Source organism: Leptosomus discolor, chromosome 6 (genome assembly GCF_034619465.1).
Source record: "Leptosomus discolor isolate bLepDis1 chromosome 6, bLepDis1.hap2, whole genome shotgun sequence".
Classification (NCBI taxonomy): domain Eukaryota; kingdom Metazoa; phylum Chordata; class Aves; order Leptosomiformes; family Leptosomidae; genus Leptosomus; species Leptosomus discolor.
In genome coordinates, this window is record NC_141396.1 from 21,071,679 (window position 1) to 21,215,857 (window position 144,179).

The 144,179-nt window shown below is 39.3% G+C and overlaps 1 protein-coding gene across 1 annotated transcript; it reads left to right on the top strand.

The window, feature by feature from the left end:
- Positions 1-22,479: 22,479 nt before the first annotated feature.
- Positions 22,480-83,890, top strand: FRMPD2 (FERM and PDZ domain containing 2). The gene is made up of 44 exons (XM_086466660.1): positions 22,480-22,617; positions 23,578-23,643; positions 24,935-25,120; positions 25,997-26,123; positions 27,909-28,040; positions 31,585-31,669; positions 34,864-35,014; positions 36,575-36,646; positions 37,324-37,498; positions 38,245-38,395; positions 38,491-38,629; positions 39,469-39,621; positions 41,843-42,028; positions 42,943-43,099; positions 45,445-45,655; positions 46,562-46,665; positions 47,327-47,425; positions 48,539-48,646; positions 48,770-48,886; positions 49,358-49,593; positions 50,170-50,274; positions 51,627-51,720; positions 52,657-52,742; positions 52,930-53,077; positions 54,151-54,365; positions 55,617-55,715; positions 56,923-57,287; positions 60,527-60,821; positions 61,707-61,865; positions 62,516-62,690; positions 63,791-63,829; positions 67,120-67,206; positions 67,639-67,703; positions 69,199-69,360; positions 70,247-70,418; positions 72,312-72,391; positions 74,532-74,617; positions 76,301-76,416; positions 77,926-78,074; positions 79,761-79,851; positions 80,963-81,297; positions 82,457-82,672; positions 82,940-83,002; positions 83,819-83,890. The coding sequence occupies exons 2-44, from the start codon at positions 23,578-23,580 to the stop codon at positions 83,888-83,890; spliced, it is 6,129 nt and encodes a 2,042-aa protein (XP_086322786.1). The 5' UTR covers positions 22,480-22,617.
- The last annotated feature ends 60,289 nt before the right edge of the window (positions 83,891-144,179 follow it).

Consider the following 144,179-nt stretch of genomic DNA (forward strand, 5'->3'; position numbering starts at 1 on the left):
TATTTCAATAGGGGCTTCAAAATACATAAAGATTCTATGAAGGAAAACTGTGAAAGGAAGATGAGAATTTCACAGAATCACAGAATGTTAGTGGTTGGAAGGGACCTCAAAAGATCATCTGGTCCAACCCCCCTGCCAAAGCAGGACCACCCAGAGCAGATCACACAGGAACATGTCCAGGCAGGTTTTGAATGTCTTCAGAGAAGGAGGCTCCACAACCTCTCTGGGCAGCCTGTTCCAGTGCTCTGTCACCCAATTCAATTCACCCAATTCACAATTTCATACCATAAGTTTGCAACTTACCACTATAAAGGTTTAAAAAATAAAGATAGTAAGACAAATCAGTGGTAAAGTTCCTGTACACTACACAAAATTTACAAGACATTGAAATAATACCTGTAAGTAAGGAAAAAGGTGTCTTTGTACATATAACCAGCTTTTCAAAACCAAGTCTGTATATAAGAAAATAAAACTTTTGAGAACGTCATTGAGCATCACTATAGCACTGTGTTCAAAACAGCTTTGCAGAAGTATTTTCTTAGAAACATGATGACTACACTCATATATTGCTTATGTCTGAGTGGAACCTGCTTTCTGGATTGATGCCTTATGCAAGAAAAGAGAAAACTAAAACCCTAATATCCATGAAAGTAAATGGGTATGTTTCAACAGACTTCAACAACACCAGCATTTTTCTCTGGACCTCTTAACAGATTAGAAGGACACAGTAGAAACCAAGAGCATGGATGAGTTACAACAGAACATATAGGCAAATATAGAGGAGATTCATATCTGTTCATAGAGGATCAGTAGCAGAAGGGGGAAAAAAAGTTTTGCAGAACAATACAAAGAGAAGACTACACAAGGGAGCTGTCTACATTTAGCCTATACCCAGGGCTAAACTGTAACAGTCACTCTATCACCTAGGTGACAACCCCTCACCACCCAGGAAGGAGAATTGGGAAAAAGGAGAGCAGTCCCATGGGTGGAAGCAAAAACAGATTTAATGAAACAATACCAATACCAACAGAGATATACAGAGTTATACTCAGCCAAGCAAATACCCAGTCATCACAACTGACCAGAGAGCAGTCATCAGGAGCAGGGAAAAGCCAGAGGAGGAGCAGGAAGAACCCCAGCAGGAACCCCATGGCAGCTCCCCTTCCTCAGCAAACCTTCCCTCTTTACAATGACCATGACATTATGGGATGGGCTACCCCTGTAGCTAACTGAGATCAGCTGCCCTGGCTGACTCGAAACTGCTAACAGCCTGCTCGGCATGGCTGGGCTGTGACTCTGTACCAGCCAAAACAGGACAGGAGCCCAGCTACCTGGCAGGAGTGAAGGTCTTTACTGCAAGGGCTCTCAGACTGCGATCCTGCTGAGGCCACAGAATAGCATAACAACAGGATTTTCGGTGACAGGTTTGACAATAAAGGTCCATGGTGGCCCGTGAGAAAGTCTGAAAGCTGATAGGGGTCTGTTTGGCAAAATAGTAGGAATCACCATCCTCAGAATGTGAATTTTCCTTTCCAAAATAAACATGAAATTTTATATATATGGAGAATCTGATGAGTAGTTTTATTTAACAATAGAACTCCACAATTAAATTAGTCAAGAATCTGGATCATGAAAATCATCCTCTGCTTACATGTAATTGTTAATCATTCTCTTACCTCCTCAGTTTTGGTGTCCGTGTAGCATTAGTCTTTGATTTGGACTGCTGCTTTAAAATAAGCATTTGTTGAGTGTTTAATAAATATTTTGATTTTAAAAGTGCCAGTAGACTTATGTCAAAATACTGCAAGATTTCTTACTCCTATACATTGGTACACAAGTATGTTTATGAACATCATATTAAAATGTCTGAATTCAGCAGTCATAAAATTATATTAAAAATGTAGTTTTGTCATCTTTTAGTATTTTCATTCAGTTCTTATCAATTACCACACTCTTGGTAGTAAACATGGTTTTAACATATTGATGATAATAAACTGCAAAGCAAACAATTCAGACTGAAATCTCTGGAGTCAAAGCAAGGGTTCTGAGTATCTGACCCAAATTCTGACGTACAAAAATCAAAATATCAAAAATTAGAAACTATAACATAAAATAACAGGCCCAAAAATATATGGAGTAGTCATTTTTGCCTACAAAACGTCTGTACTAAAGAGTAATGGTTTATTTTTGCACCAAAGCGGGTTAGCATAATACACACAGTAACTAAATACACTTCATCTGAGTGCAGTGAACAGATACAAGGTGGTAACTGCTTAGACCACAACAGCTGTTTTTCAAATAAATATCTGATTATGTCTAAAGTCATTTTCAGGCAGGCTGAAAATAGAAACGAGATATTCTAGGCATCTTTTTAGTTGTTTATTTAAAATCTTTCTTTGAAAGAATAGACTATCTAACCTTTCTTTTCTTAAGCAATCTTCAATAGATTGCATTGCCAAGAATTGAATTTCATAGGACTTCTTAGGCTGAGCCACCTGTACAAACATGCAGCCACTGTAATTATATTCACTTGTTTATTTTAGATGTTTATATATCATCATCACATAGGCACCTAGGTACCTTGCAGCAGCGAAAGCCACCTTCTGGAAATTAACCAAATTAACAAACCCTCTCCTCACCTCACTAATTATTTCATCAAGAAGAGATCAACAGGAATTGTGGGTACTCAGGAGGCCCAGTTTTTCCATGCTATGGCTTGATTAAGTCACAGCCAGGATCAACATCCATTTCCTCTTATGAAAACAAGTTGATAAATATTGTTTGCTAAGGAAGATATATGTGGAAAGAAAACCCAGACTTTGAAACATTTCAGAAAATTCCAGAAGTAATACAAATATGTGAAATAAACAAAGGAGCTTGGTAACAATCTCTTTTCTTAAACTTTTTTTTACCATTGGTTGTGGCACAGGAGCTTCATTTCAAATAAGAAAGTGAAATGGAAATTTTTTAGAAACTAGTTACAACCCAAACCCAAGTTAATTGACGTATTACAGACTAAAACAGTGTATGAAGAAAAATGAACGAAGAATCACATATTCTAATTGTTGATAAATACAGCTGAGGTTAAAATGTTTCATTTCAATAATGAAACAGATAAAAAAGAACCTAATAAAAGAAACATTGTAACAGCTAGATTTTTTATTTAATTGTGTCTTGAAAAGCGATGTGAAATCAACTTCAGGTAACCAGCTGGAGGGACCTGTATGGAACAAGCAACAGTCGTGGTTGCTAAATGTTGTTTTACACTTGAATTCTGATTATTAGCAAATAATCATGAACTGGGGTAAATTTTTTTTTGGTAGTAACCAAATTAATTGAGCACTTACCGGCTTGAGCAATGGAACAGAATGCAAGCAGCCACCGTGGGGCACCATGTGACAGGTTATAAACGTGAACATGAAGGTGGAGACCCATGCTAAGGGATACTGAAGCTCAGTAAGAATGACATCTCTGTATGTCTAGGCAAGAAACTGTGTTCTCTGAAATGTCTCTAATACTATTAACCCCTTCTTTGCTGATCCTGCAATGTTCTTTCTGAACTGCTATATTTCCATGTACAGACAATTTATATTAATAAATATACCAAGTAAATAGGCAGCAAAGTATGTACAATCATTAGACATACTCAGCCAACTGGAAATTGCTTGTGAAGTGTAGTCTAACTATTAGGAAATCGTGTTTATGGTCCTACCTGCATCATATTTCTATACACAGATATTAACACAGCAAAGGATGTTCTTTATTTATACTGCTACTCAATTAAAATTTTACATGGGCAAATTTAGGAAAAGTTCTTGTGGTTTGGCGTTATCTGAGGACAACGTTAGACAGTGGGTTTACTGGGCTGGATTGTGGCAGTATATTCTACCTAAGTCACAACCAAGTTTTGGCTTCTTTATTGGGCAAAGATTGATTGTAAAAGTGTGCAGATTTTCAGCTGTGGAGTTCAGTTCAGTCATCTGTCAAACATACTTCTGATTTATATCTTACCCCACTCCTATCATTCTAAACTACATACTAACATGCCTGATCTCCCTTCCTGCATCGTTATCAATTAAGACTTTGTGTTTGGCTTTCTAAGAGTAATTCCAGAGCAAAGGCATTTCCAGGATTCAGAACAATGCCACAGGGACTTTTATATCAGCTGTTTCTCCCTTGTCATTCTAAGGTGATCAGAGTTTGAAAAGCTCCTGTACCATCCTCTCTATTCATGGTTTCTGCTACATGGGACTGTTCAAAGCTGACCAAAATTCAGTGACCTTACACTGAACACCACCACTGACAACTGGTGCTGAACTCAGGGGATATTGGAGGCAAACTTTCAGTTACATTCTCTCCAACCATTCAATGTTCTTCAGCCCTGAACTTGCTCAATGCATCTTTCTGGTTAAAAAAAACAACTTACCAGGAGTGCACCAATTCTTGTCAGAGGTTTTTAATTTCAACTTCTAAACACTAACACCTCTCCCATGTTAGATAATGTGTCATAAATTATCTCTGAAAAGAGCTAGAAAATGAGTGCATTTCAAATTAAATTGGTCAACACCAATTATCTACATCCTGTCTAAATTCTGGTGGAATCTTAGCATTCCATATAATGATCCCAATACAAAATACAGTAACTTCTGAATGTAGTTTTGAAGAATGACTAAATGTGGGGACTGTGAGCTAAATGGCAGGTAGAGGAGTATAGACAACTTAGCTTTATCTCTGTTGACTTTGTATTTTGTTATGAACTGACAAAAGCGTTTTGAATTTAATTAATGTATGTGTGTGTTATGCCTCTACTGCACAATACCATGACTTAACACTAAGCAAACAACACTAGGCAAATTAAGAAGGATAACTGCAATAGCACATTATTCCCCTTGGGTGAAACTGTACCTCTCTGTGCTAGTTTGGTGCCTGCACACATATCTGCATTGTGGAATACTACCTTGTGACCACTTATATACACTCATTTTAGGATTCTGAAATGAAGATACATTCCGATCACTTCAGCTATTGTAGGAGAAAATTACTTTCACTCTGTAAGTGTTAATCTGATACACATGAGTATATCTGAATGTACACAGGTTTCATTGTGGTGGTCAAGAGCAAGCCAAATATAAAATCTCTTTTCCAAGAGAGAAAAGCGATTTTTTTTTTTCCCTTATAACCGACATCCATGTCATTGCTGGGGAAAATGGCTATTTTTAATGAAACTATACATGCAGCGTACACATGAATTCCATCACCATATTCCAGAAACATTTACAGAAGTTTCACTATTTCTTTCCTCAGATTAATGGCCTGAGCTTACAGTTCTTATTTGAGAGTAACTCCTTTAGAGTCTGAGAGCATTTGGCATTAAACAATGCCATTTTGTACTTTGTATCATGAATTACTTGCTTTACACCCTCTCTTTCTATATTTATATCCTAGAAAGATTCATTAGAGACTGTATCATAGGAATACTGCCTTGCATTGAACTACTTATGGGATCAGCAGAGCTGCAGTAAGGTATCACAAACATGAGCTACTTTTCCAGTCACTTATTCCCTCACATCTGTCCTGGTTTGGCTGGGACAGAATCCCAGTTTTAAGTCTGCCGGGGCAGCTGACCTGAGTCAGCTACAGGTGTAGCCCATTCCATGTTGCCATGGTCATTGTAAAGGGGGAAGGTTTGCTACAGAAGGGGAGTTCATGGTGGGTTACTCCTGCTCCTCCTTTGGCTTCTCCCTGCTCCTGAGGACTGCTCTCCTGTTGATTGTAAGCACTGAATCTTTATTTGGCTGAGTATAACTTTGTATACCTTTGTTGGTAGTAGTGCTGCTTCATCAAGTCTGTTTTTACTTTAATTCATGGGCCTTCTCTCCTTTTCCCAGTTCCCCTCCCTGGCTAGTGAGTGATTGTCAGGTAATAGAGAAATTGTTATAGTTTAGCCCTGGATATGGGCTAAATGTAGGCAACAAAATATTGCAAAAGCCAATTAAGTAGATTATATTAAAAGTGGTATTTCAATGGGGTCTCATCTATTTATAGAACTCTCTAAAGGTTTAGAAACTCCCAGAGGTTTGATCCAGCCTTTTCCTTTGATCTAGATCCTTCATTTTCTTAAGGAAAACTGATCACTGTCACCAGTAGCAGGTAAGAGTTATGCTGCCTTCCTGCCCCCCTTCAAACACAAACTTTAAAAACAAACACCAAAACACCTTCACTTTAAGAAATAATTCCTAAGTTAATTAAAAAAACCACAACAAAACACTGAATTATTTTTTAAAGGGAAACAGACTATTCAGGTATATTTGTTCAGCTATTAATTAAAAACTAATTTCCTTACATAGATCCTTGCTTTGCATCTTGCTTACATATTGGCCTCTTCTCTTTTTCTTCAAATCTGAGATCAGGGCTACACAAATCAAACCCGATTCCCATGAAGATGTTGCTCTGAAATACCGCTGACAGCAAAGACCAGAACAAGAGCATAGAATCATATGCCTATAGTATTTTGCTAAGCTAAATATAGATAACTGGACCAATTCCAATCTGCTTAGAAACCATTATGGAAATAAACCTTTGATTTGTATATATACGTGGCACAGGGATGATGCATGCGAGTTCAGTATCAGAAGTGCTTAGGTCCTGTTACATTACTTGAGCAGACTTAAAACAAAAAGGGAGATTCCCTGATTTTTTTTTTGAAAGCTCAAGTGATCTCCATTTAGCTCTGATAGCTCAAGCAGTTTATGATCCAATCCATTAGACTCCAAACTAGAAAACTTACCAGAAGCACTGTGAGTCCTCTCTAACAGAAACCCCACACCTGACCTGTGGCTGCAGTTTTGACAGCCTGCTTGTACCACCATCAGCTAAGAAGTAAATAATAATCCTCACCTTTATGTAAACTTTAAGAGCTTCCCACACTTCAGCTTCTGTAGGATGAAAAGGCATTAATGTCAGAGAATAATTGGATTCTAACCCTTGGCAGTTCTCAGAAAGCTGGACAGAACATAAGGGAGATCCTAAGCCTCCATCCAGCAGTTCCTTCACCAGGATAAACAGCCTTTCATCTTGTTAACCTTCTTTCATAGTGATCTAGTTACATAAACTTTACCACAATTACATACGTGTCATCTGTAAGCAGTAAGGATTCAACAGATGAATGGAATGAATGCAACTGAAGGTTTCATACTGTCTTTTTTGAGTTTGAGTCTGAAATAGTACTTTGGTTCAGACCAGTATGATGTGAATAATTTTCTAAAATGGCTGTTTTCAATGACTATTTAGAATAGAGAAGGAGTCAGGGGTGAGAATTTGATTTCACAAATCTGGAACTGCTGCTTACACCAACAGAACTACCACAGGTTTGCACTGGGCCCGTGTTTTCATGAGAAGAATGATTGAGTCTTTTCTTAAAGCAATGGAGTATAAAGTATCTAGAACTTTGATTAGTTAATCAAATCAACATTTCTACTCGATTTTAAGGGGAGCATATTCACACAACACATTATTTCTACCAAAATTATTCAACAAGCCACATACCCTATTAACACCACAAACAGCATTATACACACACACACATGTCTACTTAAATCAAATCTGATAGCTACAAATGAGCCAATATGAAAAATTTCCTATTTCCTCCCCACTCATTACCTGGGGAAGGAACTGCCACAAACTTCTGTGTTGCTTTTTTCCTGCTAGTATGACTGTATTGGACAATCAGGCTGAATACATCCTGAGGTGCATCAATGCTCAGTTTCTTTTTATCATCAACAGCCTTTTGCTGATCTGTTGGTATTTGGAGCTGTGAATCTCCAAAATTAAGAGCATTATCATTCCCAGTGATCATCGGAAAAGGGTCAACAAATAGTCTTTATTGAACAGTTGGTAAGATCTATCAGTAAATGTTGGGTTGCTGATTCAAAAATGTTCTGTTTGAGATATCTCAGATGTGAGACTTTTCTACCTAGTTTTATTTCTGCCTGTATTCCTGGCAGACCGCCCTTCAGATCAGATTTATGACTTCTGGACCAAGACCAAATTTAGAAAAAAATAGATTTAATTTGCTGCTATAAAGAAAATGGACGACAGAAGGGATACAAAAAGATGGGTGATGTGCTTAGTGTAACAGTTTAGCAAAATAGATGGTTTTGGTGACATTTTGGATAAGGCAATATTGCATTTGTCAGAAGAGAGGGATTTGCAGCAATTGAGATGATGAAAGCCTGAATAAATTTTGTTTAAAGATAGATAAAGACCACAATTTGTAATTTTTATTCAAAAGCACGTGTCAAGAGCCAGATACAGTGGAAGGGTTGACCTAGGAAAAAGAACAAACTGAATGTGAAACCCAGAATATGGGCTAGGGATAACAGTGATGTCATTCACAGTGACTAAGAAAGGAAAAAAAAGTGAGAAATACGGAAATAAGAGGGGTTTTTTGGCCATGTTGAACTTAAACGACTAGTTGCATGAAGTTAGTCAGAGAGAGATAAGCCAAGGTTTTCATTTAGACATGCAGATCTGTCCGCTGTATATTTCTGTCTTCAAGGCATTGGCATAAAAGTTATAGCAGAAATTGCATTGCAAATCCCATCGTCCAGGGACAAATTATAGGGAGAAACAGTAAACAAATGCAGGTTTGTGGAGTGCTTATACAAAGGTCGACAAAGTGAAGGATCCTCCAACTACTCCCCAGAAGAGCACTTACGGAGGACAAGAATCAGGAGTGGAGGCAGTCTTAACATCTGAAGAAGGACAAGACATAAAGAACATGGCTGAGTGTCAGCTGATAAATCAAACAGTACAAGGATCTGATGGTAAAATCTTGACTTGTGTCTACCGCAGACATGGACAGTAAAAGAGATTGCTGACTGATATGAATATTTTCTTGTGGTAGCTTTTGGCCTTGATGCTTTTATTTTAAAAATAAAAAAAAAATATTAAAAATAAAATGCAGTCTGCTCTATCTGCATACTAACCAGAATTTTTCAGATTGAGCAACATTTAAAAAAAAATGGATCAAATTCCCTTCTTCCAGGTTTTTTTTTTCTGCCAGACAGACCCATCAAAACCTTATCCGCATTGTTTGTTGAGTCTGAAGGATTTTGCTGCTCATAAGACGGGCTCACCCCCTTAGACCATCAGTCTCTGCTTTGGTGTACTGCTCCTCTCTGGATTGGCAGGGGCCTGAAAGTGACATCAGTCTACAGGGCTTTAGATCTAATGCTCCCGTGTGCGTCAGGTAATCCAATTGAGTTCTTATATGTCGACGGACCCAGAGATTTATATTGAGCCACTTCCTAAAAGCTGACTCTTATTACCTGGCAGGTGAACTACCAAAAAAAAAAAAAAAAAAAAAAGGAAGGAGTGTAAACAGCCTCAGCAGACATGATGTTGCCTTCAGCTTCAAACCAGGAGCTGCTAGTCTTGGCTTGCAAGCAAGAGAAGGAACCTTACTGTTTACTTGCTTAGCCACTTGCCAGACCACACAGTGCTTAGTTACGAGATATAAACAAAGCAGCAGAGAGAGAGAGGGAGAGAGAAAGAAAGGGAGAAGACAAAGGGGAAGAAAGAGAAAAACCAAGAAAGAGAAGTCCAAGCAAGTCCTGAATATGTTTAATGTGACATTTACAACTATGATTATCTAAACAACCTGCATTGGGCAAAAACATAGAAGATTTCAGACTATTCTGGATGCAGCATCTGTCCAACTTGTACAGGTAGTTTTTTACGTATTTCTCTTAATCTCATTATCAATTAAATAAGTATTAAAGCATTCATCTTCTTAGCTTCGTACAGCAGTATCTAATATTTACGCTATTGTTTAGGGTTTTTTTTATGTTAAAGCTCATTTCATTTGTCTCAAGTCATTGGCTAATTCTGATTAGAAGGCTGCTTGCTTGTATGAAACATGATAATATAGAGTTGGTCAGATAGTGCTTCAGGTTGTTAGTGCCCAGTCCCTCCTGCTTTCTTCTGGAGTTAGAAACATTTACCTATGACAGAATTTCACTGATAAAAATTCAGATTACCTCAGCCTATTTTTATTTTCTATTGAAGGCAAAGGAATAGAAGGCACTAAATTGTTACTGTTCTTATAGCAAGGATAAGTCTTCATTTTTGTAACACAGTTCGTGTGATTCTGTTTAAGTATGCTATTTATTCAGGGATTTATACTGAGTACTATTATTTAGGAAACAGCACTGATCTCCAAATACCAGGAAGATATGTCTCTAATGATTACAACCTGGGAATAAAGACTCACAGTTAAGAAACTGGTTTCCTAATTTCTTTTCTACTGCTCTCTGATGTGTTTTTAGGCAAGTCCCTGCATTACAGTTTGCAGTTTCTAAAATTAAAGCAGCCTTATTTTATGGAAGTTTTGGCATATGCTTCATAAACATTACTGATTTAGAAATTTTTAGGCGGAAATTCCAGAGCAATACAAAGAACGGTAATTTACTATTTACATCTAAAGTGGATCACTAAGGATAGCAAACCGCATCATCCTCCACAGCAATGTGGTGAAAGAAGGCACTGAGACTTTCTCAGGTGATAGAGAGAGTCAGAATCAAGATCAGAAGCTTTGGGTATCTCTCTACTGCAAACAAATGTATAACTGTGACAGTTTTAGAACTCAAAAATTAGCTTTAGAGTACTTGTTTAACATACTGACAATGGGCAAACCACAGTAGACTACAATAGGATTAGCTGCTTGACAAGCTATGGAGAGATTTTGGGAAGCCTGGGCAGTACAGGCTAAAATATTAGCTCTTAATCTTTAATTTGGGAATTCATTTTATTTTGGCACCTGAAGAAGCTAGAGTAAAGCCTGCTCAGGTTTTTACATGTGTTGTGGTGACACCTTTTAACCTCAGCATCAGCACATTGTTTGACTCACCATTCCCAGTTCCCATGCCTGGAATGAGGCTGCCTCACTGCAGAGAATTGCATTATGACTAAAAAAAGAAATAAACTAATAAACATAAAAGAGAAATACTACTATGGTGCTTGAGTTCTACTGTCCTATTATTTCTAGCACTGCAGTAGCAGACAGCATGTCTTTGAAGCTTTAATCTTTGAAGCACTAAAATGTAGATTATGTATTAGATGTATTAGATTCAGTTCTAGGCCACCAGTCTGTTACGCTCTCCTGTAGAATGAGCTTTTACTGAAAAGGGCGTGAAAAAAAAATAAAAGAATGGCAGTAGCTCTCTCTCATAGATATTCTATGAGTTCCTTGGGTTTTGATGTCAGCCAGGGTGAAGGTGACAGGCCATGTAAGTTTAGCAAGAACAAACATAGCACCAGTTTCTTTTGAATGCAGTTATCCAGTGAGATGTTTTTATACGTTTCTACTGAAAGAACATCTATTTGCAGACTGACTGCAGACAGTGTAATATTCTTCTCTGAAATTCATAGGTACGTTCCTTCTGAGGTAGAGAGGAAATCAGAATTTGGCCCTGTAAGCCTGATTCTGTAGCATTCAGAGTTCTGTTTTCTTTTGGCATCAATAACGTTTTGTGTCTTTGAGGAACAATGTCCATAGATCTCGTAATAAAGCCACATTTTTTAACAGCCTTACTACTCAGCTCGTGAAATTCGCTACAGAGAGGCACATAACCACACTGTTCAGGAATCAGATTTCAACTCTCTCCTTCAAAGATTAGACTTTTTAAAGACTGGCCCAACCCGTGAGAAGTTTATGATTTCCTAGCAATGAAATTTGACTCTCTTCAGCAATGAAATTTTATCACCCTTGAGTGCTGAATACTTTGCAATAGTCTGGTTAATTCTCCTATTGATTAAAGTGCATTTTTCTAGAAAGGAAATAGAATAAAGGCATTTTCATTAGAGGGTTAAAAAATATCGTTTAATGAAGGCAGTATCGTTACAGTTGTAATTACTGTGGCATAATCTTTCTAAGGAAAAGTCATGCTTCAAGCAACAAGGCAACTCCCTTATTGACTTGCAGTGTTTACAGATTTGGCTCCACCTGTCTACTTTATTTGAACAGATTTTTTAAACATCATTTTAAGTGTTTGTTCAAATTATAAACCCATAAATTTCCATTCCATATTTCAGAGAAGTTGAATTTCATACTTAATGAGATTCATCTCTCTGGTATGAGGAACACACTATATTCTCTCCAAATTTATAACAAATGTACAATGAGTCAGAGTATAAAATTTGTATATGGAATATATATGAATAAATCAGGTTATGATTTAAAGTAACTTTAAAGTAGATATTTCAAAAAATGTGCTCTTTTCTGTCTCTTCAACTTCTCATGTAGCTAAAATTTATTGGTATTTTATGGACAAGCAGCATTGAAATATAGTAGGTTGTGCTTAAGCAATGTCAATAGTAATTATTCAGCTTTTTATCCCATTACTATGCTTATATTTCTAGGTAAAAAACTTGTTGTCATAAGTGATAGCACGTATCAAGAACTGACTTTAAATATATTAAAGGGTTACTGTATTTGCCCTAAGTTGCATTATATACACAAGACCCTCAGAGTTTAATTTGGACATTTAAAAAAGTTTAAAGTGTACAGTAAGGGTGTCTAATCTCCCCAGATTTTTTCCTTTTTTTTGTTTCTCTAAAATATTCATACTGTTATGAATAAGATATTGTATTACATTTACTTTCAATACAGCTTTTTCTGTATTTTCCCTAAGATTATCAGTAATAGCCATTAGTTTGGTGATATCCACACTTCCTTCATTCAATTTTAACTACATTTTAATATATTTTGAGAATTTATTGTTTGAGAACTTGGGGTTTCAATTTTAAATGTTATAAATGAATAGTGCCTATAAAAACAATATCTTTAGTTCTCGTTTCTTAGTAAATAATTTCTGTACTACATTTGTGATAAGCTTAATATGTTTTATGGAAGAGTACTGTTCTTCAGAAACAAACTATAACCTGAAGTATTAAACCAGAACTGTCATCAACATAATAGATGCAGTCAGACCCTATCCGAAGTTCACAATTACAGACTGAAGTTAAATTCTGTAAATTTACTATGGAATCATCACTGATGATTTCAAAACTATAGCTCAATCTAAATGTTATTATTGGCCCCATTTTTAATCCCCCTAATTTTGTATTTGATTAATTGTGCTGCATGTCCTGAGATAGGCTGCAAGAACTCTTCTTAAGGTATTCGGAATACTTGGTATTACAAAAGCATTTGTCTTGCCTTTAGTCAGATATTATGTGTTTTAATTCACTTCTAGTCTTCAATGACTTTTCAGTTCCTTTTGATGAAGTTTCTGAGCTCTTGTGTCATAAGGATGTAAAGATACAAATTCATCACTGGGCTGCTCTTAAACAGAAGGCACTTCAAAGCCACATGTTACTGTAAGTTATCAATCTTTAAGGGGTGGAACCACAGAGGAAAAACAAGAGTCAGGATAGATAGACTGATTTTATCTAGGTCAAAGTCCTCACCTGGATGTGTTCAGAAATTACATTACTTGATATGTTTATCAACCCATTGTCAAGTAAATTAATTATGATTAATTTAATAATATTAATCAAAATAATAAATTAATCAAGTAATTAACTCATGTCAAGTAAAAGGATGTGACTAAAATGCATTTTTCTAGCTGCTTTTCATTCTAAAATATCTTTAAGAATTAGCAAGTCTGTCTTGCTAATCTATCTGTAATGGACCTCTCTTCAGCCTTTAAAATCAGTCTGTTAGCCCTCTAACGCCCTAGGAAAATGTCACTTCATGTTCCCATCTTTCCTGACATTTGATCAGCTTAGATTTGAAAACATTTTTCTTGCTATCTTGCAGAATAGCACCTGAGGTCCTCTGGCTCAGTCCCTTCTTCCAAGAAGTGTTGTTTTTTCCCCACTTCATCTTGCTGCCACTGATACAAGATGTTTCGCCTTCAGCTATGCTGAAGCAGGGTTGGGTCTCCTTGGTTTTGGTCGTTTATTTACAGGAGGTGCTTTTAGACTATCAGGCAGCACCTGAGGCCTAAAGGGAACTGCTAGACATAGCTACAAAATTGAAGTAGCTATGAAAGGGATAGAAGGCTAAGAAAAATACTACATCTAGAGAAAGTTGGCTAAAGACCATCTTTTTATAGACTTGTGTGTAGTTTTATTGGTGTGTCCTTCAATGCAGCACTAGAAGAAACAATTGTCTCTAAAGTTGCCCTTGAAAGTGACTGATGGAGATTCAGAAACTTCCACACAGTGTAGTTAATTTATGTAGTTAAATTAAGCAAAAGCAGTATTAATCAACTTCATGTGTCTTCATGTGCATTGGATTTACACCAGCTTACATGTAGTATAATGAGTAGACAACTTTTTCTGGATATAGTGGTGCAAATGGAAGAGGTTGCACTCCAAGTCCCCTCTCACCTCCCTGTCAGTACAAGCCTACACTCATATTCTTTTAGTGACATTAGTGGCTGCAGTTAGCAACCTCTCAGATCTGTCAGAGGACCTACTTATGTGGCCTCTTTCTGGGTCACTACAGTCAAAATCAATTAGTCACCTCTAGTAAGAGGGGCTGTGATGGGCATTTATGTCCAAATCATAAATAGGCAATACACCTTTCACAGACACAACTGTTTAGAAAGTTTATGACTGCTTACACCCATCAGCAATTTAAAAGCTGGTTAAATTTCGAGATAGGTATTCTGTAATATACAGATAGAGTAATGAAGCAGAACTGGATGTTCAGTCAGAAGACAGACAAGACCTCTGTAAGAACAGCTTCCAGACAGTAAAATCTGAAAGGCATTTCTCGTTTGACAGAAGGCTTTCCAGTTCACAGAATGCTTGGTTCCCACCCAAGGTCAATACTTTGTTGTTGTTGTTGTGTTTATACATAAACTTTTAGCCAAAGTTCTCATTTCTAATTGTTCTTCAGGATGTCCAAATGGTGCAAATCTGTTCTTGCTTCATGCCTTTAAAAGTAGACCAGAAAAATACTTGACCCCATATTTTCAAAACCTAAACATGATTTCTCCTTCCTCACCATCTTATTCACCGCTGTGTCCTATGATATCCCTTTTTTATCTGTTTTTTCACCATCATCCAGGTAATGGATTAAGTGTTTCATGCTATAGAAACTGATTCTACAGCTGAAGCAACTCCTCAGTAAACTCCCTCTGATAAACTTGCATGAAAAGGGCTGTCATTTAGTTAGGAATCCACTTGCTCTGTTCCTCTTGAGGATGTTTAATTCACGTGACTGTGTTTGATAAGGGAAGATCAGTTTCCCTACAAAAGTAATCGTTTTTAGCTCTCTTGTTTTCTTTATGCAGTCAACAAAGCAGCAAAAGTAAAGATGAAGGTTGACAAAAGCCAAGTTTCTCCCTTGCATTTTACTGAATAAGATTGCTAAACCTAATAAAGCCAAATTGCATGTAAAGTGACCCTGGCATATGAAATTACTAACGCGTGATTGTTGTGCAAAGCTGTAGTTCATTATCTTTTATAATCTATTCAATTTCTTTCATTGACCCTAAACTTCAATGACTATTTGGACAAAAGCTTGCATGTATGACAAAACAAAGTGTATGAAAATAGAATAAAATAATTTTAAAAGAAATGTGATAAATAGGTGGATGTTTGCAGCAAAACGATGGGTTAGCCTCACCTTGGTGTACCTTTCATATCTATGCAAGAAGAGTGGATTAAATTCTTACAGGGGAAAATTTGTTGTTTTGAGACTGTCCACACAATGAATGTGTTGCAAAGGGTGGAATGGGGAGGATATTTTAGGCTAATTTGCCTATTTGGATGGCACTACCTTTTTCCACAGAAGTGAGTAGAAGATTTGTCTTTGACCTCAGAGCACGAATTGGCACTGAAAGCCCTTTCTACTTTTTCCAGGCACAAAAAGTTAACCTCTGTATCCTGGCCAAACTCCAAAGTGGGTGATTACATTCTGCTGCTCTAATTTTTCCCTGCAGGCTCAACTAGATCTAGCATCATCTCCTGATGTGTAGTGTTACTGCAAAAAATCAAGTCCCTTTTTGCAAGGTTACTGTTAACTTTTTCCTTCCTCCTAGTTTGTCTGCTTTGCCTTATCAGTTGTAGCTTGTTTGAAGGTCAGAATTGTTTGGTTCTGTATCACAGCTTTTATGAAATTGATGGACCGTAAATATGTTCAGTGCTACAGTATCTTTATATCACTTTTAATCTCATATCATATACATAGCACAGCCTGGCTATAAAAGAAAATTAACTGTATTTTTTTCCCCAAGCACTCATACAGTTATATTTTTGTCACGACCACATCATTCTGGTCTTGAAAACCAAAAGTCAAAAATACAGCCAAACTTACAGGGCATTCTGAATGTGTTTAAAAATCAATTTCCAATTTGATTGTAAAATAACACATAGCTTAACTTTACATTGCATTAAAACAATAATTTATTACACTTTAAAGAGATTATGATTTCTATGGCTATACAATCTGATAATTTTTGGAGGAAGTCTGCACATCTTTGCTAGCAGAATTAATTTGATTAATACTTGGTATGAATTGGTCTGAGATTGGTACTTTTACACTTAGCAAAAACATTCACTATAAAAGTTAAGCAGCTCTGGTGTAACTGCTAATTTCACTTTGGCTCTGTAAAGCTGTAACACCTGCGCTCTGTATAGTTGCTTATTGAGTAACTTAAGCTAGTTAGCAATATCAGCACTGAAATCTCTTGGTATAAGCGCTTCTATCTAAAATATAGGATGCAGTGCTTCTTCCAGCATAGTCTCAAATGAAACAGCTCTCAGTACAGTCTAGTGGGTTACCCATATGGAGAAACCACACAGATTCCAGCTCTGGGGACATGAATTGATTGCTTAGTTTCAGTACCACAGAGTTAAGTGAAATGCTATCACAGTAATTTATTGTTAAGAGAAACAGTGGTGGCTTAGATTAAGAAGATTTGTCTGTCTCTTCTAATTATGGTTAGGTTCTTAAGAAGCTTTACTGTCCTTTGAAGCTATAGAGACTAAAATTAGGACTCTGATTCTGTCTAAAATGTCACTAGGTTGGTCCATAATCCCATAGTGATTGCAGCAAAGGATCATTCTTCTAGTGTTGTGATTCCTTGTTTGGAAGCTAGTGAGCCAGAACAAGACCCCATGAATCAAAGTCTGAGTAGTCTATTAATCAGAAACAAGTTGGTCCTGCAGAACGTCATAATGCTCTTGCAGTGACCCCTTGACTGCATAATAAACAGGAAGCTGGCAAAGAAATCAGCTGTGAGACAGTAAATTGTATTGCAGGCAGAGAGCAAATGGTAGCAGTAAGTGGGCTGTGTACAGAGGGTGAAGACATGGAGGGGAGGGAAGATTGTTTTCAGGCTTTCAGGGAACTAATTTTATGGTGGCGTTTACAATCCTACACATGACAATAGCATCCTAGGCTCTAGTGTCATCACCTGGCAGTCTACAGACAATGTCAAAACATCAAAGCAATAGATGGATCACTTCCAACTGTTCTCATTATGCCCCTGTTTCCACAGCATACAATGAACCTATGGACTCATTGTTACAGACAGGATAGTAAGAGCAAAAGTATAAATTAAGTTCAAAAATTTTTAGCAAATTTTAAGCTTGGATTCAGTTTTCCTTACAGATGAGTAGACCTAGAGCAGCTCTGCTTAGATTAGTAAATTACAGAAATGTGAAAGTGGTGAAATGGGAAAATCAGACCCATTTATGAAGAACAAAAACTTCTTTGACAATATTTATTATGATAAACATTCAAAGAAAAAGAAGCCTTGATACTTCAAGTCACAAGTCATTTCTAGTTGGCTGGGATTAGGAAAATACTTTTCCAATAGGTAAAACATTAAATTATGATTCACTACAGGATGCCTTTCTCTAAATGATCTGATGCCGCATTGCAACAGAGACCAAACAGGGAGAGTGTGTGGACCAAAACTCCTCTGCAGTACACCAGGTCTTATGTACCTGTCAGATAGAACAGTGTGTTGGGAGCCACTAAATTGCTATTCAACACCTTACAGAGGAAATAATCTTTTAATTTGGTTTTGTGAAGCAAACCAAGTTTATATATATAGATAAACTGCAAGTTCTAAGTCTCAGGTATCTGACCAAGAAAAATCTCTCATCAATGAATTCAGTAAGAGTCCACAAGCTCTTACTGATCAATCTGCTGAGCAATGAATGAAACCGAATTGCTCCGTTGGACTGTTTATAAACCTTTCATGTTACAGTGCATTTCTTTTGCTTTGGCATTCCTTTTCTCTTAGATTAACTCTGTCATGTTTTTATAGGCAAGAGCATCCAGTTAAGCAGCACAATCAATGCACTACCACTCAAAGTCTGAACAGCACACATTCATGAAGGATCTCCTGAGTAAAAACTGTTTGCCACACAGAATCTTGTGATTGGTTTCAAATGATGAGTAAAGGGGTTTAAAAAGACTAAAAGTCACTTAGTTCGGTCCCCTTTATTTACTCTTATTCAGATCAAGATAGGGATGAACAATACCTACCCTTTGTGAACAAAGAAGCAGGGTCGTTCACAAAATATTTCTTACCATGAGAGAATGGTACAGTTGTAATCAGTATGGTTTGCTTTGAGCAACTCTGTCTACTTTAGTGTGTCCAAAATTCTGTTTCTATTGCAGCAGGCATGAGCAGTTCCTGTGTGACACTGGCCGAGGTCCTGTGGGCAAAAGGAAGCCCTTTGGAGGAAGAAGAAATATGGGCACTCTTGTACCTGGCCACAGTGCAGCTTCTGGAGGACCTTCACAAAGGTGAGTTGAAAAGTATCTTACTGTCGCTAATAAAAATGAAAAATGTTACAGTGCTGCTGGGACTACATGCAGACTGCTCTGCCTATGTAAGAGAACTTCATGCAGCTTGGGTTTTTTTTCCAAATTACACATCAGGTATTAATTCATCTAAGTACAACTATATGCAGTGGAACAGGGCAGAATTGTAGAATGGTTTGCATTGGAAGCCAAATGTCCTTCATGTATTGATAGAGGAGGACAGGCAAATCCATGTGGCTTCTCATTCAGCTAGTACCCTTGATGATAATTTTATCCTTTATGATAATAATGTAACTTATCATAATGGCTACGCAAGTCATCATGATGAACGCTTGTCAAGCAGGCCAGCTGTACAAGACAGCACAGCTGAGCAACTCGCCACATTTTCAGAACTGTTTATGACAATGGATATTACTTTTGAGGGAAGAATGGATGAGATGTGTTCTTACCTCATAAGCCCATAGAATCAGAATACAAAATGCTGAAAACAAGTGATGTGTAACTTCTGCTATATCTGGAGGGGTGAACTTTTATTACCAACTAGTTTTTAATAGACTGGAACACTATAACAGGTTGACCATAGCACCAGTTTGACCATACCATCAGTTCTCTATTTTCCAGTGTAACAAGATGATAGAACAGCCCAGATAAGACAGGCACCAGGAATGTGCAAAGGAGTGCAGCACAGAGATACCCACCTGGATAGATTCAGCTCGTGTCCTTCATAGCTGTTAACTCAGCACCAGACACTAAGCTGACACTATGCTCTCCTGATCTCTTGGCTTTGGTGTGGTTTTTTTTGTGTTTTTTTTTTTTTTTTTTAAAAAAAAAAGACTTGTTGGTGTTCATTGAATTGAGATAATCAGCCTATGTTCACTATGCTGCACCAGATAAATTTAAGTATTATGATCAGAAGATGAAGAGTAAAAGAAGAGGAAGTAGGGATGTAAAACCAAGCTGGTCTATAGGTCAAGTGCAAGGCTGCTCAAACTTATTTAGAGAGCACAAGTCCAGAAGCGATGCCAAGTTGGACTCATTCTGAAGCTGAATCCCCAGTGGTCCAGTTTCTTGGAGGGCAGCGAAGGTAAATTGCCTCTGCATAACATCATCCCAGTTGACTAAAGCATATCTCTTGCCCCACAAATCTTAGTTACAGCTGTATTGCTCCTGGAATCAGCTTCTTCTCAGGGATAGTACTGCTGCATTTGTGCAGCACCGTGCTTGATGTAATAAATCCTGCTAGACCTGGTGATGGTCAGCATCACTTGCTATAGCAGTATGTTTGGGCACTGACTGGTTAGGCAGGTATTCTCACTTGTTGGCTGGCCAACATTACAGAAGGCCAGGTAATCTTCATCAAGGCTAAAGTACAAGCTGGCTGTTTCTAAACCAGACAAATTTCCCAGCATGTGCTAGTTGTATTTGCATACAATACTACAGAAAATGGGGAAGAAGTGAAAGAGAAGGCTAGCTGTTGATTTTAAGATCTCTAATTTTCTAAAGTAGTAAATGCCGCAACTGTTGCAAATACCAGTAGTCCATAAGTCTTGAATCTCTGGGTCATCTGGCTATATAAACCTCTTAGGTGTATCTGAGTTCCTAGCTTAATGTTTTACCCATTTTTACCATCTGTTTTCTCCACCATGCATAATAACTAAGTAGCCATTTTTTAATGTATAATTTTAAAATACTAAAATACCAAAGCATTTAGGGCATGTTTCTGAGCTGTTCTCCTGTGGAGATCTGAATTATCTCTTTTCTCATGGTCTGGACTGAAGAGAGTGTTTCAACATCCAATCTTCTTTTTTTTTTTATTTTAATTATCTATATTTCCAGGAACCCTATATCTAAATACTGCCATAGTTAATGCAGCTTTTCCTTTTTCTGAAGTAAACAGATTGATCTTAGATGCTTTTTATGATGCTTTTTAAATGAATATTTTAATGAAATCACTTAGATGTCTTTGGTCAAATTAATTTAACGTACGTATGCAAGTGCAGAGTGTTTGCATGAGACTGCACATCCTCATGCTTCCACTCCTGGTTCAGACCACTGGGATGGACCTCTGCAGTGATATTTTTTAAGAGTACTCAGCCCTTTACAAGACGAATCCAGTCTTTGAGACACCTTCAAATAGATTTTTTTTTTTTTCAGGGAACAGCAAGGGCAAGCTGTTCCCTAAGGGTCAAGGAGCCCAGACCCAAGCACGGTTGCATAGGTGGCAGGGCAGGGGTTGTGCCAGCCAGGGTCCTATCCCACACTACAAAATAAGGCAAGCAGGGCAAGCCTTGGGTTGACAACTGAGAATCCAGACTACCACACAAGTTTGGTGACAAGGCAAATCTGAAGTCAAGCTGGGAAGCTGAATCAGGATCAGGTCTGGTGTGGGCAACCAGGGTCAGATAGCCCAGGAGTTATCAGGCAACTCCACAGTGGCAAGGCAAGTCTGAGGTCAGGCTGGGAAGTCAGTCTGTGGGTCAGGATCAATGAGGTCCACTGCCAGGCAAGGCATGGCTGTGGCTGAGCTGTAGACAGGCACTCCTACACCATACCTCGGGCTGGGACTATGAGCTTAACCAGAGCCTGGAACTACGGGCAGAGGATGGAGGTAGGTCCCAAGTGAGGCTGGTCAGGGCTGTTAAGGCCTATTAGTCTCCTCAGGACCTTGTCAGTTTTAGGAGTCTACATTTATAATTTGAAAACACTTTTATTTGAAATATCCTCTCTATTTTAACAGAAATGACATACAGACAGAAAGACTGAATGTGAATAATGCTAAAATATCATAGCTGTTCACAGTACTGGTAGAATCTAGTCTAAGTTTTAGTTTGGATAGTTTTCATATTGCATTCTGGTAAAAAAAAAAATCCAAAGTTCAGGTTAGCTGGAAATGATGTTTCCACTCAAAGCTTAGCAGATTATAGCACTGGCACTTGGGAAGTTTGTTTCTACTGCTACCTCAGCTTCTGTTGACTGACATGGTGTAGTCATCAGAGCCACACTCTGCATCAGTTTCTTCATCTGTACAATGGAAATAAAAAGATACTGACTCCTGACACTGACTTTCCAGCAAAGAAACTTGGCTTTGCTAGACACAATACACTGAAAGAGAGGTTACTAAAATGCAGAGCTGACTGATTAGAAGCAGCACACAGAACAAAAAAAAATCCCCATAGAGAAGAGATTTGTATCATGCCCATGCAACTTAATGGAAGCTAACTTAAGGTCTTTTGCAAATGCTAGCTTCAAAGTATCCATGCTTTATTGGAAGGAGTGTACTACTTTTCTGATATTCTGTTGTGCTTTGCATAAAAAGATCTACCCAAACTGTCAAGATCTCCAGAATCTGCACATGGGATGTGAATCTGCACATGGGATGTAATTCTGCCTTTCCTCAGGCTTCAGAAATCCATTGCAATCAATATATTGTTTATATGTGTGAAATGATGAGAAAGAGAAATCAAGTCTTTAACCATCACTAAATTCCAGCTGACAAAATCAGCCAGGCATAAATGATCATGATTCCACTGACTTCTGGGTACATCTCCAGGAAACTTCAGTGATGGGTTTGGCTATGCAGATGAGATGCCAGCAGTATGATTTTCTGAGTGCAGTGAATTCAACACTAAGAATTCCATTGTCGTCTTCAACATTTTTCAGACCCTGCCCTATGTGTGATTTGTCCATGGTCAGTACTACTGTCTGCTGATGGAAATTTGTCCTTCCAAAACAATGCATCTCAGATCGAAGCTGTCCCTTTCAGTGCACCAGAATTGCTCCACAGACAAAGTAAAAACCAGCACATCGGACTAACAAAGGTGAGGCATAGTACAAAATAAATCTTGACAGTACCTCATGAAGACAAGCTTGTGGGTTTTAATGCAGCATAACAAGTATCTACTGTCAAACTCCATTTCCAATAACACTAAACAAATTAGGATACAGTTGGAAAGATTTACATGTATCTTGCAGCTTGCCATCAGATTAGCACACATGTAAACATCAAAATCAATTTCAAACATCAGTCCTCAAGGTCTGCAGAAATAGATTATTTGTAAAAGAAGAATTCTATGAATGTGATGTTTGACCAGATATGGTAATTGTAATCCCAGAAGCAGCAAGACTGCAGTATCTATACAATTGCAGAGTGGAAGCACTCCCAGGAATTCAGAAGTGTGTTCACCTTTGTTAACAATTTACTTTTCTTCTCCCTGTCAAATGAGGCTCTCTGGCAAGACAGTAAGACACAACACTCAGGTACCTAAAAGTTTTAAATACTGCGATGTCACATCGGCGCATACTTGCCTCAGGCAGAACACAATAGTTTCAGACCTCCACAAAACTGATCACTTACACACTGTGCAGAAACATGAAGCTTTGGAATAGATGGCCCTTACTCCAATAATTCTCTTCCTGGACATGACTGCTAGTCAGTCCCACAGGTAGGGGAGAGCTTTAATCACCAACAGGAGAGCTTCAAAACTAAGAAAGGAGTTCAAATTTCTTTTCCTACTCATGGCATCATTGGATAGAGGGTAGCCTGGCTCAGCCCCAGCCCCTCAAGCTGAACAATAACTCATTGCATGCTATCTAGTCTATAAGCCAAGAGTCACTACTGTACTTTTATATATGTTTCCTCTAGTCTAGTTTTTCAAAAAATTATCTGTTTGTCTCTTGTCATTTTGTGACCAAAGACACAAAAGGATGGTCTCTGTGGTATGAGGTTTTTCTGTATTTAATGTTGACTTCATAAAGGGTTTCCTTTTCTGTTTTGACAGATGTTGGTGTATTCCTTAGGAATGACCCTCTATTGGTCAGCAGACTACCAGGTTCCTCCAAACCAGGCCAGTAACACAAACATTTTTGTTTTCTTTTATTCTGTTTTATATTGGTATGCTGAAAGATTAAGAGGTATAATCTGAAGTCTCAGCAAGAGAGGCTTTTGTTTTGGACCACTAGAAAGAATTGGAAAGTTTATGTCAAGGTCCAGACTTCACCAAAAATACTAGTTCATCCAAATCACAGAATCACAGAATGTGAGGGGTTGGAAGGGACCTCGAAAGATCATCTAGTCCAACCCCCCTGACAAAGCAGGACCACCTAGAGTAGGCCACACAGTTAGGCCTTATCTTTACTTTCCCTTTTTTTTTTTTTCTTCAAAAACAGAATTGATCCCATTAAGATGGAAACTCTTAAAAGAGTGAAGATTATTTACTCCAAGCCTGTAATCAGGAACAGACTGCCCAGGGAATTGCTTGAGTCACCATCCCTGGAGGTATTTAACAGATGCGTAGATGTGGCAGTTAGGGACATGGCTTAGTGGTGGACTTGGCAGTCTTAGGTTACTGGTTGAACTCAATGATCTTAAAGGTCTTTTCCAACCTAAATGATTCTATGATTGTAAGATAAGATAAGGGCTAAAAGAAAAACATCATGTTGGCACGATTATGGTGCTGTGCACATCTATGTGCTTTTTCAAAGAATGGGATGCTGGAATAAAATTAAATAATTATCCTTATTTCTGAGCAAATTCTACCAGCATCTCTGCTAGTTGAAATTTTGTATTTCTTGCTTACCTAAAATCCTTTCAAAGGTTTGTAGCACACATTTTGCTTCATTTCTATATTCATGCCTTTGATTGCATGATTTTGATTTGGAGACCACAACGTTTTAGTAGATGTAACTTCCCTTTCTTGGGTATACATGGTCTAAAAGAAAAGGCTCTATAAGCAAAATGACTCTTAAAAATTAGGTATCTGGTCTCTATGGCAACAGTTTTGGCTGGTGTAACTCCTCATTTTTTTGAAGCTAATGCTGCCACGTATCTTGCATGAACCTAAGATTCACAGTCTAATTAGCAAAGCTGTGGAGCAGACTGAGCTGTTATCTGACACCAAGAAGCCCCCGTACAGGCTGATGACCCTCCTTGTAGATGTCAGTTCCTTCCAAGGCTATCCTGGATCCCATTAGAGGCTCCATTTTGTGCTGTTACACTGTCTGTCTGGAATTTTCCCAAAGTCTAAAGGAATTCAGTGCCCATTTCTCACTCAGGGTGAAAGGCTTACAGAAATTCCTGGTCCCAGTTTACAGAGGATTTCAGAGATGTCATTTAACAATACCTCCATTTTGACTCAGTCCCTTCAGCTGAGTGACCAACTACACACGCTCTTGCTGACACTATGTGAAGATCTGCCGCATAGAAGACTTTCTCCTGAATCAATTCTGGAAGCATGTGAAGCACATCAGAAGGAATCTGCTTCCTTACCAGCAAATGTCTACATAAAGAAAATGATCCAGTTTGTTGTGGGAAATGTCAGTGAGGTAGGTACTACTGTCATCTGTCATACTCTAATAATCTTTTTGATTTTGGTGAGAGAGGTGAGCAGCAACATGGGATACAGGTAAGCAATTGCCTGAAATTAATGCTTTATGAATTAAAGAAGTGAGATTCAGTTCTAGACTTCTAAGCAGAAAATTGAATGAGCATGTGTACAAGCAAATGAGGCAATGAAGCCATCTCCCACACCACTCTTGCACTCCTTGGAAATGATACAAATCCAGGTATTACACTTCCAGTATCTTCATTTCTTTGGTTAACACAGAAGCAATCATAACCTTTACAGAGACTTCATATTGGCCGAAGGAATGGACTTTACACAGGAGAAAAGATTTCCCCATTCTGGTTTCAGACTTTCTTTGTGAAATTCAAGAAATCACATTTACATCATATGCAGAATTTCATTCATTGTCCTTGAGTGGAACTGAACATTTGCGGTGTGATCAAGCCTGACCACGTGAAGTCTTTAATAAGTAAGCACCCGAGTCTTTTTCAAGATACAAAATATCAACAAATATTTTTTTTTTGACAAGCTGAATGAAACTGGAAGAAAACACACTGCAAATGTTTTTTCTGTTTTCAATCAGTATTCATTAACATTCTGACATGACCTTTTCCCTTGCACTCTCTATTATTCTATTTCCCATTGTAACATTGCGTGTCCCCTCTTAAACTCAGCTAGCATGAGAGCAGGAAGCCATCAAAACTCAATCCTCCTTTGTGTTAATCTGAGAAGATGAAGTTGCTCTTACCGAGCAAACCAGCAGCCTCTGACAAGCAGAGGGCAAGGATTACTTCAGTACAAGAGTCTGAAGTCCACATGTAATACAACATTGACTTGCAGTACTACTGTCTTCTAGGTAGAGCGGGTAGTCACCGAAGACAGCACAGCCTCTCAGCTTAATAGAAGTCATGTGATAAGGAAAAGACTGCATGAGAAAATATTGGACACCTCACCATTGTCCTCCCAGATGAATTTTCACCAAGGTAAAGACAGACTTATAACCTGAACTATCTAATAAGGATACAGCTAGCCTTTTCTGAGTCTTTCCCAAGCTAGGTGAATTGTTTAATTTCATGCTATAGTGATTACATGTAGTCTTGGATAGGATATTTACTGCTTTACATATAAATGACTTCACAATGGAATGACTCTGAGGCAAGTCAGCAAGGTTTCTGCTTCTTATTTCCTCAAAGGACAGTAGTCTAGGGCTGTGAAGCAATGATAACGAATCAGCTTGTACAGATGTGACTCTTAAAGCACTTTGCATAAAACCTGTGCATATAAAAAAACCTACTTTCAAAACTGCTTTTGTACTTTGTATACTCCAGTGTATTTTTGAAGATAAAGAGTAGGATTCTGTGAAGTTACCCTGTTGCCATTTAGGAATACATATTCATCCTTCCTATTTGATTAATCAAGTAAAGATTTGTGGTTTCTTTTTTATTTTAGTTCCATTTTTCTATTTAAAAGATGTTTTATAAATTCACATCTGGACTGCCGAAGGGATTTCAAGACACAAGGCCAAATCCTGCTCACTATATAAATGAACCAGCATATACTATTTTCACATTTCATTTGACTGAGATGAAGATTTTATTATTCCTCAGAGTAATTCTCCAACTGTAACTGAATACAGACTTCAGGTTCAGAGAGTTCTTTTATCTAGTCTCTATATTGTACTGTTCACTTCAACAGAAATCTCCAGGTTTGGGGCAAGGGAAAGATTGGCCCAAGCTATGCAGGCTTCTTTTTAGATATGCTCAACATTAGGCATATGATCAATCCAATTCCTACTCAGCAAATCACATATACATTCTATTAACTTCAGCTAGAATTAAACATATGCTTAAATACCTGTGGAACATTTCTATTAGGTATTATTGGCCATAAAAAAAGATTCTTTTGAAAACATACAGACAAACCACTTCTCAACTCATATTGTCTGTCTCATTCAGAAACTGAGCTTATAGATTCACACTTGCATAAGCTGGTGAAAACTCTGCTGCTGCCAAAAGGGATGGTCCCATCTTCAACCCCCTATTAGCCACAAAGTCCTGCCATTTCCCTTCTACTTGTTCTAGTGATTTTGTAACTTGGGTGATCTCTGTGTTTTCTAGGGATTCAGGTCACGTGGTTTACACTTGCTGAAGTACTTTAATGAATCAGGATGTCAATTATGTTGAGAATGTGTAAGCCACACTTTTCAAGGCGCCACTCAATTTCTTTCTGTTTTTTAGTTAAAAATGATCACCTTCAGAGATTCTGGAAACGGACAACAACACAACCAAAAGTAAAGTTAGGGTGCAACAGAAATATGTATTTCCTAATGGCTTAGGAGGACCTATTAATGGAATTTCTACAACTGACTTTGGTAGTGGATTGTGTCTGGGAACTGTCCATCCTGCACACAGAAAGAATACTTTATAGATGAATGTTTTGGGCCTCAGAATATAAGGAGGGAAAACTTTGCAGGTTACCTGCACTTTGCGACCTTTCAGTTAAACATATAAAATAGAATTAATAGATTTGTTTTATATGGAATGGTTGAGGAGAACTATGAGGACTATTTTGGGTCAGAATAAGATTACAAAAGTAATAGAATGAAGTTACCAAACTTTCCTCAGTCCTTCAGGAATTGAAGTAACAGCAGACAGACAGACACAGACTATATAAAAATTAGTCAAGCCAAATGTTATTTACATGATCATGCAGATCAAATGATTTATAATTAAAGTATTTGGTGCACCGTATTTGCTTTCTGTTTCCAGACAAAGGGTCCAGATTAATGAATTATAGTCGGTCAACAGAAGATTACAGCCAACTCTCTGTGGACTACAGTGACTCAAATAGTATTTCTGAAAGTACGTCTTTGATACTGTCTAACCGAGGACACAGGAGAGGTAAGATTTTCCTGAAAGAATATGTTTATGAATTATGAGACGACCCATGTATGGTTAGGTGACAGGTACTCCCATGCATTTGTGGTTACTGACTAGGGAGATATATTTGCGTTAAGCTGCAGAGAAGAAAGGTCCTTTAATACTGGATTCCCTTTTACTTGTGTCCTACTGTAAAGCTATACGTTCCCTGATTACCATGCAGCACCACCAGCTCTTTCTTGCTTTATGCCCCCTTTGCCAGGTGAAGCTGTTCAGCAGATCACAGACCAACAGCATGTTTCTGGCACACGGGATCTTGAAACAGATGAGAAATGGTGAAGGAACCCCACAAATGCATATGATGGGGAATGTCAAGATGGCAGCACTGAAATCAGTTGAATCAATAATACCTAAGATTTGGATGGCTGAGATTAATGTTTCTTCAAGCCCATTCAAAAACAAAGGAATTAATTCTGAAATTGGGGGTGGGGGTGGGGGTGGGGATGGGAGTGGGGGGGGTGGGTGGGGAGGGTTGGGGCAGAAACAAACAACCCTTTGTTTTCTTTTTATACAACCCTTTGCTTTTTTTATTTTTTTCCTAAAGCTATTGTGTATTTCCTGCTCAGTGTGGTGTTTTATTGTGCAAAATGCCAGGTTGCAATGCTACTCTTACAATTTACTTTGCCCAGAGATACCAGAGTTTGAATTTTATCTCCATTTTCAATCCTTTTATGGCAGGAACAGCATGAAAGAAACTGTTTGGGAGAGGATCCATTCAGTGAAGACACTGTGGTAGCCATCAATCAGGGTCCTTCTCAAGCCACTTAAATCACAGCGTAGGGGGATACTATGAAGTAAAGAAGGGAATTCAGCAGGAAAGGGGGTACTGCTGTGCATGTGTATCCTCATATTTAAATTGGAATCTGAGCTTGGGACACCTAGACATTCACACTGACCAAGAGCAAAAAGTTCCTGTTGCCAAACATCATCAGTGTCTCCTAAAAAACCCAAGCTTACCATGCCAGCTCCCCATTCTCAGATTGCTGCACGTTTCCATTCTCCACTTCACAGTTACCCACCCTCCCATTTGCTTTCAACCTTTGTTCCCTCCTGCCTGGGGCACTTCTTAGCTTCCAGACACAGAAGTGGAAGTTTACTTCTGTGCTTCCGAGTTTACTTCCTCCCTCTATGACCCTCCATGAGGAAGGAAGTACTAGGTCCTCCTGTGGCATGGATTCAAACGTGCTCTGTAAGCATGTGTGGGTTTTTTTATCCCAGAAGTTTCTTCTCTAAAGCAATAACCCTAGCATCCACTACATCAGTTAGGATGCAACAAGGTATGCACATAGACTGGTTAGTTCATTGATGCCATAAATAACAGAAAACTGTTGAGTAGTCCTTGCTTTTTCTCACTGGGGAGCATTAATTTGGGTTTATTGATATCCAGCTGCTGATTGTCATGAAATTTGTAGGAATATATTACCCACACTCTTCCAAATTTGAAAAGTTTAAAATTTACTAGGCAAAAATAAAAGGCATACAGCATGACCTCAAGGGGCTAATTCCCTTAGGAAAGATGGCAAAAAAAAATGGGTGCCCACTGCATTATCACAAGTCTGCCAGGAGACAATTCACAAAAAGAAAGCAAATGCATACTGGGGGGGGGGGGGGGGGGGGGGGGAAGTAATAGCGTCTCAGCACCAGGCCCTTAGCTCCAAGGGTGAGGAATGTGAGGTTACTCATACAACTGCTGTTGATACTCTCCTCCTGAAAGGTACTTTTCTGAAGCTCCAGAATTGCAATCAATATCAGCAGCAATAAAAACCTGAGATTGCAGCTGCTCCCAATGTGACACATAAGTGTCAGTCATGTACCTAGTGGCACATAGCAAAGATAAACTCAGGGGCCTGTTTTGTAAGTCCTTTTAAAAAAAATCTTGGACATAAACTTCACAAAGGCTCATTCCACTGAATTTGTGTATGTCCCCACTGAAACATTGGTAGCTGTTCGTACTGAGGATTTTGTAAAACAAAACTCTAAAAATACAGGAGAAAACAGAATGTGAGAGCTTGTTTGCGGCAGATATTCTTTCATGAGGTAATGTATTAGAAAAATGCATTCTTCTCTGAAAAGAAGTATTACCACCTAATAGAGCACCATTACCGAGGGAGATCAGTGTCTCTATCCAGACTGTAGAAGCTCATTTAACATATAATAAATTAATCATCTACAGGATCAACTTCTTTGAGGGCCATATGTTACTTAACACCAGGAACATGTTGTATTTGTGGTCAAAACATGGCAGTCTGGCCACTGAAACTAGCCAACTTGTCCCACTGCCATAACAGCTGAGACAGAGTAACTAAGCGAAATTTTATGTGCTTGTCGAAGTATATTTATATAGTTATGTGAAACTTATAGTGTAAGGAGAGAATTTTGCAAGGCTTTCTTATTAAAAAGCATGTAGTTTCAGAACACGGGACTGAATCTTAACTTTGGTAACTAGCCCTGAGTATTTGCCTTATCTCAAATCTCACATTTTGTCACTACTGTCTGCAGCTTGAAAAAACATGTTTAGCGATGTGATTGTAGATTTTCTAGTTTTTAAAACTGTAGTTGGTGGCTGATATACTAGAATTCAATGACATGTTTTCATGTTGGAATTCAAAGTGAGGTCTCAGGGTGTAGTTCATGGATGTTTTATCCAGAGAAAAAGCTGACCTAAATGATTACTTCCACATAGCTTATCTTATCACCTCTATCATTCTGCCTATGTAATAGTTTGATATGCAAGTCTTCAAATAAGATTAATGAAAAGATCCAAGTGAAGAACAATTTAACCTTCCTACGCTTTCCTAAAATATTTAAAACATCTTTGCTGCTAGAAGAAATGTTCATGGAACTACAACTTGCATAACCCTTTCTGGTTCTGTCTCTAAATTTCAGCCTTCATATATTTGGACAAAGCAATGCCTATCCTTTCTGTAGCAGCAGAGATGACTGAAGGTGAAAAATGATACAAATTTCATTTGCTAATGACTCACAAACCGTCCTATATTCCCACAAGATTTTTATGATGTAAAAACATTAAATATATTTAACGTAGCAAATAACCAGTGGAATATTTACAAACAATTTTCATTTCAGTGATTTTATATTCTACTCTAATCAAGCCAGAGAAGTTTCATGGCTTCCCCCCACCCCGATTTTATGCCTGGAAATAGAAGAACAAAGAATACTAGGGGTAATTTCTGAAGAGCAAAAGCTGTTCCACAAATTACCGCCATACATATGGAAATAACAGCCATTGTACCTACGCAGCTATTTTCCCAATTACATTCATATGAAGGGTTATGAAGAGGAAGTAACAATAACTAGAGAACTGGGAATACTGCTGGTGTAGTTTTCACTTAGCCTTATCAAATAACAATTTATCATGCCTAAGCAAGGACACAAGAGAGGAAGCAGCCAGTCTAAATTTCCTCCTTGTTGTAATTGTCCCAAGATCTAATGCTAAGTGCTGCTACAGTTGCTTCAATTGTGACATTTCCTTTATTCATTTCAGGGAGAGTTCCACAGACACACAGGTCATGGGACCCCACCCTTAGTGGGTCAAGGACACAAAGTAGCTACAAGCTCTTCATAAACAGGTAACCTAGATTCATATTCCTAAAAGATGGAAGCTGTTTTATTACCAGGTGAAGCAGACAACTACTGTGGCAATGTCATTATCAGAAAATGCCTGGATCACCATCTGAACCTGTTTTGATAATAGATACTGTTTATATAAAATTAAAGTGCACCTAGGCTCAGTTTGGCTCCAACTGAAACAGTCCAAATGCTCTAGTGAAATGGAGCTTAGGCCCTGAACAATCCACACAAAACAAGCACATTGAAGTTTTCCACCTTCGCTCTTTACCACTGTGTTCTGCTGGGTGTCACTGACTTCCCAGAACATCTGCCCCTAGTGTGTCTCCCATCAGAATCGGACAGGTAAGTAGCAATAGCTTGCCGTGGCTGAAACAACTGGGAAGCATCTCCACAGAGTGTGGAAGGGAAAAACCTGTTGAGAAGGCATGAACAGTCATTGCTTTCACTGGCAAGGCATTCTGCAGAGTCCGTATTTGTCTACATTCAGATTTTGGATCTGGTCTTGCCTTGCTCTCACATTAGCAGAGGCCTGATGTGTTCTGGAGTTATGACAGACCATGTATATGATTCATCATTTTCAGTGGTTTGTTTGCATTTCCATCTCAATTCTTAGATTGATTTGTCTCACTTGTGTCAGCCATATGCAGCCCTGCACTGCTACTTTATTGAAGAGTTATAGGTAACCCAGGGATGCAAGCAGTAAAGACCTCTGGTCTGTCATGAGGATTAGCCTCATTTCAGCTATGGCATGTACAACAGCTAGGTAGACATAGACAAGGAAAGCTAAGAATTGTACAACTGATACTAACTCCTTTTCAAAAGCCAGAGAAACACCACTGCTGCCAAACAAGAGTTTTCTAGACTGGGCGTTAGCATAGTGCAGCTGTAATGATGGCTGTTTCCAAATGAAGAAGAGATGTAAGTACTGTTAGCCTCTGGGCACCACAAAGACCAGAATCCCGTAGTTAAGCACCATGTAATCCCTACTAACATCCCATTTAAATTGAGTTCTTGACCCAGTTAAACAGGAGTTTCTCCTTTTAACCATGACATGAATAATTCAGGCCTACAGGAAATGCTCCATTTAGATCAACTCCCAATTAAATGTATCCCAAGTAAACGGTTTGAACTTCCTGATAAATCAGCCACAATAATCCAAGCAATCTGAGCTACCCTAGTATACCTCTAAACCTGCAATAAGAACGAACTACTAGCAGGTTACAGGATAGTGGTGGCTTTTGAAGAAAGAACTCTCTATCTACCTGTCTGACTACATACACATACATATGTGTGTATACAAACATCTACATATGCATCACATACTTGGCAATTATAATGGTAACAGATTTATCTACTGAGTATTTTGGAGCAATTTCCATGTCTCTGACAACAAACCTGGGTATCATCTTGATATCCTTGATCTAAAATCATGCTGCCAAGAAAATGTTCCGTCCCCCACCCCACCCTCCGCTGAAAGATGAAATCTTTTCTCCAAACTTCCAGCAAGCTATTTCCCACAGAACTTCAGGGACTGTAAACCCCACTTTTTGATTGCAAGCATCTGCAACTCAGTTTCTACCAAGGTCACCATCCTATTGTAAGTACCACGACAACGGTGGAGCTGAAATACTTATTTTGGAAACCACCAGTTTCTCATATAGGAGGACAACCAACACAAAACTTAGTGACGGGTTTACTATCTATTTCTTACTAATATCATCATGCTCAACTCTGTAAGCAACCCAACTAATATAATTTACATCTTAAAGTTAAGCTTGTAAGTGTATGCAGGACTATGGCCTATATATAAAGAGGACACAGCTGTCAAGTCTGGATCACTCTCCTCACAGGACTAATAACAGGAAGTGTTTTCCACAGGAAAAGGAAGTCGTCTTAATACAGCATCTTGGGTTTTGAGCTAATAGTATTTTAATACCCACAAAAATCACTTCAGGTCATTTTTAGGCATATTTCTTAGTTAAATGTTGATCTTTATGAGGTTGTGTTGACAGAAACAAAAATATCTAGATATCATTATAGACAGAAGAGTGTAAACTAGGATAGAATAGAACAGAATGTAATAGTTCAGTTGGAAGGGACCTGCAACAGTCATCCAGTGCAACTGCCTGACCGCTTCAGGGCTGATGAAAAGCTAAAGCATATTATTAAGGACATTGTCCAAGTGCCTCTTAAACACTGATGGGCTTGGAGCATTGACCACCTCCCTAGGAAGCCTGTTGCAGTGTTTGGCCACCCTCTCAGTAAAGAAATCCTTCCTAATATCAAGTCTGAACCTCCCCTCCCATGCATCGTGGCACTGGATACCAGGGAGATCAGCAACTACTCCAGTAACTTTGTTAAAAACCTTTTGAAAATCCCTGAATAGTTCCCTGAAGCAACCCTGCAACATGCAAAAGAAAAGGATAAAACTTTGGGGTAACAAAAAACTTCTGCGTGACTTGGGCATTTGTTAAAAATGTTATTAACAGAAATCCACCTCAACAAAACCTTTCCTTCTATACCATATAATCATTGTTTCCTCACTGGTAAGAGTATATATTATAAGTTTGTTCTAAGTATACATGTGTCTGCTCATATGGAAAACACCATTACTTTATGGGTTATAAGTACAGACATAGATAAAAAGACAGCTTTTTGATCTGAGATTTCACGCATCTTTCAATTAAATTGAAAATTCCCTCAGTTCCCTAATACACTAATTTATTCTAATGAATTAGTATTCAAATAATTTAATTCCCATTTGTTAAAAATTCTGAAAAATGTAACAACAAATGTTATGATTTTCTGAAGATTTTTTTGCTTCAGAAAATAAGAAATGAGGAATTGACTTTATCCTGTAGAAATCCTAGAAAGGCATGCGGCTAAATTCTTTGCCTGTTGGCTTCACCAGAATTAAACCAGCTAGATCTGGCTCAGCAAATGCAAAAAAAACCCCCAACCTGTTATCGAATTAAAGCAGTGTTTAGATTTATTTATGAAGTACATCAGAAATATTATCCCTGTTAAATTATTTTTCTTCTTCTGTAAAGAAACATTTAACAACTTATAACTGATATTGCCCTAGATTCCACAGTGTTGTGCAAGTCAAAGTACCTTAAACTCTTTGTTCTCCAGCCTGTGTTGTTTTGATTGCATGCTATATATTTTGCTCACAATGACATTTCGTTTGAAGGTCAGTCAGTGCTGTAGAAGAAATCCCTGGTGGAACTCAGAAGAACAGCAGACAGAACCTGCTAAGTTTAGGTTCCACCTTCTCTGTGTCTACAAAGGATTACACAGCAACTGCTGCATCACAGAAATGTTTGTTCCACAGGAAGGAAAAGGTGACTAATGAAAAACGTATAAGCTGATTTCAAAATGTAAATATCACTAAAGAGAAACCTCTCATCCAGTTGTTGTTCACCAGTGATGTACATATTGGCTACTGAGTCATCTTATTAGATGAGTATTCTAAACTGACAGCCTTCAAATTAGGCATGATCCAGTTGTGATAACTCAGAACTGAAGGCAGTGAAAGCCCTTGTCCATAAAGCCTAAGCAAAAGCTTATAATTGAACCCTCTCTGACCTACATGTGTGATTTCTGCAAACAACAAACACCATATGGACTGTTTTCATCAACCACTTTGAAAGGAGCTTCAGAACAGCAAAAACATTTACAGAGACACTGAAACTACTTGCTGGTCAACAGTGCTCAGAGGACTGAAATTTTTTTACAGTGTATGTCTGGACAGAAAGCATAGGCTAGCAGTGAGTGTGGAAAACCAATAGTTAACCTAAGGGTCTATTTCTGGTTGCTGATTTGTTGTAGGACACTTTTAAATAATGTTTCTTTGGCAGTTGGATCACAAAAATCCAGAAATCTCTGAATCACAGAAAGCTCCACAATGCTGCTGCCCATGGAGCTTTCTGCTGTAGAAGTAGAAGGAACAGGTTTCAGGCTGGTGAGTTTTCACCTGTTCCCAGTTCACAGGCTCAACTTTGATCAAGAGTTTCAGTTATGATACTTTGGAAAATTATCTTTTTATATGTAAATTTATTCTTAATTTTTGTTAATATGATTTTTGCTGGAATAATAATTGAATTCCTCAGAAGGAGTTCAGCAACTGTTACAATAAAGTGCTAGTCTCTCTTTATATGTGATACAAAACTGCACTGTCTGTTGGCAGGAGGTTGCTAGTATCATGAAATAAACCATAAATTTTCTCAGAAAAAAGACCTAAATGGGTCAAGGTACTATGTCACAGAGAATGTTTGGAAGGATCCACATCTTGCCACTTTCTGTCTGCTTCAAGGATCTATCTAAAAGCATAGAGAAATGAAAAAAACCCCAAAAAACAATATGTAAAATTCCTTGAGGTGGATGCTCATCAAGAAAAAAAGCATCTTGTGCTGTTAAACTTTGTTGAAGATAAAACAAAAGAATACAGTGTCTACTAATAAGAAATATCAGTCAACCTTTCTTACAGGGAAGAAAGCAGCTCTGCATTTTTGTCTGGTTCCCTGTGAAAGCTAGGCTTATGAAATCAGTGGCTGTCCTCGTAGTAACTTGGGAATCAAATGGGTAAAGGTCTCAGAAGAAATTAAGATTCTATAAGGGTCATGAAAATAGATGCCTTGCAAAGGAAACGGGTCTTGGTTAAGTGCCTCTACAGAAGAAAAGGCTTCAGCATGAGCTTACCCCTAATTAGATCCCAGAGAGTCCACACAGGAGAGGCCACAAACAGAAAGAAGTCTTCAATAAGCATTTGCACCTTATTAGACACTGAAGTCAATTAGCTACAGCATACAGAGCGACAGAAATGTGTTTCATTGGTATTGGTGTTTGGGATCTTTGTTATGTTAAGGAGACATTTATTAAATTTCTAAATTGCGTCCTTACAGTTTTCAGGTCCAGAATTTATTATTTTGTCTAGTGAACCACCAGTGACCTTGCAGCTGCCTGGATCAATTGTGGTAAGTATGAGCATTAAGAATTTAGAACTAATCTAGTGAACTTTTAGTTCTGGCTCTTCGTAAGTTGCATCTGAGTCCCAACCCAGTATTCTTGCCATGTCCTCCTCCAAACCATGTTAGGGTTCCTACAGATGTATTGAGACTCAAAAGGAGGTAATTTAATTCTTAGTGCTATTTCTCTTATTATTTCTGTTGGCGTGAAAATAGCTTAATTTATCCTTCTCAGTTAAGAATGCTCACTCTAGCACAAGACTTTTGAGATGAAGATTACACAGCAAATATGCAATTTGACATCTAGTGCCAATGTACTGGACTCCTCCAGATTGCAGACACATCCCCCACCTTTCATTAAGAGAAGGTAAAAGGCTGACAGCATACAGCAGTAAAAATGAGGGGAAAGAAAATTTGGTAATACCCTTAAATCTAGAATAACCCTGGTGACGGTAGAGTCTGAGTATGGTCAACTGTTTTCTGGGGATTCCCTAGGTTTTTTAAAAATTAGAGATGTTTGGGATATTAATTTATGAGAAGGGAGGCAGGGAATAGCATAGCGTAGTGGCCAATTCCATCAGGTTACATAGAGACCGGAGACCAGGGAGCCTCAGTAATAAAATGCTGTGCAACTTGCATTGCTTGTACTTGGCACTCATTCTTCATTCTTTGTAATGTGTTCTTAGACTAAAAAAGGGAAATCCTACTTGTCCCAAAGGGATCTCAATGTGATTCTACTCAACGGGCAGTGCCTTGAGGTGCAATGTGACATCAAGTCCAAAGCAAGAGATGTTTTCAACACTGTGGTGGCATATGCAAACTTGGTAGAACATTTCTACTTTGGCTTGGCTTACCTGAAAGGTAATGAGACACAGCTAACTACAGTAACAGTTCTCTCCCTCGATGCATCTGTAGTCACTTTATTAATGAATCCCAGTAAGATCTTTTAAGATCCTCAGATGAAAGCAGATCCAAAGCTTAAGCAAAAGTAAGGTACGTTGGTTTAAACTGTACTAAGCATGTCTACTGTGCATCAGCATAGCCATACTGTTATGGGATGATATTCCCATGCAGAAAAGGCTGTGTCCCAGCCTTGCACTGGTATAATACTGAGCCATGTAGTTCCAGCAGAAATTCCAGGAAGCACTGTCCTGAGGAAGGCTGACTGTCTTTGTTCCTCCATATAAGTTGGAGTGCAGGCTCAGCTATTTCATCTACAAGACCCACGTCTCCCTAGCCCATTTCTGATGACAAGCATAGCTGAGGCACTAGGAAGAAGTATATCTTGTGTACAGGGCATGAGGATTACAATGGGGTGCAGAACCTGAATGGTGAGCAGAATGCAAGCACCATCAATTCTTGAGCGATTCCATAGATGCCACACCAATCCAGCATCTAAAAAAGGTAATCCTAAATTACACACTGTGTTATCCTAAATTTTCCACCAAAGAAGCAATGTTAAGCCATGACACAGAGAATAAATCTCAGCTGACGTCCATGATCCATTTTATTTTTTATTGCTAGTAACGCACTGAACAAAGACAGTAGAACTTTGAGCTATTGAAGTATCTTCAGACTTACCGCAGAATCCAAATTTCTCATTTCAGGTAAAGAATTCTTCTTTTTGGATGAGGAGACCAAACTCTACAAAGTGGCACCAGATGGCTGGAATGACCAACCCAAGAAGAAAACCTCCATTATTAATTTCACACTCTTTCTAAGGATAAAATTCTTTGTCAACCACTTTAATGTTATCCAGTAAGTGCATGTTCTACTGACTGCAGGAAAACCAGTAGCATTTAGGGTCACTGTTCAAGGCTCCTCCTGTGTTCCTAAACCCTTTTGTGTTCCAGGCACGGCTTGACAAGGCATCAGTTTTACCTGCAGCTTCGTAAAGATATTTTGGAGGAGCGATTATATTGCAATGATGAGACTGCCCTGAAACTTGGCGCTTTGGCTTTACAGGCAGAGCTTGGCAATTATGCTTCTGAGGTGTGGATAAATAATACAATATTTCTTGGAGGTCTCTCTCAACAGCTTTTGCAGCTTTTGTTTCTCACATAGAGTTTAAGGAAGAAATGTGAATAGCACATCATTTCAGCTAAGTCCTTCAGTAATCACATTTCAGATTTATTTTAAAAAATTACAAAATTTGCCTAATTAAGGAGCAGTAAAGAGCCAGACAAATCTAGCCAGAAACACAGCAGAATGATGAAAGACTCTTGGTCCTTCGTAATTGATAACACAGCCCAGAAACTTCAGAAAATCCATAGAAAATTTCAAACATAGGCACAGCTTGGATGTGTAGAGGGGCTTAAAGAGATTAGAAAACATGGTAGAGAAAAATAAATAAACACTCCAGAATGCACAGCTATTTTATGTGTAGGCTCAGATCCCCATTTATGTCCTCTGCCATATCTTCAGTTGTGTAAATCAGTGTAGCTCTATTAATTGAACTCTGAGTGGTGTGATCCATCTGGTTGGATCAATCCCAGCATTGGGTCCTCCATTGTGGGTTGTACTGATGCAGCTGTAGCTGTCAGCTCTAAGTGCAAGAGTTCAGGCATGCCTGTAAGCCCAGCTCTTTTCTCCCCTCTGCGCAGAGTAGTAGTGTGTGCTTTGAGCACCTGGCTGAGCATAGATGCAAAAGCCACATTTGTCTGTCAGGACACTATCTGTTTTTCCCCCTCTTCTTTTAGGAAACAGCAACAGGGTGACTTCAGCACATGGGTCACCCTGAAAATGGAAATGCACCAAATAAGAAAAGTCAAAAAAGAATAAAAGGCTTCTCTCTCTCTCTTTTTTTTTAATTTTTTTTTTTTCTCCCAAAGATGCATGGAAAGAGCTATTTTCGTGTTGAAGACTACATTCCAGCAAGCCGAATAGAGAAACTGACCCTAGCATATGTACAGCGAGAGCTTGCTAAATTACACCGTATGAATCGTTCCCTATTTGAGGATGAAGCTGAACTAGAATTTTTAAAGGTAATTTGCCATACCCCAAACATTATTTAGTTAGAGAAAGCCCCTCTCTATTTACCATTGTCTATTATTTCCTTCTTGCCTGATACAGTAGATTTTAGATATGGTGAACAAATTTGAATAGTCAAGAAAAAACTCAGAATTTCATTCTGCTATAGGTACTGTCACTGTCAATAACTTACATCACATTTACTGGTAGGGTTCCCCTCACTGATAGCTTATAAAGGGTTAATGCACATTTGAGGATATTTTCAAATCCTAAGGGTTGATGCAAGTTTTCAGCATGTTACCAACCAGTCTATGTTAGAGATTACTATAAATACACCTATTAGAGATTATTATGAAACATGGGAATAAGCACTTCCTTGACTTGTGAAACTATAGCAACTGTTCAGCCACTTTCTAAACATGTAGTGATTATTTCTTTTAAAATACCTGTGAACCCTGGAAGTGAGAAAAGAGTTATGTGAAGTATTTTCTCACATGACTATTTCCCTAGGGCTCTAGAGTGTCCAGGTGATGTGGGATTGAATTATTTTTCCCCTAACTTCTCCTTCTCCCCCAAACTTATCCGCTTTCCATCAAACGAAAAATATCAGGGATTAGATAACTGATAAATATTAGTAGCCATTTTGCTGCAGTGCTACATGCTTTTATTTATAGCATCATTTTAGTTCAGTTGCTGTTTAATTATGTTAGTTTCTCATCTAATACTGTCAGTGGAATTGAAGAAATAGACTGAAGTTTAGCCTTAATGACAGACCCATCATGCATGGCAAATCCAATGAAGAAAAGCAGCTTTGTTAGTATCTGTTCCAATGAGTAAGTCTGTAGAAGGAGCCAACACATCATACAAAGTGAGAAAGATAGCCCCCATGGCAAGAACATGCAAATTCCAAATATGAAAGGGATTAAAAATTAAAATCCAGATTCAGCTAGTGATTATAGATGCCCCAGTTTTCAGGACCTAAACATTTGTGCTCTGCATACTTTTTGAAAAACAGATCTTCTTAAAGTGTTTTATTTTGATCACTGAAAATCTCTATTCACGGTTGAAAAGTCATTCGGGGATTTGACCTTAGTTTACCAGAAAAAAAAAAGTTTTAGAATAAACTCATATTGATCTGCAGATAACAAAAGATGACAGAAAACCCTCCTGATATTCCATAGTTCTGTAAAGGGTCTGAGTCACATTTTGAAATTTTGTGGCCAAATGCAGGAGGTAGAAAGGCAAGCAGCAACACCCAGAACCTCTGTGTGAGTTCCTCAGGTTATCCTCTGCACAGTCAGATGTCAGTGGTAGAAGCTGGCTCCTTAGTCTCTTGAAGTATAATCCTACTTAACTTTTCACCCAGCAATGAGCACTGTGCAAGAAAGAAGTGACACTGAAGATCTGTTACTATAAAATCTGGCACCGAAGGGAATTTTGGGGCAGTGAGATTTCTTCAAAAGTCACCACCATGTTTAGGTGAGATACTTTGAGGTACAATTTAGCAAACCCTGTGACTTCAGATTCTTGGCAATGGAAATTTATAATGTCTGATTTTAATAGATGGTAGCCATGAAGCAATGGGAATATGTACCTGAGTGAATTCATTGCAGGCTGGGAGCTGTGGTGTCACTGCAGTTAAGATTTCCAGTTGGTCATCACTATCGTAGAAAGGAAACCACACAAGCCCATAAGAATGTCAGAGTAGCCCTGGCACCAAAGTATTAGCAGTTTTACTAAAACCATCATATTTGGTGTACTTGTATTTTCTGGGTTTGCTCAAGGAAACAAAGATACAGAAAGGAAAATGGAAAGAAATGAGGTTTAACACTAGTCAAGCAGTATTAATCCTGCATGGATTTCTATTCAGAAATGCATACAAGTGCCAAGTAGCAGTAATGCTGAGTATCTCAATGCCACTACAATGTTTAGATTATTGTGTAGGAAGCTACATAATCCTCCTACCTCTTCCAATGAGGTGTGTGGGAAAGCGTTATTTCAGTTTTACACATGGAAAATGAAAGCATGTAACGGCTCTATGGCATACCAAAGTAAGGTGGTGATTCTGTGAGGCAGTAGGTATGAAAATTTGGTAAGGATTTTCAAAGGTTTCCTCATAGAGTGAAAGAATATTCAGTAAGGACACTCAAAACCATTTCCTCTCCCATCTACCCACCTTTTCTCCCCATGCCTCTTTTTGAATAACCCATGGTAAATGCACTTTTTCTCTACAAGGTGATTCAGCAACTCCCTGAATATGGAGTGTTATTCTATCGTGTGTCCCAAGAGAAGAAAGGAGCAGGAGGGGACATCATCCTGGGAATCTGTGCCAAAGGCATCATTGTGTATGAAATCAAAAATCACACAAGAATTGCCAGTTTAAGATTCCAGTGGCGTGAAACAGAGAGAATTTCAGCTCATGTGAGTTGGAACCAAGTTAATCTCTTCTCCACTCTACTACTTTACTCCCCTTCTGCCTGTCACTTTGATAAATTTATTGCATTCAGAGCCCAGAATTAGACTCATTTTGTACAGGCAAGTCCTTTTTGAAAATAGTCTAAAATTAAGGCTGGATCTGGTTGTAGATACCAAGATATCCAGTTCTTAGTGAGGTTTAGTTCTGGAGTTTTTTTGTCAAGGCTGGAGTAAAATTACTGTAAAATTGAATAATCTGGTGTCGACTGTTACCAAGACTATGTCAAATCACTTTATGGCATATTCCATACTCATTCCTCTCTTGTCTTTACTTCTCTCTTTTCTTTTATTTTCCTACCATCAGGTCAAGGGATCATGTCTCCCTCTTTTCAGATCTCATTATTCCCATTCTCATCTCCTAGTATATTGATGTCTGTTAACAAACTGGTATTGGTGGCAAGATTGTGACCCCTTCTAAATGATATTCTGCCATCAGAGGTGTATCAGTCTACCATCATACAGTGTAGGTGTCAACCTGCATCACACATATCCCAGCCTGTTTGCTCCCCCCAAAACGTCCCTTCTGCCCCTTGAAGATATTTTCATTTTCACATTAAATGAGTTTAATCATTTTAACATCTGTAGGGCCAAATTTTGCCAGTTCTATCAACCTGCTCTCAATACAGTCAGTGTCCAAAGGCTCTTGATTTTCAACATAGGGCAGTTATGATCCCAACGACAGACACCCACTAACAACTGTTGAATTTACAATTATGACAGGCATTCACTGCACCCAAAAGGCATGCAGCCAGGCATAAATACAATCAGACAAACCAACAAGATTATATAAATGGACTTTCAGTGCTTCAGTGTAAAGACTGATACATGAAGCAAGCTGAGGGTTTTTTTTTTCCCTTTAGAGAAAAAAATTCATGATTGAAAGCAGCTTCAGTGGCAAGAAACACACCTTCATTACTGATACAGCAAAGACATGTAAATATCTACTGGACCTCTGCTCTGCCCAGCACAAATTCAATGCACAGATGAATTCTAGGCAACTTCGGCAAACTTCATCAGGTGAGGTATAAATGCACTTTCGTTATTCAGGCCATAGGACAAGGTTAGGTTTTAGGAAAGGTGCATTCAGTGAAGCTGAGAATCAGAACCTGCCACATTAGTTTTACTGCGCTTCAGTTTCTCATTTGCAGACTAGAGAATAACGTCTCCTACTTCACTGGAAGTTAGAGGTGTGCAAATCTAATCATCTAGTGTGTGCATGTGAGTGGACACGTGCAGGGGGTGGAGAGGGGTTCTCTGGTGATAATAACTATGTAGCTAAACTCAGATTTTTTTTTTTAAAAAAGCTTGGTTACACTTCCCTTCAGGGAACCTGCTGAGAATTCTGAAGAAACATATCAGACTGAATTTAGTTAACTAGTTATCTTTGCATAAGACAGGTTCAACCCTACAGTTCAGTCCCAGGGCAAAACCATCAGTCATGCCAACTCAACTGTGTGGCTGCTCTTATCTTAGATTTGGCCATGTCTCTGGAAGATACTACTAATACCTTCTTAGAGTTCAGATTTCCCATGGTTTCTAAGACAAGTTTCTGCTCAACCCAGGGCATAGCACTTCTCACCATGCTCTGTAAAGACGGAGGATCATTAAGGGGAAACCTAGGCACATAAGAAATAACAGCCTAAGCTGACAACTGTCATCACTCTTGACTTCGGGATCACAACATGAGTTTCCGCTAGTTCATCCATTGCCTTGAACATAATCATGATCATTTACAACCACTGAGTATCTGACCCAGTGAATCACAGCAGGAGAATCAAGTGTCATGCCTTATCTGCTGGGATACTCCTTTCTTTAGTAAAACTGTAAAAGTGTTGGCAACAATTTATATCACAGGATATAACAGGATGATTAATATATTGCTTCTTTCCCACTACAATTATTTAATGAAAAGGGAAATTTCATCTGCATGAATTTTATTACCATGGAAAAAGGCACTAGGACGACATTTAAATTCAAGGCACCTTTTGTTCCTTGGGCTTCTGTAGCTTCAAACATAACTTAGTGGGACTGTGATTTGTAGCATACAGTGAGTGCTAATAGTGAATTTTCAAGTTTCCTGTGTCACGTTTGCTTGTGGCAATATATCTTAAAAAAAATTACTACATTCCATATATAAGAGAGCAAAAAGATTGAGAGCTAAGAAAACTATAACCCAGGTCCTGATTAAAAGCACCCCAAATCACTGAAACAAGCCAGACTCACACAAGCCATGTGACTGCATGTTCTAAGGTTCAGTGTGTGCTTGCTGTCCCAGAAAAAAAAGCTTTGTGAAGGCAATGACAGACAGTAGTTCAAAATGCTGCCTTTGCCCCCACAGCGAGGCTGCAAAAGATTATAAGGCTCTTTCTGCACGAGGGATACTCTTGCTTCTGCTGCACTGTTCAGATGTTTAAATCCCCATCCCTTCAAAACTTGCTAGAAACCCCCTACTTTGAAATCACTATGACAACTCTCAGACTGCTGCACTAATACTGTGGACAGTTAAGCCTTCTGTTGCCTTAACAAATGCCCCTGATCAAAGTCACTGAGGAAAGAGGGAGCCTAGGTTTAATGCTGCAGAGTAGCATTATAGAAAGTTGCATTCAGACTAATATTTGTTAGGACATGGGAGGTCAGCTGTCATGTACAAGCAGAATTAAAGCCTGTATTTGTGCTAGCCTGTACCAAGCAGAGTTCTTGTTTTATTTTCTGACATATTCCCAATTGCCTGCTGTCCCTTTCTCCTTCATATCCCCTCTCCAGCCCACCAGGTGAGAACCTGAATTAACTATGTCTCCTCCTGCATAGCAAGCATTACCACCAAGATGGTCCCCTACTCAACTTCACTTGTGCAAATTACTTGGAGCAAACAGCCAGCTCCTTGGCCCCTCCCTGAACTTGAAAGAGCATGTGTTAGTAGAGCTACTGTCTTCTCAGATATATGAATATCGGAGTGGTGGGCCCGTGAAGAATGGGAAACTACCAACCTGGCTAATTCAGTCTCTGTCAAGAGATATTTCTCATACACCGAATGCTTACAAAACATACTTTACAGAGATATTCAGGTTTAAATTATACGGGGTTGTACATTTCAACTGTCTTTGTAGAAAGTGAATTTGCAGTATAATTCATAGAAAAGAAATCTAAATACAGTGTGTATTTTCCATGAAAGAAATGGATTGGAAACATTTTCCGCTCGCTCCGAGGCCTTGATATCCTCTAGAACAAATACATCTGTGATGTCAATCTCTTTTGCTGGCATGTTCAAAAGGTTAGACAGAAAGCACCTTTGAGCTTAAAAAGGTGGGATAATATCAGTGGATTTATCTTTTGTTCCTCCTCCTTTCTCCCTTCTTATTCAGAGGAAGGCAAATTTGTGGAAATAGACAAATCAAATTCTGCATATGCAGCTCAGCGTGAACACCTTGCCCTGATTCAGAGACTGTCTCGTTCAGAGAATGTGCTCTATGGAGCAAACCTGGAAAACCTTTCTGCTGGGATGATGAGCAAATCTTGTGACAACCTCAGTGTGGAAACCAACAGCAGGACTAGAGATAAAAGCAATCTGGGCAGGTAGGTTTGCTTTTCCCTTTAAACATGAGTCAGTCATAGACTGCATCATTGCAAACCTCTATAGTAAACTGTGAGGCAGACTATTTTTTTTACAGTATTTATTGCGGTCATACCACAAGGCCTGGGGCTCCATGGTACCAGCAGTAGTGCAAACACAGGCAGGAAGCTATCAGTCTAACAGATAAGACCTTGAAAAAGAGTGACATTTAAATTTGTACCAGACTCAGGAATGAATGACTTATTGGGTTATGGAGAGGGGTAAAAATAAGGGAGAATAAAAGTAAGATCCTTAATATCTGTGTATCTTCTCTGGAAATGGCAGTATGTGAATTGAATGCACAGTGGAAGCTGGTTTTGAGCAGGTCTTACGTAACTGATTCCTCCATGTCTAAAGGTGCAAATCATAGAGAACAGTGTAAAAACTTCTCCCTTTTCGTTTGCATTTGTACATTCACCAGCGTAGGCAGTTACTATAACTGCACACAGTCTCTTTGATGAATTCTAGTGCCTTTTAGAATACTAAGAGTTAGAATAGAGCCAAGAAGAACATGAACTGACAGGAAAACTTTTAGACGTAGTTTTATCTAAATGGATAGCAGGGCTAAATGAATCATCTGAGGCTACACTGTGTTTTCCTGAAGCTGCACTCAGCTCGGACAAAAACATGGGAGGAAATCAGTCATGATGTGAGTGGTCTAGTGGCAGCTGTTATTTGGAAGCAAAGGCTGGCAAGGATAAACTACCTCTCCCCTACGATGAAATGTTGCCCAGAAATCAGAATGTTCATTGAAAGGCTATAAACATGTGCGTTTTTAACTTGGCCCTGACAGACTAATGGCAATGAAGAGTGCTAAATACCATTACTGATTTGTTATTGTAACACAGTCTTCATTTCCTGACGTGCAGATCCACATCAGCGCTATCCCAGTCAGAAATGCACATCAATTTGAACGGAAAGCAAAGGAGTTACGACTACCTCTCTATCCATTCAACTCAGAACACAATCAGTGGTGAGTATAATAATCATAGACAGTACCCTTCCATATTTATTATTTCAATAGCAGGAAACCAAAATATATTCTACTTAAAGATTAAGGAATACCCTTTTTCACTTCTAGCCCTGGGAATTAATCCAGAGTTTAGCAAGACAAGTTGTTTTCATCCCTTTCACTCCTGTTTTCCATCAGGATCAGTGGTAAAGGACTTAACTATAAAATTATTCTAGCAACGGTGCCTAATGGTCTTCAGAGATGTAGTTGAATTGCACCTGCAGAGCCAAATGGGCCCACAGAGCCAAGACTAGAGCTTCCAAAGGAACCCATAGGAGATTTGTGTCCAAATCACCTTCATATTCAATGAGTGTTATATGCCTGACTCTTTAGATATCCTAATCTTATAAAAACATTGCAGATAAATGCATGGTCTCCCAGAAAGGAACATTGTAGGATGAGTTTACCCACCTACTGTATGTATACTTTTCTAAAGAATGCAAATTTCCACACACTTGTTTAAGCTTCCTTCCTGAATTATATTGATTCAGAATTAATAGTAATGTTGAAAACAAGGACAAAATATATTTTTTAATTTTTGAAGCCCCAGTTTTGCATACTATATAAATCTGCTGTCTCCCTGCATTAATCTGCATTTATTCTAGCTGTTTTGTTTCTGCAGCACCTGGATCCCCAGCCATCCAAAAGGAGGTTTTGCTAAGTGGTCTAGAACGAGAAATCATTTGTGTCAGCCTAAAACGTGACCCTAAGAACGGATTTGGTAAGTAGAACGTGAATGTTATGTTTGTTACTGGGACTATCAGATCCTGGTGCTAACTCTGATACTTGTGGACTCAAGCCGGGCAAGATCATAAGCTTGACCTCATTTATTCTTCTTGTGGAATAAGATACCAATCTTTGTGAGGGGCTTAGAATTTCCAAGACTGAAAAGGACTTAGCACATAAATTAAGACCACAATTTTTTAGAGGGTTAACTAAGGCCACAGAGGTCAAGGGGACCAAGTGCTAGAAGTAGAATGAAAGGAACAAGGGTCTAGTTTTGTATCTGAAATACATGTGCTGTGATTTTATTTATCTCAGACTTTACCCAGGGGGAGATGATGTTCTGTAAGCCTTTCAGGTATCGCCTGTGGGGGTGCAAAATGTGTACACAAGCTTAATGTGAATGTTTCCTGACTTTTGGATTCTTATTTGGATAATATTTTTGTTATATATTACACTGTCACACTGAATGCTGTGCTTGTGGATAAGTTCAGAAGACAAATCAGGTTTCACAGCTGACTTAATAAAATTAAACATCACATTTCTAAAGGTGCAAGTCTGGGTGGAATATTCTGATCCAAACCCTACTATTCTACCAGTAAGAATAATATATTCTGCAATAGGCAGAATATTCTGAGCTAGGATAGTGAAACTGAACTACTTGACAATAGATTTAATTTTCTTATGTATGTCTTACATATCTATTAGAAGTTTACATGGCCCACTTCAGGGGCCCCAGACTACATGATGCAGAATGATATTCAAATTTTTCTAATGAGCTTTCATACCATTTTCCTCCTGCAGGTGTTAAATACTAAGATCCACATAGTTTATGACTCTCCTAAGTAAAAAGTTGGAAACTTTAAAAATTCCAAGCCGGGAAATTATTCTTACTGAGAAATTATATTTAAATAGCAACCAAAGTCACTTTAATTATAATGTTTAAACATCTCCCAAATCAAGACCTTGATGACATGTAAATCAGAGCTCCCCATTCTCCAGACCATGTATAAAAATAATGCTATTGGAACGAGAGCCTTTTGTGCTCCTAAGGTTCACTTTTCTAGTACTGCCAGCGTCTCTGCATTCTCATGCTATCTCATTTTTGCAGGTTTTGTAATTATTGGAGGAGAAAATGTAGGAAAATTAGACCTCGGTATCTTTATCGCTTCAATTATACCTGGGGGACCTGCAGACAGAGCTGGAAATATCAAACCAGGTCATTGTCCTTAGTTTTTAATTAGAATTAAAATACTTTCATGGTTGAAAGTTAGCTACTCTGGATTTATTTCCTTATTTAGATGTGCTTTTCTTGTTTTTATCCTTTTTTTTTTTTTTTAAGGAGGACGACTCATCTCTGTGAATAATATTAGTCTTGAGGGAGTTTCATTTAACACTGCAGTTAAAATCATACAAAATTCTCCCGATGAAGTGGAGCTTATCATCTCTCAACCCAAAGGTATAAAGGCAAATGCCTCTGCTGTCTATAGAATGCTAGTAGTTAACTCAGGCCATGGGTATTTATTAGCTACTGTGAAGTAGTAGTACTTTCTTGCTACTCAGTGACAGTTATGATAACCTTAGGCTAGCGGTGAAAATAATCAACTTCTAGTATCTATCACATGGTCTCTGTTCTACAGTCAGTGTGGAAAAAAATCTATTATGGGTTGTATTGGTGAATTCCAAGGGAATTTTGTCATTTCCTTCTCTGAAAGAGAGTCACAGTCCTCTGCAGTGATGAAGCAAACACGATGCTTATAATAGCAGTGCTCCATATGACAATGACTGTCTCATTTTATAGATCTGATTTCACAACCAGTTGATGTAGGAAGTTACTTTGTCCTCCTGAGCTGAGGTATAATAATCTTTGCCTTCAAGTTTACTTACTGTTTTGCATTCAGCAATGTTTTATTTTGGTATGACTTTACAGACATGTACGAAGAAGGAGTAAATGAAGAAAAGAATCTATCAAGAGGAAACAGCACTAGTGGATCTGAGATCTCTTGTGTAGAGGGTGGGAGAAAAAAGATTCAAGATTGTCATACAGCTCTCCCCAAAGAACAGGACACAAATATAGGTGAACTTGAGAAGGCTCTTTCCTGGAGTTTAGCACCAAAATTGGGCTCTAGGATTCCAGTTCCTTCAGCTAATAGCCTGGATGTGGAGGTAACTGAGATTTTGATGCTGTTCAGTAACATTGTGCCCAGCATGTGTCTTAACAACATGCCAGCTATAATAAGAATGGAAAGTAACTGAGAAATTAAAAAAATGAGGAAAGGAGAAAGAAAACCTTGGAAGATGTTGCTTGTTAAATTACACTGGAAATGTCAAAATGATAGACATGTCTAGAATATGTGAAAAAAAGGGGAAACTGTTCCACAAAATGTTATCAAAAATTCTTCTTCCTTTTCCACTGGAGGTGTAAAGTTTTTATTATTTTCCTGCAATCTCCTAAGTTTTCAACCAGGCACAGAACAGAAACGTTTTGCATCTAATGTCCCACTATTAGACAGCCTCCCCATCTGTATCAGTTTATGCACATTTAGGCAGATTATATTCTGAGTAACATTAGGGTAAGTTTCAAATAATGTCAAGGATATAAATGGTATCACTCCAGGCTTACAGTGATAGCAGGATCAGACCCTTTATATCTTCTGGAAACTCTGTCTTTTTTTTCCTTCCTTTTCCCCTTTATTTTATTGAGATGCTGTAGTCTCATTAGTGTTTATATTTTTGAGACAGGAAGCTGATTCTTCGCAGTTATCATCTCCATCTGAAACCAACTCAAAGGAAGTCTATACTGTGGAGCTTGTTAAAGACGACGGGACTTTTGGAATCAGTGTGACTGCAAGTGTTACTGTTAATCTTTCAATGTGTCTGTCAAACTGTTATGTGACCAAGAAACACATAGGAAACTGTATTTATGTGGAAAAAAGATAGAAGATAGGCTGATAACAAAAACTGTTGACACGGCACGTTTCAAACCTGAGTGTTCGACTGATTGACACAGAAAGCATAAAGTACTGACTCTGCTCATTCCCCAGTTCGTGCCCACAGAATCTGTGACAGAAGCCTGCCGGCATAAAGCACGTGGCAGTACAAGCCCTTTTCATCCTTACTCAATTTCAGAACAAGACTTACCACTGAAAGCAGAGTTTGGTCAGGGAGGGATATAGCCAGAGCCTCTAGAAAATGAAGTGATGCAAAGAATTCTCCAATTCATGACTGGTTTTGCTGTTCCCCTGGAGCTCCTAGATCCCAAAGGCTGTGTTTGTACAAGCAGGCCCATGGCATGGGCTCAAGTAGTGGCCCACAAGCACTGTTTAATTGTTGACAGCCTCTGATACGGCTTTAGCCTGTGCCTCAACAAGCAGTATCACAGAAGCCACCCCATGTTGGGGGGCTGAAAGTTTAGCTGTGTGGACTCAAGATATACCATGCTGCTTACTCTGAAGGCCAGAGAAAGGGCCCTAGCCAATTTTATTTTCTAATATAAGGAAATACAGTTCTTTGCATATTTAGAGGACCAGAGAAGGCAGCAGTGAAAACTGTCTGCCACATTGAATAATAATTCCTTGTTCTGGCTATCAAAGTTTCATTCACCCCTCCAGGCTCAGATGTCATTACGGTCTGCTGAAAAGGAGTGGGAAGCAACAGCAATTCCATTGCCTGCAGAAGAAATTGAGAGCTGCTTTCTCGTCTGAATTTGGCCATGGGATGTAGATGGACAGAATATGATTCTTAGGTTAATCTGGAATTCCTCTGAGCTGTAGGTTCTCAAGTGGCTGCACAAATTCAAGTCCATGCTTTATATATTGTCTGAAAAGTTAACTATTGCTGAATGGATATTGCATAGTTTAGAAGCTGGGCTAGAGACTGACTGAAAGATGCAACCGCACTTTATGTTAGCATAGGGAAAACTTTATGAACATTTAGTATATGTTTTTATATAGGCATGTAGAAATCCATTGCATTTTCCTGGGAAAATAAAACAAGATTACTGCCTAGGGAAGTATATTACAACTAGACGGGGCTTTGGAGTAACGTCCACTTTCCCTTTTTCCCTATATTTAAAATTAAAAAAGAAAAAAGTAATTCCTGGAGCAGTTGCTTTGCAATGCACGTGTGAGATGCTTTGGTTTTTATCACACGAAGAACATGTGAAAACTCCACTCTAATCTGTGGCATATGTTTTGCAGGGTGGAATTAACACTAGTGTGCGTCACGGTGGGATATATGTGAAGTCAATTATTCCCATGGGACCAGCAGATAAGGACGGACAAATAAAGATAGGTAACATGTCTGGCAATAGAACTCTGAGCTGTAGAACTCAATGTTAGTGTGGAATACTTGTCACAGGGACAATGAAATGCATTTGGGATTAGAGGTCATACAACTGTGAAATGTAATACGCAGTCCATCATTCCTCAGCCTGATCCTGTACTACACAGAGATATTCTACTAAAAATACACAAGCCTCATACCAACATTGTACAGTCAGTCTCTGTAGATGCACATCAGGCTAGTGACTGACATCTACTTTCAATGTTGCTGTGATAACCAGATAGTGTCACTGCATTTATTTACAGAATACCCTGGATGTTTTAAGTGCTAGTTGTAGAATGCTGTACAACAAGCACTGTTGCTTTCATACAAAGTAACGTAACTTGACACATGTAAACATGAAGAGCTCTTGCAACATGGGTAGCCTCAAGGTTTCATAGAATCATAGAATAGTTTGGGTTGGAAGGGACCTCCAAAGGTCACCTAGTCCAACCCCTCTGCAGTGAGCAGGGACAACTTTAGCTAGATCAGGTTGCTCAGAGCCCTGTCCAGCCTGATCTGGAATGTCTCCAGGGATGGCGCTTCTACCACCTCTCTGGGCAACCCGTTCCAGTGTTTCTCCACCCTCATCATAAAAAATTTTTTCCTTGCCTCTAGTCTGAATCTACCCTCTTTTAATTTAAAACCATTACTCCTTGTGCTATCACAACAGGCCCTGCTAAAAGGATTGCCCCCATCTTTCTTATAAGCCCCCTTTAAATATTGAAAAGGTCACTATAAAGTCTCCCTAGATCCTTCTCTTCTCCAGGCTGAACAACCCCAACTCTCCCAGACTTTACTCATAGGAGAGATGCGGCAGCCCCCTGATCATTTCCATGTTTACACCCATTGAACTCGAACATCAGTGCAACTTGACCTTTTTTGTTTGTTTTTCTTTTGCCTCAGGTGATCGTCTGCTGGAAGTAGATGGCATCAGCCTCTGTGGCATCACCCATAAGCAGGCTGTGGAACACCTAAAGAAATCTGGACAGGTTTGCATAATAGCAGAGCTCAATAAGATGCCTAGTAGAATAAACTGCACTTAGAATGAAGCACAGTAGCAAAGCTAGGCCAAAAGAAACTTCCTCCCCTCCCATCTCATCCAACCCCATTCTCCTAAAAAGAAAAGTAAAAAGACTTAGGCGTCACTGTGTAACTGGAACCTGTTCGTTGTTTTAGATTGCCAAGCTGGTTCTAGAAAGGGGAAACTACCAATTGGCAGAGCCATGCTTGACTGCTAATGACAGAAAGGAGGACCAATGTGCAGTTGTTTCTGTGGCAACATCCTTCACAGATGGTACCAAGGACTACTGCTTTTTGACAGATGGTGAGTGATAAAAAAGGAACTCAGGGTGACTTATTACAATATGCAAGAAAAGAATGAATGAAAATAATTCTATGACATTTCTGTGGGTTGAAGGGAAAACTGCATACTGAATAAAAATATAATATGCGATATTAATGACATTATCAAAAATCAATTCTGAGCAAAATATTTCTGATGTACTTAAAGTTACAGTTGATAGATATAGCTGAATTTATTCTAGGCATAAATACTGTATCTCTCAGCCTTCATGAGATGGTGCTGGCAGTGGACGTCCCTGTCTGTACTCTGTAGCACTCTCAGGCAGGAAGCAGCTGTGTTGATGTCGTCAGCCTGCTACCCAAAAAGAGCACTGCCAGCACAAGTGCTGATACTGTGTCAATGGTGAAAGGTGAACTTTCCCCAGGGCCAGGACTGGAGACTGCCATCACTTCATTTCTTAAAAGCAGAAGATCAGAGATCACTTTCGCTGAATTTAGACAGCAAATAAATGCTATATCTTTTACTGGGAGGCTGTCTCGTAAACACCGAATCTGAACCATACTTTCTCATGGGTCAGTTACTCCTCTACGTTGTCTCTAGCAGAATGGAGTTTAACTCCAAGTATGGTATTAGGGAAAGGGCTGGTCTCTTGTCTTGTCTGGAAAGAGCAGTAGCTCTGATTCGACCTTATGCTGGCTAGTGCAGCATCCAAACTAATATCAGACAGCTACAGAATAGTAAGAGCTACCCAACAGTTACAGAAGAATGTCAGAAAATTATAGCATTTGAACCTTTTTATGTTGGTACAAAATGCTTCTTCCTTTATGTGCTTATATCAGATGGCATAAAGTCTGTGAACACATGGTGGAATAGAATCCAGTTCTCCCCATTCTGCCTGTGTGATTTCAAGGGCTCACATTAAGTCAAACAAACACCAAACCTTTTTTTTTTTTTTTTTTTTTTCCATTAGTATCAGTAGATCTACCTCTGCAGCACACAGAGAAAAGGTCTGCTGAGGGTATAATTTACATCAGCTCCTTAGGAGGTACATATGCCATGGCTCCCACTCTTTTTCCAATCCCTGCTTTGAACAGATAATACATTTGAAGTCCAATTGACAAAGAATTCTGGAGGCCTCGGCTTTAGTGTTCTGCAAATGGAAGGAGATGCTTGTGAACACCTTGGAGGAGCTATTGTCAGGATCAAAAGACTGTTTCCAGGACAGCCAGCTGAAGAGAATGGTGAAATTGAAGTTGGAGACATCATTTTAGCTGTGAATGGGAAACCTGTTCAAGGACTCTTGTATCAGGTACAAGGCAGTACTATCACTGAGACTCCAGATAGGTAATGTAATAAAGACAATGGGATGAAAACTAAATTTAAACTTAATTATCATCAGAGGGAGTCAGAATTTGCATTTAATGAATCTGGTTTCTATGTCGGATTCTTCTCTAGAATCCTTATGGAGAATTTCCTTCTTAACAGAATTCTTACAGAGAATTTCTTCCGCTATTTAATTTATAACTTTCTACTACTGATGCACAAAGTCTAGTGTTAGATGCACACCAGTTGTTAATTAGTTGGAATCTTTATTGCTGTTATGAATAATTGGAACATTTTTTTCCCCTTGTGGTCATTTGTGCTCTATAATATGCTAAATACCATGCCCCAGATTCAAATCTCTACCAGGTGAGGTAAATCCAGTGTAACTTTTTTACCTGGAATGAGAAATTCTATACCCACATGCAGAAATTAGATGGTAAAAAAGGACTACATGTAGATTAATTGTTTTCATCACAATCTTTTCACCTTGTGAAAAATCCCTGAGTTCTGTATTGAGCAGGTAAGATTGGCAACAGAAATGATGAAATCATGCAATTTTCCCCACTAACAGGTCATTTGCATCATTAAATAGCTAGGACAAAAGACAAGGTGCTGTAAGTCCTAGACATCTGGGGTGTGCGTGCTGTAATTGTACTCCTTTTTCTTTCTTATTTGGAGCCTGTCCGTTTCCAGCACTGTCTTGCTCTCTGACGTACAACCTCTTTACTCAGTTTGTGCAGAGGGGCAGACAGGATGTTTTGGCCTGCAGCATTTATTTTTCTCCCCTCTGGATTAAGTACTTCATCTCCCACTATAGCTGAAAGCTGAATGCCACTGAATAGATGTTACGTCAAGGAGGAGATTTGAGAAAGTCTCCTTTTGGTTATGTCAATATGGCAGTCTGTGGAGCTATGTTGATATAATTGACCACATAGAGTTTGAGTGAATTTGCCTGAAAATCCTGTTTTCTTCAAGAAAAGAAAAGAAAATTTAAACCTATGTGTCTGTTGGTGAAAGAAAAGTTTGTAAACAGAACTGACTTGACTTTAGATACACAGTCACATAAAAACATTTATATGGCAATCATACAGTAGTGAATTTTGGACTCCAGACACTGCTGAGAGGCACAAATACTAGGAATTTGGGATTCACAATATCTCCATCCCAGCCGGTAAAATGGCACGTACTATATAGACTGTGTTCCATAAGAAATCTAATATTCCGTCTTCCTGCTTAGGATGTCCTGCACTTGTTGAGAGGAGCTCCTCCAGAAGTCACACTACTACTTTGCAGACCACCAAAAGGTGTTCTTCCAGAAATAGAGCAGAGTGCCCTGGTAAGGCAAAGCTTCTGTTGGTAAACTTGCTTCTGTTGGTAAACTTGCTTCTGTAAACCTGGAAAAACACTGCTATGCTTTCTATTCAGTCTTGAACAAGACAACCTTCCCTTTTCTCCAAGGCCCTCTATTCCATTTCTTTTCCTTCCCAGCTTCAGCTCAACCTCCAGAATTCAACTGATTCTTCCTTAGCAACCAAAACAATAGACATCTGACAGACAAGAAAAATGTTTATCCCAGTCCAACCACCTCTGAATTGCGTTACTGCCGTTGGACTGAAACAGCACATACCCAAGCAGATCTTCTAGTGATGCTTCTAAAAATGCTCTACTAGATCCTCAGCCAGAAACTGCAGATATTCTCAACTGCGGCTATTATAACTCATGGGCTTGAGGTAGCTATATCACTCCCAAAAGCAAGAGGAAAATAAAGAACTTTTCCTATCCAGGCTATCTCTTAATAAACTTAAATAAATGAAATAATGGTTTCAACTGGTTATTCAGCTGCTTATTGATAGTTAGCAGAAGATGCATGGGCGGGAGGGGAGAAAAAGAAAAAACTGAACAGTAGAGATTAAAATAGTGCCATTAGGTGTGCTAGCATTATTATTGCTGCTTCTTGAACACAACTCATGGACACATACCCAAGTACTCTTATAATGAACATGCATTTGTATTACTCTTGCCCCATGCAGAAAGGTCCACCCATGGTTCCTGTCCCACCAAGATTTGTAAGAGCTGTCCGTGGGCACACAGAAATAACAGTCAGGACCATCTCCAGATAACAAACTGACTCCTGTTGTTCTCCTACAGTGTCTCCTTGGCTGATTCCTATGGTCAGCTGCACAGGAGGCAAAACTGGAAACCACTTCTACAAAACAAAGAGAATATAGACATAAAGTTGAGGCGTGATATGAAAAGAAATAAAAAGGGGCCACCTCTAGCAAAGAATTCATTGGGAAAAGTGAATTTGTGTAGTAGAATTTCCTGTCTGGAACTCCTGAATATGTGGAAGATAAGCATAAAGACAAAACGGTTATTTAGTGGACAGTACCTCATTCCATTTTTTTCCTTCCCTTCCAGCTACCACTTGATATTTTCACATTCAGATGTTTATTGATATTGCCTCTTCAAATTATTTTGTTCTTGAAGGAAAGAAGATGGGAGATAAAAAAGGAGTGACACTAACCTTTCTGTTATTTTGATAGACTCCAGCACCATCTCCAATTAAGGAGTTTGTGACAGAAATGCCAGGCAGTACAGTGGTAGGAAATAGTATGGATCAGTCTACCAGTGATGGTGATAGCACCTCTCCAGACCTTGAAGACTGCTTGGATTCTCCAGTGGCAGCAGATTTCAGTGAGCCTCCTGAAGATGACAGCTCAACCTACGAAGAGCAGGAAGCTGAGTTTCAAGAGGTGCCCATACAGAAACTTATGGCTCCCAGGGAAAGTTTCTATAAGCGTCTTTGGAAGTTTCATCAAGAATCTGCCAGTTCTGAAGTCTTCCACTCTCTAGAAGAAGAAATGAAGCAGAACTGCTACTCACCACGTGATTTTGGACAGGCCAAAAGGTAGGGAATACTGAAATCTGCTCTGCAGCTTTTTCTTTAGCTCTTAGAATTTTGAAAATGAATTGCTTAGGTTTAAGTACAGGGCTATCTGCTTCTAACGACTACTGATTACTGAAGAATTTGGTTTACCATCTTATTCTGACTATCCTAATCTGCTGTCCATATTTACTCTCATCTTATTAGAATTTTGCATAATTCTGCATTGCAAGACAGTTGTATGAGTGCTGCACTACTATAATAATTTATGCTGTTCAGTTGAAGCTGGCTGCAGTTTGAAATCAGTGGAAACACTCTTTTGACTTAAATAGGAACTAAAGACTTTCTTCTTTCTTATTTGATCTTTTAATTTCAATTTTCTCAGAGTTGACTTAAATAGGCACCAGAAATTTCTTTCTTATTGTATGACTTTTTAATTTCAAATTTTTTCAGAGAAAATTAAAAAAACTCAGAAGACAAACTGTGATCAAGGAGGAAAAAAAAAAAAAACAAACCACCAAAAAACTTATTTTTCAGTCTTCAGAAGCCAATAGAAGGCCTGAGCCAGAGGATTATACAATAAAATACAGTGCAAACGGACTCAGCCTCCTTTTACATTCTTTGGGATATACCAGACACTGGCACACAGAAGACTATCCATTCAATTTTAATCATCTTTCCCAGTGAAAAAGAATATGAATTATCAGAACAGAAAGGATTGGTGGAAAGATAAGTTAAAGGTCTCCTAGAGCCTTTAACTTTCAGCTTTAGTAATTTTATCTAGAAATGAATTTATATTTTTCCACACAGTCACTTGAAATCCTTTTGTCACTCTTGACGTTCATCAAGAACAGAATCAGACAGTCAGACATTTGGGTCTTCGGGGAGTCACAGCACTAGGTGATTGCAAGTCAAGTGGGGCCATAATGGCACTTTGTAACTTTTAGCTCCTCTCTCTTGAGAGGAGAAGCTTCACTCAGATTCATCAGCGAAGCTCCTGCTTACATATATGATTCTCTACTTCTGAGAATAAAATCAGCAGAAATATATCTGTAGCAAATATATTTGCTAAGAGATGCAGTTTCAACAAAACAAAGTTTATTGTGGAAAAATATCAGTTCCAAGAAGTTTTGGATTCTTTCCAAGAGCAAGTTCTGAATTAAGGGGGTTTTTGGTACATTCTCAGTATCATTAGCTTTTGCATTTTCAAAAGGCAGCCAGAGCAGTTTAAGACAGCATGCATTTTAAACAGTATTTTAAATGTAATCGCAGTTTAAGTGATCCTGACAGCTAAAAACACACAAAAAAATCCAGAATAAAACAGGCATTAATGAAGGAATTCATTTTGGTTAATGAAGAAATTGTTTTTCTTCAAATTGCTTAAAACGTTTCATGTAAATGTAGAAATCTTCTGATACAAATTTTAAAACTTCCCTGCTCAGGGTTTCACATGGAGAATTCCTTCTACTCTTCTTCTCATCACCACCAATAGAACCTTTGAAAAAGCTGCTTTGAAAAACTTTAACCCATAGTTTTTCCCCCACGAAGTCCAGGTGCAGGGGTCACGAGACTCCAAAAGAAAGTCGAACATGTCAGTGGAGCTCATATATGGGCCTGCAGGACCAAGACTGATGTTATTTCCCATGGTGATGTAGAGATGGGGTAGAATCTGTGCTATGATTAAGCCACTGCTGGCTCATTGCCTTGAGCTTGCGTAGCTCTGCCAAACACCTTTCATACACTTTGAAGGTCAGTCAGCACTCCACTAGCATGTGATAGCTTCTATGACACTCACATTGACCAACGTCCATTGAACTTACTTACTCTTTTATTTCCTGCCTCCAAAAGAAAGGAGTAGACTGCATTTGCTGTTATCCTTAAACATTTCGTTATCCCAGTGTTCCTCCATGGTACTATAAGTATCGGTTGTCCAGCTATTAAAGCACAAAGTATCAGCTTCAGTCTCAGCTTTGCTGTGCTACTGGAGATGGCCAGCTTCTCATTTCTTCTCTGCACAGATATAAGCTAACAGACTAGATGACTTCCCTCACCGAGGGCATACAGCATGAGCCTACAAGTTTTTCCTATTTTCATCAGTATTTCAAAGTACCATTGAAGGCTATTAGCTATAGTCAGCCAAAATGTCTGTTTTGCTACTGTGCTTTAAATTTTCCTTCTGACTATGGACAACTTTTGAAACAAGACCTTAATGCTGAGGATCATCTGTGATTTCATTCAAGACACGCAAATTGTGGCCTTTTAGTTGTGTGTTTGCCTGGGAGATGGTAGCCACTGTTCAGTTCTATCAGTGATCCTAGGTGACTGTTACATAGGAAATGGCATCTTTGCTGTATGAAGCATTAATAAAAGCTATGCCTTTTAAAGTATTTTTTAAAATGAATGAGGTTTAGCAATATTTCAATAAAGACTGATATGAAGAAAACATTTTTTAAAAAAATGTGTTTCAAGCATATACATTAGCTTTAATAGCAAATTTAATGGGAGACAATGCTATAGAAGTCTATTAGAGTTCATTAATGACAAAAGCCAAAACAATATTAATCACAACACTTACAATTACAGCCTGGGCTTGAACATCAAAAGTGCTGAATGCTGTGTCTCCAATATAGTGGAATAAAATCAATAATAATTTTAATTCAAGTAATTGAACAAATCCATTGATTTCTGTAGGACAACTCTTACGCTTCAAGGCAAGCATAAGACTAAAAGGAAGCTTACAAAGAGAAGTCAGGACTTGTATTTTTTATGGAGAGACAGGAAGCATGTTTCTGGTCTGTGCTATAGCTACCAAGGAAAGACCTGTAGAAGCCAGGGATGTGGCTGCCATTCCTTTTTTCAAGAAAAATGCAAATATGAAAATTGTAGTAGTACTGTAATGTGCATACCACTTACCAGATAAGTTTATGGCAGACAAAATAATTAATGGTCTAAGAATTGTCCGATTATTCTTTTCAAGAAGCAACCAAAGTACTATTTAATGCCTCAAAAAAAAAAAAAAAGTGCAAGATTTTGCAAAGGCTGTTCTCAAATTCTGAAAGATTTTTAATCTTTTAATTAGCTTTGCAAAATATTGATTACTTATTTTGATAGTAACATTGGAGGACCCAGATAGCAATTTAATACCATAACTAGTACTTAAGTTAAATTAAAATAAGGTCATGTATAAGCAGTAGACTTTTCAGTGGCCATCTAATAAGGCATATGGAGGAAACCACCAGCACCGCAATCTTTTTATTTTCCAGCCGCATATTTAATAAGAGTGATGATGACCTATCGAACACAAAATGTATGCCTGAAACTCTCTCTCTAACCCCTATTGATGAAGAGTATCTCACTATCAGCTCAACGTCTGTGACCTCACTTTCACGGGGAGGAAGCTCCGAGACACTCTCCACAACCACGGTGACCCCACAGCCACATGTTTGTGGTCCCTTTTCATCATCCCTGACTGCTAGAGAGACACATGACAGTGACAATGAATGGGAAGACTTGGAAGAACTAGAGGAAGAGAAGAAAGAAAAGGAAGATTGCACTAGGGTAAGTAATAGGCACCAGATTATTATCAGGTAGAATACAACAAGGGAAAAGAAACAACTTTAAGAATACAACATTTTTAACATTATCTATGTTATTTCTGCATGCCTTTTTTTTTTTCCTTTCCTGAATGTCCATAGTCTTCAAGTAAAGCAGACCACCTGATATGCCCAGCTCTCCAGAATTCTTTACCATTTGCCAAATCCTTGCTCCTGCCATCTTACTATTTCTTCAACTTTCCAGCATTCTGTAATATTATTCCCAGTGTACAAAGGCCTAAAAGCCCTCTAGTAGCCTCCAAAATTAATTAGAGTCAGCTACTTGGTTTTTTTCTGTCATGTTTTAAGCCTATGTGAAAAATCACTTTGTTACAGTGATATTGCCATAATGTCCTGATAAGAAAGTACGATCCTTGTGCTAATTTCTATTTGAAACATAAGGCTCAGCTCTGCCAAATGCTGAACATCTTGCATTCCTGCTGACACTAATGAGCTCTGAATTCCTACTAATTTGAGAGCACTGAGCACAAAATTTAGCTCCAGCCATTTCCTTTAGTGGGACAGCAATAGAAGTAACAACAATAATCTCTGCACCCCACTATTGTATTGCTTTGTCAGCTCAGAGGACTCTGAGCATTTCTTTATATGTTTCAATGGTGTATTGTGCTTTATTAGGCCCTATCAATCAATCACCATGAAGCTCCAGTAGGTAAAAAGAAGTAAAATTAATTCTGGAATAAGGCAGTGACAGATCAGAGAAACCCTTATGTACGTTCTTATTTGTGCCGTCTGAGGATCTCATTCTTATCTGCATATAAAACATAATGGAAGATGTTAATAAAGCAACAGAAAAGCCTACACCAAACATACTTTGTGCTTATTTTAATAGGAAATGGAGATCTTTGTGACTTTGACAAAGTCAGAGAACAACAGTTATGGATTCTCTGTAGTTTTTAACAAAGTGGACACCTGCCTGTATGTTGATGAAATCTTGAATGAGCCTGCCCTATCTGATGGAAGACTAAGAAGGGGAGACAGAATCATTATGGTACAGTAATTCTTTGAGTTTATACAGAGGAGAAAATATTTGCAGTTCAATGTCATTTAGCTTTGGCATTCTTCCTTTGTGAGGGTCCAGTTTATTACCTGGCATGCAAGTGCAAATGAATCGTATAATAAATGTAGCTCTGTTGACTTCAGTAGGACAAATTTCAGACTGAATAGATTGTATGACCAGGCAAATGACATGAATCATCTAGCATCAATGCAAGACAACTGAGACATTAAATGCCTTCCCAATTAAATGACATAAACTGAATTAATGTAGTAAGATAAGTGACATACAAAGAATTCAGGAGCTACCTCAGTTACAGTTTGTAATGTATGAATAAAGCCTATTTTCAGCCTGGTTCATCTTCAATTTGTTGCATGAGACTGTCTTGGTTTTTGATACAAGACCTTGAGTTTCAAGAAAAAAAAAAAAGAGCTCTTTTTCTGAATGCACAGCATTCAGAAATAAAGAAGTTCAAAAAAAAATCTTACTGTAATCTTAACTGTTGCATTCACTGACATTAAATACCACAGCAAAGCAGTAACATGAAAGTGAAAACTAATTTAACTTCAGACGCAAAATTCAGAGTGGAGGGAGAAGTATTGATGATGAGATCTATGACATCATTTTACTGGTTTGTCATTTAGGTGAATGGAATTGATGTCACATCTTTACCATGCAATGAAGTCCTGACTTTACTGCAAAGCTCTCCTCCTGATCTGCATCTTGTGGTTGGTCGTGCTGACAGTGATCCACGTCCCTGTATTAGGCCAGATGAGATTCCTGAAATTACTCTCACAAAAGGTGCCAATGGACAGCTAGGTGTGTAGTAAATACCACGCATGCTATTTTGGATAGAGATTACAGCATTCGTAAGGTAATCGTCAGCAACTGTGGTCTTGGATCAATATGATCCTGAGTTACCTTGACAGCTTTATGTTCTCCTCCATCACCCATGGACAAGGAATGGAGAGCTTTATTTTAGGCAAGGCCCTAAAGGGAAGTCTAATATCTCTTATTAGACCAATGAAGATAGTTGGAAAAATGATCTTTGTATTATCGCCCTATCAGCTGAAATTTCTGGGAGATATCCAGTCCCATATTTTCATGTTACTGATATACAGAAGTTAATAATGTCTCCTACCTGCTGAGATACACAAAGACCTATGTGGAGGGACAGAAAAAAAAAAAAAAAAAAGAAAAAGAAAAAAAAAAGGCAAAGTTTGAGAAGGCTGAGCCACTGGTTAGGGCAATAGTTTGCCATTCAAAAAATCTCCACTCAAATCCTTGATTCACCACTGACACAAGGCTTTCTCTACATTGAACAATAGAAGTGATAAAAGGAATCCCCACAGTGTATCTCAGTATTTCTGCAAAATGTGGCAAGTACTGCACACAGATAAAACTGTAAACTCAGGAAATAGTATAGCTGTATTTGCTTAGGTACAGCATCTTGTTTCTAGTTCAGAAACTAGCTTGTTCAGAGATTGCTTGAATATTATTGCCCAATTCCATTTTGCACTGTCTAGGTATCTACTTAGTTGTCATATGTCTCTGTTCCCTATGGCACTCTAAAGACTGCAAGGCACTTAAGCAATGAGAGAGTTACTGCTATGCAGCTAAGTGTCTTATTCAAATGACTATTCAACGTCAGGTGAAATAAAGCACTATGGAATAGCTGAAGCATAGAGATGGACAATACCATTTAAGTTTTTGCCATGTTTTTTTAACATCTAATTACATTTTACTCTCCCAGTCCAGCTCTTATACCCCACCTCACTGGGGCAAGACTTATTTATAAAGTCAGTGATTTCTTCAGACTACCTTTCTATGACCCACATCAATTCCATTAGGCTGTATGTCACTGACAGTGAAATTCAAAACACGCTGCCACAAAAGATGCTTTCTCTGCGTTATTCTAGGCTTGAAGCTGACAGGAGGAGCTGGAAGCAAGTTACAAGGTATTTATGTGCTAGAGATAGTGCCTGGCTCTCCTGCCAGTGTGGAAGGCAGTTTGCAGCCACGAGATCAGATTGTTTACATCTGTGGACTGTGGACTGAGGGCATTAGCCTGGATGATGCAGTGAGAGTGTGTGAAGCTGCCACCCAGAATGTCCAAATCAAAGCTACAAGGTAAATCTGAGCTGAGAAGGTAAATCTAGGCATAGTCAATCTCAATCCTAACGCTGAAGCAGGTTTCTCAATTTTACATCAAGAAGTTAAACAACAAAACCAACACGAACTACAAGAAAAGGTCTGAATGTCGTAACCTGATACACAACATCCATAAGATATCTTAATTCCTTGTAATTACAACTAACTCAGTGAGTACAAGTAGACTCATACAACTCAAATGAGAACTCTTCAAACTTCAACATCCAAACACAATTGTGAATCCTTTAACTGTGAGGCTGGCCATCATTTTCAGACACCGTGATCCCTAGGGAAAACCTTTATATTTCCAGCACAAGTGCCAGCTTTCTCCATACAATCCCAGATTCACAACTACAGACAAGAAACTACCTCTGATGGGAAACTCTGAATTCCTTCCAACAGCCAAATGTTCTAGAAAGGTATTAACAACGCAGAATCTATTGTGCAGCGTGTAACAAAAAGTCATCCCAGGCTTGATCAATAACCTGCAGTTAAGAATTTCCCTCATCAGTTCTTGGCTGCACTTTATATTTATTGCGTTCTACAGTCTGATATAGCATCAGCAGAGGTCCTGGACTGATACAGAAATAGCTTCCAAAGATCTTGGAGGAACGGTCAAACAGTAAGCCAAAAGTATATGAATAACTAAGTTGCATAACCCGAGCGAGCAATAATATGTCTGTCACAGCTGTCAATGTAGTTCAAACTTTTATCAATGTTTTATTAACTTGCACTGGTCTAGCAGATGAAGAAACTGCAGCCTGATTATACTTCTTGCTGTACAAGCAGTTAGTAAGCGACACACCCTGATCATAAGAATTTACAGTCTAAGGAGACAAACAGAAACAGGGTAAAGGAAATTACAAAAGAGCATTCCCACTTTACAGAGGGGGAACTGAAGCTGAATTCAAAATGTATCACGAAGCAGTTCTGTATAGGCACATATGGTTTAACATGTTCTTTCTTTTCCCAATCCATTTAAATAAAATGTTTCACTGTTGTTAAATACAGTCAAATATTTTATATACTGATATAAATGCTCTTTAGGAATGCACCATTAACAAAGTCATAGAGATACAACTACAATTTAGACAACTGACTTTCTAAAAATATTTCTTCATATGTGCTTTACAAAGCATGCAGCTCTCAATGGCTCACATATTTCACTTTTTCTGCCCCCAGAAATGGCAATCCAGTGGTTCCTATAGAGCAGGAAAATAGTAAGTAAGGCTAATATTTTTGGTTTTTAGTTCAAAACTTGCTTCCAATTTTGGAAATAAGCATAAGGTATTGATTCATTGCATTTAAAAAGTTATTAACAGATTGTAACTTGGCATTCAGTGTTTCTGTTATGACCATTCTAAGGGTCTGAAGAAAATTTGGTAACTCTTTAAAGACAGAAATAAAGTGTATAGTTCTCTGTAAAAAAAAAAAAAAAAAAATAAAAATACTGCATTTTGCATAGTTTCTTTTTTTTTTTTTTTTTTTTTTAATTTGTTGTTATTAAATGGCGATTTTACATGGTCATATTTCAACTTCTGTTTTGATTGAAACTGTTCTCCAAAAGATTTTCCAGCACTTTTTGAGCCACTATTTAATATGAGCCACTACTTCATCATCTAGACCAACTTTTTAAACTGTTATCAGTAAATCTATAAAAAAATCAGAAACAGGCAGCACCAATATCCCTTAGTTAATGTAAGAGCATTCCTATTAGGAGATTATATTTAATACTATAACTGACACAGAACTTCAGCAATCATCTGTACTACAAAGATGACCAGAATTCCTCTAGCAGTAGAAGAAGTCTCAGCAAGCAGAGGTTGCATCTGCACCATCAGGTGGAAGGATAGGTATCATGTCTATGCCCCTGCGTAGAAAGTGTGCTAGCTACACAAGTAATACTTTCCAGTGTACATTTGGCTGGAGTGTTAAGTCAAGCCTAACCCACAGTTTTATTTACCTGACTGGATATCTGAATGGTTTTTTACTTATGCAAAAATGACCTGAAAAAGTAACGCTGGACCAGGATTGCTCATATGCCTACACTCATCTGAATACCAGCATATGGCTACCAGAGGAAATTATTCCAAATTAAGCTCGTTGCAGGTTTCCTACTCTACAAGTAGCCATAAGCTTCTTTTTATAAACTGGAGCAGCTTATTTCACTTACTGAGGAACAAGCTTTTTTGAATTTACTATAAGACACAGATAGTGTACTCTCAGTTACTGTGGTATAACTAAAGCACAGCAAATGCATATCCTGGTAGGACCTTGCTTACATATCCTTACTCCATGAGCTTTGCAGATTCCAAGGTTTCTCAAGACACCTTCAAAATACATTACCAGATCTGATCCATCTCTGATACAGATTTATAAACTCTACAATGGTACAGTTACCTGCCTCTCTTAGAAGATTCTTCCCTTTTATAAGGCACTTAAAAAAATCTATTTGGTGTTCTGTTTGCAATCATCTCTGATAGATTTATAGATAAATTCATAATAATTTGCTACTAAGGAAGCAAGCCTTCATTTTATAGACTCTCTTAGCTACAAAAACGCACACTAAAACTGCAAATAAAACAGACAGCCCTTTTTTTTTTTTTTTTTTAAACAACAGAACACTCATCATTTTCTATAATTCATACATTAAGAGTATTTTGTGGAGGACACATAAGTTCACCAAGATATGATAAAGCAAGACCCCAAAACTGGGGGTGGGTGGGTAGAGATGAGAGTGTCAAGAAATCACATTGTCTTCCTACATATCCATCTCTGCAGATACTAACACATCCTGCTTCTTCCTCTGCCTGATCATTGCCACATGTCTAGAATGACTCAGTCTATTCTCTGATTGTTGTTACAATTTTAAAAACAGTAATGACTGAGATGCAATATCTCTGCAATTCATGACAGAATTGTTCATATCACTGTGCAAACTTAACCATGCAGTAGTAAGCACATCAACTGCCTCATATAGTATCAATATTGGATATTGATGCTTTGTTTAACAATCTAAGCACAGAGTTTGCATTCCCTTGTGCATATGAAGGTTAGCAGGAGGCCTATCAGAACAAACCTACATGTATACTTTTAGGGCCACCTGCTGAGACAGAGAGAGCGAGTATTTCTTTCTCAGACGAAAACCTGAATTCCCAAGAACAGCATCTGCTGCATCAACATGGTAAGGAACTTTGTATTTTTCAATTAGGATTTGTACAATTTTGTGCCCTCTGTCCAAAAGAAAATAAGTCTGTAGGTGATAATGGCAAGCACCTGGGAAAGATTAATTCTTCACTAACAAAACTGCCTCCCTCAGAATTTCAGAGAACATTTATACATTACCTGCTGTCCATCTGGTGTCTCTGACCCTGTAACATGCAGCTTTTAAAGCTTATTTTGGAACCTGCTCACTGGGAGGTAAAAAGTCTACATGGCTAATGCACAGAAGGTTCATTTCAGGAGTGTAAGTCCACATAAGTCCACAGGATTATTTTTGCATTTTACATGTCAAATACGAAATGTTTTATCACGTTTCTGAATATGATTTTGAGTGTTGCACTATAGAACATTTTACCAGTACAACTGTGCAAAAATTGTTGCTGCTTTTTCACAGAGAAACATTTGGAGGAAACAAACCATGGTGCTCAGCCAAACACTCCCGATTCTCCAGAATGTAAGGTAAGTGACAATTGTATCAAGTGTGAGATGGTCCATCAAGTGGAGTGAGCTATATGGAGTGAGATTTTTTCAATAGTGGTATTTAATGTATTTGCTTCCTCACCAGTTTCCTAAAACATGAATACAATGCATTTGGAGTGTGTCTTGTGAAATGTTGAAATGCTTCAGCATTCGTGGACTAGAATGTGTTGAGCACTTCCTGGGGTCAGACTCTTCTATTGCTGTTTTCCAACATACAATATCACTATGTTACCAGTTTGGTAACACAAGCTTGACTTGTATGATGCAGCCTCTCCATTAGGCCTTTATAGTACTCTTAAGAGCTTACAAGGTTAATCCTTAGTTTAGAAAGAAAGTAGCACTGCAAAATGATACAGAATGTCACAGCACAGAATTCTGGGGAAAATAAGAAGCATTTTCCACAACAATCTTTGAAATCTGAGATTAATATGTTTCTTTCTGAAATTCTCAAATGGGGCATTTGAAAAGATGGTAAAATTACTCCAAACCTTCGGAGTATGATGCATCATTGACATAAATCACAATGGTCTGAATTTGGCAAGAGTAATGCCATTTTTGAAAAGATGAATTCCTAAAATTCCTAAAATATACTTTTTTCTTTGAAAAAAAGAAGTAATTTCCATGCTTAACATACAATGCTTCAAATTTCTGCAAACATCACTTCTGTTTGTGCAAACGTGAAAAATAATATTACTTGGAATTGAAATTACCCACATTGGGACCGATATTTCATAGGAATAGATTTACTAGTTTTCTCTCGATTGTGGTTTGCAATAAAGGGCTATTTCTTGTTAAAATTATACCTCCGACCCAGGAGAAAAATGGGAACAATTTTCTCACTTTTGATTAAGTCATCACTATTACTGCTTCCTCCGCACTATTTAATCCATGATGGCTTATTTGTTCAACTTGCTAAAACAGTTTCTGAGGATGGTATTTGCAGTATTGGAACAAGCCATAAACATTTCTAGGTTTCTGCTATTTCTGAAATAATACTTGACCCTAGAAAAGCAGCTGTTTTTAAAACTGAATGAAGTGCTAAAGCCAAACAGATTGGTATGTTGGCGTTGCAAGGTTAATAATTTCTTTATAGAACAATAAAAGAATGGAGTATGTACTGTGTTACTGTCATGATGAAGAGTGACTTGTTTGTCAATGAAGGTGGTGTATTTGACATATTATTAAAGTATTACAAAAGTACATGTTTTGCTCTTAAGAGGTTATTTTGCCCTCCAGCAATTGTTAAAAAAGATTATGGAAATAAGTATGTACTATTTTCATTCTGATACTTACATGCAGCTGCTATGTTAATCACTGGAAGCTCTATACACCTATTCAAGAGAAGGATATATCCCATAATCTACATCAACCAATGAGGACTGTGAAGCACAATGGGATTCTTTGGTATTTAAAATGCAAACAAAACACAGCCCTGAATAAACTGCACTTTAGACTGCATCCTTGTTTATTGTAGGACTTCATTATTAAGATTGAACTGGAAAAAGCGGAAAATGGAAGCCTAGGATTTGCACTGGTAGGTGGAAGAAATGGCAGGGCTATCCTAATAAAAGCCATCAGCCCGGATAGCATTGCAGATCTAGATGGAAGGCTTCAAGTTGGTGACATCTTACTTAAGGTAATGCTTGTTCTTCATTGTTTTGGCCTACATTTTCTCTAGTTACTCTATCATGAGCATTCTCTCCAGTATAAAGGTTGTACAGATTGGAAATCTGAGGCTGCTTGTCACAACAACACATAGAAGATGGTGTCCCTCAGCTCCTGGGGGTCAGAGGGCTGTTCTGGGCCCCTCCCCCCCACCCCCTTGCCTAGAATTCAGCTTCCTGTGGGACCGGGCCTCTCTACACCTGGAGGTGACTGTTGAGCATTCCAGTAGAGAAGCAGACCCAGCATGGCAGGGCATGCAGCAACATGCAACTACTCCATAGTGTAACTGTGCCCAGAAAGGATTACACATCAAAAAATCAGGGACACAAGAGTTAACTGATCAAGCATGCGTATAACAGCTAACCAGGAGGATACTGGGAGGAACCTGTCATTGGTGCCAGCTAGATATTATCAAGTCAAGCAAAAAACACAGGAATTAGAGCTTTTGAATACTTACTTAAAATCTTACTATCTTAACCACCTTTTAATACAAATCATCTCTCTTTTTTTTTTTTTTACCTCAAAATATTTTTTCTCCCCCTCTAGGAGTTTCAATATTTTTGTTTGATTTTCTATTTTGCATTTACTTCCATCTCTACTCCATATTCCATCTGAAGAATGGGGAAAACAGTGCCCTCTTAGTATCTCAGAAGAGATGCAGACTATACTTCTATGGTGTACTGCTGGCAAGTGTGGTATAAAGAACAGAGGACGATCAAGCAAGTTACTAAAACGGGAGCAGAAAAGAACACACTAAGTGCAAAGAAGTTATATAAAGATTGCTCGGTGCTGGGATATGTGATTAAAAAAGCTTTCTGTTACAGGAATCTGGAAGTACCTATCATTGTATTTTTCAGGTGAATGAGACTTTTGTGTCTGGCCTGCCACGCCAGACAGTTATAGATTTGCTGCGGAAGGCTCGAGGCACTGTTCAACTCACTGTCTGCCGAAGCATGGCTTTGCATTTGGCTTATTCAGGCAATCAGAGCAACACTATGCCTTCCCCCCACAACACAAAAGCAGAACCTGGTAAGCAGCTACATAATCCCACCTTCATCATATACCGAGCATACGTGTTGCCTGAATTCAGCTTTCCTATTAGCAAAGCGATTCAATATTACTAACTTTACAGTTAGTCCTGGTTTATAGCTGTAGAAACAAACACATTCTTTACCCTGATCTGCAGCTCTGACTAAACTACTCAAAATATACAACCACAGGGAAGGAATGCCCAAGCATGATTTTGAAGTCTGGGAATAGTAGAAGCAAAGCTGCAAGAACCTCAAAGATGTTTTAACTCAGATTATGTTTTTAAGTCATGAGGTTTCTGGTCTGATTTTACCCAAGTTTATACAACTCATTAATGGAATCACAGCCAATTATTGAACCAGATGCTAAAATAAATTTCTGACAAATTTCACATCCCAGCACTTCTACTTTATCTCTTGAAAGCCCTGCACCTCCTGTTCTGCCTGGCAGACAGCTCCTCTCCCTTCTGTGCTTGTTCATGTTCAAATCCAGAAGCCTCTGTTCCCAGGTTGATTGCTATTAATTTGAGAGCACACCCACCTGCATGGGGCAGTACTTAGAGAGCTAACTCAAATGGAAGAAACACCTGCTGCAGGCTCTGCTCTACTGAACATTCAAACTTTAAATACTCATTAAAGCTGGGAATGGAAGCAAGGGTATACTATTACCAACAGATTATGGGTTTATATTCCTCAATTTTCTATTTCTTTGAACACTGAAATGTTTCCTATCATGTGGAGAAACTTCAGTGGGAAAATATAGAATTTCTTCTTAATATACCTTCTGGCCTGCCCGTTACAAATTGGAGGCTTTGTTTCAAATCTTCTCAGGCAAGAAGGCACTCCCATTGCTATTTGCTTTCTCCCCAGTTGACTAGGAAGAGATGCAGAGCTGACTGCAGGTTTTAGACATATTTTAAGCAAACATTTATGCATCTAGTCAGCTTTACTGATGCAAACCTACCTGCATAGGTATTTTAGGCAATTCTGCTGTTAGGCAGCAGCTGCCTCTAGGGTTCAAGGATATGAATTTTTTTCAGTATCTATTAGACTGAACTTAATCCTCTTGAACACCTAGCCTGTATCATAAGTACTTAACACTCCTTCACTTATTGGAAGCTACCCCCTGTGTTTCAAGAGCAAAGCTTTTCTGTAAGGATGAGAAAGCTATGCTCAGCACCGGCCTAGAAGGAGCATATTCACTGCCCCATCTCTATTCTAGTTTAATTTGGGGGGTTAATGATGCAAGAATATGGAGGGACAGTCAGTTATAAAAAGGCTGATAGAAGCCCTTGCTCTATTAAGGGCTATGGAAATATTCCCATTCTCTTCCAGCTCTGCAAATTCAAGGAACTAGCTGTGGGGACATTTATTTGCATCTCACATGATATTGATGAATTATACAGTTGCAGAAAATTTTAAACTGTTCTTCTGGACCAGTAAAAGCCAACAGTATTATTGTAGAAGCACTAGCATCAAAGTCAATCTCTGGTATTGGCTGCAAAACCCAATGATATTACAGAAGCACTGGCATCAAAATTCATCTATGGTATTTGCCCCTTGACACTGTGAAGGAATGAGGTGGGTTAGGGAGGGCAGATTTAAATTCTGTTTCAGGTTTTTTATAACTGCTGTTGATACACAGGGATCTACTTCAGTGTATCTTCTGGCAACCCAAATTATGCTGGCTTCCTCAGTGGTGATATATGGCATTTGGGCAATACTAACCCTCTCAGAGCATCCATGAAACTGATATTCCATGCCAGTTTCTGGCACTGTATCTCAGCACCTCTTCCAAAATCAAAGTCCTCTGGTGTGCACAGCACAGAAGAAATGGATCTATATTGTCCTGCTTTATAGGCATTTTACTTTGATGTTATTTTCTGGTATTCAGGCAGTGCTGAGGGAAGACTGCGAGCTCAGCCTGTTCTCACTTTCAAGGAAGAAGAAGAATCCAACCAGCTGTGCACCAAGGTAAAATCTGAATCAGGCTTCTAGAAGTTATCAGATAATGTACTCATACGTTTATTTACAAAATGGGTTTGCTGCAATGCAGGCAAGAACCAAACCTTCTTAATCAAAAAAGATTAATGTGAGGGAAGTGTGCTGCAATGACTGGAGCTGCTAACATTTGAATGAGTCAGGGGATTTCACTGAGATAAGAGCATATGATTAGTATAACAAATATGCCAAAATTGTGGCGGGAAGGAAGGTTACAAATGCAAGTCTAGTTCTGCTGCTTTATGATATTGGAAGCAATTATTTACTAATTTTACTCTTCTTTCAGTATTTTGAAACAATATACTTTAGAAGTTTTCTATTTAACTGTCTTCCATTATTATTCATAACTCCAAGGCATCCAAACTCTTCAAACGTGGTTATGTTTTTGAATCTTAGTAAGTCCTGCAAGACATTCCACATCAAATTTTACAGCACCTATTATTTCTAAATTTACAACTGTAAAACTTCTCCTTAAAAAATGTGAGAAATATAGGTGGTCTTATCCTCCAGAACAAATAATAATAATAAAAAAAAAAAAAAACAAACCCTGCCTCAACCAATAAAATAAAACTAGAAAAAGAAAAATGGAAGAAATCTTTGATGTGAATAAGCTGAGAAAACCTTGAAGAGGCGTTTGTTTGAAGAATTTCTAAGTATACTGTCGGAATGGGAGTTGGAACAAAACTGTTGGAGACTGGTGAAACATGGTATCAAAACAAGGTCGTGTCTATGAACTGACAAAGAAGTATAACCAATAAATAATATCAATGAGAAGTAGGACATAGTATTAAGGTTACAAGTTCTTCATTAGATCCCTGAGTTAGCAAGGTGTTAATGCACAAATTTAGTTTTAAGAGTGTGGTTAAGTCTATGTAGTTCAGCATAGCACACACCTAACTTCAAGCACACGGTAAGATTTTTTTCTGAATTGATTCCGTTAACTCTCTCTCCTTCATTATTTCCAACTTGCCTTTGGTTGTCTCCTATGAATAGAAGCTCTACTTTACAGAGCACAGCTGCCACCTACTCCAAAGACACAGACTTTGAAAATGACAAGCTACTGAAAAAAAAAAAAAAAAAAAAAAAATGCAAAAAACCCAGCAGTAAAATACCTTTCCTTGGCAAACAGAAAACAAAAATCTGTATAGCATTCTCCAATCAGTGTAGTCAGTAGCTGCGGAAACTGGGTAAATGAATTAATGGTTAAATAGGCAGCCATCAATTCCCCCATTCTAATGGGGAAATACAAGGACAAAAGAAAGAAAATAAGGTATAAGTGGCAGCTACCATTAAGATTCTGTGGTGCATTCTGTAGTTTATAGCATGTAACATGCCAGGATGGTTTCTGAGTGCATCTGGAATATTAAGCAGGAATAAAAGAAGAAACACCACTCTGAACTAAAAGTTAAATAATTATCTGTTGAGTGTTACAACTGAGAAGGAGCCACTTCCACATACTAACAGCAGATGTCCTGCATCATTATTGGAATACAGGACTCCGTTATCATTCCATAGGATGGAAAACTAGCCACCAATACTATTGCTTCGACTGCATATGGAGGTTGATCAAGGGTCTGCCTTCTCTCTTAGTTGAGTGCTTCTTCAGTAGAGCAGCTGCACCCTGCTTTTAACAGGTGGCATTGATGTATCTGAGATAAAAAAGGGAAATTATTAGCAATACCATCTCAGACCCTGGTGCTTTCTGCTACCAAGAGCTCAGAGGTGAAGAGTAGAGTGTGACTCATGAGTCCTGTGACTGCATTTTCTTTATGAGATCAGAGAGGATATAACTAACATGAACTTTTTCAAAGTTTAGTTGTGCATGCTAAGTTGTAGAGAAGTCTGAAGACTGTATTGTTATGAATATCATAAATACAGCTGATGGGGCTTTTTACTCCTAGTAGACACAGAAATGCCGAATCAGAGTTGCGTACTTTGTAAAATATAAAGTGGAAATTGGAAGGTGGAAACTATTCTATTTTCCCTTTCCTTTTTGAGTGAAGGACACATTTTTGTCAGATGTACCTAAGAAAGAATGGTGATGAAAGTAACTATATTCTAGATGTTTCTGTGTACTGATTTTTCACAGCTTTTTCTTCTATTAAACCTGCAGGATCCAGAAAGTACACACAATTCACCTCTGCGAGGCCAGCTGGCTGGACAAGACTATAAGGATATCTTTCATAACATTTCAAAGAGGTAAGTCTTTCAAATGCAATAAAACTTTTAAAATAAATAGTACAGATAACTCATTCTTATATACCCAGAGCTGTCCTAGTATGGTATGCAAATGCATTCATGTGCCAAATGACAGAAATACAGTTCTATTGGAATGGAGCTCCATCTGCAGCAAGAGTTGCTAAACAGCTTCCACACAACTACCAAGACAAACGAAATGTAAGCTTCTAGGTGTAACAGCTCATGTAGACTTTGTAGCTGAGGTGGAGAGAGAACAGTGGTAGCACTACCACATTGGTGTAGACAGGGTCTCCATGGGTTTTACTACATGTTTCAAGCAGGTCTTGCAGCAAGGCTAGACCATGTGCTACTACGGCTGTAGTTATACAGAAGGTGAACTCGAGACATCTGGGAATCAAGAGAATTTGAGTATGTTACTTCAACAAAGGTAAATAGTACAAGAAAAGAAGATTTTTACTTCAAATTTTAAATCTACAGTACAATGGGAAATCAAAGAATAATGGAATGTTGATAAGACAGGCAGTTTAGTCTGCTATAATGATGCAGAATATATGAAATATTTTCCTTATCTTTTATAACCCCCAAATGGAAAAAAGGACTAAATATTTACATTTGAAACTTAAAATTTTGTGAGAACAGTATTTGGCCAATTAATTAGAGAGGAAAATCTTCCCTAACTTAACTGCTTGCAGAGCTAAAACAAATCTTGAGAGCATCTGCAAGTGAGTTCACGTATCATCTGTGTAAGCATAGGCTCAGTGCTTCTCTCTATTATATCAGGTGTGATTATTATTAAATTATCTTGCTCTGTGTGCCAGATGCATAAATACATCTATGGCTAAATCAAAGTGACCTTATCATATATTCAGATAACACATCTTTTCTGGTTGTTTTCTTAACAGGACGGTCTTCTGACTTCTGTCCTGTGATCTGAATCTTTTCACTACCAGTAGTTTCTGGTATTTCTATTTTCTATTTGCAAAAGCTTTATGTAACTTGAATGTGCAAAGCCTGCAACAGTTACTGATATTTGCAAAGGTGCTACTTATCGTACTCTCCCTCTTAAGTGTACCTTTTACTATTTCTGACATTATGTATTATGATCATACACAGGATAGGATAAGGTAAGACTGTCATATGCTTAAGCCTACCAACATAGTTAAGTTAGGTCTGAGGGTTATTGGAGTTAGCTGGTAAAGGAATATTTGACCCATTCTGCACACATTATAGTTGTATTCTGGACTGCAGGTGTATCTCCTACATAAAGCATTTAAGTGCTCTAGAATTTTCTAAATACTTCAGGAAACAGTAACAAGCAAGGCCTATTTAGCTATGATTGCCTAACAACTGAAAAATGTCATACATGAAAAACTGTCTACACCTGTGACAAACCTTACTTCTAATCATTTTTGTGCAGCTTTTTACACAAAGCATGTTCTTATCTCTTTGAAAAAATAAAATACTACATTAGATAGTGTTTTTCACTAGCTATATTTGCACTCCTCCAGACGCAATGCTACTGTTACTCTTTGAACTTATGTTCTTCACAGTAATTCTTGAAAATAGTTGCTCAAGAAAGTTAAAAGAGAAAAAAAATAGGTTAAAACCAAAACCTTTCTACGGTTCAGATTACCAAAGCTTCTGCTGTGTCCATAAGACCGTTCAACTAATGCTGTTTTACAGGTCACAGAAATATGCAGAATGTGAAGGCTGCAGAAGAGAGAGTCAGCAGTCTGAGTCAGACAGCTGGAATGATGAAGATGACGATATGCCCCACAGGATTTCTGTTCTACCTAGAAGTAATCATGCAAAAACTTCTCTTATTTCTTTAACTTTATAGGCCAGCTCCTCCATATATGTACAGTGAGAACAACATTAATCTCTTGTATACAAGCTAAGAATTTTCTCTTTGTGTCTCAAAGACCAGGGAACTCAAGACACAATTTTTACCACTGATGCATATGAAGGCCATCAAATCTTTGCAACATCCACAAGAATGTGGAGCTCCTACATCAGGAGCTCTCCAACACTTTTGGAGAACCTAGAAGGAAGGAACATGAGTCTGAATGTAGTTAACTGAACCCAGTGAGGGCAGCTCTGCTGGCCATCACGCACTTGCCACTGCTCTGAGCACCTCTGCTTTGGAACTCCAGTTTCAAAAGGACAAGCAACTTTTTATTTTTATTTTTCGGGGCGAGGGGTGGTGGTGTGTCTTTTGTTTTAGTTTTCGGTGGGGATTTTTTTTTCTTTTTGAAATTTCACATCCTTCCACAAATGAAAATCTCTGAATACCTTGATTATATGCAATTAAGTGTACAGACTGAGCAAATAAGAGGAAAAGAAAGTTATTGAATTAATTTGAGCAACATCGTGACTTTTGCTCAAATCACGCACTGTTATATAGTGCAAATAAATGACACATTGCCTCAGTGGCTGAACAGAGCATTGCTCCTTGTCTTCAGCCTACAACAAACCTGTGGAACATATCATCAGGTTTTCTTTGAGACAGCTGGCGTGTTATTCTTTGCCAACAGCAGCCCTTGACTAAAAGGACAAATCCCATAATTCCTCTGCCTCAAACCACTATTTTTTATCAAACAAGCCACTGTTTTAATTCTACATGGTAACAAAGTTTTTTTAATTGCTCCAGTAATGATATTTCTGGAGAGATGTTTATTAATTTTCTTAACCTGTCAAGTTTTCAATCAGAAACATATCAAGAACATATACTTCAGGATGAGCTAATTAGTAAAACCGAATCCTGATTTTGGTGCATTAAAGATATTTCACATCTTGTTCTTGAAGGGGAGTGTGAGGTAAGAGATAAAGAACAAAAGATATTTTCTTACTTCAGGGAGGAAGAATTTGCAGTGATTATTCCTAGCAGTGAGGCACGTCAATACTAATTTTCAGGAAAGTGTTGGAAACATGAAGATGATTCCCTGTGAAGATGTGGCCAGAGTCTCCTAGACCAATATAAACTAGCATAAAAGTTTACAATTCTACAAGAACAGTTTATTTAGAGAACAGACTGTATTTAGAAACTGTATGAGGCAATAAGTTGCAATACTTGCATCTGCTTCCAAGTTACATGAAATGTGGTGCTGGTTGAATCCATGGTGCTGACTTAGTCTTCTTTCTGCTGTGAACACAAGTAAACCAAAAATACTTTTCACATTTCACTTCCACAGTATAAGCATCAAGATGTACTTAACTACTGCAACCCCTTAGTTTTTAAAGCCAAAACTTTGCACTATGAACAATAATAATTAAAAATTCCTTTTTTTTTTTTTTTGGTTGATCTATAGGCAGAACCTTTGCTTCTGGAGACGAACTTACTCAGTTAATTAACTTTAAACCATCACTGACTGGAGTAGATCCAAGGATTGGCATCTCAGGTCTTATTCAAGGTCTTCAGTTGCAGATTGAGAATCAAGAGGTGTTAAAGGAGTTTATGGTAAAGTGTGATTCCTTTTTAAGATCTGACTGTTTAGCAGAGCTAAGAAAGTGACTTTTAGCAGCTTTCCGCATACTGTATGGGAGATCAGCTTGTGTATCTTTACTGACTCCACTTTCTCAGAATTATTCCAGCCAGAATGGGGCTTCTACTCAGGTGTTTGAATGATGCTACAGTATTTGGATCTCTCTCTTTCCATGCAGGTCAGGCTTACACTGTTAGCTGCCCAAAGATACTGTCCACATGGAATGAAGAATAAGTAATACACAAAAGTAGATTATGAATCACTTTTTCCTAGACTGACTTCTTCCTGTTACCCCCTCAGCTCTGCTGAACATCTGCCTAAAAACTACTCGAGAGGTTGCACTAAAGCAAGAATCCCATGCTGCTAGGGATTCACTAGTGTTGAAACACTTAGTTGATGAAAGGAATGTGTTTCACACAATGCTCCAGTGATATGTGGAACTCATTGACACAAGATGCTATTAAGGTCAGGAACTTTGTGAAATAATTAGAAAGGAAAAGTAACATACCTCCATAGATAATGAAAACACATAATTGCATCTGATGGCATATAAATAATAAAAAAGTATAAAATTAGGAAAGCATATAAGATTTATTGTTTCAGGATATAAACAGAGTACCCAGTTATCAGCAACTTCAACACAGTAGTGGAATTTTCTTTAAAGGATGTACTCATTACCAGTGAAATAGATTGCTATCACTTTTTCGTAGCAATTACAATGTTATCAGTTTCTTTCACTTGCTTTTCCTTCTCTGACTTTCTGGGTACAAACTCACACAGGCTCAATCATATAGGATTTGCTGACTTTCCCTGAAGGCTCAAGGGCATGTATTAGTTTCCATCCATTCCATTTTGTTACTCATGTAGGCACAGCATACTATGAGCCGAGTCACACATCTGCACAGAAAATGTAAATATCTAACAGGGAAAGCACTGATGATCAAAGCCAATGGATATTTTATCTGGGTAAATGCCGTAGTAACTGATGAAGATGTTAAAGAACTGTCACGTGTATTTCAGTCCACATACACTGTGTAGTGGCATAATGTGACAGCTGAGCATTGTGCAATGGATACCAAAGAGGTAAAAGAATAAAGAAAAGTGAAGGTAACTCAAAACTGTAAATGAAATTAACTTGCACATTCTTGCTTCCAGTTACACTGCACCCTGCTCCACTAAATCGCTAAGCACTTAATGACCGTACGATTTGCACTTAACATCATTGACACTCTTCCCTACATCCATCCCTTCCTCTATCACTGGAAAGTATTCACTGGCATTCACTACCTGTTAACAGTGCAATAGCTTGTGCTTTAGTTAGTATGTTCTCAGTTATGAACGCTGAAATTTGGCCAAGATGCTATTTCAAATATCTATTTTACATCAATATACAACAGGGATTTGTAATGACAGGGGCTGATGATGTCAGTGGGAAATCTCACTTGAAAAACCCCAGAAATTTTGTGCAGGCTGAAGAAAATACAAAGTGATTTTAATTCCTTGCCTAGAAGGTTGAGGATGATATACTGATTCTCTTCTGTAACAAGTCTATTTGCCAGTCTTGGGTCACATATAACAATAAATTTTGCTCACACTGATTCTGTAAAGGTTGTCTATAAAGGATGTGAACAAAATGGATTGACTATTTCTCTTCGATCCAGGCTTTAGAACATGTGAAACCAACAGACGACTGCAGAACTGGCAAAGCACTGGAAAACCAGCATAAAAATAGATACCGAGACATCCTTCCATGTAAGTATGCACATTAATGAGAACATACATTCAATGAACAAAGACATTGGAAAACAGAAAAACAGTTATAACACTGAGATGTAGGAGTTGCAAATCCCACCACATCCTTAGTCACAGAATGCTCCACTAATAACGAAATGTGTTGAAATTTCGCAAAAGAGGTAGAGTTCACTTAAGGATGACTGCATTGCACAATACATAATTTTCTGAAGTATCATCTTCCACAAGGCAGCACTTGCTCTGGCAGGGGGGCAGTTATCTTGGTGTTTCCTTCCCTCTTTCTCATACATATTGATCTCCATTTCTGTGGGCATCTGTAACTTGAGCTATAATAGCAGTTCTTTAAATATATTTAAATGTACAGCTACATCTACTGCTCGTCACACAGTGGAATTCTGAAAAGTACAGTGGAAATCATGGAGTTGCATAGCTCTTGGAAAGATAAAGATTCTTTCAGAAGTATTTGAAGGCATAATATCCAACCAGAGCTTTCAGCTGCTCTGAGTCAGAAAAAAAAGTTTTGTCACTGATGAGAAGTCCTTCCTTTAGAAGGAAGATTTGACTCCAAGAGCTGAATAACTGCTGATAACAAGAATTTCCAAAAAATAACGTACTGCCCAATGATTCCCTGAGAGGTATCACAACAGAAGGAAAAGTTTCAGGACCCTTGATGCATTTCTAAACTGCAGCAGCAGGACAACACATGCAAAATTTGTAGCACAGTTAAGCTCTCTGTATTAGCGATACAGTATACATTCTCAGAAGTTTCCTGTTCTATAATACCAATATCCAGTGATATGTTCCCACACTGTACATTAAAAGTAGTGTTGGAAACACTATTTTGAATTGCTGCTAAACAATTCTATAGTAACTAGAAGGCTTGTAACTGTGTTACACAAGTGTCTCGAGAAATAAAGCTACAGTGAACCACACGATATGTCTGTGGGAATCCCTATTAGTGGTGATTAATATTAGTGCTACTAGCCAAATATATTCTAAAATCCAGAGGCATACTTTGCTCCTAGAGGCTGAGGTTCCCCATCTCCTGAGCAATAGAGATGGTAGAACTACAGACCTACAGCTGAAATAGCAACTTTCTGTTTCTGTACAGATGATAAGACACGAGTTCCTCTGGGAGAAAAGAATGGCTACATTAATGCAAGTTACATTAGAATGAAAGTTGGAGAAGAGGAACATTTCTATATTATAACCCAAGGGCCTCTTCCTTCCACTATCGCTGATTTCTGGCAAATGGTCTGGGAGAGCGAATCAGATGTGATTGCCATGATGACAAAAGAAGTGGAGCTAGGGCAAGTCAAGTGTCATCGATACTGGCCTGAACCTCCCCATGACTCTATAGACCTGGCTAATTTTCGTCTCAGGCTAGACAGCTACCGGATTCTGGGATACTTCATCATTAGAACAATAGAAATGATCAATAAGCAGGTAAGTTGAGTAGACTTAATACGTTCATGTATGTTGAAACTGATTAGCTATTTTACATGAGTAAATACTAGTATTATTCTTTGCTTCTTCTGTAACATTTACTCAGAATTTTTTGGGAATGCAAAAGTCTGAATAAGAGGTGTGATATTTGGGTTAATGAAATGCTTCTTCTTTGCTCATTGCACAAGCCATGGACCCAACATTACATGTATTTGGACAAGAATGTCCAAAAAGTACTCCTTTAATAGTCACAGAGCTGGTGTGTTCAGTGTTTTACAAATTGCTTACTGTTCTCATAAAATCAAGTCAGTAAGGCCTGCCAGAGTGGATTAATATTGTATAATGGTGGCTGAATTTGAGGTAGACAACATCCACTGTTCTCCCCTCATCTACCCAGCCAGTCATGCCATCATAGAAGGCTATCAGATTGGTCAAGCATGATTTTCCCTTGGTGAATCCATGTTAACTACTCCTGATAACCTTACTTTCCTCCACATGCTTAGAGATAACATCCAGAATGAGCTGTTCCATCACCTTTCCAGAGATGGAGATGAGACTGACTGGCCTGTGGTTTCCTGGGTCATCCTTCTTGCCTTTTTAAAGATTGGAGTGACATTGGCTTTCCTCCAGTCCTCAGGCACCTCTCCTGTTCTCCGTGACCTTTCAAAGATGGAGAGCAGCTTAGCAATAACATCTACTAGCTCCCTCAGCACTCATGGGTACATCCCATCAAGGCCCATAGATTTGTGGGTATCCAGTTTGCCTAAATGATCTCTAACTTGATCCTCCTTGACCAAGGGGAAGTCTTCCTCTCTCCAGACCTCCTCTTTTACCTCCAGGGTCTGGGATTCCTGCAGGCTGGCCTTACAGTAAAGACTGAGGCAAAGAAGGCATTCAGTAATTCTAAATCTGTATCCTCTGTCACCAGGGTACCCACTTCATTCAGCAGCAGGTCTGCATTTTCCGTAGTCTGTCTTTTGCCATGATGTACTTGAAAGAAGCTCTTCCTGTTATCCTTGGCATCCCTTGCCAGCTTTACCTCCAAAGGTAGACAAACAGTTGGCTAACAATGAGGCTGAAGGAAAATTTATCAGTGGAATTCCTTGACAACTGGCCTTAGGACTGATCAATTTTAACATTTCTGGTCTTTCTCTTCCAGACAGAAGAGAAGCGCATTATAAGTCATTTGCAGTTTACCACTTGGCCGGACAACAATACTCCAAAACTGGCTGAGCAGCTTGTAAAATTTATTTGTTACATGAGAAAAGCTCACAGTACAGGACCTATTGTTGCTCACTGCAGCACTGGCATTGGAAGAAGTGGAGTTTTGCTGTGTGTTGAAGTTCTGCTCAGCTATATAGAAAAACATTTATGTGTAAGTATCAAAGAGATCATAATTAAGTATCACAGGTTAGTATGGATGTCAACAACATGTGGGTGTATCGTACACCAGAGTAATTCCTGGTAGAATTCATCCTTACAAAATGAAATAAACCCAGCTTTTGTTGTTTTAAACAAAAGATAATAACTGCAAATATACTACTTGTAAAAGAACAGAGTCACAGCTTCCCCATCTGAAAATGTTTAAATCTTTCTTTATAACTTCCATGTCAACAAAATAAACACTCTTCTCTTCTGATAGTTCAACATCAAGCAGATAGTGAGAGATTTGAGAGATCAGCGTTCTGGCATGATCCAAACTAAGGTAAGTTCTCAATATTCAACTAGATTATGACTTTTAAAAGCACAATTAGTGGTACTTATCCACATGCTTTGATAAATGTGGGGCTTAAAGCATAACTTTAGCCCTCTCATTTGAGGAAAATAACTGCCTTCCAAGAAAGTGGAAGATTTAAATATGAAAGGTCTGTCTCTTACTAATTAATTGAAATAAAAGCAAAGCACCAATATAGTACAGATACCAGCCTCCCCCCCCAATTTTTTTTTTTTTTTAAGCAAAAAGAAAAGCAGGAATCAACAACAAAACCAGTGAGATACCATAAACTCTACCCTGCAAAATTGCGGCCTTCAGCTGAATTCTTGCTATTGATGAGTTATCATTACCTCAGTAAACCCTTCCACTGCCAAGTTAAACCCGCCTCTGAAAAGAGTTTTCACATAGGAAAAGACAAGATGTGGCTAACTCCATTTAGAGCAAACACATGGTGGGAAGAAAAGCAAGACAAGACTAGGATAAGTTCTCCTTATATGCAAATATTCTACCACATGTTTTGATATATTTTCTTCAGGGTAATGAGTGAGCATGTGATTGAAATTAAGCAAATAGATAACCTTCAATGACATAAATGAGACTTGAGCACATGCTTACAGGTACTGCATTCCTGAACTTTTACAAGTGATGGAACAAAAAGAGTAAGGGTACTCTTAAATATCTAAGACTTTGTATTCATGTTACAAATATGTTGATGTTATAAACAGCACTTCAGCCAGTCCATCCTTCTTTGTCTAGAATCTATGTTGAATGTAACCAGGTGTTTCACATTGATGTCTCTGCGTACAGGATGAGTATTTATTCTGTTACGAAGTTGTGCTGGAAGTCCTTCAGAACCTTCAAGCAACGGATTCCTACTGACTGCAGTATGAGTCTTCCTTGTTGCTATTTCCCTTGGACTCCAGGGATTGCTTTAAAGAAAAGTCAAGCCAGCACAGACAAGTGTTATATTATGTGCTTTGTTAGATTACTCTTGATTTCTAAGGCATTTCAAAACCTTGCTTAACATGTCCTGGGTAAGTCATTTAAACCTTGGCTCACAGTTTGGAGAAACAGCCAACCAGCACTGCAATACTGCTGTTAAATTGCCATGGACAATTTTGTGTGTCCTGTATAATAACATAATTGCTGGGAAAATATTTTGGGACTGTGTCAAGAAGATAGCAGCCTTTGAAATTAGCTTTACTTTCCAGAGGGCAACTACAAAGATCTAAGATCCTGCTGGCATTGGTGGAAGATCAGTTATCCCTTGCATATTCTTGTGCACTATTGGCTTCTGGACTACATATCAGTATTTTCTACAGTAGTTATGCTTTTGTGTGGGAGGACTCAATTTATTTACCTTTGGTTGCTTGAACAATGTAGAACCATTTCCAGTCATCACTCCAGCCCATGAATTTATACCACCATCACTAGACATCTTAAACCAAGAAACTGTCAGAAAAACAGAATGCCTTTAAACCCTAGTTGGTTCTCTTCAAAGCGGGAAGAGCATTCTTATAATTGGATGCAATATTAATTTTTCCCAGCAATATGAACAGCTGTAGATAGCATCAGTATTCTTTCATTCTGCATCCATGTAAAAAGGAATGCAATACTAAGCCAGATGAAATGACTGTGTGTATTGTGACATGCATATACATTTCATCTTCCCTTGATCCTTTCCATTGATTAATTATTTTGTAATTCTTATCTAGGATATGAACCAATCTATGGGAATTCCCACTGGCTTAGTAGGGGCTGAATCAGATCTTTAAATCAGAGTAAATAACTCTGTACAGTTTATTTCTCTTGTAAAATGTGTTTCTTAGTGTGAATTTGAGCAGAAGTCTGCTCTTCAAGTTCGTGAGATTGTACTTGCTTCTATAGTACTACTCCTAAGTCCTTTATCTAGAAGGTGATATGTATGGAAGTGAAGTTATTAGATAAGCATTGGAAGAGTAACTTTTAAACATAGGAAATAACAGCATTTAACTGAATTGTACATATTTTTTAAACTTCTTTGATTTCAGGAAAGGAGAAAATATTAAGATGTATTTGAATATAAAACTGCAGTAGAAACAAGACAATAAAATAATTGTTTATTTTAATTACAAATGAAAGGTTTATAGTTTGGAAAGAATGAGGGATTAAATACAAATTTAAAGTAGGACTTTTAGAAAAAGCCACTGTAACACAATTATAATTAAGGCCAAGGGCCATTTTTTCCTTTCTGCCCTCAGACAGTCTGCTGGAAGCCAGGAAAAGATAGAAATGAAATTTATAAATTGAGCCAGATGCTAATTCCAAACATATTGATAGAGATCCAGAGTAACATTAAATTAGTGGAGTAACCCTCAATTTATACGGGTATAAATAAACAGAACTCAGTGTTTTGTCTTTAATTAATTGAATTTGAGCCTCCCCAGACCCATTAATCACCGCACGTTCTGCATTTACCGTCTTTGTCACATAAAAGGATTATTTACAGTTTTGTCAAGTGTCATCAGCCAAATTTTTATTCATAACCCTGTTACTTTCATTTGGTATTTGGCCTTTCACTTTGATTTTAACTACTGCACATGTACTACTATGCAAGAAATTCACTACACTGCACATGAATGCACAATTCACTTTTTGCACCACAACTTTAAAAAGCTTCTCAGTGAAAATATTCCTGTACTTTTTGCAAAGGTGTTTTTTCTGTGGTTTAGACCAAGCATTCTGGACAATCTTTATGGCATTATTTGTTCTTCCACATTTGTGCATCATCTTTGAAGCTGTTTGACAGAAATGTCTGCTGTTTGACAGAAGTGTTTCCTATTTTACAGGGATATTAAAAAGATTTCTGAAAACACTGTATTTCATTTAAATTTCTTTTTATGAAAAAGCAGCTGTAATACTTAACTACTAACCAGTAAGAGCTCTAGGGAAAATAATCTTTTATTAATTGGGGTTTATATTTAAACTTCTCTAAAAGCAGATTTTGTGATGATGGTACCTTTTGTACATTCCCCTGAAGTAGGTATTACTGACCTCTGAGACATTCTGCTACATCCCATGTTCTTATCCTTTAGGGACATAATAATTAAATGTTTTTAAACAGATACTATGGTTATGGTGCCCATAACAACATCCTCACTCAGACTGAACTTTTGTTTTGGATAAGACATACACTTTTACAAAGATCTAGTCCTCTAAGACTGCTAGCAGAATAAGACAAAACAGAACTATCCTTCCAGATATTTCATAATCTGTTATAGAACAAGGAAACCTTCACCCACAGAAAGTCTCAGAGCCTCTCAAACCAACTTTGGGAAGAAGCAGATAGACGTAATCTGCCACATGCTGGCAACAGGCCCTCCATCTGTCACAGTCTTGGAGCAATCCTACAGAGCAAGTCTCTCAATCCACAGCCTGGAAACATTTCAAGAAAACTGCAGACCTGCAAGAGTTCTGCACATGTTTGAAGCTAGAGGCTGGTCACCTCAGTACTAGTACCACTCATGAGGTCCACTGCTGACAGCCAGCCTACACAGCAGGTAAATTTTGAGGATGGAAAGACTGAAATAGTAGGCGCAGCTTCCTTCCTACAACAGACACCATGTATGGAGAAATACACAGTGAGTCACCACCAGAAAGTGCTTAGCAGATGCGGCTGCTGTATATGCTTTCTTTGGAGATGCTAAGGAACCAACTGTTCTCAGCTTCACCTTTTAAGGTAGGATTCAGGGATTCAACTTTCAACCCTGCTGCAGATTTCCTGAATAAACCAAACCACTTAAATAGGATCTCTGCACCTCACAGGTTTCTTCTTTTACACTGCACTACTGGGGTACACTCATATCCTTTATAGACAGGGCCACTGAGCGCAGAGTGTGGATAAACCGAGAACACTTAGAAGACTGTTAAGAAGCATTTAAGTATAGGGGAGTCTGGCTACATCCAGCAGCTCATACACCATTTCCCCCCATACACAGCACAAATAAGAGTCTCCCCTCTGAGTTCTTTATTCATGCAAAACTCCCATGGAGATCAAGGCTCTTTGAGATGCACTTATTTGGAACAAGAGATAACCCGCTCCTTAAAGAGCTCACATTACTTGACAAGTCAGGCTAAACTGGAAAGAAAGGAAGATCTACTGTCCCTTTTTGTTCATAGGGAATCGAGGCAGGGGCTGGCGATTTGTCCAATGTCTACAGAGTTTTTGCAAAACTCAGGAACTAAACCCAGATGATAGAAGCTCCTATTCTGTGCCTACATGTGAAAGTATCTTTCCTCAGTCTGAAAAAAGGATGTACTGCTCTGGCCCATTTCTGATGAAATATTATTTAGCATATAAAGTGGTCTGACTGGAACTTACACACATGTAAGAGATGTATTATGCTACAGAACTTCAGTCTGTGCCTGTAGTCACACTGCTTACTTCCAAAGTGGCACTGAGATCACTATTTCCATTTCTAAGTCATGTTACTCTACTGCCTAGTCATCAATAAGGACAAGCTGCAGTACAAATGCAAACAAAACCAACACATTTTTTGGAGGCAGTGCCTGCCATAACAATCACTCAAAACAGTCCTCAGATTCACACTATAGCACAAAACCTTGGCAGTGACACTATGTTCAAATGGTAGCTCTTTCCATGGAACAGCACATCTTGTCATCTCACTCTGGGAAGCAACCATTTTACTGCCATCAAGACTGCTCCTATTTTTTTTATTTCTACCATTTTATCTCGATTTAAAAGCAAACATAGTAGGACAACCATCTCATAGTATTAAGTTACAAAATCATGTGAGCAGGGGGAAAACAGTGTCCCTATTCTTTCTTTTAACATCTTCCTTGAGGTCCATGGACTCAGGACTGCTTCATGCTGATGGCTCTCTGTAATACACCATTTGCAACGGCAAGACACCTTAAAATACCCACACATGCCAAAATGGCTGCTATTGGCTATGAGAACATTGTCAGGTTTGAATAATTGACTTTAAAAAGTACCAACTTGTATTTTTACAACTTGTACTAATATGATCAGGCTTCCTTTTAATTTTCTTAGAAAGCCCTAGAGATGAGTCAGGAAGTTTTCTCTAACTGTCTTTTCATTTGGAGTTTATGGCCTTACTAAGCAAGAGAAATCTTCGCTAACGGAACAAATACAGTAAATGCAAATACCACTAGTATTGCAAAAGAACAGCAAAGACTGCCACCTATGGGCAAACCGCTACTGCGACAGCATTAATCGCAATTGGTCACTTCTGCCGTTGGCACAAACCCACTCCATGAACTTTCAAGAAGGTTCACTCAAAAGTGTTACCGAGACAGGCATGGCAGGATGCAGTGCTCTCTCCAGACTGGGAAGCGCCTGCCTGGCCAGGCAGGTGCTGCATGCTGCTGATGTCTATATAGTCATACTGCTGCTGGCTCTATAGAGCCTAAAATAATGATAATGAGGTACTTGGTTGGCCCTAGGAAAGGGGATCTAGAAATCTGACAGGATCTGTCCAAATCAGACAAGTGCCTAACTTATGAATAAACTTGCTCTTGACCTTTTGGTCATGCTTTGGAATGAAGCTCTTTCTTCTTTTACTGAAAATTATGAGCATGGGAAGTTATCCTGGAGTTTTATAAGAACTGGTTTTATGAAACACTGTGAGCAGCTGAATCTGGTTGGGGTATATTTAGTGTAAAATAATCCCTGTAAACTGGTTTCTTTTCTCAAATATGTTGCAAATTCATCTACAGCATGAGGACTGGAGATAGTGTCCCATACCTCCGTGTAACAATCCTGACCATTGCACATAGAGGAATGTGGTCCACATAACAGTTAAACTGAGCAGGCCTAAGCTTGTGCTGTGGTGCATGTGTAGCTTAGCCCTCAGGCCTGTGTTGTGCTGTGGATCTCTAAGCCACAAAGTAAACGTAGCCAGCTAATGTAACAGAGAGCTTGTAGGCAGCTCCCACTTGCTACTGCTGGTTACACCACCTGCAAGTTCTTGCCTTTACCTAAAAGTGCAGCAAGAAGTTCTCACGTGAACATTCTTTCTGTTGGGCAGTAGAAATGCTGAATGGAGGAGTTTTCTTGTGAGAAGATCATATAATAGTGCAAATGACCAAAATGAGGCAACCCTTCCACAGACAAGGTCTGGACAGTGTGCTGCACTTGGATCAGATGCCTGTTTGATGCTGCACGACTTGGAGTTCCTGGCACCTGAAGGGACTTGAGATTATCTGTACTATCTTCCTTTACAGTGTTAGCATTAATAAATAGCACTTTAAATGATATTTTGCACAATCTGAGTGCCTTTCTTACTGGGTTTATAATGGAACAACACCTCCAGGTGCAAAACACTCAGTTACCAGTGAAAGACAATGATATTTCTGACAGTTAAATCACAAAGCTGGGCTCAACATGAAGACTGCCTTCCTACTGCTTGCAAAGATGACTGAGTATTATTGTAATACTACAAAAAATAATTACCACCTGAGATCTCCACACTGAAAAGAAAGCTCACCCTCGCAGTCTAAGCAGACTTAGAGTGACAGTCCACTATTAGATTGATCTTTTAGCTATCCAGTAATGTGTGTGACTGACAGGCACAGCACTTAAAAGATATGTGTAACAGTAAAGTGTGATTTGCACATAATCTTGCACTGATGTATCTCCATAGGTTTAGAAATAAAAAATACAGAAACCAGAAGAGTGTTCTGTAGTGCCATAAACGTATCACTTGTCTTGGTCAATTACTCAATGCACACCAGGAACCTCATACCTCATTTGTGCTTCTCCAGGCCCAACAGCATGAAACAATCAACACTGAACCACAAAACCGCAGAACAGTTGAGATTGGAAGGAATCTCTGGAGAGCACCTAGTCTAAACCCACCAACTCAGAGCAGTGTCATCTGGAGTTCAGGACTGTGTTCACTTGGGTTTTAAGTATCTCCAAGGATGGAAACTCCATAACCTGTCTAGGCAACCTGTTCTGACATTTGACCTTCCTTAGAATAAAAAAGTTTTCTGATGTTTAAACGGAATATCCTCTATTTCCATTTATGCCCACTGCATCTTGTGCTGTCACTGGATACCACTAAGAGGAGTCTGTTTCTGCCTTCTTTACTCCCTCCCATCTAGGAATATGTACATATTGCTAAGATCCACCCTGAACATTCCCTTCTCTATGTTAAACAACCATAGTTGTCTCAGCTTCTCCTTAGACAACAGACATTCTAATTCAGTGTCCTTAATATGCCAATACTGATTCAGAGAGAGGACAAGATACCATCCAGTAGCTGCACATCTGCTGAAATTGGGAGATACAGTTTTTCAGTGACCACTAGAATGAGTTGCTATTTTAACACCACTTATGCATTGATCGAGGCCTGAGAAGCCAATATAGGAGTTTAAGAGAAGATGCAGAGTCTGGAGTATCTCTTGGATATCAGTCTGCAAGATCTGCCAGTGACGAGTTCTACTTTTTAGCTAGGCTTAACTCTTCCATGTCTGTCTTTATTTAACTGGGTTCTGTACACAGCTCCCTCCCACAGAAGTAGGTGGCTGTTCAGAATTCATTGCCCCTTCTGCACAGCACCAGATAGACATGCCCACCTGAGGGACAATGAACTTTTTTAGATCCTGCTCTAAAGTTTACAGCTATTTAGCTTGCTCATTAAACCATTCAAAAACAAACAAAAAGCCAAAAGCCAGCTAAAATGCCCTAAAACATACACCCCCAACCAGGTGACAGACAACCATGACTATACAGCAGATGTCCAGCACCCCAGCTCATTACACAACCTAGCAATTAACTGAAGTTGCCTGCGCTCCCTCCCTGTTCTCTTCTCCTTGTTCCTGTTCAGCCCTCTTGGTAAGGTGTACTAGGAATTGTAGGCTTTCCCATCACACCGCCATAAAAAAAGCTCCGATTTCCCTGACCACTTCCTTCACAGTTGAAGTAGATTTAGCCCAGACAAAGCACCAGCTGCAGTATCTCTTGGCCCATTCAGTGCACCTACCAATAGCTTCCACAGCAGAAATGACAGGCTGTAAGCTTGCTTAATGCCAGCATCCTTGGATGAATGACAAAAACATACAGGAGATAATGAACATAAGGGAAACAGCTATAGCAACACTAGCATTCACAAAACAAATCCCCACTATGAGTGCAAGGAAACTGCTATTATTGCATACGTAAGAGTGCTGATAAAGCAGGAACTTGGGCTACGGCATCAGGAGAGAGCAGTCTTGCCACAACCAGCAACACACACAAAAGCACACCTATAGCAAAATTAGCTCACAACTTTTGGAAAAGTTGGGTGAAACAGACCCAAAACTGTTGAATCTTTGCAAGGAAATCCCAAACCTCACTAAGATGGCTCCAGGTTTTACTGCAACTTTAGCACCATGTCAAAGGAACCATCTACTGAGGCTACCATTGTTCCAGAAGCAAGAACTGAACCTTGGTCTCACTAAACTGTCCTGCCTCCACCTCATACCTGTTTTATCCACTGAAACCAGGCAAAACTTGTAGTTGTGTATTGAACAGGAACACAGGCAGTGCTTTCTGACATTTTTGGGATCCTAAGCTGAAATAATTTAATGAATCTTGTGGAACTTTTTATTTCTTTTATCTACTGAAAATCAAAGTTATTTAACTTGGAATAGCACTACACATATTCCTCCAGAACTCCTGGGTTCCTCTCTCCATCTTAGCTATAATTAATCGTAAGACAAGTTCCTTAACAGCATCACACCTCATTTTCCTTGTCTACTCTTTTGCTGTCTTAGAGGAGATGTGCAAGTCATGGGTAACGCTTGCAAAGTGTCGAGGAAGTACTCAAGGAAAAGACCATACAAAGCCTAAAATACTCTTCATCCTTGAACTTTTCAGTTACCACATATTACCTTCCATTATTGTGTGTGAGTTAAGGTACATGTGGCAAGCATCTGTGTCTATTATTAGGAAATTTCTGCTGCTTCATTAAAGGAAACATTTCACATGACTGTGAGCTATTTCCGTTGCACATGCCTGTCCCCTAGAAAGAGCAGGATTCTGATAATGTATCATTTGAAGAGCAAGTAGGAACAAAATGGTTATTTCACAGTTAAGAATTCCGTTAGTATCACCTAACTCGAGCCACTTAGCACAGACTGAGCATCATTCCTTTTGCTTGATGGCAATTTTAGATCACAGTATCTAAAACTGTTCCCATAAACAGGATTTGGACAAAGCCTGAGATGCCAGCAGCTGTGGGATGACAACACCTCTCATCTCAATACAAATGCTCAACTCCTTCAGAGCAACATTGCTCTAGGCAACAGCAGCTTCTTTCAGAGCACTCCATGCCAGCTCCCACTGAGATTTTTGATCTCATGGAGACTTCTCCACCTACTCCTCTTCTCATCAAGACTGACTTAGAACCCTAGCTAAGAGTGTATGTGGCTGCTGGGTGTTCTTCTGCTAGACTGTCAGCGGCTCAAAAGGCCAGGTTCAGTCATCCAAGCAATCCTTCTGGGGACTTACATAACGCTGGTTTGAGGTCTATCAAAGCATCTGGTGAAACTCAATTATCTCCTTGGAGTTCTGAGAAGGACACAGAATAAACTGGGAGCACCACCACCAAGTAAATATATTTAGAAATCCATTAAATAAAATTTTTCTTTCCCCTTTGTCAACAGTTCTCCCCTCTCAGTTGTTCAGTTAATAGGGCAACATGTTTGCATATCCCACTGCTGATTGTGCACCTTGACTCCCAGTTTTTTGTAAAGTCCTTGAGGAATCCAAAGTACAGCTAGACTACCTCCAGGTGGTCAGGGCTGCCCTGGTCAATGGCCTGTAGCCAGCTGAAGTAATTACAGCCTTGGGCAGGGAAGAGAACATTTTATCAAAGCTGCTGCTCTCTGTAGCTTCAATCAAGTTGCCTCAAAAATCACTACACAAACCATCTGCCTGAGAAGACTTCAAAAAGCAATCCATACACAGCACTTGGAATAGACAATAAAATTTCTTACCACAGCCTAGGTTACCACTTAGCTTTTCTAGGACCTGTACCACACTGCTGCTGATAGGTGAGGCTTGTCCTTAATCAAAGCCCATTTGGTCCCATTCACTTGTCTGCTCCTTATCAACGCAAGGTTGGTAAAGTTTAATCACACCCTCATGCCTTTTTTTCCCCCCACCATTTACACCAAAATGATCTGTGACTAACATGTTTGTGAGATATGTTCTGGCTGCCCTTCTCCCTGTTCACCAAAGGTAGGATACCCTGTCCTCTCCACAGCTTCCAGCCGTAGGGTTTACATATGTTCAGTTGCCTTTAAGGTTTCCCTCCAAAACTTCAGCATTTCTTTTCCTGTCAGGCTGTTCTTTGAACATTCACTGGGATGTGACTGCTCTGATTTTAGTTCTCAGTTACTTCTTTAACAGCTGGGGGTACCAAGCCTGTATATTGCAATTGCCTTGTCTTCCAGAAGAGATATAATATTCCCAATCTATCTCATATCACAAACATACATGATCTCTACTGGTCTGGGAGAAAACTGGCATGATTGGGAAGGGCATCTGCATCAGTGTGGATGCATTCACCAGCCTACAATGCCACTGGAGCAGGCTGATGACGGATGCAGACTGACAAATTATACAGGAAACGGGGCAGGCAGGAAAAATTCCCACCTTTCTTTAACTCCTTGGACTAATGTCCGCTTTTCTTTGTTCTTACCCTCTGCCATATCACAGAATATTCTACACTAAGACATCCATTGACTCCTCAACCTAAGACACAGTAACGTTTGTGTTTGTGTGTGAGTGCACAAGTATGCATGTGTGTAACACTGCTCTCTAGAGAATAGAATCAAAAACATTCAAGTAAATGCCCCTTTACAGCTACTAGAGATTTTGTCAGTGGGGATTTTGCCTCCATCCCTGTCTGTGCTTTGTGTAGGAGAATCTTTCTGCCGCAAAAGGTGCCACGTATGTAGCACAATGGTGAACACTGCTTTCTCTGAGTATGGACTTAACAGGTTATCACTGTGTCGTAGTAGTACCACAAACACCTCAGTATCAGCAGAACTGTTTCCTGCTCCAGTGCTGGTCAGGGAAGCTAAAATAATGGGCTTACCCAACACTAAACTCCAAAGTCTCCATATAGTCTGCTATATTAAAGGCCTAAGGTCTGTCCAAGTAGCTTTAGACTCATGCCCTGTGCTCACTATGCTCATGTAAATATCCACTAACTAAACGAGCTTTCCGTAAGGGCCCCATCTGTGTGTAGTTGTGTGTTGTATGAACATGAGGCTAGGGGTAGCAGAGTACTAACAGGAGGGATGGTGACAATGGCCTGTCAGAGGGGAAAATCACCCCGTGAGGCTATGTGTGATGGACCCACTGGAGTGAGTTAGGTCACCTAGTGCTGTCATAAACAATAGGGCCAGAGCTCATACTATGGTAAGCAGCCCGCATGAAGGTCTTTGGACAAGTCGCTCTGCTAATAAGGTTACCAGCAGTGACACTACATGTCATGACATCAGAGATGAGCTGGCACAGGAAGGGAGGCAGAGGTCAGAGGAGCTCAAGACCGGCAACCTGAATCCTCAGAGTGAAAATCTTTCTCCTAAGTAGCTAAGAGGATATCCGCTTCAGACTTGATGGATTTCACCCTGAAAATCCACCCTACTTTGTCCTCTAACCTAACTCTTTCTTACTGAAGAATGAAAAGACAAATCGCCTTCAGCAACAGGCTGTGATTGTTTAAACTTATCAGTGACTTTAAGGTCCCAGTTCAGCACTCTTCAAGGAGGGGTGAATTTCAGGAAGTGCTGTGTATCCACACTCTGGATTCCCAGTAGTAGCTAGATCTGTGGTGTAGCCTTCACAAGCACTTCTGAAAACTTTGAGCATCATTTTACTGATTTCCTCCTTCTATGTCCACCCTTCCTGTTACAAATCCTGAAAAGGGATGAGAGAGAAAAGGAGACTGATGAATAACATTTCAGACTCTTCCCCCTTAATCAAAGGCCTCACAAAATCGTTGATAAATGCAGGGAATCCTCTGTCTTTCAGGGGACATACTGTTCCAATATCTAAAAGACAGGAGAAAATTTTGTTGATTACTTGCTCCATCTTGTGAAGCTACACAAATGCTGTGCACACCTAGATCCAAAAAGGGAGCTTACAAAAATGACAGGAAAGGCAACAGTGCTTATGTTTATAGGATTAAAAATGTCAGAAAAAAAGGAAAAACTCATTCACGTGTATTTGCATGCAGATCAACTGGGATAATTAATTTGAACTTCAAGCAACCCACTCCCTCTCTCCTTACCAGAATTAGCCTGAACATAACATTAACTTCACTGCCTTTCCCTTCACTGAAGTTTTGTGCCCATTGTCAGACCCACGGCTAATCCAAATTCTGGGCACACATACCTAACTGCTAACAAGTGGCTTACTGAACATACAATGGTACTTTCCAGGCTAAGGCATATATGTACCTCATGCAAAGTTTAAACATGATGGAGATTGGTTATATCAGAGGCCCGGCACTACATGATGAGCACAAACATGAGCTGCATCATTTACTTTTTATACTGACATTCTGACCAGGCTGCTAGAAAGATGACATTTACATGCCTGCAAAAATCCAATGCCAAATTCTTTGTATTTCAGCTCTGCTATGTCACCATCAGCATTTCAAACCCTTTGATCTCTAAACTATACAGTGTTCAGTATGCATCTCTATAGCAACATGTATTGATTTTGTACCTTGTGATTCTAATTGTAAAAATCAATGGAAGTTTTTGTGACTCGTTTTTGGGGGACTATTTTTAAAACTTGTTTTTATAAATTGGAAACGATCACAAAAGGCTTGTGATCCTTCCGATTCCCACCAGATGTCACCAAACTCTCAAGGATCTCTGGAGTCAGGACAGCAGAAGCCTCCTGCTTGAGTGCCAGTCACTTACATTCTCTTTCCCTTTTAACAAGAACATGGTAAACCAGCAAACATAAGGAGCTGGGGACAGAGCTTCTCCTTGTGTCACTGGATGAAACACTGCTGAATTGCTACTGAGCCACAGCTGCTATGATTTCACTTCTGTTGGATAGTTGAATCTGCAAGGGATCAATCTCCTTTTATTTACTAATAGGGAACACTACCATCACAGTTCTGCTTTCCTCTACCTGAAACACCCAGCAGAGCAGGCAAGAGGTACAATAACATGCACAAGAAGGAAGCTTATGTTACTGTTTTACAGGCTACAGACTCTGAGATGAAGTGGCCTGCCTGAAGCTGCATAGCGAGCCATGAGCTAAACTGGGCACGGAATCCAGCTTTCCATATCCATCTTGAAAAAAAAACACTTGCCAATATGCGTCTAGCTTTCCAAGGCAATGGTTCTCTTCTGAGTTTTACTAAGTGCTAAGCATTGTGCTGTCTTGAACAGTATAAATGCCTGAGGTCTCACTACTCAAATATGTCTGTTCGCCAAAAACAAGCCAGCTTGCCAAGAGGTTCTCCTCAATGCATCCCAGTTGTCAGAATAGCACTCTTAAGCTTTTGCCATCAGAGGAAATGTTTCATCTCATAGAGATTAGATGCACAGACTAAGTAAGATTAATAGAAATAGATAAATATCCAAGATGTGTGTTTGAGAATGAAGAGCCTGAACTGGAAATGAATGGACTTTAATGAAAGAAGGGAAAGAAATTCACTACGAATCGCAGACATCTATTGTCCTGAAAGAGCATTGTTCCCCATGGCCCCAGAACAAACACAAAAGGCACACATCCCACGAGGTGTTGTGGGGGCTGGCTTGACTATGGCAGCTTGAGCTTGCATAGCACCTTTCACAGAGGGCTTCAAATCATTTCACTTCTGAGAGGCTGGTAGCATTATCCTGGATTTTTTTTACAGACACTGAAGTACACACTGAGACAAAGTGACCTGGCCTCACAGTGAGCAACTTCCAACTAGGAAAGTGAATCCTGATCAGTGTAAATAAACATCTGGCCTAGTGCCTTGTCACTGCAACCTTGCTCCTAGGGAAGCATGGCAGTTTGTTTCTATTGTGCCAGCTCTCACAAATGACATTGTAATGAAGAGAACCTTGTCCTCAAGAATAGCAAAGCCTGTTTGTCCTTTGGGAACACAGCGCACATTACTCCCTACATCGTACACAGCAGCCAAAGGCACGCAGAAGAAGGAACACAGTTTGGCCTTACTCTTTGGTGTGTGACATGCTGACAAAGGTCACAGGATGATTCAGCACAGAACTTAGTCTTCTGCGTTATTTCTGACTCAGTAGGTCACCCTTGCCTTGTTTCCTGCCCACTGCAGCTATCAGTGTTACATTCTCCTCCTAGCCTATCCAAATAGCTTCCAATCTAGAACTGGAACAGCCTCATTGTTAAGGTGTGAGCTGTCCATATCTTTTTAAAATAGTTCGTGACTGCAGACAGAACACACACAGACCATTCACTGCTCCATGATTACACGGTCCCAATCCTGCTTCCCAAGGAGAGGGGAGCTACAATCCCAGTCTGGGCTTTCCCTCTGCTGTTTTTCACTACATCAGCAAGTGATCCATATAGTTATCACAAACTCCTTCTTGGAACTTTTTTCCTGAACTGGGCCAATGACTAAATACAGTACGATAGCATTTCCAGTGCTTCATTTTCTGACAGAATAACAGTTTCTCTTCCTGCCATCAGCATCTTGCTTTGACAGATACACAGAAACAACCAACATTTAAAAGGCAAGGTGGATATTTTAAAAACCCCTCCCTTCTGGTACAGAATCAAATTACCCTTCTTTTCTCCCTCTCATCAGCATTCATCATCACACATGCGCATGGCAAACTCTAGTTATACACACATGAACAGAAGCGGCTATGAGATTGGAAGCACAAACCTCTGCCACTTACAGAATGGTGATTCTCTCCTCCGCTTCACAAAGACATTGTCACAACTGACACAGTGCATTTGCTCACACACCAGCCAGCCTTGTTCTGTTTGTGGTGCAGCCTGTGCTATTGAATGTCCACAACTTCTGCTACCCAATTTGGCTGGACTTAAGAATTTTAATGGCTGGCAGATCTTTTGCATCTACCTGAGTTGCAATCACATCCATGAACACAATGTTGCTGTGAACTTAAAAGGCCATCTGAACATTTTGCCTGTTAATTGTTTTTTAACTAGTGGGAAATTTTCTACCTTTGGGGCTACTGGAACATATTCAAGCCATAAAAGAGAAGGGTAGCAGAACTTTGATCAGCTGAACACTAGCTTTTAATTTAAAAGGCCTGTATTTTACTTCTGACTCTTTTCTTGATCCATTTGCCTTCTCAAGTTTATTCTATTTCTCATCTGTTAATTATAGCTCATCTTTTTTTTCCCCAATTAAAAAACAGATGAAGGGAAAAAAAATTAAAAGACCAATAACAAATTTCAAAATTATCTGAAAAGCCAAAGTCTCTTTGGTTTCCCAAAATCTAGTCAAAACTGCAGAGGCCCCCAGGAAGAATTTCTGTTTCCAAGCAGTTCAATAAGAAATTTGAGCCAGAGATTACTTTAATTCCTCTCTAAAAAAAGATTCCTTAGAGGGCAACTAATCTTGAACAGTCCTGCTATAACAAAATATTAATGGAGTGAAATAAATTTCCAATATCACTACCACATCATGCTCCCAGAAATAGATGCACCTACCATGGCTCAGGTTTAGTAACCTTGATCCTGCTGTAGAATGGCAGCCCTACTTGTTGGCTGACCCTACCACAAAATGAAACAGCACGCATCATCCTGAAAAGGCACACAGAGATATCTGGCTCCTTAATTGCGTCAGTGGTCCTTGCTTATCTGTGTGTACTTCCGTGATTAAGAAATGAGTCTCGTAGAAGTCAGTCATAGAAAACTCCCTATAGCGAAGGTTTGCGGTTTCTCTCAGTCATGCAGTCCCTACAGGCATAACTGCATTCCTCCCTGTGTTTAAAAAATTGCTAATGGAAAATACTTCCACACCCAGTGGCTAATTACTTTCTCCCTCAGAAGTAAAATGTTGTTGTTATGAATGCACTACCTTTTAACTGTTAGTTTCCAGGGATGGCAGAAAGACCTAAAAAGGACAAGGGAGATCCTGTAGTACCTATAGTGCTGCTCTTTCCACGCTTTTGCATGTTAGACTTCGCTTTTAAGTAACTGATAACGAGTGTTTAAAACCCAGTTTGGCTTCCTGTTGATTCATGTCTGAAAATCTAGAATATGCCAAATGTATTCATGATACTTCCTATAACTCCCTATATTCCCTATAAGGTTCAAAGTTGCTAGCATCAAATGCTGGAAAATAAGGAATTCTTTTCTTCAAAATGGTAAGACTAATTTAAAAATAATTATTTCTTTTTCAGTGGGGTGTTGGGCTGGTGTTGCCGTTGTTTTAGATAACATGTTCAGATTTTATTCCCCAGCCACGAGCAATTTTTACTTCATAAGCACACAACTTCATAATCCAGGTTTTCAAGAAAAAAAACCTCAAAACCCACAAATGTTGTAAGACTTTCCTCTGAAGCACAAGACTTACTGATGCTGACAACTCCTACACGGTTCCAAACAGAACTGCACATCGGTCATGGGTTATAGCAAGTTTCTTGCTGGCACCCACAAGTTTAGAGGATCTCCTCTCCTCCCTGCCTCATCACCTCCAAAAAGGAAAAAATTTATACATATATGAACTGTGATGACGTTCTTGGAAGGAAACACAACAGGTTAGCAGGCAGAAAAGAGGCCACAGCGTTCTTCAGAAGGCTCCTCTGTTTGGATTATGAAAGGTATTGTGGGTCATACATACTCCAATTTCAACATAGTAGTTGTGACCATCTAAAGTGACCTTCACAATACAGTCTGGAGACTCAAATTCTCTCATTCAGATCCACAGTTTTGGGGTGAACAACGACAGATATTTTAAGGAAAAACTGCTACTCTGTTCCTTCTCATTCCCTCCCTGGACTCTGAAATGCTTAAAAGCCAGAATCTTACAGACCACATATCTGTCCAGATTTTGGCTCAGCTGCCTCTTCCAGCACAAAACAAAGTATACTGAGCTCTGACAGTCCTTCAGTTACCCATCTTATCTGAAAGAGGATCACTCCAATTGGGACATCTGGCAAGCTAAAAGTAGCAGTACAGAATTGGAAGTGAGAGAGGCAACACTGAGAAATTAAGTCATTTGGTTCCTGAGCACAACTGGCTGCCTTCACATTCCTGAGAGGGCTAGGGCTTGAGGGAGGGGTATAAATTGCTTGTTTCAAACTGTCCTTATTAACTAGACATTTCATTTAAATTTTACTTAGCACCTGCCTCCAATTACCTGACTTCAAGGCCCATGTGTGACAGAAGCTGGAGCTCTGATTAAATCCATGCTCCATACTAGTGAGCCATTAAGCCAAATCAAGGCTCACTGCTCCTTTGAAGGAGATCATTTGTCTTCATTAAAAGTGGCCATCCTTGATTGCCCTGACAGGAGTTTCTCCCTGCAAGATAATAAGGTCTGTTATTGTTGAGAGGTAAAATAATGTATTGCAGTCCCCTAGAGAGTGATTTGTATTTATTAATGTTCTCACAAATTACTGTACCCTGATTAACATGTGACTGTGACAGCCAGTGGGGTGTACTGCTCATCACAGCCATTTGTGCCAGCCACTGTCTCTCCTCAGATCACTAGACAGCAGCAGAACGTAAGGAAGCTGCCTCCTGCCCTTGGGTCTGTCAGGGTATGATGGACATAGACCTAGCCAGGTTGTGAAAATCTAACTAATCACATCTCTGATCAGGTCCTAATCTTCAGTCCAGATACAGAAGACTACACGAAAGTCATTTTTGCTAATAATGTAATACTCTATATTCTCACCACTGTGAAACAGTATCTCACATTTCTCATCCACAGATTTTAGTGTTTTACAAAGGATATCCAACTTCAATGGTGGGGAAAGAAAAAGAGGAAATTCATAAGCTTACTTTCTCACAATCACCTGGGAAGCCAGGAAAAAAGCAGGTGGAGAATTACAGTCTTTTGAACAAACAGCCCCACCATTTAGCACACTGAAAACCGTACAAATCCCAGTGAACTTTACTTTTATGACAATCAAAATCAAACTAGAATTATTGTAACATGTTCTTCCACAATGATATCATAAGTAAACCATCTCCAGAGGTCCTACGCATGGATGACAAAAAGCAAACAAGTGATTTAGAAATAGATAAATAGCTGCAATACCTACTGTAGTGGGACTGTTTGCTAGCCCATCTCTGGGTTCCAGCCCTGGGTCTCTTCTGTCCACCTCCCTGAAATTCAGAGGGTCTAGTTTGGGAAAATAGCCAGTTCTGGCTAAAATAAACTCATCCCCTATCCTGGCTGTAAGGGAATTTTCAGCATGCCACTATACCAGTTCACTTTGAGGGAAAACAGCTGCAAACACTTAGTGCCTAGACCAGAAAACAGGAATCTGTCTGAATAGCTACTCTCATCTGTATTATCAAACTTCTGTTAGTTCAGAAGAGTTCAAATACTTTGATTCAGACAACTATAAATAAAGGAGATAGAGTGTTGGAAGAAGCTTAAAGAAGGCAGAACTTCAGAACAAACACAAAAGGGATTTTCCATTGAAGCTTTAGGGTGTGGCCGGTTCCAGTTGTTTCTACTATATTTCCAAGATGGAGGAACATGTTATCGGTTCTTCCTAAATCCATAACCAGATTGAGCTACCGATGCAGTGACAGGAGCTTGCAAAGCCCTCAACAGTTTTATGTTCTGAGTGCTCTAAAGCAGAGATGGGAACTTTCCAAGCAGACAAGCTTCATCACCAGTTATGGAGGCAAGGTCTGTTGGGTAACTGCAACTACACCCATGGAGCAAGCAGAGGCCAGTATCCTCCAAACAAGCTCAGTCAGTAACATTACAGAGCATGGGAGAATTCCAATCATGCAACATGTGTCCCCCATCTCATAGCAGGACTTACCCTGCTATGGGACGTGACTTTCAAGGGGACTCATCACATGCCCTTCTGTATGATATTCCTTTGGTCTGTAACAGAAGAAAGCACTTGGCCACCAAAACAATTCATTTAGTTTGTCTCAGCACTATCTCCACAGCTGAGAGATGGCCAGGAAAAATACAAGTTGCAGCAGCCTGCAGGCTGGATAAACTGCTTTTGTAGGCTGAAGCTCCATCTTGTTCTAAACATTGGTTCTCTGATTTGGGCAAGTCGTCTCAGTTCTTTAAATACACACTTAAAGTAATTTCTTTAGAATTGATTTGCTAGTGACATTATCCAGATGAATCAGCAGAGCACAGAACCTTAAAATTCTTTAATGTCTCTTTAAAACTCTCTTCCATAACGATCTCTACAAAACATTGGGCAATGTTTAGACAGATGAAATGTCCTTGCACTTGTTTTAAGTATCTCACTGTCAGTTCAAAAAGAGTCTGAGTTTACTACAGCCATCCCTTCTGAGGGATGAATAATTCATTAAGCCTAGCAGCTCAGCAGCTTTTATTTTTGATGATCAAATTGCTTGTCACACTGGTCATGAAAATAGCCAGCACTCTAACTACTGTTTATTACAAATCCTTATTGTTTAATTCTCACCTTGTACATCTTTTCTTACATTTCACTTAACTCTTGCTTCACAAGTGATACGTAGATGCCATACAGAACTACTTGCAGCATTTCCAGTGTAAGAGTTTAATTGTTATCTACTGATTCAACAAAGTAAGTAACACATGAAAAGTATTGGGGGGAAGTCTTATGCCATAATTCCAACTTTTAATTAATGTGTTTTGACTTGGTAATTTGTACTAATTTCATTTATCTTATGTAGCACATACACGTGTCTGGGTGAACAGATATGAAACAATTTAAGTGTTGTCTTAAGGTATGTTTATTGTTCTGCAGTGAAATTTTCTAGAATTCTCTCTCAGGTTTATTTTCAAAAATTCCTGAAGTACCACCCAGGAATCCAGGCCACTGAATCCAGTTCTATCACAATCACATATGTGAACATTCTTCTACTCATTAGCAGAAGTGACATGGGAAGGCATACCTGAAAGTACGTACTGAAAAGAATATAGACTTCATCTTCGTACTGTATTTTACTTTGCCATCAGATCTCTTTGACCCAAGACAGTCAAACAACTGACAGGTCAGCAAGAACAGAGCAAAGTCTGACTCACTCACATGTGGCCTGTTAGTACCTCATTGAGAGCAAGCTCTCTGCTCTCACAAGCTGCCTGGCTTCCCAACAGTTCCTCACATGCAAAAGTAAAGCCTGTCATCTCTCTTAATGTATGGCTAAGAACATCAACCACTTATCAGAAACTCGGTGATGTGATAGAGGCCTTTTCCTTGGGATGTAACGATCAGGTGGCTTTGATCACGCCTGTGCCATTAAAAACAGGGTAGTACTGTGTATCCTGCAAGTCTCCCCACACCACAGAATTCTGGTTTTCTCTAGTCTGACCTTGAAGTCTTTAATTAGTCCATTACACCAACCCTTTGTCACTTCCTCTCAGCCCAGGAATCCTTTGGTATCCTGCCCTGTTATCTTAAAGGCAAATATGAATAAGGGTCTTGATGATTAGATAAATAGTGCAGAAAACAGATGTGAGGGGCTGCAAAGTGTATACATTATGAATAGTATTGCAATAACATCCTTAATCCCTTAATGAGGGCACTTTGTCAGGGAAGGAAAGAGACAGACTTAAGGATTTTGCTGCTGAATACAGAAGCCCAAAGAATGCTCTTAAACTAACAAAAGTAACCATCATGACATATTCTTTCTTATCTTCATACTCCAGGAAACTTGCACTGATCTGCACATGTTTTCAGAAATGCCATTTCTATTTTCACACAAGGGTCCTCTTTCATATATTAAATTATTTGTCTCTGACTAACAACAACATACAGGGAGAGCTGTACATTAGAAGAAGTTGAGAACAGCCAAGATCTACACACCTTGGGCAATGCTTTCCATGATCTTTTCACAGAAGTTGCTGTGAGCTGGCCCAGTTCTGTTTTTGGAAAGCTCTCATATGCTGCATAGATTTGCTTGGGAAAGTTTGCATGTGCCCATTAACCAAGAAAATAGTCTCAGGACCTGACAGCCTGACACTGCATTACTTCCCAGAGCTCTGGGGGATGCCTGCTAATCCTGTAACACATCTAGGCCCTTCTGGGGGGCAGGCCAGATTCCTGTTCATGATCAGAAGTAGCATGCAAGAGGCTTGTCTTGTGGTATTACGACATTTCTGTCTCCAGACCCAGATGGAAACCAGACATGAAACATCTTATTCCAATAGCTGAGACACTCCAAAGGTTTCTGTTATATTTGGTACTGAAATAGTGGGGGGAAAGTGGGAGGACAGGAGGAGGGTTGACACAAACAATTTTTTCCTGCTCCCCCCTTGACTTGGGCTATGGTAAGATGTTTGCTTCCTGCACCCCCTCAAGTTGTACCCCTAACATGTTAACAGAATTTAGCACTACTGATGTCTAGGGCTGTTAGCCCATACTCATCCCTGGTGTCACCTGACAAATTGGCAGTTATACTCTTTCCACCTTACAGGCAGCAGCAGCCTGATACTTGACACACTGCTGGATAAAAGATGCAAAAAATATTGGAATAAAGAAATAAGAGTAGCATGTTGCGTACCAAGCTAGTATCACAGGCCAGTGTAGTGATCTTTGCGATTTTTCAGAACAGTAAGGATAAATAAAGCCCTTAAAGATCCTTGAACTCTCAACACAGAGTTATCATTAGTCCTCTCCTTAAGAGCGTAAAAGGCCAGGCATGGAAAAGATGAAGAGTTCTGCCTCCTCAGTACGTTGACCAGCATAAAGCATCTGGCACAAGAAAAAGCGACCCAGAAAAAAAGTGGTTAGTAAAGTTTAGTATGATTTTAGTATAAAAGAGAAGAATACACAGCCACTGTTTCCTCTTCAAGCGACAATCTGCTTCCAGCTTTGGCCTTTACAGCTTTGTGCCATACCGTTCTCAAGACGGACTGCAACCTGCTAGTACTAATCTTATATGGAGAGGGCATGGTAAAAACCGGGAAAGTATCTAAAAAAAGTTGTCTGTCTGTCCCTCTAGATCACAACCAATCTTAATCTGAGCATGTGAACACAGGCCTAGTAGGGGACATCCAGAACATCAAAGCCAGTCCTCCACAGCTGTAGACAACCAAGCAACAACTGAGCTGGCAGATACATGCAGGCTCTTTTGCAAGATTTCCAGGACTTCCAGCATGTGGCTGGGCTGGAAAACCCCAGCCTGTGCTGTGGAGCATTAACTTCCATTTCAGACTCCAGCTGGAGCTAGGGGCCATAGAGACAGCCATGAAAGAGAATCACTATTAACAAAAGGGACCCTTCGAACCAAGCTTTTCCAAGCTGCCAAGATAAGCCACAGAATCCATTTGAGCAGACACCATTTCAAGCAGAACGGAACTGGAAAGGCTGGAGTCTGCATCCACTTGAGTGAAATGCAAGCAGGTGCTACATTGCTCTGTCATAGTATTATCAAAAAACGAAAGGCACCAATATCCTCTTAGTATGAAACGGCTTCTGTAATCTCTGCTGTATGTATTAATCTGCTGCTAGCACAACAATTATTTGATTGCACTGTGCAAATTGTCTCCCATCAGGACTGGGACTTCATTGTAAGTGAGTGCCATGTAGTCCCTGCCTTCTAAAATTACCATATGAAACATCACAAGATATCTGATTTTGTGGATGTTTTCCCCAGAGATATATCCAATACCAAAACCCTGGTTCCAAACACTAAGTTCATAGTAAAATTCTCTCCCACTTTGACTAGGAATAACAAAAGCCAGAAGACAGCTAGGAAAAAAACACTAACATTTAACTCACATTTGAGGAGCTAGCTTCACTCAGCATGACCCTTCTTGTTGCTAACAGAGATTGCCAGTTTGTACTCTAAGTGATGCTGCAACCCTTTTTTATGAAGGTTTTAATTTCTCCATTCCCTATTCTCACAGATATGTAATCTTCAGAGGTGAACTATTAAAATCCCAAGTTCAACCCAGAGATTTCAACTCTGCCTATATTCCATCAACACCTTAGTGAACTCAAGGGAAGTTGCAAGCCCTTAGCACTGTCCAGATCAGAAAGAGAAACAAAGAACCAGTCCAGACATTTCTACATACCACAAGAAATAATTAGCTTCTAAGAACTTCCCACATTTATACAGTCAGTGGCTGCCCTGAGTAGTGCCTGATCATATACTATTTAACTTCATGTTTTGCATTCAGGTTTTTTTTTCCTATGCTGAATCCATAGACCATGTGAATCCAAAGTGCAGTTGTAAAAAAGTCACCTTTTATTCTAGTGAAAAGGGGACTTGCAAATATCAGAGTAGGAGGCCTTTCTTACCTGTGGTATTCAAAAATTTGCACTCTTTTTGGTCTTCCCTCAATTTGTTTCAAATGGCATGAGGGAATAAATGGGCATTAGCCAGTCATCCCCCTTTCACAGCTTTGATCAGTCTGTAAATGAACTTCAAGACAGATAATCATTCTCCAAGTGGGGAAGCTCATCATCACCAGTGATGAATGTCTATATTTTGTGACAAGGTCTATTTCCACCTAACAGCGCACATGTGGCAACTTGTATACTGCTGCATAATGAATTGGATTGGAGAAATGTAAAAGCTTTTCACTCCTGTATACAATGGGCACAATGCCAGATCTGGGATAAGGAAAGGTGCCAAGTTTCCAGTTGTCAGAAGCCACTACTGCTAAAAAAGAAAATGTGCACACATATACATATATGCATGTTTGCATGTATATAAAACATACTGTGCACTTTCTCACCTTTATTCAAAGTAGACAAATTCAGGACAGTTAATTCCTGCCTAAATTTTTTTGGGCAAGAAGGAAGAAGTATCTTGCTTCTCAACCAGTTTTGTATTCTGCAGAAGTGGGACAACAGCACCCATTTCCAAATCCTACAAAGGAGCCATGGATTAACACACATTGTAGACAATGTCATGGGACTTCTGATAAAAGAAATGAAAAGCAATGATTGCAACATGATTAAGGATAGATGTATATTTAACTCCAGTCACACTCACTTTTGCCTTTACAGAGAGAGACATGGACAATTTCATGTATTAAAGCCTAAATTCACTTCCTCTTCAAAGCGTTTGGGCACATCCTCGCATTATACTGTACGATGAGGGAACAAATTTAGTACTACATAAATCCTCAGCATGGAACCAAGTGTGCCTCACATTAAGAAAATTAATTAGTCACTATATTCTGCCCAGAAAAGCATCATCACTGTGTTTGCTAAGGGATAACAGAGGAGGAAAGCAGCCTAGATTTGACCTGCTTTGTGTCTATGTCACACTGAACTGAACTGGAAGCACTCTAGGTCCTAGCAGTGAGTATAAAGTAGTCAGGGACAAGGAGCTTGTGGTGCTTTAACATGCTTGCTCATCTGCATTGTGTCAGGCAGTCTAGCAGCAGCCTGTATTACCCTAAGGGTGTTTACAACATAAAACGCACCGTGCAAGCCAGTGCTTCTAAATGATGCAGTGCAATACTTATATTAACATAAGCTGATATTGGACTGTTCTTTGGCTATGAAGACTGCTACTCCACAAGGCAGTTACTTTACCAAGTACCACTTTTACATGGCTTCATTACTTCCAGTCCCTGAAGTCCCTTGAAGCTTGCTCAAATGTTGCTAGCTTGGGGTATCTGTATAGCACAGTAGAACAGTACTGTGTTAGATAAATACACACTTAATGCCATTCCAAGTTTCACATCTGTAAAGCAATACAATTCTTTGTCTATTTGAGCTGTTGGATATTAATAATTAATTTAATCTAGATTTACATACTGTAGCAGAACTCAGAATTTGAATATCATATTCAGTTGTAGAAATATCAGTTTAGACTCTCTGAAAGTGATAAACACACCAAGCTCTGGGGAGTGCCACCTGATTCACACCACTGTGTGATGAGCATTAACTAAACTGCATGCAGATCTGGCAGTGTTGTACAGCCATTACCTTCAAAACATGACAGCAATTTAATAGATCACTACTTAAAAATAGTATGTCTCTCTGAATTTTTTGACCCAGCAGCAGTATGTCTACATTTAGCCTGTATTCAAGGTTAAACTGCATCAATTGCTCTATCACCCAACAACCCCTCACCAGCCAGGAAAAGGAATCAGAAAGAAAGAGAAGAGAACCATGGGTTGAAGTAAAAAGAAATTAATGAAACAGCACTAATACCAACAAAGGTATACAAAGTTATACTCAGGCAAACAAACACACAGCACTCACAATCAAGAGAAGAGCAGTCCTCAGGAGCAGGGAGAAGCCAGAAGGAGGAAAAAAAAAAAAAACCACACCAGCAGGAACACCACAGGAACTCCCCTTCCATAGCAAACCTTCCCCCTTTATAATGACCATGACATTATAGTATGGGCTACACCTGTAGCTAACTCAGGTCAGCTGCCCTGGATGATCTGAAACTGCTAACAGCCTGCCTAGAATGGCTGGGCTGTGATTCTATCCCAGCCAAAACAGGCCACAGCACAATGATTCCTTCAGATTAAAGAGAATAAATATTTTCCTTTATTTCTGGCTGATAATGTCTCTTTGAGAACTGTAGTAAAATGAAACTTGAAAGCTGTGTGACAAAATACAGAGAAGGTGATTACCGAACAAAGAAATCTGCACTTACAAAGTGAAGCAACCAGTGATTTTCAGCAATATACAAAACTCTCATAGCCACAAAACATCAACATAAACAAATAAACCCCATTCTTTGTGAACTCAGAATGGAGCTCTAATACCACACCAATGAAGTCCATGACATTGTTGGAAACATAGACCAAAGAGACAAAATGTTTTGCAGTCATTTTTTATACACTGTAACCTTTGCTATGAAAAAAAAAAAAAAAAAGAAAGAAAGAAAGAAAGAAAAAAAGAATGCTTCTAAGTAGGGTGAGAAAATGAGGAGGAGGAGGGGGAGTGGATGGGTGGGACCCCAGACCGAGTGTCTCTTCCCTTTAGAATTTGTTGCACATGTCAGCATTCAACAAGCCAGTGGTATTGTTCAGGGCAGACCTTATTAATTACTGTTCAGTAGGTGGCAGATGATATGCCCACAACTGCAATTGTCATTGTGCCACCAATCATCCCATTCCCTACACTTGCCAAAGCAGCAGCCTTTATATGAAAAAAAAAAGCAAGCACAAGCAACGAGCTGACATCTGTGACGACCTACAGGGGCTGCTCTGAGGATCTGCTTCTCTTCAGATTCTCCACCTTGTGATTTTCGATGCCCTAAGAAGAGCAGCCCCTCCTACTCCACATTGTTCTTTAAACTAATGGATCTTGTACTCATCAGGGGATGCCACACTCTGATGACTGGCTGGATTGGCATGATAAGCTTTTGTTCACATAAACCTGTATGCTCATATAGCAAATATTCTTCCACAACGCTGGAATCTAGAGGAGGAAGCCAAAGCAAATGGAAACTCTAAATACTATTGTTGAGTGAAGCTTTCCAATTTTTTGGCTGTGTAACTGGGATGTTTATTTTTAGAAATGAAAATATCAACTCTGTCCTGCCCCTCTCCCTCAAACAGATGGAAAAAGAAGTCATGCCAACCTATACTGATGCAAAGCATGTTCCAATACTTTAGGGAAAAAGCTCAGGAACAGTTTATACAAGGGAAAATATTAGTCTTGTGTTTTCTGGCCAAGTCAGTGGCAGATTGGGTTATCATCTGCAGCAAACATGCCAGTTAGACATGCCCAGAGCAATGTCAGGCTTTTCCAGCCTGGTAACTCATAAACGTAATACTGATTTTTCACTTGTTTATGCCGGGATCTCTTTGCTTAGCTCTTCCACCTTCCACAGCAAACTGTTTCTGCCAGTGATGGATTCTGATATAATTCCAGTCTAAATGCGACACCTGCTCCAAGCCAGCCTTCCACACTGGAATGGGGTCTAACCGGGCCTCATGAGCAAACATTGTCATGACCTCGTTCAGCATGCTAGAGGGAATATTCATTCAAAGACAGCTTGGACACTGCAGCAGATAGTGCTTTTTTTTTGGGGGGGGGGGTTGGTTTGTTTTTTTTTTGGAGGTAATTGTTGTCCTCCTAATTTCAGGAACAAATCTAATACAATGTACTACTGAGGGCTCTGTTGCTTGGCTTTTGTGAGGATAGGCATTTTGGAGATAAAGCACAGAGTCATATGATTGTGACTGCAGGGAGGTTCCAGTTTTTGAATTCTTAACCAAACTCTGGTTATTTAGAGGTTCGCCCGTTACTTGCAGACCAGATGGGATGAAGAATTAATTTGCATTGCCTGAAAGCTCATACCCTGGGAATTATTTGTTGTATTCACCTTTTTTATTGCTAAGTTGTTCTTCCAGTTCTCAGCATGCTTTTTTGCTGTGTTCCAGGAACAATAAGAAAGTTCTCCCGTTGCACGCTCAATGCATGAAAGTTTCCATGCTTGTAACCTAACCCCATAAAGCCTAGAAAAAGTCAAGCTGGTGTGGCCAACGATTTCCGTGAAATCTACAGAATGCTGCTTAGGTTCTGGTAAGCAGTTTCTTAACAAATTTCTTGTTTACCGATCATGATGAACAACATCATGTTCAAGTTTTCCTTTGTTCTAAGACACACACATGCTACTGCTGAAGCCTGCTTTTACTCTCCCCAACAGACCACCATGTCCAGAATCTTGTGTTGCTAGACTGTGGGGTTCTGTCCACAGGACTGTGGGATAGCCTTTTTTTTCCAAGCAATACTTTTTCATGCGATACAGTTAGTCCCTCATAATGATGGGTCATAACAGGGCAAAGGACAACAGTGCAGTTTGATAATGCTGCCCCTTTACAGCAGACACCCTGAATATAATCCATTTTACACTTCCCCAACTATTTGCTTAACTTTTAATTTGGTAAGAACAAACTTAAACTTCCAACTGGAACTGACTTATCTTTCAGGACCCTTTTGTTCTGACATCAGTTTGATATGCTTCCCACAACCCCTTTTATATACTGGGAGGGCAGTAACAAGACCCACCTGCTGTGGTGCTCCAGATAAATTTTTAAAAGAGCTATGCATCTCCTTAGTATTTACTAACTTGCCTTATACTTCTGTGTATACGAACTTGAGCATTACACTGACATCAACATGTAAAATGGTTTAAAAACAGGGATTTCACTAGTCTCCATAGAAAAGGAGCACTAATAGATTTAAAAAGATTATTCCTTCTCTTTTTGTATTGAAAAGTGTTTTTGGAAATCTGCACATAGGAAAAAAGCAGACCATAAGCAAGCCATCCAAGTGGATAGACTAGAAATAGTTTTGGCTTGTGAGCACAAGAAGATGCATAACCCATCTTCAGGGAATATTATGCCAAGAGAAATGTGGTGAAAAGCAAAGCACAGTCACTGGGCTTATATGCAGACAAACCATATACCTTGTAATAAGCACAACCTGTAAAATCTATGAGGATTGCAGATCCCACAATGAAACAATAAAGGAGAGATTTCATGTGATTCCTATGGAGAGAGAATTATTATTTATCTCAGAAACATATAAAGAAAAAATGTCAAGACATTTTAAGCAGGAACAGAGAAATGCTAGTAGCATAGTAGCACTGGATGGAGGATAGAAACACAGTAAGTAGTGCTCCCCCCTCCACCCTCACCCCCCGCCTTTAACTTGTTAAAACTATCTAAACAATGGCAACCTTGATTTTTTTTTTTTTTTTAAATGCCAGATGCCAAATATCAAAGACATGATTTTTAGTATCATGCTAGTGGAGCACAAAAATTTAAAACCAGATAAAAGAAGGAACAGAAAGATCATTAAGGAATAGGCAGTGGGCTATGGAATCAGAGTAGTAGGGTGGAAATTAGGAGAGATTCTGGAATATTTCTGTGGCTGACCTGTTTCCCAATACATACAAACTATTTGAAATTAATCATGTCCACTGCAGCCAAATGCTAGAGCAGTAGTAGAGTGCTCAGGTTTTTCAGATCTTCAGAGAGGACCAAACAACATGTTCTACCAGTCTTCTGGCTTCTACTTCAGAATTAATTTTTGGTATTTATTCTCATGCAGTGCTGAAGTGATACAGGATGTCTATCTTTTCTGAGGGCAACAGAATCCGCTTATGTTTAATTTCCATTCCAGTAAGAGCAAATACAAATCTTTTCAGTGCTGCTAAAGAATTTAAAAGTGTCTCCCCTGAGAAGCTCAAAACTAACCTTTCTCTTCATCTTTTATTCTGTAATGTAGCCACAAAAGAAAGGTGGTACTGACTAGATGTTTGCCAGTCATAAAGTACTGACCTGCTGTATCCGCTTATCATAGACACTCTTACAGCCCAGTTGGAATGCTTTCATTAGTCTCCTAATTAGTCTGAAACCTTATATGTGCACTGTACTACAATAGCTTTCAAAGCCATTTCTATCTTTAAAAATGAAAATTAAAAAATACGTACAGGTATGTATATTTGAGATTTTCACAGTTATTTTTAAATGAACTTTAAAAAAAATGAATAATGTAAAAAAATGGAAGTTACTGGGAAAATGAAGAAAAATAACATGGAAACTATGAACTAGAATTTGAACAAGCTTTTCAAACAGCATGGTACAGGTTTTCTCTCATTAAAGTGGATGTTATGGTTATTTTTTGTTATTATTATTGTTATGGTACTGTTGCATAATCTGGAACAACTATAGGATTCACCGCTTAGACATTGTCCAACCTGCATGGTGGAGTATCACAGCAAGGAAACAGATGGATACCGGCTGCCCAATATGCCAGCTGTACCTCTATCCAGTTCCAGCTGTTGATCCCTCTTTAGAAAGCACAGTTTTAACCTTCCTCCTCCCTTTGTGTTACTAAGCATCTTAACAGGTTCTGCTGAATATCTGTCAGGAGAACAGAAAACACATTTTTATACATCTAGCTTGATTTGCATTGTGTACGGAGTCTGATCACCTAATTCAGGGCTGTAACTCCATTTTATGACCTGGCATCTAAGTTAGAAATTGTTACACTGAGTCTTAGCTGCATCATGCTTGGGATGCAGCTCAAAGTGTATCAGTTCCCTGTACAATGGGAATTTGTGCAGTACTACATAACATTATAGTATTACTTCATGTGAAAGAACAAAAGCATTAAAAATTGTGAGATGGCTATGCTGCAGTGGAATGAAGCTGTACAAACGCCTTCAAAAGGTGACAACCATATTGAAAAATGACTACTGATTTACCAGCATGTAAGGTATATGCTGGCAGAGCAGAAGGGGGAATTGTTTTACCAGTGTCCCTGCTTTTCATTTCTCCACAGCTCCTAGTAATTCCATTCACTGCTTTCAGTACAAAGTTTATTAACATCTGCCTAGAAATCTTTGTGGTGGTTGTTTCACTGGTTTTCAAAAGCACTTTCTATTCTTGTCAAATGATTTACATAAGTGAAGGCGGCCAGACTTTCAGGTAGTAGAATATAACACACTCCTGCCATGACTTCTTTTTTCATGCTCCTTCCTTCTAGCTCTGTTTTGCAAGTGCTGAATTGCATCTGGGATTTCTTTCTTTATAAGCTATGGCTAACACATGTTCTCCAACAGGGAACTGGACGTGTCTTTGCTAATGTCACTCAGATGCTGATTTACTCCTAGATGAAGTTCTCTTGGATATTTTTCCAAAACAGAATGATTATCAACATCTCATGATGCCTTCTACAAAGTCCTGGGTAGGTCCTCTGTTTGTAAATGATAAATAATTCCATGGATCTCAGTGAACTGATACATACTCAGCCAGAGGAAATTGATAGTTGTTTTCCCATGCCACACTTGCCTTCTCACTTTTCCCTGCAAGCCACTGTTTGGTAAATCCAGTCCATATATGGGCTGAAAACTGAAAAAGCATGGTTCTGCTTATTTACTCTAGAAAAGGAAAGCATTACACTAAACAAAAATAAAGTCAGTTATAGAAGAGAAGAAAATTAAGCTGCCATCCTTTCACCCTGTCTCATGAGATGTGAACTGGGGCTGTCAATGAAATTCAATGGCTTGTGACATAAATCTAAAGAGAGATTATTGTAGGCAATGCATAGTCAGATGGCAGTGTTCACTGCTGTGGCGGGGCACAGAGCTAAGCACTGAGATAGAGGTTTTAATCAGCTAGACTTAACTGCAGTGGTGTAGTCTGAGAAAAAGAGGATAACCAAATTTCATGCTTCAGGACATGAGCTGATTATTTTCTGAACCTGCAGGCTACCACACCCTCTACAGCACCCAGCCTTCTGCTGGATGCTTTATGTGGGCTTCAATCTGATTTTCCAGGGCCATAGTCGAAAAGAAGACATTAATGTACAAAGAAGAAGGAGAATATACTGTGATCAGCCTTGACATTCTCTTCCAATCCTGAGGACAAAATAGGTATGATGTTCTAAAGGTTGTTCATATTTTCTCCATGAAGCAACTTTGCTAGAAAACAACAGTGCTTGGAGGGGTGAAACCTCAAACTACATGCAAGTGTGACTAACCTTTTTCGAATTTTATTTTTCTTCTCAATGTGAAATTTTGTTTTGAAATTTAATTTCTAGGTATAAAGTTCAGGCAATCTAAAAGATCAAAGTGAAGCAATGTTTTTAAGCTACTGAAAGAACATTTCAAGAAACTTTTTTTCTATTTCCACTGGCAATTTTCTAGATTTCAATTTTTCATCCCATTAAAATGAGAAAATAATAGGAAATACCCATTTTTCTTGTGGAATAGAAGAATAAAATTTCCTGTTATCCCTATACTTGGGAGAAGACAAGTACAGCTACTCCCTGTTACCTATTGAGATAGAAGAAAACAGGACTAAGGCTCCAGTGTCCATTTCTCAGCTACCAGCAGATCAGACTGACATGTCTATCAGTCAGAACACCATATATTTTACTACAGGTCACTGAGAAGAAGGATCTGGTAGACTTGCAACACAAAACCTGCTCTTCTGGGTATCAACTCATTGCTTTACAAAGCCATCTTCCTTCTTTTGACCTTAAAATGTAAGTTTTGTCCAACTGCCCCTCTCATTTCCTATGGTAAAAAACAAACGAACAAAACAACCCCAAAAAACAAACCACAACAGAAAGAAATCTCTCTAAAGTCCATATAACTGCTAAAGGAGATAACAGTAGTATGTGATTTTTTATAAGAACTGGACTGTCATAAGGATGCTAGCTGCTGACATGCAATGTCAGAGTGAGGCTTGCAGGCTTTTCCATGGCAAGTGTTAATAAGCACCAGAGAAACAAAAGGAGGTTGTTTTTAATATTTGAAATATTTCTCAGGTTCTGTTCTTGAATCACTTTGAACTTCAGAGGCAGCAGCCTCTTGCTAGATTTCAACCATGATCAAAACGTGCTAAATGGGACATTGTGAGCAGTTTCCATTTCAAAGCATTTGAAGGTTTTGCACCATGAATTTGAGTCTGCTTAAGTAAATCTAGTAAAACACTAGAACATCTTGTAAAAGTTGCAGAGAAGAGAAGCCTGTTGTTCAGTCTCACATTCCCCCTGCACTGCCCTCCAACTCCCTAATTGTGTTCTGTCCCCAGTCTGTCACAAACAATGTCTCCACAGCCTCTCAGTCTCTGCAGGAACAAGGAGCAGGAGTCCAACTCTCATGAACTCCAGCAGAGGTTGGAGAGGTTCAAATATGGGTCTAGCTGTCAGTAAGTTCTATTTCACATAAATAAAACTTTTATTGACATTTAATCATTACTGAGGTGAACAGAGCTAATTTGTTTCCCCTAAAGCCTCTTCTGGGTAAAATCAGAATTTCCAAAATTGTTATTGTTTGGACAAGAGGAGTGGCAAATTGTGTGATCCTTCTCATCTGTATATGCCAGGAAAGGATCTTGGTGAGAGAAGGGAAAGGAGACATCTGTGGTAAACATGGTTTGGAACAAGCTTCCGCTAAGAGTCTCTGGCAACAGATGAGAGCCTTCCACCACAATATTTCCAGTTAACAAATTCAGATTTCATGACTGCTCTCAGGAGACCACTGTCCTGCTACCATGAATCACCAGCATCATTGAATGACCTTCTGCAAGTCCAACAGCATCTGTTCCTTGCATTCAAGCAGAAAACAAGGCTTCATTAGCCACTTTCCATGTCAAAACCAGTAGCACAAGAAGTGCAAGGCTTATTACCCATTTATTTGCTGTAAGGACCACAAAAGCATAACTTCATTCCTCCTGCCTCTCTAACACTAAATTTTCTCCTTTAAATATTACCTGTACTACATTAGGAGCCCATAGTTTCAGTTGAGATCACTGTCACATTGCAGTAAGTGGTCTGTAAATGCACACAGTAAATCTTCACTGTAGACTTACTCAGACTTTTATTCACAGTTGCCCACACTGGACTTGTGCCTGTGCAGCAATGTCGTGGAGTTATCCGCTTAAGCTAACAGGCCTAACTGAGGCTCCCTGATTGATTTGGAAGGTCCCAGAGGGGATCATCTAGCTGAACATCATTTGCACTTAGTCAGATTGTTGGAACTGGTACGGAAACTCAGTTGCTCTGGAGACCAAATCAGAAGACTGCATTGCATAGTCACACAGCTCTTTCTGCAAGAAATCCTCCTTTTCATCTCCCTCTCTCTTTCATAACCTCAGAAACTTCCTATTCCTTTTCTTCCCATGCAGTCTTTATTTCTTGTCTCCTTTTCCTTCCTCCCACTTGAAGACTTTCCCCTCCTCCTCATTGTCTTCTCTCCTAAACTTCTTTAGCAACAGCTTCTTTCTTCTCTTCCCACTCCAGCTCTGCATTGACAGCTCACATCTGTTATTTCCAAAGTCTTATTAGTTGCTAGGGTTGCAACCATCTTTTCTGTCTTTTGCCTCTCACACACTCACATAACATTATAGACGTCTTGCTCTGTCCAAGAATCCTTGGTGAAATCTCTGTCCTTCTCCCCTCATTCTGAGTCTGTTTTGCCCTGGGTCCAGTTGTCCTGCTTGAGTGACGAGGAGCTGCTGCTACATCCAATCTCTTCCTCCCTCAGAAGTTGTGTTTGGGAACGGATCTCTAACAGCCAGTTGCCAGGCTGGAAGAGGAACCAGTGTAGCTGCCCTCCTTACACTCTTTCTCCTTCTCTGCTCTGCACTGAAGGGGCCATTTCCTGCCACGCTGATTTGGAACTAGCTGTAAATGAGGCCCAGACACCTAGGCAGACTAAAAGGTGAGAAAGACAGTACGTCCCAGCCTCTAGATACGCTCCTGTTTTCAGCTCATTCCAGAACTGACACAAGGAGTTGGCATCACGCTCAGTTCTCAATCCCCACAGAACCTCTGCTGATGGAAGGAGACGTAGCAAGGCAGCCACATGGTTTTTGTTTATTTCTTATTTATCAGTCTTTGTCATGAACCTCTCCCAGCCCACAAACAATTGAAGTCACAGAATTTCATCTAAGGCTTTCCATCCCTTCTTTTCAAAGGCTCTGCTCTCTCAACACTCTGCAACACATCTGCAGACTGAGGTTCCCCTGGGTCAGCTGCCAGTCTGTATAAGTATACGTCTATCATAAGCCTAGTATTGTAACGGATCGTAGTTGTGGTAGGGTAGCAGGAAGAGAGTGATCTGGCTTCTCTGCTTGCTAAAGATGCAGCCAGAAAGCATAAGACAAGGTCTACTCCACAATAATATTTTGGAAAGTCTCTAAAATTGATCAGCTTAGAGTCAGGAAAACTAAAACCAGCTTTTTGAGTTTGTTCTGCAAATAGTACAGAGTATTTCATTTTGTTGAAGTGCCTCAAAACATTTCAAAAGCATTTATCTGCCACCATATGGTTATATGCATCTTTGTATTCCAGATTGCATTTTCTGTGTAATTTCAAGAAAGCATTTCCGATAAGACCAGGCAGAGAAAAAACATGAACTGTTTTCATTTCTGAATGCTGAAATGTTTTGAATGAAATGATGACAGTTCCAAATATTTTTTTTTCAGCATTATCATAATGCAGTGTATTTTTTTTCATCTTTTTATTTCACATTGCAATGAAATTAAATTATAACCTTTTTCAGCTAGTTTTGATAACAGGGCATTGTGACTAAAGGGAAGGAATAATCAGGCACAGGACACATTTCCTCTCTTTTGTTTTTAAGTCCTTTTATAAGTTTGACCAAGGGGATTCACATTACGGATTAAAGACAGTTTGAAAATGAATGTCTATTTTTGTATTGCAGAGAATTAGCATGCTAATTAGGTAAAGTATAAACTCCTGTCTGCTATTTTTTTCAGTGAATGCTCTTGAAAGTCCAATCATACTAAAGCAACAGTAGTGTAGGGGTTTGGGTTTTTTAATGGACTAAGCCAATACTTATCAACGTTGTACTACTGACACACCAGACTGGGTTGTGGTGGTCCTGCTTTTTCTCAAAATAACATTCACTAATGCTTCTGACCAGTCTATAGTCATTAGGACTTATACTCATACTACCCCTGTTTGCCAAGGGAATACTGAACCCATCCCAGAGACGTGAAGCAATTAGCCTACAGTCAGAAATTTGATTTCTGTTCTCTGGAATGCAAGGCCAGACTCCATTCATAATTCTTTCCTTTCTGCTTTGAACAGGTTTCAGCTTCCAAAATTCTTTATCTCACATATTTTACTCACGTTTAAAAACAAAATTCAGAAAACTTTTCAGTATGTAGGTGAAAACATTTGTCTGCTTTTTGTTAACTATTGTAATCAAAGCACTGAGATGATACTGAGATTTTCTTGTATAAGAGAATGATCATGGTGACTTGTGCCACCACTGTCAACAGCTGGGATATGGAGCAGAAAGACAAAAAGTCCTCCCCTTACCTGTTCACCATGTCACCTGGCCTTGAAAACACCTATTTCGCTCTTTGAAAGTAGCTCATAAATATGCAGTTGGCAAAGAACTTGAAGCACAGGTTGTTACCAACGAGACTTCTGACATAGCTGCAGTAGAGGGAGCTGTTTTACCGGCTAAGGAGGAGAGAGAAGGTTGGGCTTCCTATCTTGGTAGGTACGAAGGGCATTTTCAGAATGAAGTACATAAATTGTTCGCTTTGACAGATGCTTCATTCTATTGTTCTAGACTATTTGGACTATTAGTATCCGTAGGCTGTAATTAAGCACCGTTTTCTGTTGAATATTGTCTCCTTACTCTTTCACCAGTACAAATACATGCAATGAGATAATGGAGTAAAAGTGGTTTTCTCTCTTAGTGCTGTACCCTGCAAGTGAATCTTGTAATACTCAAATGCCTGATATTCTAGATACCAGCTGTCAGATATCAACCTAGTGGTGCTCATCACCTCTAAAGGAGGGAGCAGCTTCACAATGAGACCATGCCACACAGTAAGACCGGGTTCTGCAGGTGTTTTCCTGACTATGGGATGCCTTTCTGCAGGCAAGGACATGTGCTTTGCGGAAAGCTGAAAATCTAAGTATGTTGCAAGCACAAACATTTAATAGTTATATAGAAGGAGAGGTTATGTAACCAGCTACTGTGCAGAGGCAGCTCAGAGATCACCACTTCTATAGCAGTATACTTCTCCAGCTAGTCACCCTTTAACTTAAAGGCCACATGTTTGGCCAAATGCACGTTGTTTTGCCCTTAGGACTGTGATCTGCTACCATCCCTAGCAATCTAAGAAGCAGAAAGAGGGTGAAACAGAAAGGGCTTTCAAGGAGCTCCTCCTTGGTACACTGCATTTGATCCACAAAAGCAACAAGGTGATTGAACTTCAGTATATAAAAGAGAAGAAATGCTTCCAGTGTCAAAGTTCTATGTGGGATCCTTTATCTTCTGTTTCTCTGATGCACTTGTTTTATTTGGATTCCTTACTTCTTCAGCTGGAGAAATAAACAAAGTGGAAAAGCCTCTTGGGGAAAAAGGAAAACAAAATATCTTGCCATTCCTTTCAAAGAATGTTTTAAAACTTACCTTCAGTATCAGAGAGTGAGCTTGCAGTGAGATTAGTCTACAGTCCACCTGTATAATGGCCTTCCTAAAGTGGGATGCTGTAGAGACGAGGAGTCCCTCTCTTTTCCATATAGAAAAAGCCAGAAGCTAAGCTCTGAAGGATGGCACTAAGCCTAAAGAATATGTAGATATACAGAATACTGTGTGGACACAGAGATTCATGTAAATGTATCATTATATATGTTTGGGAATGCATGACCTGAGTGTCTATAGAGGTGGTATCTGTCCATTTCAGATACAGTGGAAGAAAAACAATACCATGTGAGTCGATGCTTCCACTGATAAAACAAAGGACAGGGTGTTGTTACCTGCTGCCCACAAATGTTTGGGTACACCCTGGGAATTGCATCCAGAGATTATGCCAGGTAGAAAGTTTGCATTTTATAGTGCTGCATCTGGTTCTTTACTCAGCCTGAGATGGTTCTTCCTGCTCAGATATCTTTTGAAAGAGCCTGAGGACCTCAAATTAGCAAGGTTTTTTACATAATACTGTGATGAAAACCTAAAGTCCAATAGTGATGGGGGCTTCTTTGGTAGATCAGGCACCAGAAAAGCAAAATTTATAATATGTCTTACTCACCACCACCTACATATATTGTATACGTAAAACTAGAGGCCAGTGGATTTTGCTGCAAGCAGTATGTTAAGAACAATAGCCCTATCCTGGTCCATTAATATTTTATTTTTAGCACTTTTGATGCTATTAAACTGTGGTATCATCAATTGATAAATATCAGCTCTTGGATAAAAAACGGTGGGGTCAAGCCAGGATAGAAGCAAAACAGAAAAAGACTTGGGGAATAGCTGGAGAGACATTTCTCTCTGTTGAAGAATTGCCACTTCAGCATCCTCTTGGTCTCCTCTCCTGTTTCTGGGTGCCAAAACAGTACCAATGGCCAAGAATACTTTTTATATATCATGAGCTGGCTGGTAGGATATACCTTTCTTCCTGGAACTAGTTATAGCACAATAATCCAGGATTTTGTCTGCACTGCTGCAATATATCTACCTGTGACCAACTGCACATGGGCCACCCAGGAGCTCCAGCTGAATCAACAACGTGTAGCAACTTGCCTCTTTCATGGTAAGGGAAAGAGACATGACAACTGGGGCTTCTTGCTATATATTGGTACAACATGGACCCACTTAAAGGCCCTGACATTGATCTTAAAGGGTTCAATCAGTAAGCTGTTTACTGACAGCTATTATCATTAGTGAAAATGATAAGGCTCTGCAGGGGGAAATAGAGCTAAACCAAGAATCTAGTGTTTATCATACAGTTTTCTTAGAGATCAGGATGGTCCAAAGATGCTCTGTTCTACGATGAAGTGGAATCACATGAAAATTTTAGGTCAGGGATCCTATTAACAACTACAAAGAGATAGGTGAGGGGCCTTCTGTTAACAGGACTAAATTTGACCATTTAGATTAAATTCAGCAATATGTTTGGTCTGAAATAGGTATAGATGAAAAAAAAATCAAGACATTTGAAACATTTTGGATTTGACTTTAAATAATAGTATTTTTCTTATTTTTCACTTTTTAAAGTGTTACTTTTCAAAATGATCTTAATGGTTACATACTTTCAGACAAATTTAGACATTTCAAACAAACAAATATTTGCACCACTTTACTGCTTGGCCTCCGGGCAGTGGCTGTTTGGAACATGGTTTGCTTCTCTCCCCACCCTTCCTGACCTACTCCCTCCATCTATGGCATTTCCCTCCCTTGATGTGAACATTGCACCAGAAATCCATGTGCTTCCTGCTTATTGCCACCTACAAAAAAAGGTAAACCACAGAAACCCCCACATGCATTAAACTAATACAAAATAAATTTGGTTGATTACATATTTTTCTAATAGCTTTTTGGCTTCGTTGCTTTGGGCAGAATTATGAAACAAAAAGGACAGATCCAAGCCAAAATAACTAATTCCTGGGCTGTACAGTCTGAGTCCCATCTCAGGCTGGTGTAAATTGGAGTGACTCCAGTGGAGTACAAGAACCAGTTCCAGGGACACTACACATATGTAGCCGGTGAAGCACAATGATGCACTTATGGCTTTGGGCAGCCTGACGCCTCCACTCCTGTGAGCTAAAAGAAAACAGAAAAGCTGGGCAGGCTGCACACAGCTTCCTAGTAGTTACCTACATTATTAAGATGCAGTTCAAAGGTAAATCACTAGCCAGAGGTGCTCCAGTTTGACAGGTATCAGAGAACTCAGGAGATGAAGATGACACACTAGACACTTTATTTAGCTTCCCCTGTAAAACACTTGAAGAAGCCTCACACAATGAAACTTTCCTGACCTTTTTCAAAGGACTACTGTATAGCCAAATAGCTCTTCCTTTCTAATCCGAGTGCGTGTCCTCTCATTTGGAAGCTGACATCCTACTGATACTCAGAACCCAGTAATCATAGCCTTCACTCCATTTCTAAGATATTTACACATTTACACGGTATAATAATTCCCCCCCAGATCAGTGAAAATTTCTACTCGTAGATGCCTTTCTCTCACCCTTCAAAATATTTTTTAAAGGCAGTTTCTCAGTATACTGTTTTTAAATTACTGCTATTTTTATCATATGCAGCCTAGAGCAGAAACTCAGGTTTCACAGAATATTTACACATATTACTTAAATCAATCTCAGTTCAGCAAAACATGTCAACATACACTTAATTGTAAGTATTCACTCAAACCCTCTGCAGAGCACAAAAGCCTGCTGGAATGGGGTCTGCCTCCAGTACTGTTTGCACAGTCTCTATGATACAGACATTTCTAGTGCAGTTCCTGGTTATTCAGGGTGACTCATTTCACAGCAGAGCTTTACTGTTAATACTTCAGCCTTCCACAAAAGATAAACATTGTCTGTGCCATCTAGATCTAAGGCAACATTTAAAAAGAAGCAGCAAGTCAGAACATACCCTTGCAGAGCTTTATGTACCAGATCTTCTTTTAGTCTTAGCTGGATTTTCAGCTCCAGCTGAGGCACAGCCAGTGAACGCTGCCCTTTTGCCTACCTGTCTTGTCACAGCAAGTGTGTTAAGCCTCTGATGCTTTGCAGTGCCACACACATTGCAAATACATGAAGTGAAACAAGTCACTCCCAGACAGACATGTACAGAGAGTTCTGTGAAGTGCATGGTCTGATATCTGGTACCTAATGAAGTACAGGACTTGGGGACTTATTGGTGTCTCAACTTTACATGATGCACAGGTTGAATTAATTTTCCTCCTAACAAAGCCTTGCTTGATTTCTTTGAGCAAGCATACAGTTCTCTTTAGTAAGGTGAACTCAAAATATATTTTAATATGATTTTCCAGAATGGGAAGAAAAAGCCTCAAACCAGCCTTTTGTGTAGTACCCAGATTTTATATTAGCCTTTGTCACTTGTATGTGAAAAAGACTGTGTATATGTAATTTCATTCTTGTATAAAATTGCACCCTTGGGGAAACGGAAATTAAGTTCCATCATTTCTAAGAAATAATTTGCATGTATAACTCCCATGGGTTCTTGTAATCTAAGTATCTCATTATCTAAGCCTGAATCTCTAATAAATTAAAATTACAACAAAACCCATTAATCAGACCAAATAATATTATCTGCATTTTAAACATCAGTTATTATCTGGTCTATAATTCTGTTTATATACATAGATAAACAGTGTATTTTGTCAGGCTGCATATAGCCTAGTAGATCCTAATCAATCACAGACCAACAGATAAGCAGGATAGAATCCCTGCGAAAATCTACACCTTGGAAGGAGCTTTTTTGCCCACTCAGTTTTAGAAAAAAGTTGCTAGCAGTATCTCATCTTTAATCTGCACTTAGAAAACACCTCTGCTGCAAGTCTTAAGTCATGAATAATTATGGTTGCTACCAGAACTAGATGTACTTTGTGTGCGGAATTTTAACTCTGGTTCTTATATGCCTCTCAGGCTGGGGTTCTGAAGAGACAGAACTGATAACTTCCATTAGTAATCAGATAAAGTTTAAAAGATGGTTTAAGCACTGTTTCTTTATAGATATGTGTTTTATAATCCACCGTAAATTTAAAAATCAGATTCAAGTAACTTTAATGCCAGCAGAAAATTTAATTAACAGTTTGTCCTGGCAACTCAGTGCTGTCACTTCCATGCTTAGCCCCCAGCTCTCTCACACCCTCCCATGCAATCTGAATCCTGACAACTTCCATTCACCCTCTAGCGCCATATCATTGTTTGTGGAGGGAACCTATGATAAAATATAACCCCTCCAAACATACCTTGAGTTCAATGATCGTAGCAACTGTTGAATCCTGACCCTCCTGGAGACACTGAGCAAAAGCCTACCTTCGTTGTTGCCATCTCTTTAGGAAAGGAATCATTGTGTGCACACCTCCCATCTTCCTACCCGCAGCACCAACTACATCCCTGCAGTGATTTCTGGAAAAGCTAATCTTGAGAGATCAGCTCCCTGACACTGAGAGGTGGTACCATTTCAGGTTCAACCTTGCATTTGGAAATTCTTGCAACTGAAATAAATAAATAAATAATCCAAATCCATATAGAATTTTGGATTGGTCACCTTAGTAAAAGCTGCAGCTTTTCAAAACTTCTCCACAATCTTGAAGAGATCTGTAGATCCACAGCTATGCAGAGGCTTGAGCAGCTATAGAAAAGAGGAGTCAGTGGCACCAGCAGCTACAAAATTGTGGGTTTCCTGAGATGCAAAAGAAAGCACATCCCCTGACACCAGTGTTATTTTGATTTTTCAAATGTTCACAGCTGACAATACTGTCAGATGGCCAGGACATGGGGAAATGTCCCCAGCAGGGGCAATCCAGAATGCATCAGCTGCTATGTGTGGTCCTTTAAGGATTTTTTCATTTGTCAGGGAAGAAGCAGCAAATAGAAGGCAGTGGTGAAGAAAACAGTAGTGACTTACTGCTTACATGCAGATTCCAACAAACAATAATGAGGTGTGTGAGGTCCAAGAATATAAGGGGACCAAAGAAAGGGAAAGATACCCATCCTGGGATGCACTGCCATGATTTTAAGAAATTTTGCTCACAATACATCTGCAAAGTAGGTGAAGAACACAATTTGGACTTGATGGAGCTGGACTGGTTAAAGTTTAAAAGTACTCTGAAGCAGAACTAAGAATAAGCACAGGAAACCCTATTTGCTTACATAAATAGTTGCATAATGAATACAACAAACATGTATGCATATATATACATATGTATGGTGAAAACAGTGAAGTGGTATTCAAGTGCATTACACAGCTGATCAAGAGTCAGCAGATAATATGGGAAAAGATGACAAAGAGTGTCCAGACTTAAATTCTAACAAGGTTCTTGCTGCCTCCCTGTGTACTCTCTAGGCCCATCGGTCTGTCTGTAATGGGATGTTTCCAGCAGCTAGGAAAACTGAGAAAGCCAGCCCCAGCACTCCCAGGACTCACAGTGGCACTCACTTCTCCAGAGAGCAATGTGCTACAACGCAGAGACCCATCAAAGCACCCCATTAGTTAAATCATGGAGGATGGCAACTTCCTGACATGTCACCTTGTGTTCTAAATTCCACCATCATAAAATAAGCCATTAAAAAAACAACTCATACCATTCTGATAGTGACCATCATTACCACGGTGTTTGGGATTGCCCGAATTATGTTATAGGAGGGAGGAGTAGATGAAGGGAAAGAAGAACATGCAGTTCATATAAACTAATTCAGAAATAAGAAACAAGAAGCAAGAATCTTGCTCCTTGGATATGATGATTATTTTTTTCACAGAAAATTTTGTCAACATCTCAAAGTGCAGCATTATTTCAATGGAAACATTTCACAAACATCTATTTGGAAAATTTTTCCAGCAAGAAGATTGATGTTTTTCTTCTCCTTCCACTCAAAACTTTTTTCAGCTAGAAAGAGCACTTTGCTTGAAAGGTAATTTTATTTCATATAATTAAATTTTAAAGCATCTTAGAAGATGCAACACACCATTTGATTCTAAACCAAAAAAAATCTCCCATTTTACAATTAATGTTAGAAAAATGCTGAGGGGGCAAAACAGATTTTGGTGTTGGTTCATGGAAAAAAACCCAAACAAATAATTCACAGGCCTAAGCAAGTTATTTGAGTTGAACAGCTCCCATTTCTTGTTGCAAAGTGTCCTACAGTCCTGGTCTTTGACTTGGCAAATGGGTTTCTTTAGTAGGCAGCATACAGTGCTAGCTGCTATCATGCATTAATGCTGCCATAACTGAACCTTGACAACTGCATTTTATAAGTGGATCTTTATATTAGATCTTTGTGAAACCACAGAATGCCTTTCCCTTCCAGGCTCAATAAACAGCTTAGTCAAGGTTTTGACTATCTGTTTCATTTAATTACATATCCCTTTATTTATGGTTCAGGAAAGGCTGTAAATGAGGACATCACATTTGCAATCCAACCTCAAAATGTTTTCAAAATCATCAACAAAAATCCTCACATGAAGTCTTATGAAAACAATCCCCTGGGGAACCACATGCAGTGCAGCCTAGTTAGCTTATATGTTTACCGAACAGGAGAGATGAATGGCTGACTTTGATTTTTTCCTAGGTGTGCAAATAAGGAGGTTAGATTTGCTTATCCTGAAGTGTTTACGTCCATCTGTCAGTGTTGGGAGCTGAACACGTGGCTCTGTGCCCCAGGGGAGGCACAGGTCAGGAGATATAAGGCTGAGTTAGTGTGGCTTGGCAGAACTACGTGGTACTAGAAAGGCAGAAGGCGGCAGACTGTCAATTAACAGGGGTAGTAGGCACCAGAATCAAACAACAGAGTTTCTAGATGCTCGGTCAACCCACTTCACTTAGACATCAGAGTCTCCAATGAGCACATAAAACAACAAAAAAAGAGATGGAAAACCCCTAAGGAATTATACACCAAAACCCTGATCCCAGCATACCTGAATTTTGGGGATATTAAATCCGAAGCTCCATACTTACCACGTGACATGTTATATTAGTGGAAGAAAGTCCATTTTTAAGCACAAGTGGTTCAAGGCACATGATTCATGTGGCCAGTGACATACAAAACAAGCATATCTAGAGTCCACTCCACCCAGAACTGTAGGTACGTTATGCACCTTGGCATGACAACCCTGGCAGAACAAAAATGCCAGGTAGGAATAATCTCAAATAATTTATCTCATGAACAGCAATTCTAAGGGAAGTTCCAGGATATGGGATAAACATGGAGACAAGTCCTGCAGGATATGTAATCTTGCATTATCTGAGGTATATTTTGGTTCATAAACAGGCAAACTTTAAAACCGTATCAAGGAATCATAGAATGGTTTGAGTTGGAAGGGACCTATAAGACCATCTAGTTCCAACCCCCCTACCATGGCAGGGACACCTCCCACTAGACCAGGTAGCTCAAGGCTCCGTTCAACCTGGCTTTCAACACTTCCATGGATGGAGCATCCAAAACTTCCTTAGGCAAACTGTTCCAGCGTCTCACCACCCTCAGGGTGAAGAACTTCCTTGTATCTAGTCTCAACCTGCCCTCTCCCAGCTTCCAACCATCACCCCTCATCCTATCACTACATGCTCTTGTAAAAAGCCCCTCCCCAGCCTTCTTGTAGGCCCCCTTCAGGTACTGGAAGGCCACTATAAGGTCTCCCCAGAGCCTTCTCTTTTGCAGGCTGAATAAGCCCAACTCTCTCAGCCTGTCCTCACAGGGAAAGGTGTTCCAACCCTCCGACCATCTTGGTAGCCCTCCCCTGGACTCGCTCCAACAGCTCCATGTCTTTCTTGTGTTGGGGGCTCCAAAACTGGACGCATTATTCCAGGTGGGGACTCATGAGGGCAGAGTAGAGGGGAAGAATCACCTCCCTCAACCTGCTGGCCACACATCTTTTGATGCAGCCCAGGATATGGTTGGCTTTTTGGGCTGCAAGCGCACACTGTTGGCTCATGTTCATCCTATCATCCACCAGCACGCGCAAGTCCTTCTCCCCAGGACTGTTCTCAATCCACGCATTGCCCAGACTGTATTTGTGCTTGGGATTGCCCCGACCCAGGTGCAGGAACTCACACTTGGTCTTGTTGAACTTCATGAGGTTGGCCTGGGCCCACCTCTCAAGCCTGTCCAGGTCCCTCTGGACAGCCTCCCTTCCCTCCAGCGTGTCAGCCTCATCACACAGCTTGGTGTCGTCAGCAAACTTGCTGAGGGCGCACTCAATGTCACTGTGGATGTTGCCATATGAGACCACTGTGATCATCTATACAAATCCACACAATGACTTATGCAACAATGTTATAGCATATGGTTAATCTGTAGTGTACGTTTTAAAGTTACAATGGGTGTCTTTCCAAATACCTGCCAGTGATAGAGAATCCACCACACTTCTGGCCAGTTATTGCATTAGTGAATTATATTCTGTTATATAAACTGTTAAAATATTTTTTTTATTAACAGATTAAAACAGAAATCTCTCCCTCTTGCGGGTGTTTTGTTTCTTAGATAAGATTAATATTCGGAGCTTCTTAAGCCTTTTGATCTAAGGCAGGTGTTCAAGGCTTTCAAACATACTTTTCAAACTGTAAAGGACTGGAAAAGAGATGCAATATCCTTGAACAAATCGGCACGAGCACTAGTCACACTTTGAGCTGGTCAATACATTTATATGTTTTTCAGCTGGAAAAGTTTTGCTTGGAGTTATTGATTCACCCTCATGCAGTGCAGTGGTTGACGTGAAACTTCAAGCAGGATGGAATTTCTGATCAAACTGCGAAAGCAGGCTTTAGCACAGGCAATGGTCTGTAACAGGGCAGTCACAAGCACAAAGAAAAATGACACTTAAGTTTCTCCTCTAGGACAAACACATCAAGGATGTGAACTTGGGTCTCACAAGTCCTTGGTAAGGGTTTTTTTTAATAGGCTGTTCTAGAAAGTTTCATTTGCATGGCAATACACCAGAAAAACAGAACTTGAAATATCTTATCTATTTTTAAAAAATGGAATTCTCATTTGCTGATCAGCCCCAGATATTTCAGTGAAAGTTTCATCAGGTTTATAAACAGAAGTAATGAACAACCTTATCCTATTTGCCATTCCTGTGAATTATATTCTGGCAGCAAGCAGAGATTTAAAACAGAAAGTTTAAAACAACTCCTTCAACTGCAATTGTTTTCTCAATAAAAGTGTCCTTTTTACATTTCTTTCTAAAAATCCAATGCACTATTTCTGTCTAAGTTATTCTGCATTAAATCACTGGATCCACATACACCCCAGAAAGAATGGAGAGGAATCTTATCATTCCCACAATGGCTCACTCACCCTTTGGTTGACAGGAAAACTTAATCCCTTTTCATGTGCTTTATGAAATGGCTTATGGGCAGGAGGTGCAGAACAGAGGCCACAGAGTGTGACAGTCAGGGTAAACCTGCCTGAAGTGCCAAGCAGCTCACTATACGAGTGCTGTGCTGAGACTTTGTACCCAGTAGTCTGGAGATGAAGGCACCCTGCTTCTGTTCTCACACACTCTTTATTAAATAGGCTTTTGTTAGGCTTATAGTTAAGATTAATGCAGCTCAAATGAAGTACCAGCTCATTGACTCTTCATTTGATGGGTAAATTTCAAAACTGGACAAGTAATTAGAATATCTCACCCCCTATGACTTAATGTATTCCTGAAGTTCAAACAACTATTCAATAATAAACAGCTGTTGCTGATATTAAAGTTATTTCCCACATATTGAAAGGCTTTTGATTCAGGTATAGAGAGAAAATTATGATTTAAGACACTGAGACAAGAAAAGCTACATTTTATCTTTCGCTTAGAACCAGACACTGTGGGGCAAAGGCTTATGCAAAGAGCATCTTTTCAGTATTTGCATTCATACAGCCTTTCTGCATATAAAAGTGTGGGTCTAAAATCCAGTCCTCACCTCTCTTTCTTCCTTATAAAAGGACACAGAACCCACAGTGGAGCTAGGCTCTTACACCATGCTAAGGCACACCTCACCTCTCCCAGTCATGACAAGAGAAAACTGAGAGATGTCTTCATCTGTGGTGTACCTGCCTAACATCAGGAGCAATTTAGCCTCCAAAAGCCTTTTTTATTTCAAAGTAGCCGTGGTAATAACATGAGGTACCTTTAAGAGCACACTGAAATTTCAGGTGAATGTCATTCATTGTTGCATCTCATAAGCTCTTCTATAGGTACATTGGTGATAAAAGGAAACTAGGGAAAACGTGGACCCTCTCCAGAAGGAAACAGGAGAACTGGTTACCTGGTACAGGGAATAGGCTGAGGTACTCAACAACTTTTTTGCCTCAGTCTTCACTGGCAGGTGCTCCAGCCACACTGCCCAAGTCAAAGAGGGCAACGGCAGGGGCTGGGACAATGAAGAACTGCCCACTGTAGGAGAAGAGCAGGTTTGAGACCATCCATGGAATGTGAAGGTGCACAAGTCCTGATGAGATGCATCCACGGGTTCTGAGGGAACTGGGGGATGAAGTGGCTAAGCCACTACGCATCGCATTTGAGAAGTCATCACAGTCTGACAAAGTTCCCACTGACTGGAAAAATGGAAACATAACCCCCATTTTTAAAAAGGAGAAGAAAGTAAGACCCAGGGAACTACAGGCCACTCAGTCCACCTCTGTGTCTGCCAAGATCATGGAGTAGATCCTCCTGGAAACTATGCCAGGGCATGTGGAAAACAGAGAGGTGACTGGTGGCAGCCAACATGGCATGACTAAGGGCAAATCATGCCTGACAAATTTGGTGGCCTTCTACATTACAGCAGTGGTAGATAAGGGAAGAACAACTGATATCATCTACCTGACTTGTGCCAAGCGTTCGACACTGTCCTGCTTGACATCCTTGTCTCTAAACTGGAGAGACCTGGATTTGACAAATGGACCACTTGGTGGATCAGGAATTGGCTGGAGGGTTGCACTCAGAGAGTTGCGGTCAACAGTGCAATGTCTGAGTGGAGACCAGTGACGAGTGGTGTTCCTCAAGGGTCAGTATTGGGACCAGTGCTGTTTAACATCTTTGTCGGCGACATGGACAATGGGACTGAGTGCACCGTCAGCAAGTTTGCTGACAACACCAAGCTGTGTGGTGCAGTTGACACACTGGAGGGAAGGGAGGCTGTCCAGAGGGATCTTGACAGGCTTGAGAGGTGGGCCCATGCAAACCTCATGAAGTTCAGCAAGGCCAAGTGCAAGGTCCTGCACCTGGGTCAGGGCAACCCCAAACACAAATACAGGCTGGCCAATGAGTGGATTGAGAGCAGCCCTGCAGAGAAGGACATGGGGGTGCTGGTGGGTGAAAAACTGAGTATGAGCCAGCAACGTGCACCGGCAGCCCAGAAAGCCAATTGCATCCTGGGCTGCATCAACAGAAGTGTGGCCAGCAGGTCAAGGGAGGTGATTCTCCCTCTCTACTCTGCTCTCGTGAGACCCCACCTGCAGTACTGTGTTCAGCTCTGGGGCCCTCAGTACAAGAAAGACAGAGACCTGCTCAAGTGGTTCCAGAGGAGTGCCATGAAGACATTCAAGGGGCTAGAGCACCTCCCCTATAAGGACAGGCTGAGAGAGTTGGGGTTGTTCAGCCTGGAGAAGAGAAGGCTCCGGGGAGACCTTATAGCAGCCTTCCAGTACTTAAAGGGGGCCTACAGGAAACGTGGAGATGGATGGACTCTTTACCGGGGAGTGTAGTGATAGCATGAGGGATAATAGTTTCAAACAGAAAAAGGGTAGATCTAGATAAGATATAAGATAGAAATTCCTTACTGTGAGGGTGGTGAGACACTGGTTGCCCAGAGGAGCTGTGGCTGCCCCCTCCCTGGCAGTGTTCAAGGCCAGGTTGGATGGGGCTTTGAGCAACCTAGTCTAGTGGAAGGTGCCCCTGCTCATGGTGAGGGGGTTGGAACTAGACGAGCTTTAAGGCCCCTTCCAACCCAAACCATTCTATGATCCTATGATATCAGGCCATAAAACAAGAACAGCAAAAGCACATATATCACACAACTTGAAAGTCTAAGTGTTGCAGAAGGAAAAAACATTACTTTCAGAAGTCTAAGATGCTAAGAAAATAAGCTCCAAACTCCTTGTGCTCAAAAGCCCTGTAGTTCTTTTGGTTCTCACGAAAAGTCAATTTCCTGATTTTTTGGGGTTTGATTTCTGATTTGTGGATTTGACAACACTATATATATTTTCCTAGTAAGGAACGGAAAAATGCACTCAAGTAAAGATCCCTTTTGCTTGTTGAACCTCTGTGTGCCTTAGAAAGGTCATCTTCACCATCTCTGTCATTGTATACTCTCTGTTGCTTGTAACCTCTTTGGCTGATCCCGCTGCCTAATGAACTTGCAAGGAAAGACCAGAATAGGTTGCCACCCAGGGAATATGCTGGATTCTGTCATGCTATTCCAAAATTGCTAACTCAATCACTTTCCAAACATGCTTTTCAACAGCCTGAGGACTCTATTTGGTTCAACAGCCTATTAGGGTCCACGTAGTACAGCCTACCAGATTCTACATAGCACTCTAACATCTCTAGCTCAGTCTGAGTGATAGGCCAGGGCAAAGGGGGGAAAAACAAGCACTGAAGAAATTCCGTAACATACCTTTCTCTCCCCCTCACCAAGTTCTGCAACTTTGAAACAGCTTGTTCAAATAACTTCAAATTCGGTCAACTTACAAATTGCCTACAGCCCACTTATGCCAAATTTGAAACTCAACAGAGTAAGAAGGAAAGTGCTTCAGCAGAGATGCCAGTAAAAGCTGGATTTATAGAGGAAAGCAAATTTTGTCCTCACCTAAAGAATGTAAGATTGTGAGTTAGACTTTACAAAATGGTATTCACTCAGTTCTGTGTGATAACTATATTCTCCACATAACAAATGAAAGATCAGATAATGCACCCAGTCCCACCAAGTTACTTTCTGAAGACATAGCAAGAGATTGTCTCTGCTTCCAAGATCCTACAGTACAAATACACAAGATAAACAGGGGAAAGCAGTATTCACTTCATTTTACATTCAGGCACAGGAAGACCAAGTGAATTATCCATTGTCACTGAAGGAATGGAATTAAATTCAAATCTATTGAACCTTATGACTGAGCTTTATCTACTTTCAGGTCTATTTGCATCCTTTCCTTCACATTTATCAGTATTTCTAAAGCAATTTGAGGTCTCTTGATTAACAAATTAGCAAAATAGAACATATTCTCCAGTGGAAACATGCATTTACAAAAGGGGTAGAAAATATTACATGCAGATAATTGAGGAATTATAAGCATTTCTCACATTGCCCGCTGATATACCTTTTTAGAAGTCAGTGAACTGATTTTTGTGGGTATTGTAGGGCTTGTATGAGCTGAAACTTTACTGAAGTTTCCAGAGGGATGAATCCACTCTCTTTTTGACCCTAGAAATATCTGTATCCTAACAACTACACAAAACAATAGTGAAGTGTGACTAAACGTGAATGGCAATGTACTGCTGACAAGCTCTGACCATTAACATTTTTCTTTCTGTTTAACTCAGCAGGCGAAAGGCAGCTAACAGAAGCTGTCTGCTGTTATGAGCGCTCACAAGCATTTCATTGTGAGCACGCAAAAGAACAGGAGTACAATTCTCTCTGAGAACGTTACTTTCTAGGTTTTCATTATTTCTTTACAGATTAATTGTGAATAAATGCAAACAGAGTATTTAGAAACAGGACACTTTCTTCTGTTGAGATCTTTGAAGCCTGCAACCCAAGCAGGTGAAATAATTGAGACATGCAAGGCCAACATCTGCTATGCAGTTGTACTAATATGATTAGTTTTGCCATGGTGTTACTAAAAGAAGAATATAGTCCTTTTATAGCTTAATTGATCACATTTGGATGTTTGGTGAAGTCTGAATGCAAAGAGAAAGCTTCTGCAGGGGTCAAAAGTGATTACCCCTTACACTAGTACGTAGCCTCATTACTAACTGATATGCTGAACCCCCTTAGACTTCAGCAAAGTGTGGGAATGCACAGAACTTATATCTCCTCCTTTACAGGTGAAATTACTAGTTACTCTGTTCTTACATAAAAGGCATGTCCTGCTTTGCTTGCAGTTGTGTTTTAAAAGAAAACAATGAGCCCTGCTCAGTTTTCTGGAAAAAGACTTGTAGGTGCCTATATTCAGGAGATGACTTGTGGCATGGGATCCTGAATGGATGGAAGAACCAACGTGCTGTCTAGAAGATGTACCTCTGTTTCAGAGAGGGCTCTGTGCTCAACACTTCTAATTGGTTACTCTACATGGCTTCCTGCTCCCAATGCTGGTTGTTTTGATTCCCATTCTGAGACATCTACCTCGGCCCACCAGGTACCACGAGCCTTGGCACATGACACTAAATTCTGGATTCCACCAAAGGGACTTGGCATTTACATTTAGGGATTACAACACCTTTCCTTTGGGTGTGCAAGCCTGGGAATTCTCTCTGCACCTTGACGTCCTATAATAAATGAGACTAGTGGTTGAGTATTACTTCCTTCTGTAACGTTACAGGATCAGTCCACAAAAACTACTCCAGACAAATTAACCAGTTAGTAAAGGGGCATTCCTAAAAATATTGTTACACATTGCTCTGTCTACAGGTGTGACAGAAATCAGATTAGACTAATCCTTCGGCTGCTGTAAATCAACGTTACCACTGAAATCAGTGCAGATGTGCTGATCTACACCTGACAAAAATGAGGCCAGTAAGATCAATTAAAATAATTATCTTAGGAGAGAAATAAAGACTGTACAGCAATGTTCACAGGTAAGAAAGCCTCCTCTTGTAAATGATGTTGCAGTTCTCTAGATAGTTATTTGAGGGTTCTACGGTACTTAAATCTAAAGGGATGATTTTAAAGTACAAAAAATTAAATAAGGAAAAGCAAAGCCCATACTCAGTGAATTACGGAGAGTCCATGAAGGGTGGTAAGTGTGAGAATCCAATCCCTGCTCATAGAAAGAACCCTACTGTATGTTCCTACAAATATTGACGTTTGAAATCCAAAGCACATGTGATGCATTAGTGTGAAACAGGGATTACATACATGCTGCTCTCTGCCCTGAAGTTCAGGAAAAGTCCTTATGTAATGAAGAACTGAAAGACTTATGAGGGAATCCAATGGACTGTTATCGTGTAAAAATATCAGCGCTCTCCAAAGTCAACTCACAGTTGCTCAAATGTATGCCGGTATGTGTTTTGTTTTCCTATAGGCCTGAGAGAGAAGGAGCTCCATTCATGTCAGACCTTGTTAATCTCATACCTACAGCTCGGTCTGTGTGAATGAAACAGTGACTTGGGAAAGCCACTGCTTTTCTTTCCAGTTAGTTCTCAAACATATAAAACCTACCGCAGGAGATTCAAACACACTCAAACAATAACAGGCGATTTTGCCAATTACAGAAACTATTTGTAGGCAATAAGAAGGGAACTTTTCATCCAACTCTCATTTTGGGTGTTGGAAAATGAAGAATAATTTCTTGATGCTTCCTTCATCTGCTTCTCTCAATAGCCATCTGAATCGTGTAAGTTTTAATCATGCACTATATAAATGCCTGGAGCAATTTGAATCGTGTAAGATTTAATCATGCACTATATAAATGCCTGGAGTAAATCTTGATTTAAGAATTTAAGAGCAGAAAAAAAAAAAAGAAAAAGAAAAAAAAAGAACAAAACCCCAAGCAAAATGTAACAACAAAGCTCTGAGGTTGTGTAGATCCAACATGTTATAGATGAAAATCATTTAATTCTAGTGAGCATCCAAAGAATAGGACCAAGCCCAGAGTTTTTCATAGGGCAGACTCTGTGCTCTCTTGAAACTAAGCTCCCATTAACTTAATGGCAACTCAGTAACAGCTGTAACCGCCTAAGTGCTAAATGGGAGCTACAGAGACCTTCTTTTTCACTTCAGTTATAGCAAATGCTCACTTCCAACACTTTGGGATGGTTTGTTTTACCCATCGTGCATTATCCCACTTGTTAAAATCCCACTGACCCTAGAGAGTATTACTGCTATAGAAATAAGACCTTTGCTTTTGAGAATTTCTCAGAAACTGCGTGGAAACCCTTGACTGTGTTTCAGAACTCCAGTGAGATATGATTGGTCACCTGCAAAGTTATACCAGTGTATAATTGTGTATTATTTTGACAGAATGTTTAATTTACTCTTATTTCTGTAGCTAAGTTAGCAGCACCATCTATGCTTCCAGATCGCCTAAGCCCTAGTGACATGGTGCTGGTATGGAAAAGTCACAGGGCACCTGGGATAATAGGGCCTCTGACTCACCCAGAGATGTAAATTTGAAATGGAAGAGCAAGAGTCCTTTATGTCCCATTCAAATAGATCAGGTTTGGTGTGCTTTCGTTGAAGAGTCAGGGTGGAAACTATTCCGAGTTTGTCTGCATTTCTAAATAGCTTTTATGAAGGTCAGTATCTTATCTGTAGCTCAACAGGTGTGTTCTTGCACTGCTAAGTCACAGCAGACATGTAACAGCAGCTGTTCAATCACACCTTTTTAGGAGAGGAATAGGCAATCTATGTTATTGTTGCAACCAAGTAGCAGGATAAGCACATCATGTCTGAAGACATCAAAACCTACACAGGTAAAAACTTTAAGAAATAAGTCCTGGTTTTCATTCTGCTTCACCACAGAACAAGAATTTCCTCAAGAATGATCTTGATGACAGTTTTTACATTGTATTAGACTTCCAAAGAAACACTTACTCTAAATTCATGCAAATTTTGCAAAAGTAGAGGACACAAAACTGCAGAATGGCACGATCTATTCAATAAATTCTACTATTGGAATAAGATAGACATTCTGGACATTTTCTAGTAATTTTTTTTTTTTTTAAGAGCAAAAGTTGACGTGCTTTCAATTACAACTATGTAAGAATATCAAGTACTTATACTGAAGAGTTCTCCGAAACATTAGTTTGGTATAAAAAAAATACTGCAACATTTCACAATTCTGGGAAAAAATGTGTTTTATACAATATATATTGACATGGGAATACTCTCCAGATAAGATTATATAACTTCATTACTTAAGAGGTCATAGTTGTCTTAAAGCCTCATCTGGGGCTCCACGGAAATTGCACAGAATTTCGGGTCTTGCTTGAAGTACTGTATGCCAAAAAAGGAAGAATGCAGGAAAGGAATGATCAGAGCAGAAAGTAACCAGCTTAGCTTTAACAGCAAAAGTCAATTGTAAATTGAAGAGAACTCTCTACTACAGTTGGCTTATTCTACAAAGTACAAGAATTTTATCTTCCTCATAATTTGCCCTGGATGTTCACATTCATCTGTTTCTGTAAACCTAGTAAACTTTTAGTCTCCGTGACATCTGTGCCAATGACTTCTTCAGATCAATCATCTGCTATGTAATTTTTACTGTGTTGCCTTTTGATCCTTGCTTTCAGAGAAGTGTCCAATATATTTTCACTAACTTCTTCCCTAAAATTTTGCCAGGCCTTTGCTTGCTCATTCCCTCTTGAAGTTTACAAGTCTGAGATCTTTACAGCTACACCTAGTTAGCCTCTGGTAGCTGAGCTTGAAGGTAGCTTGCAGAAGCTCCTTGTCTGGTTTGCTGTGTGTGAATTGCCCATGAGAACAAAACTTAATCATGTGAACAAAAATTAATCATGTGTCAGTCTGTGTCCAATGCCTGAGTTCATTTACAATCAGCGGGTTCACTCCAGACCAGAGCTAGAATAAGAACTAAAATATGGCTCATGTGGACAACTGAGTCAAAGTCTTGCCCAAAGCTAGCATCATGTTATAGAGGTAGTCTCAGTCTCTCCACATATAGAATATACTGCTAACTTGTAAGAATAATTACTGACAAAAATATATTTAAATATAGCTAAAGCATGAATCAGTGTGGACAAGGGATGAGCAGAAAAAGCAAGACATGCTTTATGGAAAGCTGTTTGCAGGTTCCTTACCAGTCTAGTACCAGATGAAACACCTGAGAGGTTGGGAAAGGGTAAAGGAGGAAGAAATCTGAACAAATAATTAAAGATAGATAGATAGATTTCTAGGAGCAGCAGGGAGAAAAATAGTGGTGACAGGAAGTACTTGGAGAGTATAATAAGCAAAGCAAGGAACAAGAGGTGAAGCAACATATAGACAGGGGTGCCAAGGTGAAACTGTTTGGTGAGCTGGAGAACATATATTGAGCAGGACTGTTCTGATAGTCTTGACATTTCTCAAGTGTGGAACAAAGTTATTCATGGATTTAAAGAATACCTGTTTCTGAGCAGAAACTGGGAAATATTTAGCTTACGAAATCTACTGTTTTCTTTCTTCTACCAAATGCTCAAAAGTCCCAGTATACTCCTTCCTCCCCTCAGCACCAGGATGCCATTCTGCATGACCTCTGGCATTTTCTGTGGATGGGCATCACTTAAGAGTCTCTTTTGATTCTGACCCACAGCCCTCAGGTCTAAATTGCTGTTCTCCAGCCTACAACAAACAGATATTCAGTGAGTGCTTGGTGACCAATACATTAATCATAGGCAGGGGTGTCTGCTGTGGCTACTACAATATATTTTTGTAGAAGCTCACGGTCTCCCTTCCGTGTTCCACTTACTGTAACAGGAACTGCTCCAGCCTTATTACTGTTACTGTCACCAGCTATTCTAGCTGGGTGGCCCTAAAACTTCCAGGAACCTGGTGCCTGTAGCTAGGGAAAGCCCAGGTCTCCTAGCTACAGTACTGAAGGCTTTTAGTTGCAGTATAGCTGGCAGGAGTACTTCCTGCTCTGGCTGCTGTTGGGCTGAACATCCTTCTTCTGCCCTTTACGAGACATGGAGGCAATTGCAGTGCACTGGGCAGCTCACCAGTCAAGGAGTTTTAAAGCCAGGATCTGAGTGGGAGCTGACAATGTGGAAGGAAGGAGAGGCTTGCCTGATTATTAGAGCCCGCCCCTTCTGAATCTATGCACATGCCTAAGAAAACTCTGCCATCTGTACTGTAAGCTCATAGGAGTTAAGCAGAGGAAGGAGGGGTTTGTATCACATGTGCTGCAAAACCTTTGTAAAGAATGAAAACAAACTGTGATTCTGACTTTGACTATGAAAACCAGCAAGTCCTCAACCATGCTGGTGTTTTGTCAAAAAATACTGAATCAATTAGTGGTTGTAACATTTTCAAATAGCTTCCAAACAGCAAAACAGATTTTGGCATAAATAAAAATCCACTCTCTTTATTGAATCCTTATATGGCAAGTTTCACTACAGAAGGAATTCTTAGCAGCAGAGTCATCAGGCTGGACCTTGGCAGCCAGGGGATACTTTGGTAACAGATGGGGCACAGAATACAAAATTGTCACTCCACAGTTCAGGCCTCACTTTTAAGGTCAACTGGAGTTGCTAAATGAGTGTCAGTGAGACTTCATTTATGCAAAAAAAGATGAATGTTTCCACTTAGCAAAGTAACTGTATAGATCAGGATTTTGTCCCCTAGCCCTCCAAGGTAAGTGTGCAGGCGTCACTGTAATTTGGCTTCAGTCTTCCTTTGTCAGTCAAAACCCATTAAGTGATTCACATGATGATTTGATCCTCTGAGCTGATTTCCAACTGACTTTCTTCCTTCTTGGAAATTGCACTCTATGCCTCTTTAGTCCTCTCTCCAAGAACATTATAGGTTTCTCAATTTTGGGGATTCCCATCAAGCCAATAAATATATAATAGTCAGTCTTCTTTCTTTTGTACTAACAACCTAAGCAGAAGACAACTTCCTGTTTCTGTTAGTTGTAGAGGTGTCTCCTCTACAAGAAAACAGCCATTGATTTTCTTAAAGTCCAGCTCAGGAGCTCTTCAGTCACTCTAAACTTTGTTCTCACTTTGATTAGTGGGTTTCTTATCTCCAACTTTTGCAAGGCCTGCAATCCCAGCTGAGGAAATAGCTCATCTCTAAATTAACCACATAATTTTGGATACAGAGATGATAGCAGCTGAAAAGACCTCATCAAAACTGCCAAAATCTCAGTACAGAATTCCACTGAACCTACTAAATGTATATATAAAAGCTAGACAAGTGTTTAATAACTCCACAAGGTATTCAGGATATCAGTATGAAGAAAATATTCACCTCAAAATTATCTGCATGAGCTAGATACTGCACTGGAGTCAAACTTGTTTGTCTGCCTTTACCTGTGTCTATATTTTTCTTTTTTTTTTTTTTAGAAGTGTTTGTCCATGCTTCTAATAAAAGAATGTCTTTTCAGTTGCATGAAGCACCAATTTTAAGATAGGAAAAATTTGGTAAAAAAGCTGTGACAATCAGTATTAGATCAATATGCAACTGCTATTGTCTTCACTGCAGACATACTTTCTTAATGGTTTTTCTTTAAGTTGTCTTTATCCTTCTGTTTTCTGTTCCACAAAGCTCTGGTGTTCCTGATCTGTTCATTTTATGACACCTTTATGGTCAAATCTTGACTTAACCACTTGCTGTGGCAGCCTCCTAGTGTACATACTGCCCTGTGCTTACATATGGCAGGCTCAAATCCTGGATATGTAGATACCTGATCTGTTTTCTAGAAACTTGTTACTTGGACATGATTCTGACAAACCGGAATGTCAGCCCAGGTTTTTTGGCAGTGTGCCTCCATTTTCTGTTTCCTAAAGAGGCCTTTACTTTCCCAAGCTCCTTGTCCCACTGGTAGTTTTATAAAAAAGCTCAGCAGGTCCCTGGAAGTTCACAAAGCCTTCTTCATTCATAAACAAGCTGCTTGCGAGCTCCTGAACAGAATGGCTCTATCCGTGACGTCTGATTGACCTTCAAGAACTGCACACATGACAGAAAAAATAATAATAATAAAAAAAAAGGGGCAGAAAGTTTAAGGAAATAGACAAATGAAGAACAAGGGGCCCATCAGTGTGTTATTAATGTGGTGAATGCAAGAATTAAAGATATAAATATCATGATGGGCTGTATTTGCATTGCCACAGTCTGGTTAAAAGAAAGAACCCCAGAGCTAGGAACCGATGTCTCTTGCATCCCTAATGGCTTCTATATAAAAATTGTCATTTTCTTTGTATGATTAAAATAAAGAGCATCGGCAAAATAAACTCTCCCTTCCTACATGTTTCTTTTAGTGCATCTACTGCTGATAGAAGATGCCAGTTTAACAAGCCTGCAGACAGAGGCCTTCTGTCTGCAGAATAAGTATAAGACAAGCAGTGGCAGGGAGAGGGTCTCTGCCACACACACAGCTCACTCACACCAGCGAGACCACCCCAAGAGGGAAAGGAGTGTTCAGTCCTTGGCCTCCTTACTGACAGCAGCAGCCTGGAAGCCAATCAGTGCCTTTTGCCAGAGCAAGTTTCAGGAGGTCTGGAGTCTGAGCACTTGTCACTAGCCTGAAGTTAACAGTTCGTTTAGCTTTATTTTCTACTGGGTGCCACTAACAACTACTCCTGAGTGTAAGACACGTCATTACTGGTCTCTACCAGACCAGGTCTACAGGTCATTCAAGCAATTGCCATTTCTAGTTATTCTACTAGTCACCATTCTCTGTCCTCTCTTTGTTCCTCCACCTCCACCAATCACCCCTCCATCCTATTTTGAATCACAGGGGTCTTTAAAAACAATACCCAAAACACTGTTTTATCCTCCCCAGCAAGCTCATTTACTCTGTCTCCTTCGTACCAGCATCTTTGTCCCTTCTTTTCCTTCCCAGTTGGCACTTTGCTCATCTTCTAGTGTTGCAGTCCCAGGGGAACCCCAACAGGGCAGCAAGGACTTTCTTGGCTTTGAGCTGTTAACAGCTGACCATGTTTCTTCTTCAGTGAATCCCATGCCCACACATTTCTAAGTGTACATTTAGAAAGTCAAAATTTCTAATTTCTTTTCCCCCTACACACTGCCTCCTGACCCTCTGTGGCAAGCTGATGACATCACTGTGACCTTTAGAGTGCAAAGCCTGTGACAGCAGGCAGTGGGTAGGTGAAAAACCTCGCAAGTACCTGTTTTGTGATACCGAGAAGATATTGTGTTATCTCTTCTCTCCCACTTGGTCTAATGATTTGTTACAGTAGCAGATAGGATAGTCTGGACTTTATGAGAAATTTCAACACTCTGAGTGACATAATGACTTACCAGACTGACAATGGAATAGAGTTTAGTCCTGACTAAGGGTGATCACAAACCAGGATCAGGTTCTGGCTATAGGTGGCCTTATCTTAGAGGACTGTACTGGATGCTGAGTTTCCAACTGTCTGAAAAAAAGTCATCATTTCAGCTAGTATAGCTGACAGTACTCCATCAGGATACCTGCCAGTGAATTAGTCATGAAAACTAAATCAGGCTTTATTACTTTAGAAGTAGTCACTCCAGTTTAAGACTAAGTCATGCTGGCAAGGCTCTGCAGACAAAATACTGGCATTTCCTATACTGTAAGTGCTCTATGGGTAAACAAGAACTTTCATCTTTAGGAATGTGGCTCCAGAATATCTCAGCAGTGTTCTCATCACAAGAAAATTATCTTACAGGCCCTGAAGGACATAGGCAAGGTAAGGTAGCAAGCCAGTGAAAGCTGTCGTTGGGGACTTCACAATGACTCAGATCACGGTTCTCTTTTTTAATGGTGCTTTGCCAGCCTGGTCTCTAGAATTGTAAGCACAATTCATTTCCTCAGAATCATTCAGGTAAACAAGCTATGATTTGCTGCTATTGAAATTGATTTAAGCCGGCGTGTGGCTTGTCTAAGAGGGCTAATATGTACCCAAGCATGTTCTTTGCTACTAATGTCAACTAGCATGGAACAGTCCTCTTCCACGCTATTAGTTTCACTTACCCTGTAACACGGTGGCTGCATCCTGTTTATTACAAACTGCTAACTCCTGAACCATGCCCATGAATTGTGTAGATTTCCAGGTAATGGAAGTGAAACTGTGCCAGGAACTTTTCTAAGAATCTAACAGCACAGAGAACTGAACTACAGTGCTCAGGAACACTTCCTGGCACTGTTTACTTTGCTAGTAGATGAAGCCTACAAGGACCCTTTTTATTGCTAGCTTTGCTGGGCTCAGGCACCATTAGCAAAAATGGCCACGTGTGAGTTTCTCAAATGTAGACATGGCTTCTGAGTACTTCAGCGTGTTCTCTTTACTGTTAACAAAGATTTCTAGAAGATAGCATTTCCCCCTCTGATTCTTAAGAATATAATAATTTTCAGGCTAGAGTCAAAAGAAACAAGGTCTTTATTCCCATCCTTGTGTCTTTGGTTCAGGACTTACAGCTTTATGCAGGTGCTCATAGGTAACTTCTCTCTGTTTACAGATACCGATCCTTTATCATTAAAAATTAATTAAGCCCCTCTCAACTGATAATTACTACTTACTTTTTCAGGAGATGTATTCTTCCCTGAGTCTACATGAACATTGATGGGATTTCTGAATGCAAGTTGAAAGCAGCAGTATAGAACAGGAAGCATGAATATAGACTTTTAATCAGGCAACAAAAATCCATTTTGAGATCAATTCTGATATTTCACGAATTTATTTATATTCTGAACTGGAACAAAATTTAAAATGTACAAAGGTGTACAGCAAATGGAAGCACTAAGCCAGCTGCATAAATGAAGAACATTGTTGGGAGCTGGAAAATGGACAAAGAATAAACTTGCAAAGGAAGCAATAATAGATCAATATCTGTATATACCAAGCAAAACTCTCACAGAGTAAGACAGCTCCTCCTGCAATTGTTTTAACCTTGGACCTTCTCTAAGTATATTATATGACAATATACTGCAATTGCTGGTTCACTCTGCTCTCCTTGCAGACAACATTTTGATCTTCAGAGCCAGTAAAGCCCAGAATTAAGGCAAACACCTATTTTGGGGAGTGCTTCACAACTTGTTCTGCAAGTGTAGATGCAGCAATTATTGCTTTGATGACTGAATGGGGAGCTTACAGAAATCCATCAGCTAGGTTGCTGGCTTCTCTGATGTCAACAAGAATACACCTGGACATCATCTGTTTGATTTACGAAAGGTGTCCTGACGCTAACTTTCCCCAGAAAGCTCAGCACCATGCAATATCGCAAACAGAGTCATTACC

Bases quoted from the DNA above. Each gene is read 5' to 3' on its own strand.
- FRMPD2 (XM_086466660.1), top strand. From the start codon at position 23,578: ATGTTGGTGTATTCCTTAGGAATGACCCTCTATTGGTCAGCAGACTAC. The intron at 45,656-46,561 runs GTAGGTTTGCTT...CCTGACGTGCAG, and splicing joins GATAAAAGCAATCTGGGCAG to ATCCACATCAGCGCTATCCC. The intron at 70,419-72,311 runs GTAAGCAGCTAC...TCTGGTATTCAG, and splicing joins CAACACAAAAGCAGAACCTG to GCAGTGCTGAGGGAAGACTG.